We start from the raw sequence: 130,556 nt of genomic DNA on the forward strand, positions 1-130,556 counted from the left end.
TTTCTGTTCTTTGCTCCTCTCCCTTTCCCCCAGTCATCCTCAGACAGCAGCTCCAAAAGCACCAGGTGGCTTTTTCAGTGAGGCAGTGAAGTGCTGCTGATTTAGGTTCTGAGAATTCAGTGGGAATTTTACTGAGTGGAGAGGTGGGAAAGTGACTTCCCATTTTGCCAGGGGGGATTGTCAGTGAGGGAGGAAGGATGAGTGCCATGGGGCATTTCCAGGGACAAATAGTTTTTTAGGGTGAATTTATCCTAGGTTAGCTCCCTGTTTCTCACAATTTGGGGCGAAGGCAAGAAGCAGCCTCTTGTTTGTAATTCTGTGGCCCAAATGTTCCCTCCATGAACAGGATTGCTGCAGTGGGGCTTGCATTTCATGAGCAGTGCTGTTCTGCTGGTGAGGCTACCCAGGGGCCAGAGAAACTGATTTTCTGTGTCCTGCTTGGACAGGCACAGAAGTGAGAATTACTTAATTAAACAGACAGTTAGTAGGTAAGATTCAGCAAGCAAATAGATTCAAGACTTACCAACCTGAATTAGAAACCTCAAAATATCTGTACTTTGTATAGGAAAACCCATCCCTATCTTATGTCCTGTCTTGACAGTGTCTTTTACCTTATATCTGTGGAAGGGCAGAGTAAACATAGCATGGGATTTCCACATGTATTTGCACAGGTTTTTTAAAAATGATTTGCATTTTTGGAAGTAAGTTTGTCAGAAGTGTTAGCTCTGAGTTGATTTATTTAGTGCCATTTTGGTGTTTTCCATTGTGTCACTTTGTCTCTACTTCCCCTTCTCTGAGTATTCACTTCTTTATTTCTTCTTGGGCTCTCATCATTTGAGTCCTCAGAAAAAGAAGATTATGATGTTTATGCAGATTGTGCATAGAGTACTTGAACTAACTTCTGAGTTTGTCTCTATGGTGGAATTAGTTAACCAGAAAGATGATGGCTCATCGATAGATTGTAGCTGTTTTGTTTGTTTGTTTTTATTCTTATTATTGGTTTTATTTTATTGATACATTCCTGTCTACTCTCAGGCTATGGACATAGATAAACAACAATATGATCACTATTCTTGATTTCGTATTATAAATCAAGAGTGATAGTTATTTAGAGACTACAAAACTGGTGAATAATGTTACTAAAAAGGTGGAGAAATAATTTGGTGTGGTGAGCAGATATAAAAAAAGAGATTCTGAAAAAGATTCTGAAAAAGATGCACAAGAGGAAAGAAAGAAAAGTTGTTCCTTTTAGATAGTTTGATGAAAGAAATATCAGAATAAATACAGGAAATAGTTTGATTGCATTAGGCTTGTCTAGCATGTTGTGACAGTATGTTTGAAGAGAAGCAAGAGCCTGGTGTGACTGGTCTGTGCCCTGGTTAGTGGACTTTCCCTACTGAACTGCAAGAACTTTCAAGTTCCTCTTGCTGTAGGACTCGTGGCACATCACTGTTGAGGAATGGCAGCTGTGTAGCCTGGCAGTGGGGAAAGGAGTGTTAATTTTCCCAGTGCACAATTAATTAAAGCAAAATGTTACTACAAAATCTGAAAAGTTTTTTTCAAGGTGTCAGGATAAGCCTTAGGGGAAATCCTAAAGCCACTGGCACTGCTGTGGTGTCCAGATTGCTCTTTGCAGCCACAGAGGGGGGCTGTTGATCCAACAGTGGAACTCTCATTCCTCACTCTGCAAAGGGAGGAAATGGCATTACTCATATTTATCGAGTATGGGGAAGTGTTTTCCAGTGTGCCAATTTAATCAGAGTTCCTAAAAGCCTTTTTCCCCCCATGAGTTATTATTACTGTATAGACCAAATCAGTCTTTTCACAAGGAGGCTCCATTAAATTACAAAGTCAGGACAAACACTGTCCATTTTCTGAAGTTCTCTGGTGCTGAACCTGCTGACTGGAGCAATATTCAGTTTTTATTGTTCTAATAACTGCACCATATGGATTTTTGCATGCAGTTGATCAATGCAAGGGCACTAAGCTCACAATGCACCTCATTCTCATTCCACATACCTGGAAATGTGGATTCAACTCACAGCCAGTGCCCAGCTCCCACATTTTCACATCTGAAATTTATTTCCACATAACCATGAGATACTCTGTGTGCTGACAGTTGCAGCATGGATGTTTGCTTTCTGTTTGAGCAGTGATGAGTTTTCCATTTGGAGCATTTCTTTAAAATGTTGAGTTCAGCTGCTTCAAAGAGAGGACGATCTTTAACAGGAACAGGACCACAGAACCATTTAGGTTGGAAAAGACCTCTCAGATCATCAGGTCCAACCATTGATGTAACACTGCCAAGTCCATAACTAAACTATGTCCCCAAGTGCAGCGTGTGTTTTAAATACCTCCAAGGATGGTGACTCCACCAGTTCCCTGAGCAGCCTGTTCCAATCCTTGACAACTCTTTCTGAAGAAGTTTTTTCTAATAGCCAATCTAAACCTCTTTTTTTCCACCCTCCCTTCTTCACATACACATGAAATCTGAATTTCTCACTATCTTGCTAAATTCAGCTGAACTATTTTATTCCTTGTGTGCCTCCCTGTTATTTCAAAGCATTAACATAATATTTTCTGCCATGGCCTTTGCACAGTTTAACTGAAGAACTAAGATACTATTGATGTGTTCTTAAGATCTGTTGATTTTTACCTCCTTGAACTGGAGATCCAGTCTTCAGCCACAGAATGGAATTTGGCAGGTGGGCAAAGTTTGGCAGCTACACCTGCATGGGAAGCTCACAGGAAGAAACTTCTGGTTTGGGAGAAGACATAAATGAATATTCCTTAAAATTACCCAGAAGATTTCTAGCACATCAGGAATTCCCCTGGGAGCTGCAAGCTGAGTCATACCCATTAAATGAAGAATTTTGCATAGCTTTAGGGACCTGCTTCATTCTTCATTGTCAGACTCTTCAGCGTTGGCAGGATTTTGCTGCTAATTAAATGCCTGATAAGGACAGGCTAGAGCAGGACAAGGAGTGATGGAAATCCCTCCCCCTTCCAGGAAGCCAACAAGAGCCATTGAAGGAGCATTTCAGCCTCTCCTCTGATTCCATTTTCTGCATATTTCCCTCTTGACAGGCAGTGAGCCATCCTCACTGGCTTCTCTTGTGTCCTACATTGCCATAGAGCAGGTTAATGTCCTCTCTCTGGTGAGCAGTCTCTTCCCTGGCAGTAACTCCAGAATGGCCAGGAATTGATGCTGGATGAGGCAGAAGCTGCTCCCTGGTACACTTGTTTCCCAGTAAGAGTCTTACATCTAAGCTGAAACACAAAGTGATTTCATCCTGCCATGGACTCATACTAAAAACACTTAGGAAACTTTCCAGAACAGCTAATTTGTTTTGGTTTGGGGTTGTCTTTGTGTTGTTTGTATTTTTCTTTTCTTTTGGGAATATTTTATTAAGCCCTTAACTATAAAATGCTCAGGCTGTATCTATTTAATTCTCCCTCCACCCACCCCCACCCTCTTGGTGCCCTCCCCAGCCAATACCTTTTTTCTCTCTTATGGATGCTACACTCCAGATGCTCTGGCTTGTTCAGGGCAAGTAATTGAGCTGTGATTTTTCACAGTTTGCAAGAGAGTCCCATGTGAAGCTTGTTACTGCAGTGTGAAAACATCCCACTCACTTCCTGCTGCCACTCAAGGACTACTTCAGTGTTATCTGGCAAAAACTTCAGGAGACTGAGTGTACCTCCTGGAGATCCCACTTTTTCCAGTGCTAATGACACTCTGACTCAAACATTTGCTTCACAATAGGCAAATAGAGAGTGAATTTTCAGATTTTAAGTTTTCATATACAGAGTTCTTTCTGGAGGACTACTATTTGAGATCCCAGCTTGACAGAAACACCTCAAGGGCATTTTCTCAGAAAGTGGACATAAAATCTGTATTGACACTTCCTTCTTTCTGCACTTCTCTTGTACAATGTAATCTGCTGTTTAAGATCAGCTGATCCAACTGATATCCTTGGATCTGAGCAGCTACCTTTACACAGTTCTGCTCAAAAAAAATAAAAGAAGTTTTGTTCAGGACTGTCCTCATGTTCCATATATATAAATTAAAAAGGTAATGCCCTGCTTGCTGCTGGATTACACAGCATGGAGCAGCACACCAGCAGCAGCAAGCATGGTTAGAAGTTGTGTTCAGAGGGCTGTTGAAGGGCATGCTGATCCAGTCATCTTGAAGGCTGCTTTAGTTTGTATGTGACTGAAGCACCAGCTGAACATGAAGTCCATCGGTGAGTGGCATTAGACAAAAACAGGTATTGGGCAAAAGACTCAGTTTTGAAGCAGAACCTGTTTAACACAAGGTGACTGAATGCTCTTCCAGTTGCACAGCCATACAGTAGAACCTGGATTATTTTCAATCCCTCTTCTAACAAACTGACTCATTGAGAGCTGCAGTTGTCATTGTTCCATAAGGCCAAAACACTGGAGCTCAGAAATCCTGCTCATAATTAAAGGTTGGGAAAACAGACAAAGCCCAGTTAAAGCTGTACTTAGTGTTAAAATACCTGGGTGAAATAGTGTCAGTGGAAGAGCTTCACGCTTTGTGTACTCATTTTACCTCCCATTCAGTCAGGCACAGCTCATCATCAGCTGAAGTGCAGAGCACAACTTCTGCACGATTTCACACTGTGCTCCAGTGTTGGGAACTTGCTGTTCAGTCACATTCCCATCCCACCTTGCTTGCCTGCAGGTAGGTACCCCCCAGCTCTGTGTTTCCCTCCCAGGCCAGGCACATCCTGCACTACAGAGCTGTGGCCAGGGCTGGGCTCAGTGTGTCTGCACCTGTGGAATAACCAACCACTCTCTGTTCCTGGAACAGCACATCCTGTTCTGATACAGCCTTACACTTCAATAAAGGATCTAATGCCTTTCAAGGGCTTTTGGAAATAGAGCTCATGGTAATGAAACTGATTTCACATGTTAAGGCCATACTTCCTACCTCAGACTTCCTGATTTCAGTAACAGGCCAGGAACCTTTTAGGCCTTTAGTCTATTTCTTAGCACTGGCAGAACAGAATTGCCCTTTAGGAGCACCAAACTAATTGGCAAAATTAACAGTAATTGTTTCTTTTCCTTGCTGGGAACTTTGCACTCCTGGTAGTTTCCAGATCTGGAAGAGTAGAGCTGACTCAGGGCAGTTTGGCCCTGATTCTACTCCAAAGAAATGTTTTAAATTATCCAAAGGGCTGTGAGCTCCATGGTTTCCAGGACAGCCTGTCTTCTGAGCACTTTAAGATGTTTTTTCCTCTGGTCTTTTTACTCCATACAGAACTTCCCTTGTGTCTGAGCTTCAGTCTTTTCCATGCTGCTTTTGCAAACAGTAAGCTTTGCTGCCCAGCTTTTGCCCTTACATTTCCCCATGCTCAGCCTGTCCTCCCAGCACACTGCAATGTTTCCAACCCCATCCAGATTTTTATGCAAGACTGCATGTGTTTTGTCAAAATCTCATTCCTTTTTATTTTTACCTCATCATAAGAGGTCTGTCCTCTCCACAATTCTGTGATGGTGGATGCTTCTGTCTCCTTACCACCTCACCCTCTGCTTAAGAGATTTTTAGTGCATGTCAAGAGTGGCTATACCATGGAAGATGGAGAGTAGGTACCTCAGGAAGAGGCAGCAAAAGCCATCTTGTACATGTACTTACCATACACAGAGGTTTCTTTAGTTATACCAAACTTTTGCCTAGATTTTATTTCACCCAAATTCCTGTCAATTGCAATTATGGCTTCTCTTTAAGGCAGCTCTTTTGCTTTAAGTAGGCAAAACAAAGTGAAGATGCTCTCCAAAATACCTTGGAGCAGCAAGATAGGACACGCAGGAGTGTTTAGGCTTTGGATATTTCCCTTGGGAGAAAGACATGATTTTTCCCCTCTTAGCAAACTGAAAACTGTGTCAAAGATCTTCATACTTCAGGTGGTTTCACTGGAACTGGTGCTCAAGGGGAAGCTCTTCCAAAACAAGAACTAAGAATATTTTAATATTGGCCAAGGTTATTTGCATTATCACAAGGGAATGGCTCACACATTTGGGGGGAAGCAGGGGTGGGTCAGGGAAAGGCATCTAAATTACTTGTGTTTTGCCTTGTCTTGTTCAAAAGGAAATGTTCTTAAACCAGAATTTTTTATTCCTACCCTCACTGATTAAACCACTGCAGACTATTATCATCTCAGAATTAATTTCTGTTTCTATCCTCCATGGAATCAATTCCAGTGTAAACAGCTGCTGGGTAAAAGAGATGGCATATGACCTTAAGCAGCTCCCTTCACCTTGAAGTTACTGCTGGTTATCTTCCCAAGCTCCATTTGCAGAGAAGCATGCCCTGGCATGTCAGGAGCTTAACTGCTTATTCTTTATTTTCATGCAGTAAGAGACTTGTTTGCTTAGTTACTCAGAGGGAAATTGCACACAAATCCAAGTTGAACATTTCGTGACCTGGCGTGGCTCTAGAAGTACTCAAAATTTTAAGAACAAAGGAGTTACAGCAAGTTTCTATTCAGGAGATCTGTATCTCTGAGCTTCTGCTGGTGGCACCAGGAAGGCAGCAGCCTGACACCTGGAGAGTCTGTTCACTTAAAGCAAGCTGGGAAAGGGCTCCCTTGGTTAAATAAATGGGAGATATATTATGTTGCATACATATCCTTTATGCTAGAAGGAATATTAACTAAAATATACAGTTCTTACTCTTTTACTGGATGGATTCTGATAAACACCTGCTGCTGTAAATTGGTAGCAGTGCCACTGAGATTTACAGTGCTAATGTCTGTTAATGGTTTCTGGCAATGGAAGGGTTCATTTTTACTTGGCTTCAGCTCAGATTAATATATGTAGTCACTGGGCTTGCCTTACTGTTAATGAATGGAAACAGGCACCTTACAGGGACAGATAAATCATATCTAAGAATAGCAACATTCTTGTTCAGACCCATGCAAGAACAGTGTTACAAAGGGATGTGGTGGAGCATAAACAGCAGCTGCTCTTATCCCTGATACCTGGAAACTCAAGAATGTAGACATTTTTCCAACCTTTTGCTATCCAGTGAATTTTCAAGTGGGTGGCACTGCATAACCCTGAAAATAGTTTCTATTCTCTGCTGCAATACAAACCCACGCTGTTGAGAAGCCAGGTTTCATCTGCAGTGAAGTTTCTGGTAGCACAGGCTCTGTGTGCAGTAGATTTTGGCACAAAGACTGTGCCGAGTGGAGTCATGAACACACAAGTTCAGAAAATACAAGGGGAACAGAACTACAGCAGGCAATTCTTGAAAAAAGCGTATTTATTTTAAAGTACAACCCAAAGTTGTATCTGTAAGAAATGCACATGGTATCTTGTTTCTTGCACAAGTCTTGGCTGTGTGCATTTCACTTCAACTTAAAAATGCATTCAGGTTTACAAATGTACAAACAGCATAAAGTGTATTACAGTCTCAACAGAATGCTCTTACATTCAGCCACTTTGCTCTTAAGGTTTTGTGTTGGTTTTGTTAGTATTTTTTGTTGATTTTTTTCCTTTTTTACATTCTTACAACCTGTGTTAACAAAGACAGCCTCATTTTAAAAAAATACTCTGCATTTTAGCACAAAGTGCCTTTTGATTTTAAATTAGAACTTGGAGGATAACACTGGAAAAAATTTAAAAACCCAAACTTTTCATGAAAGTATTGCATGCCAGGATCATTTTAGAGTTCAAATTGTTTCCTAAATAAAGATGGCAGATGGTAAAATATGAAACCAGTGAAACTGTTCATATTTACAGGCTATAGCTGTAGTTGGGATTTGTGACCACACCCAGACATTTCCAAGCTTATCTGCAACCTCACACTACCATATTGCAGGACAGACTTTGAAAAGGAGCAAGTGATGAAAGCATGACTGATGGGGAGTGGGGCTGGGGGAAGCAACGGCCTGAAAACAACGTTTCAAAAATTTGCATTCAGAATTGTATCGTGACCTGGATAAGAGTTCTTTCTTTTTGCTTTAGTTTTCATGAGGATAGTGTGAATTTGACCAGGGATCTGAACTTCTTCTTCCAATTGTTGGGCTCCAAATTCTCCAAGGATTGTAGGTCTGTCCCATGTCTTCAGCAGGATTGGCAACGGCGGCAGCAGCGGGCGGTGGCGGAGCAGCGGCGGAGTTCTCACTACCCATGAGATCAATGCCTGACAAGGCGTTTGCTGGAGTGGTGAAGGGAAGGCCACTGTTGAGATTACTTGACCAAATGGAACTGCTGAATGGAGTGGTGGACCACAGGCCACTGGGGTTGCCCAGGATTGACTGCAGTAAAGACAGAGCAAGGAAAGTGGCGGTTTGGTAAGCCTCAGTTTTCACCCTCCAGCCCCCCAAAAGAAAAGTATCTATCAGCAGCATCAAGAAGCTGCTCTGGAACCCCTTCCATCCTCACTACAACACAGAGCTCTGTCTGACCTCCCTTTACTAGAGCTTGCCCAGAGAAGCCACACTGCTGCTGCAGCTGAGAGCTCCAGGAGCTGCACAGGCTGCAGGGCGCAGTCGCGTTGCAGCTTTCGAGCTGTTTTCATTGCAGTGAGACATCCCCATACCAGAGCTAATTTAAGCACTAGGAGTGTTCAACACACAAGGGCCAAAACATTAGGCTTAAACAAACTAGTTAGAATGAGGTAGATAAACATGGTTCAAGATTCAAAAAAAATCAAGTTGTACTGGAAGATAACAGCAAAGTCCTTTTTTCATCTTTTCTGCTGTTTGCAGATTTATCACCCTGTAGTCAGACCTTGTCTGTTTTGGGTGAACCTACTCATGTTCAGTCCCACTGTACCTATTTCATATTCCCAGTATGTACTTTTTCCCCACCCAGAATTTCTCCAGATGGAGGGGATAGGAGAACTGGCCAATTATCACTGAATTCCATAAAGTCTGTCCTGCCTCCAAGACACCTGGAAGTCTCTGACAAATGGTCATGGTGCAGATGCAGAGTTCCAGCACATCACAAATGCATCTGAGATATACAGGACAGGTACAGCAAGCCTAGAGAATATATGCAGGGACACAAGGCCCAGGTTCTCTCAACTGTATTTTACTAAAGCCCAAACAGTAGCAAACAGCAAGCAGAGGAACCTGACCCGTGGTGTGGTGGAAAGTGACACCAGGAAAGAGCCAAAGATGGAGATGAGAAAGGTTAGCATAACTTTCTGCTAATATTAGCACAGAACCTGCTACATGTAGGCTGCTGGCACTACATAACCCAGTGTCAACAGATTTAATGTACATAAGCTGTAAATTCAATTTGCAAATACACTGGAAACTTGATACACCCAAAAGGCAGCAGACTTGTTGAGTAAGTGCTGTTAGGTACAAGCATCCTTATGTTTGGATTTAGTGGCTGGAGATAGGGCACCCCTTCCCAAGATCTCTGCCCTTGGATAACACACACTAAAGGTTAACCAGTATCAGTGTACCCTGCATCTGAAGATTTAAATAAAAAAATCCCTTTAGGAAAGAAAACAAGGTAGAATCTGAAAATTTCTCCCTTTTAGGTTTTTATTCTCTGCTGTGGAATGAAGAAGACAGGCTCAGTCTAATCATACCTGAAGCTGGCTGGATGCTAACACCCCACAAAATTTGCTAGCAAGAGCTGGGCAGGAGTTCTGAGCATTACTTGGGGGCTAACCAGGCCAATGACACCAGAACTCTACGATGTCACTGAGAAACTGAGCCAGACCAGGGTCACAGTGTGTTACTGTCACATAAATAAATGGTTATATTTAAGCTATGCCAGCATTTAGACTACTAAGCCTACAGTGTGAAATACTCGCTCAGCTGCTCAGAACCTACCCTAACACACTAAAGTCCATCCTATTTCCTGCTGCAGGCAAGAGGCAGGAACTATTTGCTCCTACTTGTCCCAAAAGTGTTTGGGAGATCGTGATAGAAAGGCTTACTCATAAATCAGAAGCCACCAGGAAAGGAGCAGCAGAGAAAAGCACCCTGCAATGCCCTTTCAAGGCTGGTGGAAGAAGGTACAAAGTGGCTGGCAGGCAGAACTACACACAGAGAAACAGGAATGGGGAGTAGGAGAATGTGGTTAGAAAGAAACCTGGGGAGGAGTACCAGCAAGGCAGCCAGGCTGGGGGGAGAAACACAGAAGCAGAGTTGTGCATACAAGGAGAAAGCAAGAGGAATAAGGAAGGAGAACAACCAAAATCAACTCTCCAGAAACCTTCCTAGAAAAAGGGTAACACAGGAGCCACTGCCTAAGTGCTGTTTGCAACAATGCTTTGGCTCTTGTCCCAGAACAGAGGAAGGGGCATGGCCCTGGCCTGGTACCTGCTCTCTTATCAGGCACCTAGAGCAAGGAGGCTCAGTAACAGGAAAAGCCAAGCTTTCCTGTTCTGGCTTGCCATACCCACTTGAAAATACCCCTATCATTTACAATAGCCTTGAGTATTTCAGTCAATTTGCTGCTTGCTTCTTGTTTATTATGTGATCTTCTCCTTGAGTAAACTCCTAAAATATCTCCTCCCAAATCAAAGTACTTAAATGGAGTACCTGACACTTCTATATCATTTGTCTGGCTTCCTTCTTGATGCTTCCTGAAGCACACTTCTAAATATTTTTCAGAAGCAGCTGGGAAATACGAGTTGAGAGCTAGAGAGCTTGTTCTGGTTGTCCTCAAGCCCTCCCTCTATCAAATGCTGAGAAACCTGCCCTCCATGTGACCAAAATCCAAACATCTTTCCTTACATAGTTTCAGTGAGGTTCCAGCTCTGGTTGTAACCACATGACAAGGATGGGATCTGCAAGCCTGTGTCCATAAGAAGCTGTGTGACCTTCTTTGGCTTCCCCTGTCCCTGCCTTCCCCCACTCCATCTGAACTACTCCCAGGTGAAGTAAACACTGCCTCTTACTCACTACAGAAACATTTTCAGAAGTCAACATGAAGAAGGATTTCAGCTGGCAGTGAAGACAGCTGTTGCAGCATAAGTTCTAGTCAGACACAAGGATGACAGTGCAGCACTACAATCTGTAAAGTTGGGATTTTTCTCCTTCTTTTGCTATACTCAAAATCTTCATCAAAATAAGTAGTCAGTTTAAAGACTTCACTTTGTTTTCAGTCCTTTAGTGTTTTTTCCTAAACTGAAAAGAACATATTTAAGGTCTTTTAGATAGTTTTTTGGACCTTTTGTTAATTTACAAACAGGTGTAATACTGCATTCAGAAAGCAGAATCAAAGTGTGGAAGTTATCATGTTGCCTATTTTGCAACTGTCCATCAAACTGAAGTAACATATGCAGTGTCCAGCCATGGCACAGGAGAAAACCTGAAGGATGTGGGAGAATAACACACTTTTGTAAGTGCTGCAAGGTCCTCTTGAGACAGATATTTTTATGGGAAGCAGTGTCCATGGATTCATCATTTGCAAGTGAGGAGACTAATAACTCTTTGTCCAACAGCCATGTCAACTTAAATACACCAAGGTGAATATATGTAAATTCCTTCGTGTTTAATTCTTCAGTTAATTTCTTTTCATCCCAAATTCCTCTGAATTAAATTACATGTCACATACAGAACAGGTTGGTAACAGTAATAAACCATTGTATTTGGATGGACTGAGTACTTACTGCAGTTGTATGAGTTGGGGAACTTGAGCTTGTTGGCCAGGAGGGTACAGAATCTGTAGCTGAAGGATCCCAGATGGATGATGGAACATTATTGAACTCATTCCAGTTTCTCTGAACATCCTGCCCATAAGCAGATCGAGCTAAACCAAGCTTGCTAAAAACCTCTAAAAATAAAATGAAGTAAAAATGAGGACATTACTCTCCCTCTTTTTCCAAGAACAATACTTTTCACCATTATTTCCCATATTTTTCTAGCAGGTCCTGCTGCAGTGATATTAGAAGGTAATACAAATCTCATCTCATGTGACCAGCATCAGACAGGGACACAAAGTTTGTCATGGTTATAGTGGGGAAAGAGCTGAACCCTTGCTGTGAGTAATTCAGTCCAGCCTAAGCTCAGCAGTATTCAGAGTCCTGGTAGTTCTCTGTGACTGCAGCACTCCTTTGCCTTGCAGCTCTCCCTTCCCAGGTGGCTCCTGGGAAGAGGCAGCACTGGGAGTGCCCCAGCCCTGACTCCATCTCTGCTACGAGAAGGAAAAGGGAGCACCAGCAGTCATGGCTTGCCTGTTTCTCACACACAGAACTGATCCCAGGCCTTTTACTGGTGCCCTCAGAGCCACGGGTGCCAAGTGTTGCTGATGAAGAAGAAAGAACCCCACAGCAGCAGCAGCTGCCATTGTTTGCATTTCCAGCAGACATCAAACTGTGGCAGTAAATGGCATTTTATCAGTAGACACTGATGCCACATTCAAAGTTTACTTTGCTTATCATCTTTTCAGCCACCTCAAAACACACCACACGTGCCCCAGTACACAGAGCAACCATGCCCTGCAATCTCAATGCCTGGCCACCTCTATTACATTTATGGAAATTTACCCAAATATTTAAATACATTAATTAATTAATTGCTGGGTTTAGTATGCACCACTTCATTGTGCAGCTATACAAATACTGCAGGAAAATACAAGAGGAAAGCAACACAAGGGCTGGCTCACTTAACAGAGCCACGGTTTTAAGCAGGTGTTTATGCTCAGGAAACCACAGGCCTACTGGCACAATTGTGGGACCTACAGTAAAGTTCTGGGGGAGAGATGGAGAGGAAGAAGACTAAGGAAATAACCCCCCAAAACCCAGAAATTTTACTGCAGCAGAGAAACTCCAAACCCAAGTTTCTCAGTCCATCAAACACTCTGTGAGATTTTCACTTTCTCTAGAGTGAAACTCAGAATACAATACCAAATTTTTAACAAATGTTCCTACACAGTCTTCCCTTTCAGAAGGGAGGATGGAAACACTGTATTTAGACCAGTGGAATGAAGACACAACATCTCTCTACCTGTATTTGAATATGGAAAAATATTTGAACAGGAGAACTCACCTCCAGTTAAGTTAAAAGAGTGTCCAAATGCAGAGAAGGAGTTGAGAGGTGTGAAATCAGGACTGCTGGGATTGCTGATAGGACTCCACAAACCTGAACTACATTTTATGGAGGAACAATACCGAACTTATTAACACAGTACTACTGACAATATGAAATTACTGATCTATATAAAAAAGTATGTGTGTACATATATTTAACTATTATATTTATATATATCTATATAAAAATATATAGTTAAACATACTAAATAAATATTTAATGGTGATTAAGAGTTAGGAAATCAGTTTGGCTTTAACAATTGATTTTGGTGATATACATTTTCATGTGTACACACCCAGCTTGGAGTAACACAATAATAAAGATAGTGCTCTTTAATCTGTAGAATGAGTATCAAAAAAAAACATGAGAGGAGCTCTTTGGATCAGTTTTTCAGAAAACTCATGGAGTCCAAGGTTTTTTTCTCAAGCAGATAAAATGACTTGGAAGGGATACAAATACACTCATGAACAAGCTTCTTAAAAGTAACAGCTGAGTTAACTGGAAGCAGTGCTAAACGTCCACCAAAACAAACAAAAACTCCAATGCACAAACCTCACTCAGAAAGTAATTCCTTTACATATGGAAACTTAAATTCAAGTCTCTTTCCTACTCCAGAAAGCTTACTGCTTTTTACAACAAATTGCCAAAATGTCGGAAGAGACATGTGCCTCAGAGAATGTGACTGAGTGCAGCTCTGCCCTGCTCCTCCTGAAAGCACAAAGCCCACTGACAGTTCTGGTCTCTGTGTTAAAATAGGAGTGAAAGGCTTTGCTGTAAAGCAAGGTACTCTGCCTGTCACCCTTCAAATGACCTTGGTACACACCCCTCAGCACTGAGAGGGCTAAGCTGATTTCTCATTGTGTGGATGCCCAGGAACAGAATGTTGAGTTACTTAAAATGAGGAGGAAAAGGCTCCCATCAAATCCAGAACATCTTTCTCTCTACTTTTGAGTCACTTGCAACTCCTAAACTTTTCTGCAAGGTGAGAGATGATGTGCCTAGACTTTAAAAATAGTTTTAAAAAAGCCTAACCAGAATGAATTCTGTCACTCCCTTCAAAATACCATTAATACTCAATCTTCTTTTCTAGTGGTCCAGGTATTTGCCTAGAGAATATAAAAATTACCTGTCAGAGCCATCACTGTCAACAACTGTGTGGGAAATGCTGATATTGCTGGAAACATCTGTCTTGCTTGGAGAAACCTTTGGTAAACCACTGCCACCTGCGAGAATACGTATGTAAAAAATGAGTAAAACAAACCTCAGCAAAATAACAGATTATTCAGGAAATATTTGGAATTATTAAGAACTTCAAACTGGTTCTAGTACCTGGACTTTTGTCATAACCTGCAGCTACAGCAGCAAAAGTGGGGTTTCCATTCCTGCCTGGAAGAGAAGCTGCCTTTGCCAGCTTATGTTTGGTACCATTAGGCTGCTTGGGTTTTGTTTCACTAAAATGAGAAAGAAACAAAAAAAAAGAGGGTAAAAAAGAGTAAGGTTTTGGACTTCAGCAGTTTGATTAAAAAAGCAGCAATTTAAGCTAGCATTCAAGAAAATGTTTGTAACAGCTGAAAAGGGTCATGTAATTCAGGGGAATTGTAGTGGAATCATATTGTTAATCCTGAGGTGGTTAGGAGAGCAGCGGCTGCTCCTAGGATGGGTCAGGGGCTAGGGCCTACTATGTGGTAAGAATGTGCTTGGTGTGCCATTGAGAGTTAGATATTTTCTTGTAGGTAGAGGCTCAGCAGGAGCACAACGACATAGGCTTGGATTATCGCTACTGCTACCTCTAGGATGGTTAGTAAGAAGAGAACTACTAGAGTTAGGCACAAAACTGCTGGTATTGTGGAAAATAGGGCTGTTGTGGCTGTAGAGATGAGTTGGATCATAAATTGGAGATAAATTTTTTCCAATTTACAATGTTTCACAGCAAGGCAAGATATGCACAGTGGTGTATCTGCAGAAAAGCAGTTTCCATGGGAAGAGGAAATGGGGAATAGGGAGATGCCCTCTGTGAAGCACAGCTCTGCAAGTGCTCAGTGCCTGGGAAATCAGTAGGAGGCAGGATCTGGACTCACTTGCTGCAGCTGCTGTTGACAATGCTGCTGTAAGTGCCTCCCCGTGGCCCGAAAGCAAAGGGTGTGGCAGGAGGAGGGGGAGATGGAGAGGCGGGCGTTGGAGAGGGCTGCCGCTGCTTCAGGAAGGCGTCTGCGTTCAGGGTTTGCAGGGACAGCTTATAGAGGTTGTCTGTGGCTATAAAGAGAAACACAAAACATCTTCCTATAGGATTTACACTACAGCAAAGGCTTGTCAAACTTCTGCTATCCCTTTTGGTCAAATGGAGGAATTATGAGAAATGCTGTTTGCTCCCAGTGATGGAAGCAGCAGCTCCTTCTCTATGTTCAACTATGGTTATTCAGGTCTGCTGTTTATTTTCAGAGAGACTGATCTGCAACACAAACAACCAGGAGGAGGCGAGTTGGTTCCCACACAAGGGATTTGTAACAGTGTCCCAATAACCACTGCATTAAGGTGTTTTTTAGTGTTCCCTCTCAAGGACAAATAATCTAATTAGTTCCAAATTTGGCTGGAGCAGACCTGACCAAGCAAAACCCCATCTACTGTAGAAAATTCATATTTTTGAGCAGTAATTATAATTTTCTCAATTTCTCCAGCAGCTTCTGAATCGTGTTCATCACTGGAGAGCTGCAGAGTGACCTATGTTCTGCCCACGTCATTTTCAAACCTCCCAAATCATAACAGATGCTACCAATATGGGACCTACAGCAGAAAATTGGAGCTCAGCTATGCAGTGAAAAGGAGACAGGAAGATCTATAAACAGATCAAGTCTTTCTACAGAGATTAATTGCAGAACACTCATTCTGCCATTGTCTAGTGATTACTTACAGCTGCCAGCTTTGTGGAGAGGCACAGAGTCCCACTCTGGTGGTGGAGAATCCTTTTCCCCTTCTGAGCTGCTGGTGTTTCCTAGCTCCTGTGCAGAACTACTGGGGAGAAATTTTGCTAATACTGATGGCCTGTTCTCCATTAACTTACTGCTTGGACCTATTAAAATAAAAGAAAAACCAAGTGTGTGAATAATGAACTGGGTAGCTTTCTTCTCACACCAGACTTAGAATTAAGCACTCAAGAGGGGTTACAGACAATGATATAAAACTCTTGAGGTATTTAAAAAAACCAGCCTCACACTACCTCTTGTTTTGGGGAGGTTTCTTGATTTAGAGCTACTTGACAAAAGGTGTGGTGTAGAGATCTTGGATGGAAAGGTTTTGCGCTGCTTGTTTTCCAGTGGGGGAGTATAAGACAATTCCAAGGGACTAAAAGAAAACAGAAATTATTTTATTTCAAAGCTCTGAAGTACTGAAAAGCACTTTTATATACACACACACATATATATATATGACCCACACTGCTCCACATACTATATTAGGCTCACTCATGTTCCAGAAGCAGCTTTCACCCTGGAGCTCCAGGATCACAAAACCCATTTGATTACCCAGAGGCAAGAAGAAACGGCAGCTGCCCTGTTCCTATCCCTATATACTCCTGTCAGATCCCATGCTCCTAATACACTATTGACCTAAATATACAGGACTGTTTTTTAATCAATAATATAAATCTACTTAAATGTACCACCCAATTCAATTGGCTGTATACTGCTCTTTTTCTCCAGGTATTTGATTCTGTCTCTCAAACCTTCTAGGGAGGAACTATTTTCCCTGTTTCTTGCAGAAGAATTCCAAGCCAGCTGTCATTGTGGCCTTTGAAAACTGTCACACGTAATGAACTTGTGAGTTATAAGATAAATCAAAGTACATAATTGTGAGTATAAATAAGGAGGAGACATTGCCAGGCAATGTTTTCAGAAATATTCTGAAGAACAATAATTTCTTCTAACTGTAAACTCAGTCTACTATTAATTACAGTAGGAAAAACACAGTTGATATATCATATCTCCATTTGGTAAAGTTTACTTTTGGGGCGCTTGGATATCAATCTGATTTCACAATACTATTTTGGAATGAACTAGCTATAGTAAGCCTAAGATTCTTCATGTTTCCCCCCATCTGTGCTCTGCAATCAACCACATGCCTGTAAGGGACTGGCAGTGGCAGCAGCCGCCTTTAATAAAGCATCCAAGACTGACCTTACTCTATGACATGAAAAAGAAAACTGAGGCCACAGTTTCTCAAGGGCAGCTAAAGGTACTCACATTAATGCTGGCTCAGTGTGCTGCCCCTAGAATCATTAACCTCACTTTTTGTATGCAATACCTGTTATAAAAACCTTAACATCACTTTGCCCGATTTTCATCACTGGATTTACTCTCACTTATGAACTGTGTTTCCATTAAGTAATTTATTATTTGCAAGCTTCAGATATTCCCTGACATCAGGAACGAATAGGAGGTTGCTTAAAGATACCTGTTGCTGGCATGTGCCAAACTGGCAGCTACAACAGTCAAATACAGATAATTTTATTAACCCATATTGCCTTTAAACATGATACTTTCCCTACTAAACAGCCTTCATTATGCTTACCTGGTTTTCACATCTACAGGGATTTCTTTCTTGATACTTGTAAGCACTTTTTTGGTTTTCTGTTTTACTGGGACTATTTCATTTTCAGGTTTTTCTGCTATAACTTTTCCCTTTTGTTTCTCAGGTTCCTATAAAAGACATAATGACACATTAATAATCATGAAAAGCAAAGTCCCTCTTGCATCAGAACACACATAACAAAGAGGGCAGAGGAAAGAATGCTGTTGGAAAACATGAGCATTTTTGCAGTATTAAAAGTATTTTTTCATGACTTAATGAGTTTGCCTATAAAATATGGTTTCTATTTTATCTATTTAGAGAAGCAGAAATGGAAATAACAAATTAATGAGCTTCAAGGAGATCTGATGTTTGCAAATCCACAGCTCCCCTGGCCACGGCCTCTGTGTCTATTTAATATGATGCTAGCTGTGTACTGAGACCTTTACTGCATCTCCAGCATGCAGTCCAGGCCACCTAAAACACACTCTTCAACAAAGCAAATAATATGAGCAACTTCACCATTCCACTTATTTTGTTTAACCACACTTCTAAGACCGTCTAAATATAAGTATATTCTCAAATAGCCACCCTGAAAATATCAACAGTAACTTTCAAGTGACAACTTACTAAACTGTAACCTTTAAATATATCCCATGGATTTCTTTTTTCCCACAGCTATAATCCCTGTCTTTTACAAAGTTCAAATTTAAGATATCAAAATTTAGGATTGGTTTTCTTCCCTTTGGAATTACCTCTCCTTTGTTTGTCAGAGTTTGCTTTAGGACAAAATATCTATGACAATCCAACCACTACACAAATTGTAGACATTAGTTTATTACCTTGGAGCAGGTGAGCTGAATAAGTTAAGCAAAGGTAGGGGTATTGTATAAGGTAATGAAGTTAACTATGTGCTGACAAGTTACCACCACTGATCTGAGCCTTTATAACTGGCAAAAGGCATGATTTAGCATGCACCTTAATTACTGAATGAAATTAGCATCCACACTTTGGCATTTTATTCTGCAAATAGAAGAGGCCAGGAGATAATCACCACAATGGTGCTGACAGCTGCTCGCTAATTCAAGCCACAGTCACCTGGGCATTTTTAGTCCTGAGACTACAGGACTCAAGCATGTTCACACTCAGAGGTGCAGATTTGACACACTGAAGGCAAGAATTGGGAAAGCTGCTTTTTAATTAATATTCTTCCTTTATTAGGTATGATATGAGGATGGTGTGGGGGAGAGAGACAGCGTTCCTACTCCAATGGGTGACACACGGCCATACAAGGCCCTCCTTTTCTCAGCAGCGTCATACCTCTTTGAGAAGTGGTTCTGTATCTGGGTTGGAGGTTTCTGTTGTGGTTGAAGAACTGTCATCATCTGCCAAGGAATCCTTCAGCTCATCCTCCTGTTGCTTTCCTTTCCCTCTTCTGTCCTTTTCTTCCCGCTTCTTCTGTGGCTTAGCCTTGCGCTGAATTGTTTTCCCTTTTCCTAGAAAGATAAGGATGTTTCAGATGCTCAGCAGCTCAGAGACAGGAGAGTTCATCTCAGAGGCTGCCCCACATGATTAAGCCTCTGAAGTTTGTTGCCTGTTATGACACACCAACCACTTTTGCTCCTGTGCACCAAATGTGAGCAGGAGAAGAACCCTAATGATCACCACATTTATGCTCCTGAGCCATGTCCCCATTGTCTTTCTGTGGATGTGGGCACCTGGTTGCCTATAATTCCTTTCTGCTCTGTTCCTGGCATTCCTTTAAAACACCAAAGAATCAAATTTGACAGTTTAACCATGTAACATTAGATTTAAACATAAATTTCTGAGGATGGCAAAAGCTCTTTCATCCAAACAAATGAAGAACAGAATGAATGATCAGCATTCTTGTCAGTTGGAAAAAAAAACCAACAAAACACAAAACAACTTGAAATAAGACTAGTGTGGATGAGAAAAATCACTAACAGTGTTTGTCTAGCAAAGAGGTAAAAAACCCAAAAGACCAAAACCTGAAGATCTCACAGCCAAGTATACTTTCTCTTCCTGAGATATTTAATTCCTTCAGAGTAGACTATTCTCAATACAAAGCAACTGTGCATGTGTGTGCGGAGTCTTCATAAGCTTACCATCACCTGCTGCTGTACTCTCACAGGATTTGAGCTTTCACACAGTCTTCTGTCTTACTAGCTGTAGTATGTGCCTTTACTCATAGGATCCTTCTTGAGATACTGCTCTTCAAAACAAGCACTCTCATTTATGAGCCACACAGTGCCTGCATACAGCCTCCTGGATGGATTTAACTGTTCACTCAGATAAAGACTCAAGTAACCTGTGCTGAATAACTGGATTCTGCCTCTTCTGGAATTTGTACTAGCTTAACCTGGAATTGAGACTGGAAGCACCCTGACAGCTGTTATATTTCATTTGGCAAAATGGCAAAGTTTGTACCAAACCAGAAATTTGCCTTCAGTATTTTGGCAAATACCAGATACAGATCAGTGCCTTCAAACTTTGTTTTTTAAGACATAAGTATCAGTGTTTTCAGTATCTAGGACAACAAAAATATTAGAGATAAAAATATTCTTTTTAGCGTGAATGCAAATAGATATGTAAATACAAGTAGATCTTCCTAGGAACATTTTTTCAAGGTTGGCTTCCAGCATACTGGGGGCATTTTGGCTGGGCCTCAGAAGGCCTCATTCCAAAATTTGCTTGAAATGTAGTCTACATTCAGCATTGCTAAACAGTTTAATGTTCATAATTAGAAAATCTATGTAAAATGTTATCATGACATTAAAATGTAACATAAAGCAGCTGTATCACAAAAATATAACACAGCCTCCACTGCAGTCTGCAAGGATCCAAGTTTTAGGAAGCTGAAACAGAAGACTATATAAGACAGGGTCTTATGACAGACAGGCTTAGTAGTCCAGAAGCTGCTGCTTCTGCAAAAGTTTGTGATTAGCTTTAAATACTTCCCTAAAGACAAATACCCATGTGTGTATGTAGGTGCAGATAGATTATGGAACTTCCCCTATGGTTTTACACTTTTACATTTCATAGAGGACCAATGGAAATGGGCACACTACGAATTCAAACTTGGTCATCTCCACATACTGCATGCAGCTGCATCACAAAAAGCTCTCAACAGCAAGAGCTGCTTCCTTCTTAGGGGGAGCTAGAAATGGAAGATGCATTCCAAAGTGCTTTCAGGCATTCAGTACATGGACTGGATCAGTCCACTGCACACCCATGTATGTTCATATGTAATCCTTGAGAATGTTGCATCCTCACAGACACTTTGCTTTCCAGAGCTCCAACATTGCACTGTTTGCCATTATGGACACCATCCATGAAACCTCCCTAACATCACATCATCTTCTGGAGTCCTATTTAGCCTTTATCGAACAAATATCTGACAAACTGATGGCAGTTCTCTTAATTCTCCCAACCACCTATCACTGAAAACTAAAAACATAACAGCCCAGAAACAGAGTAGTATATTTCAGTGTGACACCAAAACCTCCCACCACTTCAGAGTCTCCACTTTGAAAGTCCAAGCACATCCTAACATCCACTCTGAAATAATTAAGAACTTTCTACTCATTACCACCTAACCGAGTGAAGCCTTTGTCTTTGTTGAGGCACAATCTTACAGATGTTGGTTGCAGTGTTTATATGCCTTCCCATGATTAATTTTCTTAACTTTATCTCTAATAAGCAACACAGTGCCATTTCTGTACAAGTGTTGGTAGCAAAAAATGAAAAATTGTTTAGAAATAAACACATTAACACTAAATGATCATATAACTTTGGGATGCAATTGAAATTGCTAGTGCAAAAATCATAATCAGAAATCCTATTTCAAGAAGTGTTCATAAGAAGGCAATAACAGACATAATTTCAAAAGTCTAAACATATCTAATGTATGAAATTCAAGTCATTATTTTAAGCACTACACAACTGGAAAGATGGATAAATAAGTCCAACTCAACTCTAGCCTCATCCAAAAATGAATGTAATGTATAGACACAGGTGCCTTATATTAATTTGCTGACCACCTGACATTAAGGATTTTCTACAACTGCAAGTCTGGGCATGAAGAATTCCATTCCCAAACAATACCACAGGGGCTATTTACCCATCTCTCCCTCTCTTCCCCTCCTCCCTTTCTCTCCCTGCCTCACTTTTCACAATACACTAGGACAACTTCCTTTTCCCTTCCTCAACCTTGATGGGGAGCCCAAATGATGGAGGTGGGAGGGACCCAAAGGCAAAAGAGTAGCATCAAAAAGCATTTTTCTTTTTCAGAGAATCAGGTATCTAGATATTCACACCTGCTTTCATCACAACATGCCACCGTTTTTGCAGGAAGAATGACAAGCTAGCACTGCACAGTGAACATCACTGCCTTAAGGTAACAGAAGTGTTCAAGACACAGGCACACAGCACAGGCAGGGAACCACAGAGAAGCACTCCCTTCCCACACTATGAAAACATGGCCTTTACAGTTGATTAAATCTTGTCCTGTAGTTTACACAGGGAGTCATCCCACTAAAACAGAATTGTATTACCTTTGTTTTTTGCTAGTGGAGATGGGGGCTGTTCTGTAAACACATCAGGGGAAGGGGATTCTGGGTGGTCAAAGTCTTTTTCCATAGTTTCTATGAGCCCAGTGAGATCTGAATCCTCCGAGCTGTGCCTTCTGCTGCTGGCACACTCGCCCTGAGGCGGGCTGAGGAGCGGGAGCTGTGGCAAAGCACTTTCAGTCTGCTGCTCTTGCTGCTGGGGCCCGGCTGCTGGGGGCTGCTGGAGGGGCTGCTCTGCCAAGGCTGCTGCCTGCTGCTGCATCAGCTGCTGGTTCTGCCTCGTCCCCTTGGCTCTTTTGCCCACGGCATGAGTCTGAGCTGTGGCACCTGAATCCAAGGTAAAGGGGCCCGTTCTGTTTACTGACTGCATGGAAGCTGCTTGTGCTGAAGTCCTGTTAGGTATACTTGAATTGGTTTTGGATTTGATGTTTTCAACATCAGGTGCATTTCTATTGCTGTGAAGGTGTGCTGTTGCATTGCATTGCTTATGGTTCCCTGCACCGGATCGCGAAGACGAACTGCCTGCTCCATAAATTCCTCTGGATGAACTGTGATTAGAATCCGATCCAAGTGTATTCAAGCTGGAAGAGTAACACATGTTTAAACATACTTTGCAGTATTTCCATTCTTCACCAAGAAAAGAGAATCACTATATCCAAAAGAAGCCTTGAACTAGACTATTCTTGGCATACAATCAGCAAAAATGCCTAAAACTGGTTTGGCAAGTCAGTAGGCTTTACCATTTTCCATTCACTCACCTGCTGTACACAGGAACAAAACCACAGTAAAATGAATGTTAGTACATATGATGGAGGGAACACTGAAAGGAGATGATCTTTACTTAAGACACCTAAGGTAGGAACTTCTGGCCTGCAATTTCTTTGCAGTCTATACATTTCATTTTTGAGAATATTAACAGAAAACTTGGCAGGGTTTGGTTTTTTGGTGGATTTCTTTTTTTCCTTCCTTTTTTTTTCCCCCCAAAAGAAGAATATTCCTCACAATCACAAAGTTCATCTTTTCATCCAAGCCATCCTTTTACAAGCAACTGTGGGGATATCTTTATTCATTAACCTGTTCTACAGAGCAATATTACTTTCTAACTGATCTGATAACTAAAGAAGCAAAGAAATAATTGGCAAAATTACTACAAGAAGCCGAAACATTTACTTACTTTCCATCAGATGAAATTCCAACTATTCTCCTGAGATCAAGTGGCCTTCCCATATCAAAGGGAGGATTTGAGGCCTCAAAGGACAAGCGTCTTCTAAATGGCTCCCAAATTCCTTGAGCTTCTAGATAGGCTGTTCCAATTACCAAGAGAAAGAGTACACTGCAGAGAAGAAAAGTAGTCATCTAAGGATTTATTTCTTAGTTTTGAGCATTTAAAAACTAATGACCCTAATCACACAGGACAAAAAGTTCGTATCCTGTACTGAAAATACTAAAAATTGCATCCAAACCACAATTTTTTCTGATAGAAACACAACATACACAAGACTGGCATGATAAGAAAATCAGCAGCACTGAGAATGGGAGCTAGATGCAAGCCTGACATGCAGTTGCCAAGTGTATTAATCCAAAAGGAAAAAAAGTTGGACTTCAAAACCTGGAGCCACAAGCATGTAACTATTCAAAGCAACAGTGATTTAGGGAAGGCAAAAATAAACATCACCTTACCAAATTAAAAAACATGGACTGTACAAACTCCTAGTGCTCATTCCTAGAAATTAAGGATAGCTTTGCAGTGACATGGAAGAGTTATTTTAGCAGCAACTAGGAAACACATACACGATGGCATCCTAAAAGTTAAAGGCAGTTTATGCACAGGAATCTTGGAATATTATAAAATATATTAGGACTCTTCTCTAGTTTGCTGCTAAGAAGGATTTTTGTATTTTTAGGAAAAAGATATAGTAAGGGAAGGGATTAGTATTGTCTATTCTTTGTAAAGTCTAATTAACAAATAGAGAACATATAAAATTATCCAAGCAAACTACACTTATGAGCTGACAAACATTACTCTGTCAAAGAATTAAAACCAAACTCAGCCTATACATTTCTAGCACATATATAGAAGAAAACCACATAAGTACTCACTCAGCATTTTTAAGTAATGCAGTGTTAGTGACGACAGAAAATTTCCTAAGTAACAGAAATTTTCCTCTTACTTTGGAAAATGCAGTTTCCTCACTAAACACTGCATTACTTAGGAAAGTGCTGAAGAGTCAAAAAAGAAAATTAAGTAGGCTGTAACTTTATCTTCTCTATTTTTTTTGTCAATCCCTACAATGAAAGACAGCCTAAGTGAACATTTGCAAAATGGAAGAGCTAGTAACTTACTGCAGGGGAAGAAAAAGGAATATGACATGTATGTGATAATGCTTTGGATTTGCAGCACAGAGAAAGACCACTTTTTCTTCACAGGCATCTACAGCACCAATACATTTCACACTTAGATATAAGCTTAACACTAAGAAAACAGCATTTGTTGCTACTGATCAGTAAAAACTCATACTGATAAGTTTCCATGCTAGGGTTTTCTCTGCACAAAAGCAGTGGGGTAAAGTGTTTCACATCCAAGAGCTGAGCAGGGACATAGGGTTTATAACTCTTGATTGCAAATAAAGATAGGTACAGGTTAGACTGTGAAAATGGTGGCATTTTCAACTCATATTTCAACAAGGTATAATTAGCACGTGTCTGTTTGCTGAGGAAAAACGTGCATTAATATCCTACTATGTAACCTGTGAGTGTGCAGTGTTGCAAACAATGTCCTTCAGGTTCTCAGAAATCCCATTATTAGTATCACCAGTTGTCTGTCACATTACAAGTGGCAGCAAAGTTAAATTCATCCAAGGCATCTGCTAAGCTTATTACAGTCACTGCCTTATACCTCTCTAAAGCACAATACTCCAGAGAAGGATGCTTACATTTCTGCAGTAATTCACTGCTATCAGTGCTTTAATACCTAAATAGGTTTCAAGTTTGGGTTATTTATCAAAACCCTGACAGATTATCAGGACTAAGAGGAGTACATATCTCACCCAAGGAAATAGGTTCAAGCAAGAAGTGTATTATTTTGTCCTTGGTTTGACAGAAAGTCAGTACTCCTTTGCCTTAAACAGTTCACACTCAATTTATAGGAGTGTTTATCAATTTGATCTCCTTTTACCCTATTTTAGTGTACCACAATTACAGCATGTGCTGAATACCCATGTGCTTCTGTGTAACCCATATTGGAGCAGTGGCAGCTCGTGCCCATACAGCAGTAAGAACAAACACACACACAACCTCATTATTCCTGAGATGATTATGTACAGTGCCAGTTCCCAGTTGGGCCTGGGCAGTGCTTCAGCACATGTTGCCAACATGTGATATGGAAGCGATGCATTCAAGATAAATACAAATTCAGAGCCTCCTGCAGTGATGAATTTTAATTCACGTATAACTCTGGAAGCAGTGAAATCTGGTGTAAACCTGGAAACAACATAAAGCACATCAGAACTTTTCATAGGAACAGCACAAAAGTTTGAGACAATTTTTATAACTCATAAATTATAAATTAAAAAACTTGTAATTCAACTCCATTGATTACCACACAGCCTAGAAATACTTGTGTATCTTTCAAATAGCTCAAGATGTGTTTGAATAAGTTCATTAACACCTATGCTTAACACATCTGACTCTAGACTACTCCTGAGGTACCATATGAAGTTATAATACCTGACAATAAGGTTTTACCACACCTGTTAATAAAAGCTATGAATGCAGTAAAAATGTAACAGCAGGTCTAAGTAAGTAATGGAACCAACTACTGTGTGAGCTATACATTTTTTAAACACTTCACCTTTGAGTCAAAACTTGACTTTTCAAAAGCATCACCACTATATCACAGTCTCATCACAAACTAATATTGTACAGATATACTAGTGAAATACTATTGCACTACAGCAATATTTCATACATCCACTTGCAGACCAGAAAAATCTTCTGAACTTTGCAGATACCATTTTATGAATAATTAACTTTACAACAAAGCACTGTTTAAAGATCAGTGTTTGGTGCACAGACTTTTTACAATTGAAAAAGATAGAACTACACAATCGTTGTCATTAAGGCAACAGAAGAAATAGTCAAGACTAAAATACTGTGCATTACAATAAAAATCCTTGGACTGAAGGCTCTCTTCTACATACTGCAATGCACCAAATCCATATGTAGGTCTAGGTCCCATGTGCATTCACAAGTTAAATGAGGGAAATTTATGTAACCTCAAATAGTAACATTATTCCAACACAGCAAGTTATACTTACTGGACAGTAATAGAAGTAATACTATAGTCAGTCACAAAAACATGGTAAAATGAAAAATCAAATAGTGTTCGCAAGAAGAGAGAAAAATGTCATAGTTGTATAACACTGTACAAAACCCCTATACACTCAAAACTTCAGAAAAAAGCCCTCAGAATTTAACCAAGAGAGTTTTCCTCTGAAACAAAACTAAAATTCCAAATGTAACACTTCCTTTAGATGTAAGAAAAACCACTTACAATATGACAATGTCTTTAGAGGCATTGGCACTTAGTGCAAATTCCTGACAGTTAACTACTTTAAATCCATATCCTTCACATGTGTAGCCACTGATTTCCATAGTTTTCACATTAATCTGCAGTTGCCCTGTATTTTCCACTTTAAACGTTCTTCTGAGTGTGAAATTCGGTTCTTTATATTTCATTTCTAGAAACAAACAGCAGTAGTTAGTGCAGATATCCTTCAGTATATTTATATTTTACAGCAGAAGAGAGTTCTGTCAGTATTACAGCAGAAGGGAGACTAGCAAGGTCCATGGAAATTAACTTGTAGGAACATACCTCTGCAGCCAGATTCCCATCACTGTCAAGGTAGGGCACTTGTACAATTCCAGAGCCCTCTAACTCATCACAGAACAAACACAAACCCCCTAACCTCTGACAGCACTGCTGCCCCACAAAGAAATCACCTAAGCTGCAAAGCTCTTTGATGTACTGCCTAATGTTGTGGTATTCTGTGAACAGTCCCAGCAAGAGAAGAATTAAAATGGGCTTTTTTGTTTCTTTTTGGTGTGTCTTAAAAAAACAATACATGGCTTAATTACTTACATCTTGTTAGCAAAAAAAAATCCCTAACCACAACAGGTAAAAGGCAATGACTAAGCTTTCTTCAAGTTTTCTTATTCATGCCTCACAAAAAGCAGAATAATCTCAGATAATAATTAACATGGCACTTAGAAATATCTGGAAAACTGCAAAGTAGCAAAGCAGATTTTAATATCAGATACAACTACAACTGTTTTACCAGTTTCATAGGTAATATAGGTACTCCTAGCTCTCCTCTCAGAAGCAAGCCTGAGGCTACAGAACAGAAAACCTCTCTCTGATCTCAGAGTAGAATCTGGCTGGGATTTAATTTTCATCAAGGAACATGCCCAACCTTTTTGCCCCAGTGGTTATGTGCTTAAAGATTATGAAGGTATGAAGAAAAGAAGTACACAGGAAGTTACAGCCATGATCCAATTTGTATTAAATTTAGGAACCAGAGATTTTGCTAGTAAATATGCAAAGATCTTTACCTCCTCTGTCTTGACTTTAAGTGGACCAAGAGCTTCTGTTTTATTTCCTAGTTCTCACGTTAAAACAAAAACCATAATATATTTTGTATTCTGCCTAAATAAAGTAGCAATTTTAATGTACTTAAAGGAGTTGAATTTCTGGGTCACTATAAGAGGGGGAAAATATTTCTACACGTCAAGTTTTACACATAAAATACAACTTCTTTTCTGTTCAGCATATTAGCTCAAGAAGTACTCACTTTCTGAACAGTCTCTTAATAATGCTTCTGTGATTTTAAAGCGTAAAGAACTTCCTGGACCAGGAGGTTTGCCTGCAACCTTCAAGCTCTCAGTTGTTCCTTGTCCTTGTACCATTATGGCATCTACTACAGTTAAATTATTTCTGTGGAAAAAAAAATGGGTGAGGGGAAACCTTCATAAAAGCTTCTCCATAGACTGTGAGTCATATCCCAAATCTGGAAAACAAATATCCTGTTCAAATAGCTGCTCCACAGCTAATTCCCCACATAATGGAAGCAAACAGCAGGCGTCTCAAATGTAGTGTTTGCAAGACAAAACCCTATGAAATTACAACATAACATACAAATACAAACCCCAGTGAAATACTAAAATCTGTATCTCCTACTAAGGCATCACACCTGACACAAAAGTGAACTCAATGCTCTTCACTAGAAAGACTGAACTTGCACTGTAGCTTTATCTTGCAAAGGGCATCTCTAACCAGAGACCCTTCTTTGAAGACAGTGTAGAATGTATTTCAGAAATCAAGTCTCCATGTGTTGGTGGGTGAGAGGCTGGACATGACCCAGAAAGCCAATCATACCCTGGGCCACATCCAGAGCAGCAGGGTGAGGAAGGGGATTCTGCCCTTCTACTCTGCTCTGGTGAGACCCCACCAGGAGTGCTGTGGGGTCCCAGCACAGGAAAGACAAGGACCTGTTGGAACAAGTCCAGACAAGAGGCACCAACATGATCAGAGGGATAGAGCACCTCTGCTATGAGGAGAGGCTGAGAGAATTGGGATTATTCAGCCTGGAGAGGAGAAAGTTTCCTGGTGACCATAGAGGAGCTCCAGTACTTAAAGGGAGCCTGTGAGAAAGATGAGGACAAACTTTTTAATAGGCCCTGTAGTGACAGGAAAAGGAGTGATGGTTTTAAAACTAAAACAGGGTAGATTCAGATTAGATATAGGGGGAAAAATTTTTACAATGAGGGTACTGAAACACTGGAACAGATTGCCCAGAGAGGTTGTAGATGCCCCATCTCTGGAAACATTCAAGATCAGACAGACCTTTGAGAGACCTTTGAGAAACCTGAAGATGTCCCTGGTATTGCAGGGGGGTTGGATTAATGACTTTTAAAGGGCCCTTCCAAACCAAGCCCTTCTGTGATTCTGTGGTAAGTATAACAGTGGCTTATATATTTACATCACTGAATATATATGAATACAGTTAAAATAGTCTAAGACATGTCACAGCTACATTAAACCTCTCTGCAGACACATAGGATTTTACAATTATTCTTGTAAAAGCAATAGTTTCTTGACAGCTGATTGTAAGTATATTATAGATAAACAGAAAAACTCACACTTATTTCAGAAATATCTCTTACCTGATAACAATCAATGATGAAACAGTTTTATTAAGAGCTGGAGTGAACTTTACTTTGACAGACTTTCTCTCACCAGGTTTTAATATTAGACTTAAAATGGAATGACGAGCCAAGCCCTTTGTAAGTCCCACAGTGGTCTGTAGTGGTTGGACCTTAAGAGGGTGGGGCAAACAAAGCAAGGCTTAAAAAATAGGACATTTTTACATGTATTTGATAGAAATGGTATTATTTTAGCTAGAAAATTGGTCTTGTTCTAAAAAAGCATACTACTCAATGACATAGTCTGGTTTTTTTTAACCAGAAACTCTGATAGCATAAGAATTTCCCTACTTATTAGTAAACTGCTTGCGTTACTGGAGAAGCAGAACAACACAACAAAACAGAACTGAGCTAAACTCCACCCATGCAGATTCATAAAGTTCTAGTGGAAGAAAAAGATCAGAAGTTCTTACATATATATTCTGAACACTAAATTAGTATCAAACCATTACGGAATATTTTTTCTCCTCAGAATTTTCCATTGTTAAGCAAACAAAATAGAAGAACTACTCAAGTCAATTTTGCAAAGTTTGCCATTTGTCTTGAGACACTGAATAAGCATCTAAAACAAACTGCAAATGGAGGGGAAAAGTCAGATAAAAAAGGTAGGGCTTAGGATGTGGGTGGCATGCTCTATATGAAAATGTACACACTTAAAAGTAGTTCACAATACTCAAATCACTCAAAAGAATCAACAAAGCAATGGAATAATCAATTCTTTGCTCATTTTAGAACTAGTAACCACTATGCTGAAGAAAATAATCCTGCCAGTAAGAGAATGAGAAAATGCAGTTTCCTGTAACTTCCACAGTTGTATTATAATGTAAGCATATAGAAAAAGTGACACTTTATTAGTTACATTTGAAGAAATATTTATTTTCCCAATTTCCTGATATCCAAAAGATATTACATTTACATTGCATTTTCCACACTAATACCTGAACTTGAAGACATGTATGACTGAACTCTAATTAAAACATTAAAAACCGAATTTAAAATTACCAAGAATGTATTGAAATACTTACACAATTTCTGAAGACCTGGAACTCTAGAGTCCTCTGATTGAAATTAGCTGGTTTACTCAAATTAAACCTGAAATGAAATTGCAATTTTTTCTTTCTCACAGATCAGGGAAAGTAATGACATACTTGCATTTATGGATTTTAGCACAAATCAAGTATCTGTGGTAGCCCAATATGCATCTGAAGGCACCACTTGATTTTATTTTTTCTTATTTCCCCCCTGTTGTACATCAAGTTAAGGAAGAAATGTAAACATGTTTTAGCTCAGTAAAAAATACAGATATGTGCTCAATGGCAATAGATTCAGTTCTCAACTGGTCTAATGATTCAAATTCTAGAGGTGGTCAATATGAATTACCAACACAACTGCCATATCAAGCATTCATTCCTTGTAAAGTGCATTTTCTCTGCCCAGTGAGTACACCCCAAGGATCGCACAACAATACTTACCGTTCCAACAGCTTATCAACAAAAGTGGATGGGTTAGAATACAGAGCTACTGGAAGAAACTGAACATACACGGGAGCATCAGCTGGATTTTCTAGAAAAATTTCTTCTTCCTATTCAGAAAGAATTTTTTTAATGAGTTTACATTACCACTAATGCAATTAGAAATATCTGTTTAAATTACACTATCACTAAAATAACTTACTGATGAGCTGTTTGTGTTGGTAAGAGGGAAGTTTAGATGGCGTGGTGAACTAAGGATGGAGGGCCAGGACATTTCTGCTGTAATTTTCAACCGAACATTCTTCTGAAGATCTGTGTCCACTTCAAATACAGCATTCAGTCTGGAGAAACAGTTATAAAACTCACCGTTATGTTTTGTAGAAACAAATTTTGAGACTGTCACTGAGATTCAGATCAGAAAGAAAAATAATCCAAAATCTATTTGATCATTTGCAAAGGTACAAACAGCAGAAAGGAAAAACTCCAATATAGCATCCACAATCCAGAAAACGTATTTTGCCTGCATGGGTACAGTAAATCAGTACATCTACTCTAAATGCAATGGATGTACAGACTGTATGCCTGCACCTATGTCTAATAAACCTAAAGCAAATCTGAACAAGTCATACTTGGTGCTAGCCATTACTTCCATCAGCGAATGAAGTTTTTTGCTAATAAACAACCTCCACAACAGACTTGGGTCCCTTTCTCCTACAAGCTCTCCAGCATGAACTGAAACTAAACCAAAAGTATGGAGTTCTCCAGTCAGCAAAACAGATAAAATACTAGGCTTCAAACCCAGAGAAATATTTTGGAGAAACTCCAAACGTCCAAGTCACAATACCTCTCTTTTCAGAAGTTCTCTCCTTTCCCTGAATGATCCTTTGGACAGCTGAGTAACTTTAACTCTCTTTAAAAGTATTAAATACTTTAAAATATAATAAATAATATTAAAGCACTGTATATTCATGTTAGAACTACTTCTTACTCAGAACTAATCTTTAGCATTCTCCTTTACTGTTCTCTTATTGTAGGGGATAGAACATTCTTGGAAGTTACTGGTGCAGATTCTGTTTAGATCAGATTTTCTCAGGAATTAATAATATATCACCATTATTAATGGTGATATTATCACACAGAGTGATAAGGGAGGAATGCTTTTGTTATTCTATTTAGTTGTATACAGATATTTTGTTTCTTCACATGCCTTTTTTGAAAGGGTAATCTGGATGCTATCAACACAAAAGACACACACACTCTTGCTGTTTGTGCTAACTCGTGTCCCTTGGACATTAAATCAACTTTATGTATGAGAAGGCAGATATTTAAAAGGTATGTAGCAGTCTACAGAGTTTAACTTTTCTAAATATTAAGTTTCAACCATTAATCTTTCTCAAGGTAAAACAGCAAAAAATTTTGTAATTCACTGAAATGCAAAAATCCTGGTATGGCAATGACAGAAAACCTATGAAATCTTAAAAGGAATATTGAGGATACTATTTTAAAACAGCTTAAGCATGGATACTGAACAATCAGTATAATCTGGTTTTGGAAATTTTTGCAGAGTAGAGACTGCTGTGCTGTTACAATCTTGTAAAGAACTCCAGGAACTCAGTGAATAGCAACTTTCAATTTTTTTTTAATTTGGGGAAAATTATTACTGTTTTTTAACTTTCAAAATGCTCTCTTTTAAGGTTTTGCAGAGAAGGCCAAGCAATTTTTCTTGGCCCCCTCTCAAAGAGCAAAGCAATATTAAGAAGCTTTGTATTCTATAAGAGCACACATATCACATAATTATTACTGACTTATGGCCTGAGCTAAACACTGGAATAAAATGCTTACCTATGGCTTGAGTTCTCTTTTATTTCTGTCCATTCTTTGAATAAATTCTCATGCAAATCCCAGTCAGAATCCCATGCATCTTCTTGCATTGCTACGCTGTGCTGAACTTTAGATTCCGCTGTAGGCAATAATGTGTTTTTATAAATCTTCAAGTAAAATCATAACTTAAGGAGAAAACTTTTTAAAATTATTTTCATTATAAAGTTGAACTTTACTTACATTTAGATAGAAAAGGCAATCCTACATAACAATGATCTCCACACTGTAAACCAGGATCAAAATAAATATTTGCAATCTGCAAAACATGTAAGAGCTGATCAATTAAACAGCACAGTAAATCTAACAACCAAAGAAAAAAGAAGGAAGGTTTCTGTTGAACACAGAAACTTAACATATGCTATATAGAAAAGAGAACCTATAGATGTTTAGAAATAAGACATAAACAAACCTTTGATTTTTTTCCTGGCTCTAAATCTTCTTTATTACTTCTTAGCCTCTTATAATAAAACCTTACATCTTCTGACAGGGACCGTATGTGTTGTATTTTCACTTTCTGAGAAAAGGAGTTCATAATGTTCAGGCTCTGGTGAACTACTTTCCCCTAAGGAAAATAAAAAGAAAAAAAGTCTGCAGGATATGCATTTTTCCCTAGCATATGTATCTATTTATGCAGGCTGGCAAAGACCACAGCACTGCTGAAATGTTAAACTGCAATTTTAACTACACTACCTTAAAGAAATGCCATTTGCAACACTTCAAGATAGTAAGTTTCTGTGAAGTTGTATTTTTTACTCCATCTGCTTCCAAGCACAGTTCACCCTTCTTTGAAAATTAAGAACACCTGAAGTATTTTGGAAGGGCTCAGACAACAGCTCTCTTTAATCAAATCATGATAAAAAACATCAGAAGAGGAAAGGCAAGAGAAAACTTCAGTTTGCTGAGCCTCCTATTACTAAAGGGAAACAGGCTTTTTGTAGAAGACCACTGCTGGCAATTAGAAATAGTAAGTAGTCACTAAGAATTAGAAATAATCTGAAAGGAAGAGTAAAGGAAAGCTACAATTACAAAAACTACAGGTGACAGAGGCTTTTAAAACCTTCTTCCTGCTCCCAAATGCAATTAAGACACAAGACACCAAAGCTACATTTAAGAAGAAAACAGGAAGTTTTTCCCCACACCTTTACGGCCTGCCTGCTTTTCTGAGTCAAACATTATTTCACCTTTTAAGCACAGAAAATGTAGTTTAATTGTCATGACCTTACAATGCTCAAGTTCTACTCTGCCTCAGTTATAAATCAATGATTCTGTGGTCATGTTTTACATCTTACCTCAACACTTAACCCTGGTATGTATAGAGGAAACAAACAGAAACAAAAGCAGATAGAAGTGCAACTCAAGAGCGGTGGGGAGACTTCAGATTTCTGTTATAAAAAAAACCAGTTCAAGCAAATATAAATACCCAAGGTTATCTTTTAATGAACATGTTTTTCTTGTTTCCCTTAAATCAATACTTCAAAATTGAAAAAAAATTCTAAGCTTAAGTGGAGATATGGGAGAGGTCTTTTGCAGGTTCAAAATTTGCCTGTGGCCTCAGGAAACAGTCACATATTGCAACAGTCTCAACAGTAGTAATTGCAGAGGGAAAGAAGGTACAAGAATAAATCCTTAACAGTACAGTCCTGTTAAACTGAATTAGGAGGTATATCTGAGCTTCATCTGTGAATTCCTGTGAGTAACAAACTGTCATCAATGGGACAAGATACAGGTTTGTTGAAGTGTCTAGAACAAATAAACAGTATTTTACTAAGACCTTTACACAGCATTTAGACATGAAACAACAGACAAGGGAAAAAATTGTTCAGCAGTAATAAGAAAAACAGAACAACGCCATTTAGCATAGAGGTCCTCAAAGATGAGCTTTGATCAGGGGAGAGCTGAGAGTGGCACTGTGAGGCAAAGATGACACTGTGAAGCAGAAGCCAACAGAGCTAAGAGTTGTTTAAATCAAGATGCTGACCTTTACAAGACCTGTACACACTGTCAGTGTATTGCTGACAACCTTCAGCAGAATACCAGAAATCACACTTAGGTACAAATACACGAAAACTATAAACAGACAGACAGCTCTGGGAACCAGGCAGCTGCAGGAGAATTACATCCTAAGTATGAACTGAAAAGCATGTGTTACTAAAATAGTAGCACCTAGTTATTCCTGGCTGGTGTAGCTGTCAAGTTTCTCCACCAAACACTGAAACAAAAAGAACTGATGCTATTTTAGGCTTATTTTCATAAGTAATAGAGGCATTACAGAAGAACTAAATGTTAGAGTAGCATGAATTCAGTGAGCATAAGCTTAGTTTGAAATTATTCCAAGAAAAGTAAAAGTAAAACTAAGTATTTTATATTCTCAAATATAGAAAGAGCTAAGTGATCAACTGATGGAAGTAGAAAGTGAAGCTGACTGCTCTGAAAAGCTTGGGGCTTGAATACAGTAAACAGTATATAATCTTGTCAAAGGTGATAATTATATCAATCTATACTCCCAAACAAAATGCAGGAGGCCAAAGATCCCCTGAAAGAATAATTGTCTGAAAACATTACTAGAAAAGAAGTATGAAGACAATAAAAATCACAGTAATCTAGGGAAGAGAAAGAATAATGACAGCAACAAAGCTATGTCTGAGAAACAGAGGTGCTATAAGTATTATGTGCCAAAAGAAAATAAAGCAAAAGGAAATAAACAAAACAAACAAAACTCCCCCAAATAAAAACAAAGAACCCTTCCCCCCAAAAAATTGCAAAGCCAAAGCAAAAAAACTCACAAACAATAATCAAACAAACAAAACAGAGGCCCCCCCCCAAACATCAAGCTGACAAGACTGTGGGCATATTACTTTGAAATACTGAGAAGTTCTTTAGCCATTTTAGCTAGAACAAACTCAAAGGAGATTAAAAAAATATTACTTCTTTATGGTCTAACACAGAACAAAATATTTTTATGTTGCACTCAAAAGGGACATTCTTCATATGAATTAATATTAATAATTCTAGTAGATTCAGATAGAGAACACAGAAATTGCTTTATCTCCAGTGAATTAAAGGGAAGTGGATCTTTAAGCTATTTTAACTTATCAAAAGCTTATGAAGTAGGTAATAATGAAGTTTTAGATGTGGCACTCAGTGTAATAGGTATCCATATAATGGTGGGGCTATATAGTAAAAAACCAAAATAGATCTTAAAGATAAAAAACAACTAGTGATCTTTGCAACTGTAGGCATGACCGTTTGACCTCAAGAGTAGCAAAAGACTTCAGAAGAATTTGTGACACAGGAAATCAGAAGGAAGATGGAATATGTGGAAATTGCAGCAAAAATTCACTGAAGTCCTACTGACTGACCTATCTTCCCCTGATGAGATCTATCCCATTACATGAGTATTCCAAGATCCCACTCAAGCGGGCTGTTGAGGAAATGCAGGGACAACTCATGCTTGGAACACGTAGAGGAAAAATCCCAAACAACCCCCAAAATAATGACAAACTGATCATAACAGTTCAGTAACACAATCTCCCCAGCAATTTGACATGGAATTCAGGACAGTGGTCTCCCTTGAAAAGGGCATATAAGGAAAAAACACAGCAAGTAAACATTTAATCCTAACTCTCTTACCGGAAAAGAAGGTGGAAGAAAAACATGTTTTGGGGAGCAGGTCAATGAGCCTACAGCAATCACAGCCTTCACTGGTATAGTTAAAATCTGGACAAAAAAAAAAACCCCAAGAAAAAATTAGAAAAAACCCCTTACATTCCCAGCCTTTAAATGCCTCTTCCACTTTTAAATTGCATAGAATAACAAAACCCTGAAATTGTACAATTAATGTAGTCTAGGATTATATAGATATTTAAAACATGGAGATATAAATTAAGATTTCAACCCATCATCATATTCTGAACAGTCACTGCATACTGTCAGGAAGCATCCCCCACTTCCCTTCTACATGGAACAGAAAAGCATACTGAAAACATAAGCTCCCCAATGGGATATTATATAGGTCTCATTTGAATGGGGCTTACTTTGCTGGAAAACAGGAGAGTAACATCTTTAAAGTAACTGACGGAAGAAGATACACCCAACTTCTCAAAACATGGTGTTATTGTAATACCTTGAGACACACATTGAAAAAGTAGCTGGAAGGGATGGCAATGAGATTCAAGTACCAATACAAGTAGAATAACTTGTAACAAGCAAGAAAATAAAATGCTTCAGAATCTGTAGCTGAAGGGTCACATACATGTGTGGATATACAACAAGAAAGCTTCAAATCTCCAATAACTGGCAGAATTTGGGAATTTCTCATTTTCTGTAGCACCATCAGAACTACACAATCAGTGATATAATTTCCTGAGCTCATAAGCACATAGTCACATTTGGGTTTTTTTCCTATATATCACACAAAGATATTAAATACAGACTGCATTATTTATTAGACTCTGTCTCCTGCAAAAACAAGGCACATGAAGTTGAGGCAACCAGTTGTTCTCTCCCATAATAATCAGTGCAAGGATTCTGTTTCATCAACTGCCAGCAAACTCTGGTGAACTGCAGTACGGTTTAGTGGGCATGGGTGGTGTCCAGTCTTTTTAAACCTTAATGACTCTAGGACTCTCCAAAACAGCTTTCACACTGCATTTTGACAAAAATGGCTGATATTACAGCTTAATTTCAGTAACGGATAATACATGGAGAATCATGTTGTCAGAGCGTGGACATGCCCCAATATCCACGCACTGATGCTTTGAGGATGTGTGATGTCACTGAAGAATCCAAACTGCAAAGCATTAGGTCAGATTTAAATGGGTATTTCTGAAAGCTGGACAAAAATCATAATAAAAGCATAAGTAACATTCCTGTTGCATGATGCAGGGTTAACTTGCAAAGATAACCTGATCTCTGGAGTTCCCGTCCAACCTCAACTCAGGCTACAGTCTGTCCACTAATACAACACTTAAAGACTAAACAGATCTTTTGGGCAACAACCATTTATTATACAGTAAATATACCTCATAATCTGTTGTGATTTGTACAGCTCCATCATGAATTCCTTCCAGTTCCTTCGCTATTAGATTTACTCTGAACACTGCATAATAGCCTGATGCAAGTATCACCTGTAAATGGCAGAAAAAGTCACCAGTGTATTCCATTAAACAAAAAGAAATTTCACCAAAACCAGACTCTAAATCCATTTAAAACTACTAAACTGTCAGTGATAAGCAATGAGTTCATATCCGTGACTAACACAAAAATTATCTATTCCCTTGTGGTGATAAATTTCCCCTCATCCCAGATTAACAACAAAGCATCATGAGGATATTGAGACTGGTTAGGTTTGGAAAGGGTAAATACAATGCTGTTTCTTAAAATAAAATTAGGAAGCCTACATGCTTTATCATACTCAAGTTGAGACAAAAATTAAGAATTCTTATCTCCACTCTGCTAAAATGAAACTGAAAGAACTTGCAGAGGTTTGTCTCTTTTCTCCCCTCCTTTATCTAGCTTTAAAACAATGGATTCAAAGGCTTACTTACCGAAGACTGATCAGATGCAGTAGCATTTTGTAGTTCATGGTGGTTTGCAATTATTGTTGTTCTGTTTCCCTTTTCAGTTGTTAGAAGTTCTACAGCCAAACCATCCCCTATAATATGCCAACTTTTTATAGCCAGCTTAAAAAGAACAAAAGTTACTGTTTTCAGTAACAACACTGATGTAAATTTTTTAGAAGATAAACTAAAAATAAATGCATCCTCACCTCTATTGGATTGCTGTTGATGACTGCAAATAAGATGCTGGTAGCTTCTGTTGCACTCAATATGCCAAAATCTATAAATCGCTCCTCACTTTTTGGAGACAGTACAAAGTACTAGAAAGATTGGTAAAAGTATTTTAGCATAAGTGAAATATCAAGTACTCAAACTCTAAGCTCATTAAAAATCACATTAATAATTTTAATACAACACTACCACGACAATCTCAAAATTCTACATTAATAAACTTCCTATGCAAAACTAAAGACTTTAGGGGACAAAAAAGAATTTTTCAGCAGACACCAAAGTAGAAAAAAGAATTAAAGAGCCTATGAAGTCTGCCTCTAATTACACTGAAGTTGCCAAAAAAAGGGAAAATACTTACGTCCAGAAATCCTGTGTATGCTCGGACAGGTAGGTGAAATTTAGAAGCATTGGTGATAAGTAGGATATTATTATCTACATGAACAGATGATGTGGAAGGCATAAAATGAAGTGTAAAAATATATCTTGATTCATTGGGTGGAATTAAGACTGGTTTACTGAAGTTCTGGACCTAGATCAGTGAACAATGAAGACCAAGGTTAAAACTGAACAAAGCGCATCACATTTAAGCATTTACTAATAGGTAAAACCATTCACTGAAATGGGACTTACTTTAAACATTGGTTTTGCTTCTTCTGGTAACACAACATCATGTATAAGGACTGCAAAACTGAATGTGTTTGTTAAATAAATCAGTCTTTCCACAGAATCAGCAGCACTGTCACGGATGTGAAAGAGTGTGGCAGCATGATCAAATCCTAAATAACTATTAAAAGAAAACAGAGTAAAGAAAGTAAAGATTTTCCTCAAAGTGTTTTCCTTCCACAAAGAAAATAACTCATTATTTCAAGCAGCTAAAAAAGTACATACCCCACTGCATGCTGAAACTATATTACCAGCACTATGGGGACATCAATAACTAAGTAATTCAAATAAGATAAGAAAACATGTAACTGAGAACAATAGGGAGACTAAAAGGAAATGTTGAAGTATTAAGAAAATTTGCAAATCACGTATTTTTTATTGGTCAAATCATGTGTCTGCAGCACAAAATTTAGCACAAACTAAACAATGTTTAGTTTGTTGGCCATTAAAATAGTCTGCCAGTTCTGCTGATAAAATAGCACCTCATTCAAAACGTTTTTAAAGTCTACTTAGTCATACTTAGTAAGTAAGTAACAAAACCCAAGGAAATACAGCATTCTTCCAAAATTTTTCTTAAAACCAGCAGTACCTTCTCTACCCTTACTTCATAGAGCAACAGAACAGCGAATGCAAAAGCAGAAATATTTCCAATACTGGATTTTTAATATGTCTCATCTGCAGTCTTCAGCTGCTCTGAAAAACAACTCACTAAGGTAAATTTTAACTTCAGCCTTGAAACCAACTTATGAATGGCTAAGACTACCTCATCCATTTGTTTACAAACAGGAATATTCCCCTCTAATTTAGAGTATTTAGTTTTTGAACTATGTTCAGTTACTGGAAGCTTACCCATCCAACACTTCTGCTTGATACGGTATTTCAAGTTTGGAGTAGCTCTTCTCTTTTGCTTTAACAGTTATTTTCCCAGAAGACTGTGATGCTCTTTTTGCTTTTGATGCTGCACACACAAGAATATAAGAAGTTTGTTAAAGCTGACAAAAATTGATCCATGAAGTTATACTAGAATGAGTGGAAGAATAAAACCACAGAGCTAGTCCATAAATTAATTATCATAGAAGAAAAAAAGTGGAGTTTAAGGGAATTTCAATAACCAAATTGACATGGTGTAAAGTCTATGAAACAAGAGATCCCAATTCTGAAATATTTCCATTTAACACCAGTTAGATGACCTGCCTGACTTACTAAGCTTTCCTACAATAGGGAAGCCTGATTGTTGCTGTCATATAAATAAAAAATTTGGATCCAGATGAATTGAAGTCTCCACTAAGAATATGGAATAAAACTATCCCTGCCCTAACAGAATAGAAGCCTAAGATTACTGGGCCCCTCATGTAGAACTAGCAGTTGAGAGGATCTTTGGGCCAGAAATGTAACAACTTCTTAACAAGGAAGAAATAAAAGACAAGCTAAATGTTGCAAAAAGATAAGTAGGATCCATGTAAGAACTCAAACTACACAAGCACCAGGAGTGATGCACACAGATCTGCTCCAAGATCACAGAACAAGCAATGGTAGCCTGGTAGAAGAAGTGCCAAAAAAAAAAGGTATTCAAATACTAATTAAGTGAAGCCACCAAGCCCCTAAAGCCCCTGCATGTAATTAGGACAGCTGAAATTGCATATATTTAGGGCTGGCTGCTTCACTGATAAGAATTCATCAAGTCAATTCCTTAAACACATTAAGCAGCTTAACTGGGTATTTTTCCCAGGAACCACCATTCCTTCTAAGATGCACCATATGTTAGCCAGTAGGTCCTCATATAACAATTCCCACCAGCTTCAAAATCTGAATGTATTATCACCGCAGGTTGACAGAATTCATCTCTTTCAGAATTTATAAGCTAAACTGTACTTCACTTGTTTTAGAAACAATGAGCTATTACATTTTTAAAGTGCTAATCCATAAATGGTAATAAAAATAATTTCTTTCCCCTTTTTCTATGCAACTTCTAAAATTATGTCTACCACAACTATTGCATGCATAAGATTCCATTTTTAAGCAACCCAGACAGAAAGATTTACAGCACCAACTAGTATCTTAAAGCAGCAACATCTGAGTAGTCACCACCATTTTAACAGTTGATTAAAATCTCTATAAAAACAGAGGTGCCTTTCTACAGAGTGTCAGCATAGTATTTAAAGTCACACTATGTCGGAGAAAAATCATAGAATACCAGGTTGAAGGAGACCTCAAGGACCCCTTGGTCCAACCTTTCCTGGCAGAAGTACAGTTTAAACAGGATGTCTCAGCACCCTGGCCAGATTGATCTTAAGTGCCCAACACTGCAGAATCCATCCCTTCTTGGGGAGATGATTATATCTATGGCTGATTGTTTTCATTGTGAAAAATTTTCTTCTTGTGTCCAATTGGAATTTCCCCAGGAGTAACTTGTACTTGTTACCTTGTTTGTTAGGATTTCTCAAAAACAAATGTCTGCTTAAAACAAAAATACATTTAAATAACCAGGGCCTTAACATAAGAATACTGTTATGTTTATTAGAAAAATTAAGAATACCTTCTCTTCTCATCTGTATTTACCAGTCTAAGATACTTGTTGGTCATAAAAAAAGACAATCCTCTCAGAAAAAACTGAAGTTAAGAAGAACTGTAAGCCTTTTCCAGGTAGGAAAATCCCATTTTCTTCTCAAAATTATAAACAGTGTTTTGTTAAGAGAGTGAAAATAATCAATGAAACTTCAGTAAGTTTTCAGAAGCACTTGACAAGTTCTAAGAAGAGAGGAGCAGTACTTACCATCAAAGCTAATGCTTGCAACTTTGGTATATTTACTTTCGGAGGCTTTTAACGTAACGGGCTTGAAATATACTGTTATCGCTTCGTTCTGTGGTGTAGGTCTAACACTCTGCAAACAAAATATAAAGCATCTGTAATCCTTGCTAACGTGCTGTGAAACCTTTTACAGTGATAAAACTGCAACTACTTTTGGCCAAACTTTTGCAAGTCTGTCTTTCCTATAAGAAAGCAGCATTACGAGTGGTTTTAGAATTTTTTTCAGGTCCTACAAATTACTCATTCAATACACAGGAAAGTAGGAAACAGTGAGTTCTCCTTGAGGATGTTGAATTAAGTGGCAATATGGCCAGAAATATATTAATAAAATAGAAAACAAACCTTATTTAAATTAGGATTTAATTTCTGTTCTTAATGCTGCAGGGCTAAAATAGCTAGGCTATTTGTTTCTGGTGCACTCACTAACAAAACTGTTAACTGACTTGTGTGACTACCAGAGAGGATACAGACATCTCCCTTGTCTCTAATCCCATGCTAAGTCTGCAGAGAAAAAAATAACTAACTGTACAGAGAAATATTTTGTAGATCTGTGATGACACTCGTTCTACACTAACACTTTACAGGGTCACCCTTTACATCTGAGGATTTACTGTTTTAAACTAAAGGGAAAAGCTAAATGGGCATCACTGGAAGAGCTACTGTGTCAGTTAATAGCCAGAACTGATTTGTAGAGGGGCTCATTGCTCTGCAGCAGGGTAAGGGATTCCACGTCATCTGAAGACTCTATAAAGATCGCTAGCAAACTCTTTATCTAGATTCCATGGAGAAACTGGGCATGAAGCATTTAAATGCTCTTATTCTTGTTTTGCTTAAAATTAGGATGGCTGCCATGATTCTTCCTCCCCAGCTGTCTCCTCCTGCTTTAAGAACAGCTCAGCTGCTCACGTAGCAGCTGTTAAGCCACAGCAAATCACAGGATGCTGAATTAAGAAAACTGAAATGAGTGCTGCCTTACCTTCTGCTGGGCTGCAGAGGTTTAGCACCTGTTTAATAAGCAGCTGAGCCTTTCTTGGTCAGGGAGGAGCAAAGCAGACAGCTAATGGTACAAACCAATTACAGTTCTTCCAAGCCAAGCTGTCCTTGATTGTAAATTAAAGCCATAAAAGTGTGCATAAATAACTTAGTTCTGCAGACCACATGATCCTTAGTGGGAACAAGCAGCACTACTCCTGCAGCTAATGAATAATCTCTGTTAACTCAACCAGAAGTTTTGTATTTTGGAGTTATAGCACTGACCTTTGTCCACCACCATATCTGTGTACATGGGGTGCAGATATTTGGTATTTCTCTTCATAAGGCAATTAATAATTGTCTCAATTTTCTTCTAATGAGATCCACACTACAAAACTAAAATCTTGACACATCTTTAAAAAAAAACCCTCCTAAAGCAGATGAAAGAAAAGCTGTGATAAAGTTCACAACTTCTGGATGACAGAGACAATAAATATTTTCAGAAGCTCTTTTCATGCAAAATGCTTTCTTTAATTACTGATTTGAAATAATGCTGATTTCATCTAGTAAATCAAACTGGAAGTATTCAAAAGGACAGCCCGTTACAAAAAAAAAATGTCAGGTTTCAGAGGTGCATCTCTTAAACCACAAATGTAACAAACCTACATGTATTTACTCAAAATGTCTACAGCTGACAAATTTAGTTAAGGAAGGAATTTATACTGTTTTGTTGAAAATTTTTGAACTACATAATGCACATTTCCCATTTGTTGCTTGATTACATGCTATAAAGAGAAATACAAAATTAAGACAACTAGAAAAAAAACAAACATCCTTTAGGTATCCTTTCAATGTCACTTTCCTCAAATTTCAACATACTTCAAATAAAGCTCAAGTAAAGTCTGTCCTGAAATATGCATTAAAAATCATCAACAAAACAAGTTCCATCAAGAATGTAATACCACCAATTTTCTCAGAAAAATTCCTAACAGGAACTTTTGTAGGGAAGAATAATTTTAAATAGACATACTTCAGCAACACATGGCTCTCCCACAGAATGACCCACTCAAGACTCCTGACCCTGCTCTGTGAAGATACATTCAATATTTAGCATAACTGCAAAAAATTAAGATCTTAAATGTGCTAAAGGACACAAAGAGGAGCTAAAACTTTCTGCTTTTGCAGGAGTTCTTGAGAAAGACTTTGAAGATTTAAGGACTCTTGGGCTACATGTATTTTAATAAACTAAAGAGTATGGGTTGGAAAACTGGCTCATGTTCATCTATACTGTTTATCAGTCAGAAGGCTCCTGAACCCAGTTTTGTCTTGCCCACCTAGCATAGACAAAAAAGCCCTGAGGGTACACGTAGCAGATTAAGGCTGTTTCCATTACTGTCAGAACCACCTCTGAACTATTTTATTCTCTTTTACAGACACAACTGTCAGAAATTTCTTGGCCTTGTGTTTAAACAGAGAAACACCTAACTAATTAAAGTTCACTTTCCTCCATGTAGAATCATCCAGAACATGGAACAAACTACTACTAAACTGTATTCCTGGATAATTTTGAGATGCATACACCCAAATGTGAAGACGAAAACACAACACAGAAGCAAACTACTTCTTGCAGATTGCTAAGAGAAATTAACCCTTATTGTAAAGCTGGGACAGAACTTAATGCTTTCTTACACAAACACTTTTGTTTTCAAACTGATACAATTCAGCTTCACTAACGCTGTCCTGAAGTTCCTGGCTCTTCAGGCATCAAATATGATCAGGACCTCAAATTTTGAAGTATCTCTTTGCTTTCAGCAGTCAAACTGGATTAAAATGCCATAAGGAAACACCAAATTTACATTATAGAGAAGGGATAAAACAGTGTTCAACAGTCTACATTTACCAGATTTTTGACAGAATGGCTTCATTGTTGCAGCATGACTAGTTTATCCAGTCATGAAATAAGCATTATTATCCTTAGTAATGGAACAAACCTGACAAAATGAGGGAGATATTATAAGTATTTTTAAAACTTGAAAAAGAAAATTATTTGCTTGCTCTTATCATCCTCAACCAGTTTATTGGACCACAGCATGACTTAAGTACTTGAAGGCAGAACAACCACAAGTCTGGCAAAAGTATTAGCAGTCTCTCACACACTGATGACCTGAAGATATTTAGCTCCTCCAGCACTCAGCTTAAACACATGCTAAATATAGCCTTGGCCTTTTCTTCTGACATTAAGATGAAATTCATCACACAGTATGTCTCACTACTTTTAAACTAGCTCTAAAGGGTCAGAAGTCTATTTGTCAAGCTTTCCTAGAAGTAAGTTATTAATCAAGTCCCTTCTTGGTGAAATTCTTTACTCTTGCTTTCCACTTTCAAATTTATTGATTGGCACAGCAGCAGAAATTCACCAAGTGTTTCAAAAGCTAGAAGGGTTACAAACTTCCCAACAAAGCTGTCCGTTAATGAAAAGAACAATTGACTTGATGTACCATGTGATACACTGAAAAACACATCATGTCTGGACTTGTGTGGTAGCTTTTTCCTTGCAAAAATGAATCCCAAAGGCTTTAAAAATACCAAATCAACTGCTTTGATGCACAGTAAAAAAATAATTTCTCTGGAAAAGTTTTGTCATGACCTGTATAAAGGTAATCAAGTAACAGCCTTCCATTAGATTGGTATTTATGGTTAACAGCCCATAGTCCAAAGACCATAGCTTAAAAAAATGGATGGGCCTGGGTCTTTTTTTAAATGGAAGAGTATGAATTAGGCGCTACACAACCAGGTATTAGAAGTGATACTGATGGTATGAAAATATGGTTATTTGCATTGATTACACACTTTAAACAATAAAAAAAAAAAACAAAAACACCAAACCAACAAGCAAACTGTCAAATCTAAGACACACATGCAAATATAGTGGGAAAAATAATATATTGAATTTACCAACCCTCTCAATGCAAAAATCATATACCTATACAGGTCTTTTTGGTTTTTAAAACTCTCTATGGAAGTTGTGCCATAGCTTACAAAGCCATGATTCTTATAGGATCACCTGACCTCATTGTTGCAATAAGCATCAGGACCTCAATGAAATAAAATCTTTTTGCAGTATACTGTGTCTTTTGTCTTGAAAATTATTAGTGAATAACAGCTTAGCAAGCACTGCAATGGTCTATTGTCGCTGTGAAAACTTATCTTCATCACTAAAAATGTTTCCTGTTTCTACTTTAAATTCATCTGGCCTCAGTTTCCAGTATCCTAAGATTTTGCTAGATCTCTACTATTACAACACTGTTCCTCATAGTTACAGCTTCAAGCTTTATAAATAGAGAGATACTATCCAAGATCTCCGTAAGGAACCTTTGCCAATCCTTCAGTCATTCTTTTGGCTCCTCTGGTTTCTTTTCAACACTTCAACACTTTTTGAAGTGCACTAGGACAAGGTATAGCTAGCTACACAACTAAATCTGGAAAAGAAGGAAGACAGGAAGGGAAGAAGGAAGAAGTGAGAAAAATAGTGGGCAATGAGAAAAATCACACAGGAAGAAGGTATGAATGAACAAAGGCGGACTACCAGATTAGTGCCAAATTTCTGAAGTAAAAATAGGAAGTAGAAAATACAAATGCTAGAATTCTGAAGCTGGCTGCACTTCACTTTCAGCTCCAGTGGTCTTACTGCAAATGGCCCTAAAGTCTTTGGGTTCTTTTGTCATTTCAAGCAACAAAGCAGATAAGCTCAAGAACAAAAGGGTAATTTTACAGGCAACTCCTGAAAGCTACTCTTGGCTTATATTAAAAAATTATGTTTATATACTGATGTGTAAATGTGGTGAGGACAAAGAATCTTACAGAGACTGTATTAATCTCTCACCCACTGAACATGAATCACTGTTCTCAAGAATAAGTTTCCAAAGGTTCAGATATTGCAGCCTAAGTACAGCCTAAAACTGCTGTTCAGAGCATTCAAAGGAGACTATGACGCAAATTAATTAACATGCATAAAAATTATCTGCTCTGCTATCAAGTTACATTTTCAGTCACACATCACCTAGCTTCTAATTCTGACCCCTACATGGTAAACCTGTGAATCATCAATTTTTATGAGAAAAAGTAAATCCATGTAGAAAGCTTCAAACTGAAAGAAATCAAACTTACTGTAATTGGCACATCTTTTGTTCCTGAATTTAGTAAATGTAGATTTAAAATTTTTGGCAGATCTGTTAAAGAACAAAAAACACACCTGTCTATTAGGCTATTTTAACATGTGAATCTTATATAAAGTCATTTACACTAGCTGGTTTCTTATATACCTCCACTGTTCAGTGTTAAAAAGTTATACTAACATGACAGAATAGCCAGTCAAAACAGCTAGTTCCAACAAAACTGCCTTTTTGTGTATTAGTAGGCATTACATACTTCAGCTTACCACTCATATTTCTAACACATTAAGAAGTGAACAGGCTAAAAATACTATAATCAATGACTTTTTCAGATGTACCATGTTCAGAAGAAATTACTCTTACTTGAAAATCTTTATATGTTAAGGAAGTAGCATGCAAAAGTTCTTTAGAAGCTATCGGTTTTTAGTTGAACAGAAGATAAACACTGCTTTTTGTCAGCAATAAATCCCTCTTACAGTTTCAAAAAATAACTCTAGTTTTACTACTTTCTGATCACTAGTAGTTTTACTACTTTCTGATCACTAGTAGTTTTACTACTTTTTATCACTAAACAATATTAATGTAAAATGTTAAGCCCAAATGTGTTAGAGACAATTAAAAAAAGATCCTATCATAAAAAACATTTGATCAAGTTTGCCCACCTTCACTTTTCCCCTGTCTGAAAATCATTAAGACTTAGAAGTGAAGCAATTTTAACAAGTTCCCAACCTAATCGAACTGAATCTGCTTTTCAGACTAACCCATGTGCAACTGTGTAACATTAACCTTACTACTGGACTTACAACCTGGTGTGCAAACCATTGCTTGCTTGTACACACCCCAAGTACTCTTGCATCTCTGCACTATTGTGACCCACTTAATCTGTCTTTTTAAAAGCATCATTCCACAAGCAACCCTGAACTGTACAAAGGTACTGTGCTTTGCCCTCCCCACCCTATTCCTGATCAATACTTTGAGAACTGAAGACTGGTTTACCTTGTGTTCGTAGTGTACCAAAATCCAGCATTTCTGTTGATGAATAGATTCCTGGTGCTTAAAAAAGAAAAATTCAATTTTCTTATTGTACTAAGAGCTAATTAATTTGAATAATTGAAAAAAACCCCAACTAAAACACAAAACAAACCCAAAAATCAACCAAACCCCAACCACTCTTTCACAAACCTGTTGTAACTTCTACTTCAACAGGCAGAATAATAACTTCTGTGTTGTCTGAGGCATTTGTTTTTATTCTAATGAAGGCTGTATGATTATCTGCTTCTCTTGAAGAAAAGCTGGCTCTCATCACTCCTTTTGTTTCGTAGGGAGGTATTTCCTGATAAATAATCAAAGCACACCTATGAGAGCGCAGTAATTACCAAAAAAGCTGTCACACCAAATAATTGCAATAGAAGCATTGAGTATAATTGTGTTAAGAGAAAAAGCTACAATAGCAGGAAGAGATAGGCTCCATATAACTAAAATTACCATTAAATTTATAAAGGATAGTTGTAATCATCTAATATGACGCTGATTAAAACTAGGTATATGCAAGAGAACTTTCACATCCCATTTGATTAAGTTAACAACTCTAGGATTCTAAGTTTTATGTATTCAATTTGTGGTAAAAAGACAGTAGACTAATTAGCAGAATCTGGCAATAAACAAAAGATATTCAGAAAAAATGTTGACAGTAATATCAAATATTGACTTTGCATACTCAAAGTGTTTTTTCTCCAAAGCAGACACAGGCCATACAGTTTCAGGGCTAAACACAAACTAAAACAGTGTATAATTCCATTCAGCTAGAAGCTTGTGGAGCTCCACGTTTATTAGTCACCATGTAATTTACAAGAGAAAGTAAAAACTAATTTCAGTTGCTGTACCATGCCTATTCTGTCAGTTCTAATCTGCATTCAGGGTTTGAAAGACATCTCTTTCTGTATTTTCTGAACACAGCTGCAGCACAAGACTAACTTCAGCTGAAATACTAACATCAGATTGTCTTCTTCATCACAGAAGGTCTGAGGATTGGATTTTTGGTTGCTTGGTTTTTGTTTTTAGATAGAAGATGAAAACCTGGACTGGAAATTTTCTAAGGCACAATGGCTGCAGATGTGTATTTTGAATGCTGCTGAATATCAAAGTAAGAAGATTTCAAGTTCTGTTTTCACAGACCCAACATAATGCAGCCATTCATTAATGTATCAAAGGATGTGATCTGACTCTTCCATATGTGTAACTAGGGATCCAAAATTGGTCAGATCAAAAAATACTCCTGCATATGCAGACTGCTCCATCCAATCATTCAAGCATTTGGCATCAGAACGATTTTATACAATTATGTATATCCATATGTCAAACTATCATCACCATATCTCAAGTAATTTCTGCTGCTTTGAAGCTTTTTCTAACTGCGGTACTGCTCTTCACATAACCAATACAATGATGTATCTGTGTGTTTCCTCCTACTGGTTTGATTTCTTAAAGCTGCCTTATTGTTTTGAAACACCAATGGTTATATGAAAATGCATACCAGTGGGTATGAAAATGGATGGATGGATGGAGGAAACAAGAGGATCAATCCTTGCCAGACACTGGAAGCTTTCTGAGTCATCACTGCTTTAACTGGCAACCTGGCCAAGAGAAGCCAAAAAGCTTCATGCTCTGAAAAACATACCCCTCGAGTTCTCCCAACAACCAGGAAGGAGCTATCTTTAGAAGCAATGCAGTTTGACCAAAGCAGTGTCAAAACATTAGGACATTAATGTTTTAAAATCCATTTTCATGTGAACATCTAACCCCTCAGTATCTGTTTCCACTGCCTCTTTTAAAATGTTGTGATCTGTGTTAATACTTATTTCCTTGCAATTTTTGTATCTAAAACTAAAATACTGCCATTCTAATGGACTTTCTCCAGAAAATATAAGAATTAAGAATTGTGACTGTCCTTTGTAACTCACTTGGAAATACCCTCTTAAAACAAATATAACTGTCACATTACTGTAATGATGCACTTGAACAAGAGACAAACTTAGGCGCCCAATGGCTTGGAAGTCTCTCCTAGACCAGAAACCAGTCATCAAAAAATCAAGTAATTCTAACTGAAAAGGTAAATACATTTTGTATCTGGCTGGACATTACCAATGGTGTGACATACAGCATGCAGCCAAGAACTGTACCTTCAGGATGCTTCTAAATTTTATTTCACTTAAAGATATCAGTATATGCTACTTCAAACCAGATTTAATGAGCCAGACCACAAGTCCATCCAATCCACTACCTTGTCTCCAGCAGCAGACATTGATGAGTAGGGAGTAGCTGCAGAGCATGCACGTAGGAGTATTTCCCAGAACAGTTTCCAGCCACTCTCAACTCATGATCTAGTGATTTACTTCAGCTACACACACTGCTGTTTTATTTAGTAGTCCAGAATAGATTTTTCTTCCCTAAGTTTGTTTAGCTTCATTTTCAACCCATCTGTGCATTCATAGTAATCTGCAGGAAGGACTTCCTAAGTTAAAAAACCCCAGCATCACCAAAAAAGCCAAGACAAATTAAAAAAAAAAACCCTAACCACCAAACCAAACAAAAACGCGTGTATTTTTTCTGCGGGTTAGATCCAGCCCACAGGCCTCCAGGACTGAAAGCTCAGGTAGATGTAATTCATTCTATTCTTCACATTTCAGAACAGTACAGCTCAATGCATATGGTTTATCTTAATTAAACCTTTCACTCAACTCCTACTACCATAATATTAACAGACCCTGTTACTGTTTCCATTTTAATGGGGTATTTTAAATGATTACATGACAAGACACAAAGTTAGTAAAAAAAACAAACCCAAAGCCTAAGCTCATATCAAAATAAAACCTCCCAAAAAAATACAATGAGTGCTGCAAGACATGACTACTCACCCACAGCTTTCTTGTACCTCCCTGCTGACCTGTTGGAAGCTCTAAATGGAGATCACCTCCACTGGAATACATTTCTACCACCTGAGGTGGACAACAGGAAAATGTTAGGACTCAACCTTAAAGGGATCCTGTTTACTCATCAGGTATTATCATGGGCAATGGCATAGGTTAGTGACTACTTGATCACTAGAATACCTTACAAATTCACTTTATTGCTGAGGTAGCCATTTGCTACTGATACACTTGATGTGTTTTCTAGAGCATTTTACTGTTTGTGAATCACTTAACTGAATTAGAATTTGGTAGGTAGACATCAATCCTGCTCAAACATCAGAATAGTTTCCAAGATTACATACTGGGGTATACTGAAACAACACCGTATGCTGTGCAAACCAGACAGAATAAAGCTAAGAGGCATCACTGGATTAAAAGATCTGTTGCTTCAGCATTCCTCCTAATTACTAGTGAAGTTTAAATCTTTATTTTTCAGTAATAACAAGCATTTTAAAAACTGAAATTTCACTGGAAAATCTCAATTTAGGAAATTAAGAGATCTGCGACTATAATCTAAAATGTCTAGAACTGATTTGCATTTCAGCAGAAAAAAAATCCTGTAATATGAAATACATGACCTCAAATAGCTATAAGTTTCAAACAGATTTTTAAGTAGTACCAAAATAAACAAAATTTCAGTCTAATACCATAAACAAGCATTTAATGATTTTTCTCTTACGCTCACCTGCAAAGGTTCACTGTGAGGGTTATGGATATTTATTATAGGAGAGAAACTGCTATTTACAGGAACTCGTGCCCCAATAAATGGGCGCAATCGATAGGGGTTCGGGACTCCAATGCCAAACACCTGGTTCAGAAAAAGAAACACAAACTTAAGTAGCTGTATGTAATTGTTACAGAGCCTAACATGCCCACCCATTTCAGCAATCCAACATAAAGTCTTTTTGATTAGATTTGTAGTATACTTATAACTAAACCTTTAAAACCAGTATCTCTGAAATGAAGAAAGTGGTTTAATTTGCAGCTAAAGGCTATTCCTCATTTGTACTATTTACTTACACATATACTGAAAAACAGACAATCAAAAAGCCATCTTTATTTCTGAAACTCTGGAATAGAGTGTCATAGATAGATACCAGCTAAAGGCTAATGAAATAGGAAATGTGCCTTTAATCATATTATTATGAAACTATCTATACTGGGAAGCATTTTTGTTGGTTTTGTTTGCAAAACATTGTCATGGTAAGAGTTATATTCTTTCAACAAGAGGATTTCTTTCATTTTTCACTTATTGGTCTCTCTCATCTGTCTGAATTATCTTTCTGAATCTCCAGTGAGTAATTTTTTGCCAGCTTAATGAATAACATTGTCTTGCCACTGGATCAGATAAGTAAAGGGCTAAAGGATGAGCTAGATCCCTACAATGAGCCACCAAAATAACACATGCAACAAAGGTATTGGGAGGATTTTAAATCCTATGTAATTTCATTGATCTGGCTTACAGTACTGCCCTACTGATCCTTACAATGGTCTGTGTTACAACAAACAACAGGGATGGAAACTTCTTCAACTGGGTTGATGGAAAAAAAACCCTCAAAACCAACAACCCACTACTACTGTGCAAGTATCTATCCCGTAATAGACACTACTTTGCCTGATTCATACTTCACTTTTCTGAAAAGCGTGTAATTCTCTTACCTGATAAGTAAATACCCCATGATTAGAAGTGTTAATAAATAAAGTGTTCTCTACATTTCCCACTACTCTTGCGAGGAAAACTACATCGAAGGACGTGTTTCCTCCTGGAAGAATTTTCTGGAAAAAATAAAAGCAAGCAAGCAGAGGGATAAGCAAAACTGTTTACTGAATAAATTGCATCATGCAGATGAACAATAGTTTTTGTGATGCAGAAATCCTCATGTATGCTTTGTGGAATACTGACGTTAGAAAGTCAATAGCAGATTTGGAAAGAAAAAAGTAGAACTTCCAAATGAACTTCCAAATGAAATGCATAATAAACTAATAAAAATAGCAATAATTTCGAAATATTATCTATTGCAGGATCATATTTAATTTAATTTTTGCACTGAATTCTGAATTTAGAGTTCAGCTTATCACAAAAATATTTCAGACTGACAGTTCAAAGGTTACTGGAGAAATGCAACTGCTACAAGACTTCCATAAGTGCAACAGGTTGCTTATCACAGACAGGTTTTCTGAATTCTTTCACATTTACGAGGTTCTTGCTAAGCCACAGGCCCTGCAAACAAAATTGAAACTAGAGAACTCTATCTGACAGCAGTGTGGTTAGCAGTTAACCCTGCTGACAACACGCTTTTGAACATGCAAGTTCCTGTATCACAATTACTTACAGCTCTAAGTACACTGGAGTGACTACTGCACACTAACACCACTTCACATGACCCAGAATATTCAGAAAATTTATAGGAACAGTCTGTTTCTGTAAGTGGTCTGAGGAAATGTACTCACTTCAGCAACAAAGGAGATCTGCTGTTAAACCATCAATTATATATTTCCAACATAGTCAGGACACCTTGTGTTTCTATGCTCAATTCAAATTTGCTCTGAGATGAAGAACTGCAGTATCTTAATATTTCTAGGTGTGTAATTATTGCAGTAAGTCACTCTTTTAGAGAAGTTGCCATTCAGATTTGAGAGAAAGAAGAAAAGCTAATTTTGAGAAAGCAAAAAAACTTACCCTATTTTGGAAAAATGATGCATGAAAATGTGATGTTGTAGCAGATATTGATACTAATGTAATTGTTTCTTCTGAGCTAGGGTTATGTAGGTAAACTTTTTCCATTTTTGGCATTCCAACTGGCCTGTCAAAATAGAGAGAGAAAATATTTACAAAGTGTCAGAAATGTAGACAATAAAGCATTGGACCTTTTTCCCATTACATCAGATAGGAGAATAAAAGTGATGAGCACTGACAACAGAGCTTTGCATTTAATGCTTTTCTCAAGTAACATATGCATGTTGGACCTATAAGAACTACTTAGTTAACATACTTTCCATTATTTTATTGCTTACTTTTCCTGAAGGTTAACCTAATGTTGCATCATGCTCATGAAATTCTATTGTCAGATTTTTACTTCAGAATGAAAAGAAGCAAAGTTTTCTATTCCTATGCTAGAACCCCTAAAAACCTATCTTAAGACAGGCTGCACACAGCAACTGAAAATAAACAGAACACACATTAGCCAAAAGTCTAAATGCAAATTTTTTTCAATGATAGCTTATAAGCAGTCTTACCCAGAACCCAAAATTTTTCTGGTATTATATTTTATAATACACTCTACAGAATTAAGTATGCAGACATGTACAGCAACTACTATTGTATTTCTATATTGTATTTGAATTAATACCTTAAGTTAAAAAAAAAAGGCTTAAGATAACTTCTAGAATTAGGAACCCTAAAAGATGGAAGTCCACAGTCAAACAACTGCTCAAGTTTTCAGTAACAAGACATGCTAACAAATTTATTTGACACAAGCTTTTGGCTAGTTTCTTTTTGCTTACAACAGCTGAGGTGACAATAGATGCTCCTGTTTCAGCAATTATTTTTCAGACTTCACTGTCTCGTCAGAATTTTTTTCATGCCTTTTAACCCATACATCTTAAGTATCAGCACCAAAGCACTAATAAAGCGTGCAGTTTACAGATTAAAAACTGCTGCATTTTGAATTCTGGAATTCAAAATAGCTAACTCTTAACTTTCAAGCTGCATGTAGTCCATGTAGCACTTGTCACTTGCTCCAAACACTGCAAGGACACCACAACTACTGATAAGAATTACTACCTGTAGTACCTGCAGTGATGATGACCAGAAACAGGCAGCTGTTCTGCCATCCTCAATTAACCTTAACAGACCAAATTAATATGTGCTATTGCAGTCAGAGTTTTTCACCTTAAAGGGGGGTGTGGAATATATCTCAACAGATGAAGCAATGTAACTTTGTTGTAAATTAAAGGCTCTATTGAATGGAGAATATAGTGACAATACACACACTATGCCACAATTTACAAAGTGAGCCTGGTTACAGAACCTCCTATGCATGAAGCAGATGCTAAAGACCATGTTATTAATTGAAAGACACAATTATTAACCATCAATAAATGACATCATCACTAACAAAAATATATCTGCAATCTGCCACTGTAAAACTCTTTGCTTGCTGAGTTCACCTAATTTCATGTCTCTGTCAGCAAACACTTGTTTTTGATTCTTATTTCACTGTCAAAAAATCTCATTTTGACTTCTCTAACGTCACCAGTGACAAAGACCACAATTTCTCTCACCTTTCAAAACCTGTACAAAGCCAAACATCCGGGTTAAGCCCTAACAGAAAATATTTTCAGCTCTTGCTAGCATACATGGAGATATCAGAAAAGGAAATAGCTTATCAGCTCTGACATTTTGCATTAATTACTGTAACTGCTATACTGTTGATCAATGGAATTAAACAGCAAACCTATGCACCTATTCTTCTTTTGCTAGGAGAAAGCTTACCAGATTAGAGGAATGCAAATGAGAGCCAGCCCTCCACATTTCCTCATCTCTACCCTCACTTCCACCAAAAATCCCACCATAAAAACAAACATGCAAATCTACAACCAAGAAAAGTGTCTGCTGATAGGGAGTTACCCAGCACCCCTTGAATTACAAACACACTGCTTCAAACACTCTTTCTCTGACATCACTACAGATGGCCTTGAGTATTTTATCTGTTGGGTAACTATGAAAAGTAGAAGCTTCAATACCAGTCAACATTTTTGCAGCAAATTCCTTGTTTAGACAAAGTGGTCAAGCCTTAAAGCAGTACCCAGATTCTACCAACACCAATTTTTCTTAAAAATAAGGAAGAAATAAAACAGTCAATCTCCTCCAACACTGAAGAAAGCTCTTGTAGCCTGAGGATCAGCTGTCTGTTCTGCAGTTCTCACTACAATTTTTCACTCTCCTTAATGGAAGACATGCTCGCAGTGCCTTAGTGCAACCCCTTTGCTTGCCACAGTGCAGTTGTTGGGTACTTCTCCCCACAACACGTTTAGCAGCTCGTCAAGAAGGGGAAATCATCCTCCTACTCTGTAACAAAGCACTCACTCTTCACATGAGGACTTGACAGCAAAAACTAGACTCAAACTGAGAGTTCCTTCCAATCACAACAGCAAGAAGCAAGAGATGAGTAGACTTTAATCACTGTATTATATGTGAGTAAATGATATGACTAGTGTATCATCTGTGGTCTCTAAAGAGAAACAGCTATGTACTGAAAACTGAACATCAGAGTTGCTTCAGTGACACTTATGATGCACACTTATGTGTGTGAAACATCACAAAGCCAAGAAGATGATCTTGAATGAAGTTGCAACAGCAAACTGCCAGTCTGCTTATGTCAGAAAGGTAGTTTGCAAATAAAACTCATTAGCCAGGAAATCGTTCAAATATTAACAATCTTTAAGACCTTCATGTTTTTCCAGTTGTGAAAAGAAGGGACTATACATCTGTTTGAGAGGCTCAAATCTATAAAAACAAACTGGTTGGGGAACAGCCGTGACCACCACCATAGCTCACTAATTTCATATTCCAGACTCAACTACCACAGTATAATTATAGGTAATAAAGGCAGAAGGCACTAAAAAGGAATTCTGCTGTTAGGACTTTGTTTTACTTTACTCTTTTGCTGATAATTCTGATTTTGAAACAGTGAGTCTGGTATTACATTTGGCTGAGATACAGCTTTCCTTATATTCTTTAAGTGTGATGTTACACAAATATAAAGAAATAGGACCTCATAAACCTCACCTGTTTTTTCTGCCATTAGACATGGTAAAATCTAGGTAGGGCAATGTGCACCAGACACCTCTAAGGAGCCTGCATACCAAGCAATAATCTCATAAGGGACGCTCTCCAAGCTGCAGATTATCAAACCACAATGATCAGCACAATTATGGTTGTAGCTGATGCCAAATTTTAGAGTAGAATTTCCCAGAGCAGTCACAGCTAGCACTTTTCATTTTGAGAAGCTGGTATAGACACAGACCTTCAGGCAAACATGAACTATCAAAGCACGTAAGATTTTGCTCCTGATTCTTTGTCCCTGCATAAAAAAGTCAACCTACACTGATAAAAACCTGATACCATAACCTAGACGAGAAGATGCTAATTAACAAGGATGAGGTGCCCGGTCAAATGGGTAAAGAAGCCTGTGTTAATGTTTTTACTGCTGCAACTCAACTCTTTTCAAAGTCTGAGTTAGTACCTGCAGTGTATTGTAAGCATGTCCTTGTAATGGAATTCACTGCTGTTCCAGTGATCAAAGGGTAGGTTATTTTAACAATGGAAATAAGCTTTTGCAAATTTTGGGGAGATGAGTCCTTGAGTTACTGGCCCAAAACTGACTGGCAAAAATATGTAGCTACTCATTGTGAAGCAAATACAAATCGTATAAATGCCCTTTTGAAAGAGCAATTAATTTTTTTTTTACTGCACATAGTTTAAGCTCACTTGATTTATGAAAACTGATACAGATCTATTACTGAAAAGCAGAAGATATGAATTCAGCAGATATATTCTTCCTCTTCCATCCCTTACTCTTTCTAATGAGACTGGAGAGAGAAAAGAAGTCAATCAAAGCTTCCCAGATACATTTTTAAATGCTGGGAATATAGGTAAAGATACTCAATAGTAAATTCTGGTAAATTCCTCATACATTTGAGAATTTGACATGTTTTCCCCGTGTATTTTTTTCATTTAGCATCTTTGGTAACTGCGGAGGCAATTGTAAAACTTGTTGTCACACAACATATCAGAAGTGTCACAAGGGTTAAATCAGTATCCTGTCATACAGTATCCTATCAGAAAGGAGTGAATAACAGATGCCTAGCAGGCAGAAGAGTAATGTGGAAAGCATACAAAGTCATGTGCCCTGGACACTCTCCTAGGCTCTGGAACTTCCTGAACCAATGAAGATGGCTCTCCAGCCAGAAGATCAGACTGAGCAAGCTCCAACAATAAGAACTTGGGTGTTGACTTTGTAACGTATCCAACAACTTTTAATTAAAAGAAACAAAACAAGCTGGTCTTACAAGGTTACCTCCAGAGACTGAAAGAGAATGCCTTTTGTGCCTCATTCTGAAGAAAATGCTGGTTTCCTTACAGAAAGGAAGCCTGCATCACGTACAAAACCAGAGAAATAGTGAGTACAGCATTCTTCCTGCTTCACACAAAACCGGTTGAGTGACACAGGCAAGTGGCTTCTTTACCTGAAGTTAAGAGTAGCTGAAGCACATACATTTGCATTCTCAAACATGTCTCCAGCTCAGAAAAGCAAAAGAAAACAGAAGGTTTTGGTTTTGTATACGTACTAACCTACACATTGGTTGTTTCTTAGCTTCCAGGTTTCACTGACTTTTAACAGAGAAAGTTCTTCGACATGAGACTTGACAAAAAGTTGGTGTCAATGTAATATACTAAATAGAGCAAGTGCTCCATTTTAAGTTAGGAATCTAACTTAGATTCCATGCAACAAAATCACGCCTTTTCCAAACAGTTATCAAAACCACATATACAAGTAGTAGAGTTTATCCAACCATGTCACCAAGTGTGATTGGAATGAATCTGGGAGTGTAATGAACTTTCAGCAGCATTGTGCAGTCTAGCATGATATGTGAACAAAACCTGAGGCAGATCTGGATGAAATGTCAATTTACTGTCAACAATTTCTCACATTCAGCAAACTCCAAGAGAAATGAAGTTTCCTTTAACAACATTTCTTTAAAATTTCAACAATCTCAAACTCACACATTACAAGTGTATCAAAGGTACTGTGTAAACATTTGGATGTACATTATAGGCAACTTACTCTTACGTAAATGTACTTAAAATGTAGGAAAATAGTCATCTGAATAAATTCTCTAGTTGCTAAAATTCTTCACTATTTTTTGTATAAGGGATTAGAGTTCATGAAGAAAACAGACCATTTTGCTAAACTTATATCAATGCTATATTACTTTAAGTAACTCCCACGGCTTTAAGGATATAAATATCTACTGTATATCTAGTAGATGCAAACATTTCATCTATAGCTCAGGAAAACTTCCAATAGCTAAACTGTTAACAATATCATTTCTCCATTTCCATGCTAGTCCTCCCCTAATTTTTACACCAAACAAGCCTTACAAGGGTACAAATGCGTTTACACTGCAGTACAGCACATTCATGATACACCTTCACTTTCTAAATGCCCCCTTTTCATTTGTCTTCTTAGTTCATGTAATTAGAAGAATAACTGTAGGCAGTGCAGTCTAGATTCAAAGGGAGGTATATTAAGACAGGTTTAAGATAGGCTGTATTCTCCAGATTTTTACCCATTCTGACTCTATCCTGTCCCTAAAGTAAAGCATGTCTCTTATGTTACTTAGAGTAACATAAGGTGTCCACACCTGCAAGGTCTCAATATTTCAACATTGCCAAGCAATGTAGAATTGCTTTCAAGCCCAGCTTAAGCTTCCATAGAATATTCTGCCAAATACCAGAGCTCACAAAAAAGGAGCAGAAAACATTACAAAAATCCCCAAATCAAAACACTTCAAAGGAAATGCAAAATGAGATTATTAATATGAAACTAAAATAAAGAACTTCAGAATACTGCCCTACCAATGAGAAAATTTTGTCTGAGAATGGGACCTTGCTCAAACTGATTGAAGCAAGAACCTCCATTCACCACAGAAGAATATGTTAATCAAGGATTAAAATATTACTGTAACCAGAAGTATAATTTCATACATTACCAGTCATCTCTATGAAACGGGTAGGATATCAACTTCACTTAAAATATCTCCAATTTGAAATTTTTTTTGATAAGCAGTTCTAGCTTACGTTAGAATTCTAAAATACTCAATACACAAGTGCTCCAGGATCAAAAGGTACCTCTATAAAAAAATTTAGTTAAAGAACTTAAATTTCACTTTTGATACTGTCAGAGCTTTATTAACAAAGATGAAGGCAATGTATTGAGATCTGTGAAGATCCACATTCTCCCACAAAGTAAGTGCAAGAACTGAATAGAAACTGCCCTGTAAAAATATTCTTCAGCCTTCACCCCAGGTGGCCATCTGTAAGATCTCTAATATGAAGACCTGTTTTAAACAGCGAAAGTCATATAGACAATGACTGTTCTGTCAAAATAGCCTCTGAGAAACCAACTCCCAAAGCTACGGAGAACAACATAATGATTACGGTTCATAGGCTAGGACACCTCAGTTATTCCCATTTAACAACAGGGGAGAGTAACAGTTTAAAAGAGAATACAAGGAACAGAATGCTGGTAAAAAAGTCAGCTAGCTGTGGAACTGCCTTTACGTGTAAGGTTTTTTCTTGTTTTCTTTAAAGCTCTGAATCTCCGATACTGAAAATGTTGCAGAATTTGTTCTAGAAAAATATTGGTGTTGCTTCAGAAATACAAGAAAGAGGCTTACACATTAAATACCCAAATGAGTATTCCACACTTAGTTCAAGCAGTCCCCTGGCAGAGTGATATGGGAGAACATGCCTCAGTTCTATCCCATTCCCAGAGGCTTAATGTATACAAAGAACATTTGGGATCTCTTCAAGTGAGCTAAAGATTTGCATATCCTAACATACAGCATGCATTTCTTGTGATAAATGTGAGATTACCTGGACTACCTTCAAAGTGGTAGAATACGGTTTGCTTTATATTAAAACAGCATTAAAAAAAACCTCCAACTGTTATAATCCAGAAGGAGAAGGCCATTGTAATCTCATCTCCAGGTGGAATACAGGAAGTGTGTCTGCAACACATATTTATCAACTTAATGCTGGTTTTGATTTTCTGAGATCCTTAGATAAAGTAACTTTTATTAACTATTATTCTTGCTTAAGTTGACATGTTTTTGAAGTAACTGACTAAACTCACACACTTGTAGCACACCAAAAATGTCACAGGAAGAATGGTCTGACTTACAACTGAAAATAAATATTAGATCCTTCTTTAGCCTAGGTATGATACATGTTGACAGCTCAGCATAAACATGAACTTGGAACAAGTTTGCTTTACTATATGCTACATGCTACCTATTAACATAACACCCCTTGGGTATAGTACTTATTCAGCAACTAAACACACATTTTATGCCTTTTCTACAATCCATTAATAACAAAGACAGAAAAACCAGAATTTGAATGTGAAAACCCTGTCTGATTTAAAAGGCAAAAACTCAAAAGCTTAAATCTGCATTATTTGACTTCGAGGTGCTTGGCACCTGCAGCTTTTTCCCACCATAAGGCCGAGTTACTCAGCATTTCTCAGAGTTGGTTCACAGATTTTAAACTAAACTTTGGGTCTTTATATCTAAACTTTTTTGAAAATTGCTGTTGGCAACTCATTTAAGTTTTAATAAATCACAAGAGGATTGTTGCTTGAGACTATAACCTAAATGACAAAAGATTAATTAATGATACACAGCTACCAAAAAAAACTACCCAAACCAATGAAGGAACACGCAATGAATCAAGATCTAACACACAAGTTCCTTATTTTAACTGACAGAAAGCAGCAATCCCTCAGTGCAGTTTGCATGTATCATACAGAGCCATTCCCAAGTAAGAGATTTGTGCTACTTTTAACACTGTATTAGATTTATACTATTTCTTTAGTGCCTTTAGCTTTGACCAGAACAGCTTATGTAAAAAGCCAAAATATAATGAAGAAGGACTTAAAGTATTTATGGTACTGTCTTGGATCTACTTGTAGCAAGGGAGAAAAAATCATCTTTGGAAGCCCACAAAACAAAAAAGCACATGTAGCTTTCTTCAGAGCATAAGCATGCAAATGCTAGATAACCTTTAAAAAATATCTCAGAGAACATCAAATTTATTCATAGAAAAAGTTGTATAAAATACATTCCCAATACCAAAGTCTAGAATTACTATGAACTGAAAACTTCTACAGTTTTTAAAAGAAACTAACCTAAACTCAAATCAATTGGTAAGTTTACAATAGCTCTAACAAAAAGCACACTGCTCTGTAAGTTTGAATTCATACTGCACTCACCAAAATAATTTATTAACTATAACCTAATTTTCTTGTAGCAGAGACGCAGTAGAGTAGAGCTTACCATGAGATATTTTGCTCTTCAGTTTAGAAACTCAATATTCTCCTACCTAGGACTGGTTACTGACATCAGGAAGAAAAACAACAAAATCAAACAACATCAAAAGCTAAAAGAAATTTTGAAGGAAAAAGAGGGGGCAGAGCAACTTACTCTGTCTTTAAGCAGAAGTAAAGCCACAATTTTGTTAGACTGAGTACAAGTAAGTTCTGTAAAATGAGGCATTTTCATACAGCTTTGTTATTTAGTGACATTTACATAGGGTTTTTTTGTATAGAGGTGACTTCTGGAAAGCTACTCTGTGCAACCAAAACACAGTTATGGCTTCTCTTCTTTCAGAAAGACACAAGTATACACCATGTCAGTACACAGGAGCTTCCTCGTACAACTCCACAGTCACCACACTGCACAACAGTCTATCCAACAGAAAAAAGTACTACATTTTTATTAATAATCTGTGGCTTATCTGTAAATGAAACAGTCTTTCATCCAGCAGCAGTACTGGCTGAGGATGGAGGAAGGAATGCTGTGCTAAGGCACACCTGGGCTGTTTTCATTCTTCCAGGCTGAACTGGTAATAAAATGTTTAAAATGTCTTCACTACAGTTTGCATTGGTCTAAGTATTGATCATGCACAGAGGCTCCATGAACACCTACTCCAGAACCACTTTTGACTGTTGGGAAGAAAAGGGATTGGAGCTACCTATACACAGTAACCAGTTCATGGTAAGAGAAGTTAAGACTGAAGTAGTTCTCAGAACTAACAGGTACATCAGTGAAACATTTGGTTTCCTTCCTTCTTTTGTTTAATGGAAACAGCAACCAGTTGCAAGATGGAGAACATGGAGCTAAGTTCCTGGACGCTATATGCTTTGCTTGAGGCTGTATTTTCACAACTCAACATTACTGTTCTAATAATTGCAGATCCACAACCAGTTTTTTTGCCATCAAAGCCATAGTAAAACTGAAGTGCATGATGTACATGCTCCCTGACACAGGTTATATTCAAGCAGAGGGGTAATCTCATCTCAGAACATTACATTCTAGACTTAAAACTGTCCACTCTGCAGAGCAGCTGTACAAGTACCTAAATCATCAAAACCACAGCAGCTAACAGGTCACTACATGATGCTTAATACTACATGATGCTGAGTACAGCAGCCCTCTGTAGGTCAATTACACCTACAATCTATTAATGCAATCTTTGTATACAACCTTCTCTATCAGCTTTAAACGCTGTTCCTATTAATTTTCTGGGGTTTTGTTTGTTATTTGTTGTTTGCTTTTTGTGGTGGATGGAGGGTTTTTTTGGGGCTTTTTTGTTGGTTGTTTTTTTTGTTTTAATTTGCATAACTAAATAGATCAAAAGACTTTTCAACTCACTGTTCATGGAAGTCCAGCATTGGTGGCTCAAACCGGAGAGGTCGGCAATTTCCCCGATACAGGGATACACTGCAAGAAAAATTGAAATGCTGTAAAAGATACTATTAAATGACACATTTTTGCTACCTTCCCATCTCAAAAAGCCCCCTCTTAGCAAAAGCCATTAATTCTAATAAAGCAATTAATTCAAAAAAAGAAACAAACAAACAAAAACTTGTCCAGTCAAAATACCGCAATTTTACAAACATGATTATGCAGTGTGTCCAAGAAAGATTATGTAAGAGCACATATCTTGAAAATTGACATAATTGAGTGTAAACCTCTCCTTTATATAATGATGGCTGAGTGAAACAACACGCTAAAAAGGTTTACATCATCTTTCATAGCAATGTCCAAACATTGCAATGAAAGATGTTTTGGATATTGTCCAATGTGTAACAGTAATTTACATACACGTCCTGAGTTTCTCCAGCTACTTCTGTACTAGTACATAAACAATCTTGAATGCACTTGACGTTACTGAGGCCACATGTGAGAAAACACCCAGTATGGTTCAAAACATGCAATATACAGAATGACTCTGCTCTGGAAATATTAGTTTTGCTTATACTAACCTCCCCTTGGAAACTCTTTAGGAGAATTCTAGTAGATGAAAGCCAAAACTTAAACAGCACTCCAACAATCCAGCAGTGAAGTCAACATAGTACCTGGAAGCATTCTCTACTACTGCTTATTTTATCAGTATAGTTATATAGAGCACAATAGTTAACCCACAACAAAAAAGAAAAGTAAAATATAAAAAGTGGTTTCATTGACCAAAACATGTTTTTATTATTCAGAATGATGTGATTGTGACCACAGTTAAGCATCTCTTTAGCTGTAACACTTTAATTGAGCTGAATAAAAATCCTATTCATACAAAAAACAAAACAGGGAGACAATAACAAAAAAATAAATGGGGAAGACTAAAGAATAATAATAATAGGATCAATGGCTCCTGAATGGCAAAACCAACAGCTTCTTTTTTTTCCTTCAAATGCTTTTTTTTTTTTTGTCCTGTTATTAAAATAGCCTTATTGGTTTAGATCCTTGCATTCTGACTTCATATCAATCCTAGATGTCCAAAGGCAGGGCTGCAGCCACTTGTCCTGGGTCAGGAAAGCTACTCCACAAACCAGCTCTACTCAGAACTACGCAGCTCTGCCTCAGCATGGAGGAGCGGCCAGGAAATGGGACACACACAGGTGGCTTGTCTTATGAAAACTGAGGCCTTGAGCAAAGATCAATCCCATTCCATCCACTGCAATTCCAGGAAAGCTAATTATTGATCAAATTCCGATGTCTTACTACAGAACCACTTCACAAGGAAGCTATTTACAGGAGTAAAAGTTTAAGAATAGGCTAGGAAATCTTAATTGTATCCTTTAATCAAAATCAAATCAAAACCATTTTAAATAAAATTACAGTGTCTCAATGACTCACTAAAACCCTGAGACTGAATCTTCACACTCCAAGTATAATACACAGTATGCCAATCAATTTCCAGTGCTCTACATTTGGATGTCAAAGCATCTCCACTGCTACAGAGCCTAGTCTGTGGACAAAACAGCTTTGTCCACATAAAAGTAATAAAACACTACCAGGACAGGAGTGGGCTTAGTACATCCAGTCAGCCTTAGTATATACTTAAATATGTGCATGTATGTGCCCATATGCCATGTCTGTGCAGATCACAGTACAACAGAACTGAAAATACAAGAAGACACTGATATGAAAAACTGTATTCAGGTCTACAAAAAAAAATTAAAACTCCTGCTACTATTACGTGCAGCTGTGACACATTATAGTTGTCAAATAAGAGAGTGCTTGGGTACACCTTCTCAGGCTAAAGTCAAACCTCAAACTGAAGAACAAATACTCAACAAAATGAGGTTTACAGAGACACTGCACATAGGAGAATACAACTGGAAAACTATACTAGCAGTTAGGTTTCATAAGGATACAACAAGTGACTAGTATATCTTCAGAGTTTACAGTCTAATTTTAAAAACAATTTAGATTGCATTTCAAAATGACAAAAGTCAAAAAGCTCCTGTACCTCCAAGTAATGCTAAACAGAAAACACTCATCTTAGAGTGAGCTTAAAAAGAATTCTGTCAATTTCTTCTAAAATTAAAACTTTGAACAGTTAGACAGAACCTCTTTTGTGTTGGTAATTATTGGCAGAATGACATATCAATTCCTTTTATGGAAAAATACTAAAAATATTTACAATAGTTACAGAAGTGAAAATTAATATATTTATTTCAAATGCATTGAAAGCACTGTCAAATGTTTGTAACTTGGCCTAACTTGAACAATCATGACATACTCAATTCTCCAAATACACATAAAGGTTTAGGCAACATTTTATCAGGACACAGCTATATTATCCTAAAAAGCCAGTTGGACAACACAGATTTTTAAAATTTGTTACATTTGGTTAAAGTTTGGTAAAGGCAGCAACATCATAATGAATGCCAACTATTATAATAAAAGCAACAACTGTAATAAGACTCAAACTGGCGCAAGCAATATAGGGATCCACAAACTTTGCCTTCTGAAGGGCCCAACATGAGCCAACTTGCAGCAGACAAGGAAATGATGATAATGTCTCTGCTCTGCTGGGCACTTGCTCACCGAAGGCTGGATACACCCATGGGTAGGGCAACTTTACAGCATAATGACATGAAGTTAATTACTGTTGTATGCATGTAGAAATATGGCTCCCAGTCTTATATCACAATTTAAATATTTTTCCTTCCCTACGCCTCCAAGTTTTCTAACATTTAAAGACAAGAAGAACAGCATGAAAAAGAAAAGATGCGTCTGGAAGAGAGGACTGCAGATATCTGCAGATTAAGAACTGGCTTGGAGTCATCTGGACCCATAATTTAAATGTTCTCAACATCTTTTTCCTTCTTCAAGAATTTTGATTTTAAAAATGAGACTTGAGAGTGAGCTACACATAGTCTCCAGCAGGATTGTTATCCTCCCTGTTCCATCCACGCTGTATCTGAGTGGACATTTACCTCAACTACTAACTAAGATACTGCTTCTACCCACATGCAACTCATTGAAGTGCACCTTCACGTCTCAATAGTATTTGTCACACATGCTGTCATAAACATGGTCAAAATAGCAATGCCTGCAAACACTGTAGCTGATATGGGCGTACATCTGTGCTGAGGCACAATCTTCTTCTGTCTTAAGGACATTCTTCAGCACTTCCATAATGCTTTGCTGTTTATCAGAGTATTAGGCACTCGATCGTAGATAATCAATGCACATCTTTGAATTTAGAGATGAAGAAAAGGCTTGTCACATACAGTATTTAGAGATTTCTGCAAAGTTGGGCAGCAACTGTATCTCTGTATCCTCACTTTACCTTTCTAGTTTTGGGATTTCTGTAGGAGTTGTGTGCTCTGTGGAATCTTATCTGTAACATCTTTAATTTCTACTGTAGAAAATTCAAATCTAAGCATACTCCACATGTAATTTTTCCCACATTACTTCAGCAGTTGTTTAAAGGTTTTTATTTCCTCTCTTGTGCCATAAATTGTAAAGAAATAAGGACAGCAGAATTAAGCTGTGAAACAACTTAATTCTCATGATTTTATTTAGCAACAGGAACTCTTAGAAAGCTGCTACTTTATTTCCATTACCACAAAATCAAATAAAAGCGTATCTAAAAATAACTCTGTGAACCTTGAAAATGACAAATTGGCAAATGCTTCACAGTGGGTACTTTTTGTGCCAGAATCCTCGAAAGAGCCACTGCAGACTTTTTGAGCTAAAAATCTTCTGTAAGCAACCTGAGTGCATCCACAACTTGTTAATATTCAAAAATAAGGCTGAGCTGCATATATCAGAAAAGATATTTTAATTTTTAAAACTAGATTTTTTTTTTTAGAAATACGGGTATTAATCACAGGTTCAGTGAGAAAGTGAACTCCCACAAAACAACTGACCACTTCAGTATCTGGCAGAAACTGTTTCTAAAATTGCAGATGAATAAAAAAGACTAGCAAGAATTTTTTTATATAAACTACCCAGATAGTATCTGGCTCAGATATGTCAATATTAACCTTATATCAGGAAAACACACTCATAACAGGCAAAGTTCAAAGCCAAGCAATTCCCAAGGGGGAGTGTCTGGGGAAAGAACAGGGAGAAGCTTGAATAGAGGCACTGTAACCTGACCATGGGCATGAACAAAACAAATTAAATTGCTAGCTCATTTCCCTCCTTCCACTTAGTGCTAAAAAGTAGATCAGAGAACTGAATAAACTGTCTAAATCGGGAAAAAATATTGGCAAGCTATGCCAAGAAGAAGAAATAATCTCTAATAAGGACAAGGGAAGACAAGTCACCTAGAGAAGTTATGTATTGTTTTTAGCAACGCCATTGAAAAAATCACCAAGAAAAAGACTTAAAGGAAAGATTAATGAAAAACCAGTAACAGCAGTGAGAGAGAAAAACAGAAAACAAATTTGGTATTTGCTAGGTAATATGGTATCAGAGACCTTGTGATGCAGACCTTCATCACATTGTGACTGAACATCATATAGGCTAGCTACACTTAAGTGGAACAGACTATTTATTTTCAGATACCTAAACCAGTGTTTTAACAGAACACAGTCTAGAACATGGAAGTTTCCAATACAGAAAGCAATCTTCTTAGCTGAGAAATTAAAATTTAAAAAATCTTGTGAGCAATCTCAATCACAAGAACCACCAAATTCAGTTGTTTTCTGGGAAATAATACTGCACCAAATCTATGGATGCCAATATAGGCACTGTCTTTCTGCCATTGAGATTTCATTATTTAAACAAGATACTATTCCATTTAAAGAATCTCCATGAGGTCTGGCTATATGCAAGACATAGAAATACACTAATCATTGTTATCTTTTGTTCAATTGTCATTCCTGTAAATTCATGTTCTCACACTTGCAATCTGACTGACATACTGCAGCACACAACTACAGCTGTTTGCATTCCTGTCCACAGCTGGAGATTTCATAGGTTTTTCAAAACTTGCAAAAAGAAGGATCTTAAGCCCACAGTTAAGCAACTATACACACAGTAAAATAGGAACTCATTCAAAATGGAAAATTCTTTACTAGATTTCCTGAAAAGGAACAGAAAACAGGTTGAGGAAAAAACATAACTGTATTTACTGAAAATGCACTATGACAGTTTGCTGAATGCTACTTGTCCAAGAAACGAGCTTGATTATTACTGTTCAATGCACTCATTAAACAAACAAGAATATCTGATGATTCTTCAGAGAAAAATTAGGGACCAGGGAAAAAAGAGACCACTTATTTTACTTCTCAGGTATCATACATGGCAAACTCTTCAGGAACAGATTATGTCTTCAGGACAGGGAGGACAACACAGGGTCATGGGTTGTCTAGTCTGGAGAAAAGGAGGCTCAAAGATGACCTTTGCTCTCTAAACCACTTGAAAGGAGGTTGTAGCCATGTAGGAGTCAGACTCCTCCCAGGCAATCAGAGACAGAACAGGAGGAAGTGGCCTCAAGCTGTGCCAGGGAGATTCAGGTTGGATATTCAGAAAAAAATCATCACGTGCTTAAGTACTGTAACAGCCTCCCTAGGGAAGAGGTGACATCACCATCACAAAATGAGCAGATGTACGACTCTGTGATATGGCTTAGTGGACATGGTAGCACATGGCTGAAGGCAGGAGTTGGTGATCTTGGAGGTCTTTTCCAACCTTAATGACTTTATGATGGCACAAAGGAATGCAGGGAAGAATCTATCAAAAATAACATCAAGTTTTTCCTCAAAGAGGACATCAAGAATTTTTGAAGTAGGCAAGCTTTCTCCTCAATAAAAGAAACTACAGAAAAATTACTTTTATAAAAAATCTACAAGCGGACTTTCGGTCTAATTACACAGAATTACTCTGTGGTAAAAATGACAAAGTGAATCAAGGAATTCTTCAGTTTTTTATTCCACATGTGAAGCCTCCTCCTCAAGAAGGGCCATAAAGATGATCAGAAGGACAAAGTACCTCTCCTGCAAAGACAGGCTGGGAGAGTTGGGGCTGCTCAGCCTGAAGAAAAGGCTCTGAGGTGACCTTAGAGCACCTTCCAGTAAACAGGCTACAATAGAGGTGGAGAGGGACTTTTCACAAGGTCATTTAGTACTAGGATGAGAAAGAAAGGGCTTTAAACTGAAAGAGGGAAGGTTTAGATGAGACATTAGGGAGGAATTCTTTATTGATAGGATAGTGAGGGACAGGAACCCAACCCATGGCAGAGGGATGGAACTAGCTTATCTTCAAGGTCCCTTCCAACCCAAACCATTCTATGATTGAGCTGTTCAATATTAAAAACTATCTCACATTTTAGTTTCATTTGCCCTGTATGAGAAAAATAATTGGAAAAAAAAATCACATGGTTTGTATTTGATCTTTTTTACATTAAACCGTTATTATTCTTATGAAAAGTATCACAAATCTTATTATTAAAGTTTGTATTAAAATTTAAGATGCTTACCTTTTCTGTTGATATGAACTGAGGCCTAAAGTTGTCTCAGTCTGTAAAAGAAAAAAAAATTAAGTTTAAGAGGCCAACAGCATTATACCACCAGCGAGGAAAAAACCTCAACAACTTGGCAACTGCAACAAGTGAGTAAATCAGAACTTGAAAGCAAAAAGAAGAAGCTCTGAACTGGAGCAGAAAATGTAAATTGGCTTTTACCAATTAAAGAAATTAAGTTTGGCCTTGGACATGAATTGTGGTAGTAATGCCCACAAACTACAAAACAAGCAGCAACTTAACAACCTAAAAACTGAGAGAAGAAAAAAGTCCAGGAAATTATAACACTGTATGGAGCAAAAGAAAAACCTAGCCTAGATAGATGTAAGAAAAACTACAAGGAAAAGCATATAAAACAAGAAATAGTCCGCCAATTACCTCATTGATGTAATTTACCACCTAGAAAACAAAGAAGGCTATAATCTCCATTTGACTAGGAAACATCATCTCCTCCTTCTCTGCTAATGATCTTCTAGCCTCTATTATTCATACCCTTCCTTCCACTCTGCTGGACATTTCAGTTAATTACCTGCAAACAAGGAGGTTAGGTTGTCTAGGGACTCCCAATTAGTTTACTCTTGCCTAAGAAATACCAACTGGATTAGAAGCCTCTATTGTGCAGTGTCCTTCTGATACAGCTAATGTTAAAGCATACCAGACTTAGAAAACTTTTGTCCTCCCACAGGATTTGGAGATCAAACTGAGGATTTCAGTCATCCTCTTAAAGACATTTCATGGCCAAACAGAATACTTATCTCCTGAGAGTGGGAAAAAAAGCTCACAGGTCTGATGAAGTCCATAGTGCACCTTGACCAGTTCACCTCTAGTACAACGATGTCACTTGTTCGCAAGGGGAATGCAAACTTTTATCTCATTTCAAAACTAAAAAATCAAGTCCCTTTTGCTGGACACTTCATTTATTTCTATTTCAGCCAAAAAATACACTTTGTATCTTTATTTTTTTAAGCTAAAAGTATTTATTTAAAGAGTTTCTTTAAAATTGTCTTTACTTAAAATATAGATTCTTTCATTAGAAGAATTTGATTTTGCTATTTAGAGACACTTTTTGGAAATTTTATAATTACTCCTATGAAATCACTGAGTCTACAAACATTAATGTTTGATTCATGTCAAGGATCAATTCTGGATTGTAAATCTAAGTAGTGTTCCAGATTTAAAATGAAGTTATTTGGTTACTCACCCTCCAGTTCACATCAAACTGAAGAAAGCTGGTAGTGTATTATTTACCATTGTAAAACAAAGCTAATCCTTTTGTAACTTGAGGATTTATTTGCAATTTTGAAAGGCAATACAGAGCATTCTTTAGATAATTTTTTTGTTTACAATCTCTGGTATAGGGAGTCGGACTGCCTTGCTGAATGGATATTGCAGGAAAGGGTTCACATAAAATTACATTTTATAGTACACAATAATCAGTGCAGTTTTTCCTCGGTGAAGAAAAGACTAAAAAACAAGCAAAGTTGTTTTATACTATGTTATTGTAATTTGAAAGTCAACAAGCTTTCCTTTAAATTTACCTACTACATTAGTACTGTAATTAGGAAACCAGTCAATTTCTTATTCTTCATTGAAACACCATTAATTTGCTGAATAGAAAAAAAAGCTTACACATCTTTCATGTTTTCCTAGCTAAGGTATATTACTCATATACTGATAAGCTTTTAGTTCAGCTTCTTAACTTCTGATGCCACACTCCTTTTTCTATTTCCTGTAAAATACAGGTAAATATTTACTACTATGAAACAATATACAACAGCCTATAAGAGAAATTCAATTAAAATTAAGAAGGAAGAAATTTAAAATCAGTTTTAGTTAAGTGATGAATGCTTAAGGTACAAAATGTTTTCTATCTAACACATTCTAGGAAGTACTGCTAATTAACAAGTTAATTAGCTCTGAAATCTAAAGAAATTCAACACAAAAAGGCAGATCTCTTCCTTCCATACCTTATATTTTCCTCAGACTGAAAAGACAAAGGCAAACATTCCAGTTTCAAACTGCCACACATTATTTTCTCAATTCAACCACGAGAAAACTCATGGCTTGAGATAAGGACAGTGGGTATATGACTTCTGTGCCAGCATGTGTCTGGGAAGGTTTAGGTTTAATATTAGGAAAAGGTTTTTCACCCAGAGGGTGGTTTAGCACAAAAATAGACATTTTAGAAGTGTTTGGACAATGCTCTCAAGCACATGGCGTGAATCTTGGGGATGTTCTGTGTAGGGCCAAGTGTTTGACTCATTCATCCTTGTGGTCCCTTCCAACTCAGAATATTCTGAGATTATAATTCCATTATTTCTTTATTTTTCTTTACCTACTAAAGTGTCTTTATCTTATTCCACAATTTTTCTCACTTTTACTCCTCAGATTCCCTTCCCCCATCCACTCCCATGGGGGAAACAGAGCAAGCAGCTATGTGAGGCTGAGCTTCCAGCTGGAGTTAAACCACAACAACTGGACTTACTCTGTGAAATTAACAGATATACAAAACTGATATAAAACCTTGTAATAAAACTGTATATAAAACCTTGTAATCCTTACCAATGTCCTTTAAAGCACATTAATCACAAAAATTAAATAAAACATTTCTTTCAACAATGAAGGGTTTTTTCTTTCAAAACATAACTAAAGCACGTAACCAGCAGTTACCTGACAGTCAGATGATGGAGCTAACAGGTTCAGATCCTATGACAGGGCAACTAAAATAGCTATTACCAGCACTGTCCCATCCTTGACAACTAGCTTTGGCTCTAACAAGACAGCACGTTCTATCAAGCATTAAATAATTTCATACAGAAAGTTGTTAGTTATATGTGCTCTTAAGCATCACAATTGGCTGTCAATATTACTAATATTAGAGACTCAGTCTAAGATTCCACCCAGGCCAACTTCTAGACAGAAGGCAGTGGAGATCAAATTTAACTCCAGTAAAAATGCAGAAACAAATGGAAATACTTATAATTGACAAAAGTGCAACTACTACATTGCCATGGCTGTAGTTAACTGCTGGGAGTTGAATTATCTGACTGCACATCCAAGGTTTTCCCCTATGTTCTGAAATTACTGATTTGCTATGAAAATATTAAGTAGAATATCTGTGGATCAGGTTTAAAATCATAAATCACTCTGCTAAGACTGGTATTTCTGAGATATATTTAAGAGCAAAAATCTATCAAAGATTCATCCTTACAAGGAAAAGCCTGGTTTTTGCTCTCAGATGTCCATTAAACACAAGCAATATTATAAATTCATTTTAATTACACTTTCTGTTTTTTGAGCATGACCTGCTTGCTTTTTACTCCATTTGATTGTTTTTGTGCATATTTTGTTGTGTGGACTTCGCTGGGGTTTTTGAAATTCATTTTTTGGATCAGTGTCAATCAAGAGCAAAGAAATAGCATACCAACTTCAGCAACTATAGCATCATGGAACTAAACCAAAAATAAATCTCATGTGGCAGTTGCTATAATTACCACTCTTTTTTATTACATGTCAATCTTTCAAGTCATGCAGTAAACAAAAACATACAACTGTGTTCAGTTACAAGTCCTAAACACTGTTTAAAAAAAAAAAAGATCTCCAGGTATAATTGTGGACCTATTGTACTGCAGTCTGGCCTGCTATTTTTCCTGTGTGACTACACAAAACTGTCAGGAACTAAAGCTATGTACCTGATCAACCCACTATTTATTGTATAGGCTTTGCTTAATACTGTTGGTTTATCAGGTAAAGAGAAATATAGCCATGCTCTTTAAAAAATACAGCTTCCTCTTTTCTTTCATAAAGGGTACATTCTACAAGAGCAGAATTAGCAAAATATTATTTATATGAAACATTTATTAAATCTTATCTGTACTGAAGAAGCATTAGATATTGACATGTACCGATCAGAAAGTACGATGCATGTGTACACTATTTATATTTCAAGACATTTAATAAGATAAGTTACAGGAAAAAAACCCCTTCAATTGGATTCATTTCCCAACCCAAATACCTAACAACAATAGCTAAGGTCAGCACAAAAGAACAGTAGAAATATACAACTGAGCGAGGAAAAAGTGAGAAAGGGAAAAATCACCCCTTTTACCAATACTGGGCATTTATGATCCTTTCACCCAAAAGGCTGTGTTCAAGACTTGAAGATAGATGATTCTTTTTCAATTCTTTTTTTTTTAATTTAAAGACGGCAGGTAACATTTAGGCTGTTGCTCCTAACAGTACCATGCCTTAATTTAATCTCTTATATAACCCTAGTAGGATTAAACTATAAATCAAGGGATTTCAGTATAAAGATCTTGAAAAACTTGCACACAGTGAGCTAGAAAATTTGAAGGCAGTCAGCCAACATCATAGTTTCAAGACTTAGGAATAGTTTCTCTCCACAGGGTTATATTCTCAAGACAGATTTCATGGAGAAAGTACACTTTAAAGACTCAGTATAATTGTGGAAGACGCCAGACAATAATCTTGCATACATGGAGAATCAAAATCTGTATCTCACAGCCTGAAGGCCGTCTCGAATGAAATAGTCATGGTTGTTAACCTCAGCCAGAACATAAAAACAAAAAATCCCACTAAACAAACAAACAGTCACAACCACAAAGTTAATTTTAATGTCTCACAATTTGTTATAATAGCTATTCTTCACTTCTTGATAAGAGGTCATATTACCTAGCACTACATTCAGTCATCGAAACATAGGCATCTGCTGCCACCTGAGATAAATGTCCTAGGGCAGCCTGCCGGGTCCCAGACTGACATCCAGAAGGACACAGTTTCTCCTACACCCTGTGCCACATCTGCCAGGTCCATGTAGATGCCCAGGACAGCCTAGGACATCTCAAATAGCACTGGTTATCTATGTTTAAGCAACAAAACTAGAGCTCAGAAGTCTTCAACAAGGATATTTGGGGCAATGTAAGGAGGCAGACCCTCTTGGGGTTCAAGATCAGGGATTTCCAACACCAAATATATTTCTTTAATATTAACAAAATTCTCAACAACCAAAGTTTTCTATATTCCTACACAAGAGAGTAGCCACACCAATTTAAAGGCTGTTGCAGTCCGAAAGACTCCGAACATTTTACATCACATTGTTTCATAGTAAGGCTGGTTCCTTCTTGTAGCAGAGGTATGTGCTGCTTGCAACTAAATGTTGAGAGATAGCTACAAAAGTGATACCTAAACGGCAGCTTAAATCTTCATTGTTCTTAAATCTTCATGAGCTCTATGCTAATAATTATTATAATTAAAATAAACTTAATTAATGAGTTATATCTCGCTTAAGGTAATGAAAAAACGAATGCTGTAATCTGAAAGGTAGCTGAAAGTGGACTGAAGTCATTCTTGCCCTGGTCTTTCATGACCCAAACTCATATAAGGAAATAAAAACCTCATCACTTGACTGTAGCTGATGCAACACATGCTGTTGACACTGGCTTTACAACTGTCACTCCTGGGCACCAATTATTTTTAATCTAAAGCCTGGGGATGGCAACTCTTCCAGTACAAGACGCAGAAGAACTTCAGCTGCTCACAGGCCACGGCAATGAACTAGGATGGCTCTTACTCCGTTATAAAATCACACACGTGGGAAAGAAAGCTCCAGAGGCCATCTAGTCAGCTGTTGCTCAGTGGTCTCCTAAGTGCAGGTGAGCTTTGGAGCACCATGTTTTCAGTATCTTAAAAGATAGAAATTCTACTTCTTTTAATAACCTGGTCCAGTGTTTGAACATCCTCAAGTTTAAAAGTGTTGGTTTTTCTTTCTTGTATGGGAATCCAAAGCTGTGTCCAAAGCTTCTCATCCTTCCACAGCACACAGGAAAAATCTGGCTCCTGTTAATTCAGAAATCAGTTTTCCTCTTGGTCTTTTATCCTAATAGCTGAAAAAATATATCCTAACATGAGAAGCCTTCCAGCCCCTGACCATCCTGTATTACTCTGCTATGCCTGCTCCAGTACGTCAGTGCCTTCCTCGCATTGGGTAGCCCAGACTGGACACAATACTCAGCTGCAGTCTCACAGGAGGGGGCAAAATCACACCCTTTATCTTCTGGGTCCACCTTTGTTCACAATTCAGAAGGCTGGCAGTTGTCTTTGCTACAACAGTACATGGACAACTTATGGTCAACCTGTTCTCTTCCAGAACCCCCCCATGTCTTTTCTGCAGCGCTGCTGTCACAGCCCAGCCCATCCTGTCACACAGGGGTGTTCCCTCTCAGGTGCAGGCTTTGCATTTGTCTGAGCTGAAGGTCACGAGGTTCAGCCTGCCGAAGGAAGGCTGAATAGCAGCCTTGCCTTCCAGTGTAACAGCTACTTTGGCCAATTTGGTATCATCTCTAAACTCACTGAGAGTACTCTCCATGCCACCAACCAGGCTGCTAAAGACAACATTGAGCAATGCTGTCCTCAGTTGCAAGTTCCATCACAGGTAACCAACTGCCAGCTGAACTCTGTCCTGTAGAATACACCCATCAAGGTCAATGGTCCAGCCACTTTACTGCTCACCTACAAGCCTGTATTCTTAACACTTTGGCTACAGAAATATCAATGGAGATCACATCAAATCCCTTTAAAAATATTTTTATACAATATGAAAATTACTGAATGAATTAATGAATATAAAATACGAAAAAATGGATTTACATACAATATGAAAATTTGAGTTAATTAAAAAATACGCTTAGACTTTACTCCCTGAAAACACTATTGCTGATACACAGGAATTGAAAGCTTGCTACTTGTGTTAAGAGAATTCTTTGCTGTACCACTGAAAATGAAGCAGAGATCATGCAGAAAATACTAAACTTCCATCAGTAAGAGACCAACACAGCTGAGTCCTACAAAGGTAATTCGGTTCCATGTCTTCAGAAGCCACTGCAAGTCATATTAAGATCCTGCCTCTTTGTCATGCAGGACCATTGCAATTCTCACTATCAGTCTCTGTAGCAAGCACTTTACAGCAATTTATGAACAAAGACAGCAAATATGTATTAAGTATATATAAGCACACAGGCTTTCTTTATTCCCAGTATTTCAGCTATTCTGCAAACCAGCAATTATCAGTAAAATAATTTCTAGGAACTTACCTGTAAGAAATGGTTGCAAACACTTATGACTACTGCGGCAGATTCACGATAAGATAATTTGAAAAGTCTTACCACTTTCTTTTCTCATTTTAGCAATACACTACTTTAAAAATACTACTACACAAGCAGAAGTACTTTCCAAACAGTCTGCATTAAAAAAAAAATATTTAATTATTCTATAAAATAGTGGCCCCAACTACACTGGCCAGAAGAATATTAGGTACCCAAGGCAAAAGCTCTAATAACAAATAGAAGGACAAAGGAAAGTCATTTATTAACTAAAAAAAAAAAAAAAAAAGAAAACTTTGCTCTGAAAAATAAATTTTCCTTTACCATTCATTTTTCAAAGTAAAGTCCTCAAAAAGTGAGCTAGTATGTTGGCTTAACATGAAAGGACAAATTATTAAAAGTAACAGTTGTAGTTTATTTCAGCTCTCCTAATTGTTGCAGATGACATCACTGCCAGAGACATGAAGCATCTGTCAGGTCTGGACAAGGGTTCAAATAATCAGGACGACACATGGAGGGGATGGCCTGACACTGATGTAGCAAAGTTCAGCTGAAGGAGAGCTTAAATGTAAAACTGGGAAGGGAATAACTGACAGCACACTAAAGAAAACAATGTGCTTGGAAAGCACAGTGAAATACAAACTATATGAGCAAAAAAAATGCTGTCAAAAACTTACTACTCATTTTGGCATTACTAAAACAAGCATTACTAGACAGGGAAGGAACTACTCTGTCCTCTCTCTCAGCACAATGTCTCAAATAAATGCTACACTTTCAGCAGTGACAAATAAAAATCCAGTCAATTTAGAGTGTTGTAAAAAACTTGCATGAAGAAGCTCCAGATAGATTTCAGCACAAAATTATCATGATGAAGAGGCAAAACAACCTAAAAAAAACCCAAGTACACATGCCCTTGAGAAAAAAGCAGCAGTAAAACCAGCTTAGGCATGAAACTTACATACTTCTCTAGGTGTTTTAAGAACAGAAGAGTCAAGCACCTGCCAGGCATAGCCCATCTACACACAACACCACCTGAAAAATGAATACATGATCTCCCAAGGTCCTTTACAATTAACCAAGTCTATGAGTCTGAAGTGCCAAGCAACTATACAGACATCTGCAAACCATCTGCTATTGAAAAAAACCCCAAACCCTACACTGCATTTACATTAATACTATTATTACCCTATATTCAGGATCTAAATTAATTATTTGAGTTCAAAAAGTTGAGCTCTTAAAGGGACCAATTCATGTGAATAGACAGAATTAAGAAATTCCCTCGTTATTTTGATTTAATCCAAAGGCAGAACTAGCATAAATTTATTTAGATACAGACCTTTAATCTGAACATATGCTAAAGAATAGAATTCTCACTTTTCTCAGAAGGTTGAACTACACAGTATAGCACTTTCTAAACCACAAACTGTAAGTCCACACCCAGAGAGTACAGTCTCTACTTTTGCTAGTTATCCAGTAGCATGAGCTCATGAAATTTCCATTGTCGGTTTATTTTTACCAATGAAATGCTTTTCTACTTAAATATTTAAAGATTTATTCTCTTTCAATAAATAGTGGTTTTCAGTCAGACTGGTCAAACAAAACTTTTCAACACATTCATTTTTACAATGGAATTCCTAGTGTGATTGAAAGACATAAGGAGTATTTTACCAACAGTATGTACTCCAAATTAGTACAAAAAACCATTATCAAGAGGGTTCACAGTAACTGGAAGGAAGTGGCAGGAATCCCTAAAAATATAATTATTCAAGGCTTGGCATTTGATTTACTTTACTTGTAAAGCAACTTTCAAACAAGAAAAAGCTTGCTTCCGCTCTGAAGATATCAGAATCTTGGGGGAAGTGGAGATAAACCACGACTGGAGATGGCTTTGATATCACAATGATTATTAATCCCTTTATGTACTGAATTCGTTATTTTTTTATATTAAAAAAAGCCCAAACCATTTGTTTGAAGGTGCCATAACATTAGACAATACTGATTTACTACTATATCATAGTATTTGTAATGAAAAACAGACATTTGTGAAAGCTTATGGAAAGGTCCAAAGAGAAACAGCCAGTGACATCACAGTAGGTTTAAAACTTTAGTAAACTGCTGTTCACAAGACATAAGTCTAGTTTCACAACAGTGTAATTGCCTTTTTTTTTTAATTCCAGGAAGCAGTCACAAGATGTCACCATATTAATATCTACATGAAAATACCCAAATAATTTTTAAGCTAGAGAAAACAATATACGCTATCCTTTGCATTAAAAGGAAGTGGTTTCACTTATGTAGGTATGTTTGGCTTAAGAGCCACAACCATAACATAAAACATACAAACCACTTATCAGAAATTTTGTCTCTCTTGTTTTCTTTTAAATAAAACATTCAGCAACATATTAAGGGAAGTGGCAGCCCAATGCAGAATTGCTTGAATTTGTCCCACCATAATAATATTTCTACATCTTGCAATGGTTAGTATAATTAGCAATTCTTTTACTTTCCCATCTTGATAAGACTTATTGAGTGGCTCACAGCAGTACCACTACTTTCTAGTCTAAGAACTAGTGGTTAATATAGTGCTAAAATAAGTAAGATAATTACAGATTTTTATGATTAATTTGAACTAGCTTAAAAAATAATCCTGGTGAGAAAGGAACACTTTACAGATGAGTGAATGCAACTACCCATCATCTATCATCTTTACCTTAAACACTGGGCCAATGATATATGTTGATTTTATTAAACCAAATGTGTTCTAGTAGAGTGTGTAAAAGAAAATAAACTGAGTCTCGTGGGTTTTTTCCTTCTATTTGTGGTGATATGTGGTATCTTCAAGCAAGTTAAAGAAATATTCACAGTTGAAAGCTTTAATAATTGAAACTGTAGCCACTATATGGAAAACTTCTACCACTCTACACATCCAAACATAAACCTATACACAGATATGTACTATGACAATATGTTTAGCACATGACAGCTGAACAACTGGCTAATAAAGAACCTGAGGCTTTTTTGTTTGCTTGTTTGGTAGGGTGTTTGGGTTTGGGAGGGTTTTTTGAGGGGTTTGTAGTGGGGGTTTCTTATTTGTTTTTAACTGCAATGTTTCCTTTAGCCAGTTTACATAATTTTGGAGCATCTTACTCTTGGACATTACAGTCTTAACATCGACAGTAAGATATTCCTGAGTTACATTAAGGACCAAGGATTGAAGAAAGAAAAAAAACTAACCTAAACAACTTGGTAGGCAAGGAAAAAACAAAAAAGGCATCATAAATCTGAAACATGTAATATGTTGATGCATATATTGACTTTTCTCAACTACACAGGAGACAGAATTATAAATCAAGCACTGCACTGGTAACTCCTCTACTCCCTTTCAAGTAGTAGACTATCACCATCAAGGAATTTTAAGAAAAATATTCTCAACACACATACAATCCACAAAATACAGGCATATGAAATCCTAGTCAATAGAACTTCGCAGCTATGCAGCTCTAGTATCAAGCCATGTTGCTATGTATGTCATCCTAGTTACTAGCATCATCTCAAAATTTCAGCATATATTCTTTAAAATTAACATTTTTCCTGTTTTGACTCAGACCAAAAGAGAACTGACAGAAATGGCAACATCATACACGAAAAACAACTATTTGCAACAGTAATTACTTCACGGCAGTAATTAGAATTTCTTTAAACCCAGTGGTAACTTGGTCCCAAGAACTGCCTTTTGTCTTGGGAATCTTGCAACACTTGCAGCTCCTGCTGATGAGTTAGCCAATTGCATCTCAACTCAAGATCAAGATGAGCCTTAAACACAAAGTATCCCCCAATTTTTCTGAGAAAGAAAGAAGAACCTGGGAGAGAACCTATGGTAAAACCCACGAGTTTTCCCAATACAAAACATCAAGGAACCAGAACCTCTGGCCACACTGAAGCATACTGTTGAAAGCAACTAGAAAGTTCAAAGGCTCTGTGGACTTGAGCTGAATGCTTGCTTGTTTTCAGAGCTCCACAAACCCATGAGTTCAAAAAGCAGCTATCAAAAAGATGCAACATTGCTGGTTTAGACGATTTACTCAGACTACATACCTGCAATAGGTCTCCTTCATCAAAACGTAGCATTTCTATTATGCCATCCGACTGGATGAAAGCTGCAAAGAAAAACAAAAAACTAAGTAATGTAACAAAACCCCATTTTGTTACTAAATCAGAAAAAAATTTAAACATCTTCATTTTGTAGACAGAGCTATGACAACCCAAAATAATAATGCATAATCTACCAAAATAACAAACACAAGTCTGTGACACTAACGTGCTTGAGAAGTACCATACTTGGCAAATTAGTCTTTTACCTTAAAAATATTAAACTCCAAAGCGAACAACTTCTTCTAGGGTCTCAAGAAAGAGTGACTGTACCCAGCAAACTCCATACTTCAACAAATATGACAGGCTGGGTACCTGAACAAATGAGTTTCATACATCTAAGCTCACAAAGAGTTCAGACACAAACAGAATTTCTGTTTCATTTACACACCAATAATCTTTACTGTACATCTGGAAAGCCTCCTTCACACTGCAGCCTAATCCTTGGCATGGCAACAATCTGCTCTATCATGACGGGAACATTAAAATTTGAAACAGTTTAGAAGTGTTTGTACCATAAGACTAAACTCCATGAAAAGTTCATGCCTCAGTCAAATAGAGGATCCTCAAACACTCCACTCATTTCCTCTACATGTTTGGTCAGGCAATTGTTTTTCAATTCCCCTTAAAATGTAGGGAATGCAACTTTTTCTAAAGACAAAGAAATAAGGGCATTGCCCTTCCTGTAAAATATAATAATCTGTACAAGAATGAGTATGATTTAAAGAGGAAAGAAAGGTTCAAAGAGTTCCACATTTTCCCCAAAAAATCTACTCACACACACAAAGGAGGTCTTTAGAATAAAATGCAGCAGCAATCTCAAATGAGAAAATTGTATTAAAAAAAATGTTCTGTAAATAAATCCTATGTCCTTTTTCCATGACTGTCTTTACCTCATACCATTCATACTAGATGAAGTAGAGAGTGATAACATTCCTCTCTTTCCACAAAGAGGAACAACTTCTACAGGAAGAAATTAAAGATTTCCCAGCACACAGAAGTACACTGTTTGCTTCTGGAAGATGGATTTTGAATCCCAGTCTGAAAAAGGAGACTTAGACCTTTATCTCCCACTTTGAAGCTTTGTTTATTATGACACCACCAACAATGCCACTCTATGATGCTTTTAACAAAAAAAATTCAGTACTTTTAGAAAACAAAAAGCACTCTTGGCAGACAGTAGTAAAGGCACCTACCACATAGAGAAACATTAGCTTTGACATATATTTGTCCCAAACATTTCCTCGCTGGCTGCTTTGGTGACACCTCACTCAGTACCCAAAACTCACTATGCTACTTAACATATCACTGTTTGCAAATCCCATTCTGCATCCCTGACTTCCCCACACATTTCTATACCTTCACCTTAAAGGCACAAGCTCCACAACCCTGCTTTCATATGACCCAAAGTAAAAGTTAATATAAGACAAAGAGTGCTGCTATCATCTCCAAAAGTCTTTTAGTATGCAAAACCCCTGAAACAAATTTAAAAGATCCCTAAACAACAAAGTTTTATATAATTACTTTTCAAGCTACCATACCACAGAACTCTAATGTGCACAGGCTGAGAAAGCTCAGCTCAGGTGGAGTGTGAGAATCACCACAGAGGAGAAAGGGGGAGCTCATAAACAACACATGCCCTGCAATATTTACACTGACACTGCAATATGTACAGTGCCATGAGAAGTCCTAGTCAGTAGTGTCAGCAATAAGTTAGTATTTTTTTGTGTGTGCTTATTGCTATTACCTCAATGTTACTCAAAATAAACAAAAATCAATCACTGATCCAAGAATCAGGAGTTTGGTCAATCATTTATACTGAAGAGCTATACAGAACATAGGGCAAGAGATTTAAAAAAAAAAACAAAACAAAACAACAAAACCCAAACAAACCAAAACAGCATTTGAAGAGCTGTTACAAAATCAAGTCCCACAGTTTATGAAATTTTGGGCTTTTAAAAATTAAATTACTGGAATAGGTCTGCCAGTTTAAAGTTTAATGCCAGGCCAAAGAACAAGTGAACTCTTCTTAATTTAACTGGCAAAACATATGATGCAAGACATTCATTTAATGGTTGAATTTTGGTTTTAAAATCACTGAAAAAAGGCTAAGTGTATTGCAGTGCAAGATGTAAGAAAATGAAGCTTTGACACGTTAGCTTAAAACGCAGAGTATGACAGTTAATCGTGATTTCAGAGAACTGTCATGCTTATCCTCTGCACAAGAACCCCAAATTACAGATTAACTAGAACAGAAGGGAAATTCTCAATTTTTAACTTGGGGAGAAATATAGAATTAAATTATATTTTCTCATATATTTGATATATTGGAAGTTCAGCAATCATAATTAAAAAATTATAGATACAAGCAAATCTTCCTAATAATCAAAAGGAATTGCACCTCTGAAGGTGGATTTTTTGGCATTCTATTGCTGTCTAGATCTCTAGTTTGCAAACAGAGAATGCACAGCATTTGATTGTGGCATCAGACACAAACAAAAAAAGCCATTAGAAAACAACTTCTTATATAAATGATCTATTAACAACCAGCAAAGCATAGAAGGCTATTTCATCTAATCACAAATTGTTCATATTTCTGAGGCTTTTTCCCCCTGATTTAAATATGATGCACCACAAGTACAAAGAGCAGAAAGCAGCAAAAATTCTTTCACAAGGATAATATGCACTGAAGCCCCCAGAAATTAGTCCAAGCTTTCTACCCAAGCATCTTGAATTCAGACAGACCTTCTGTAAGCCACAAACACTTTTTCAGCCACTCTTTAATTGTTCCATCTTTACAATGAGTTATGAACAAAGCAACAGATGTTACAGAACATTTTGAGTGGATAACACTGTTAAATAGAAGTGTTATTCATCATGATATCATTTAAGAAATGTTTTCAGAGAGCAGATGACAGTGCCAGGTGAAGTCAGATGCACTGCAAAGTCTGGCTGCTGTCCATTTCACGGCAGACACATCTCAACCGAGGTGGTGATGAAGTTGCTGTGGTTATACCTTCCATTTTGGTTTAGACTAACTTTCAAGCCTTTCAAGTGTTTCTCTTTATTGGTTATTTCATCAAAGCAAGGAAATGGCAAGTAAATACATATACCTTCATGAGATGAAAGCTTGTTTTTGCAACTGGCTTCTCAGACTCTCCATTCAGGATGAAACAACAAGCCACCTCATTCAAATGAGGCAAAACTAATTACATTTTAAAAAACCTCCACTGACGAGTCATAAAGAGTCACCCGAATCCCTCTAAGAGCAGCTCTGAAACCATCCAACATGGACCACAGAGAGGACAAAGTTTTCTTCAAAGTGAAATGCTGACAGTGCCCTTGTGGGTCCTTTTTTACCCATTCCAGAATTAGAAGCAGTTGCTCATCTTTTGCATTTGTGCTACCTGACCTAAGCAAGTTCACGAACTTTGCAATGCAAGCCCAAAACCAGTTTTTACTGCCCTTTTACACAAAATACCTATGTCACCAATAGACAATAGGTTATTACCAATGTGCAAAGTCACTGTAAGTAATTAAGTATGAGGTCACTTGGGCATGCTTTATTAGGTGAACCATTCCCCATGCTACAGAGGAAGATGACTGTCTTCTGCTAAGCCCCTAACAATTTCCCTTGGGAAAACTTCTTCCCAAACCTTAAGCAGATACCATCATGGTCCATTACCCGTCTAATACTGTAGCCAATACTTTAATACTCTGGAATAGTAAAATGCAGCAAATTAACAACTCTTGCCTGTGCTATTTCAGTCATCCCTGTGACATGACTGGCGACTGCTACAAGAGGGGCACAACATAATATTTGGGGTAGGAAGCATTTCAGCCGCCACAGCATGATCTTCCACTGCACAAATCAGCAGCCAAGAAGCCAAATTACACATGTGGAAAATAATTTCTTCCTGAGCCTATAGGCAACTGAAGCCCTGAGGGCTTATTATAATAGCTATTACTCAAACTTTAAATGTTCATGGACCAAAGAAGGAAAAGGATACATATTCATATCCGCAGATTTCAAGGCCAGAAGAATCTTAAGTCTCATTTCCTCTTCACCTATGCTGAACAGAATACTTTCTTCTGAGAGGTATACACAAATTCCTCTCAAGAGAAGACCTCTATCCTTTCAAACTTCTGCAAAAAGCAAATGTAACAGATTGATGAGAATCTGTAACAATTTCAGTCACTCTCGCTACTAGGATATTATATGATTTCAGGGTCAAATTTTTTCAGCTTCTGGCTTGTGTATTCTTGGTTTCCTCTTTTCAGACAGTAGGTCACTACTAACAGAATACATAGAAGCTTACACTAAAAATACTCTAAGTTTCATTTTCTGTTTTCAATGTCTAACCTTTAAAATGCAACTTCTTTGATTAAGTCAGCTTTACTATGAAAAGCCCATAAAAGATATCAGAAAAAGACCATGAACCTAGGCTTTCCACTTGCTCCAGAACAGCTTGTTCTACTGTCAGCACATTCCACGCATCCCAAATTCTTTAAAAAATGCCAAAAGAAAACCCACCACAACAACCATAGCCCCCAGTCCCCAAACCATGGCTTTCCAGAACAGTGAAAGCACTATCTACTCTTTATTACCAGCAGATTCCTAAATGCTTTCACCTGCCCTTTCCAACAACATCACAGTGCTTGACAGAAAATTAAACCAACAGTAGCTGAATTAACTTAAGTAGCATATTTTCAGAAGTTTATACACCTAATAGAGAAATCTTGCTCAAACATATCCCTATTTTGATTGTCTGTTGTCCAAGCCTTTGATATTTGGGGCTAAAACAAGAAAAATACAGACCTATAAACCATCAAATAACAAGAAAATTTTAAAATCCCACACATCTCCAAAGCAAACAGGAACTTAATATCAAAATCACTTTAGCCAACACCAGTCTTTAGCTGTGACTGAATTACACAAAACAGAATAAATTTGTACGTAATGCGAGCAGTGAATATGCCAAGGCTCTTGGTGCATAATAACAAAAAAAAAATTTCCATGGCTCACAGTTTATAAGGCCTACTCTGACTGGGATCCAATTTTTAAGGTGGCTTGGCACACTTATCTTTCCTTTAGCCGCTGCTATTTTTTTCATTTTAATAGGGAAGTACATTCTGGCATATATACATTTATAAAAACACTATTCTGAAATATAACTTAGCTCTGGAACAGCTACTCAATAGCAGTGCATTGATTTATTTTTATGCTAATGATGTTTATCTGTTCTCTTACATGCTTGCAAGAACTGTTTTCTTTCCTAAGTCTTGTCTAAATCAGTTTTCTTTCTTATAAACTGGATTTATACAAACCTGTATCATCTAGTCCACGAACTTTCTCCCAATTCTAAAAATAGTGTCCTATCTTACCAAAATAGGGAAAGGTCAATTATTTAAATAATTTCTAATTTAAGGGTTTTTTTAAAGTCCAGTTTCTAACGCTTTGTCTTAATGACTAAGCTCACTTCAAGGTAACTATAACCACATGAGCCAATTACAATGTGCTAAATGCCATTCACTTCTGTCTCTGTAATTGTAATTGCTACATTTGTATCACTATTGGTTAAAGTGCAGAACTAAACTTGGACAAGTTATTTTTAAAGCTCTGACTTTGAATTAACTGCTTATGCACAGTCACACAATTTCAATCATCCTGAACAGTGGAAAACTGAGCAGCATGGGGAATACAGGTAGGTGGATAAAGAATGAAAAAATAAAATTATTATGGATGGAAAATTCCATTGTAAAAAATAAAATACCATACACATAAGGGAAAACGCTATTACACTGTAATGCGAATGACCATTTTAATCAGCTTTAGGACTACAGAAGTCTGGTGAGCCTCAAGAAATATGTCCCAGTTCAGTGTCCAACACACCAAATCTCTTTAAAAAAGGCCTGTTCTCCAAGACAGACAAGTCAGCGCAACTATCAGCCTGGATTTCTGCCTACGTCCCAACAGGTGACTGTTCACTGGAAATGTAAAAGGTCATTCTCTCGTGGGACAGTGAATGTCAGGCAAGGGAGAATCACCAGCCAGCAGGCTTGCTTTCCAGCTAAATCCTCTTGCACTTACCTAGGCAATTTACTTATTTACTTATTTCTAGTACTCCATAACATAAGGAAATCAATACTTTTTCCAGCAGACCTCAGGAAGAGCCATCACGACAAAGAAAATACACACAATGCAGTAAAGATCACATATACAAACATCACACTTTGAAGTCTTTTTAGACAGAAATGCATTTATTCTTTCTTCATTATTAAAATCTCTAATGACCTTCCCTCAAAAAGCCAACTGGCCAAATTTTTATTTTCTGTTTATATATATATATTAGATTTGAAATAGAACCACCCCTTGATAATGCACTTTAATAATCATGTGAAATGAGAAAGCAATATATTAAGCTAAATAACAAAAAGACAGAATCTTCTTCATAATCCTCATTTTATACTCCTCATTAAAAAAAAAATTCTGACTTTACACAGTACATACTCAAGTAAGTTCATATACACCAACCTATGCCCAAATTAATACAAGCTAAACAGAGACAGTGGATCACTCGCAATACCTGAGCACACCACTCACTATTTCACAGTGGGGGGGGAAAGTCAAATGATTTCTACTTTACGGCACACAACAGCACAAATTGAGTATATCACTGACAGCCAAGTAAGTCTGCATGCAATCTTTCACTAACTTACTTTTGTGTCATTTCTGCCTTCAGATAAAAGACAAGCTTCTTTGCCCAGCAAGGCCCTTCCCTAGTAAGAAGAGTTGTCACATTGTGCTCGTTCACTCATCTCTTTTCCCCTTAGTTAAGACTGATACAGATTTTTAGGAATTCTGTCACCAATTCAGTTTTTAAAGCTAGCCATGAAACAGAAAGTGACAGCATGATTCTGATTCAGAACATAGGCTCCAGACAGACAATGAAGCTGCTGCTTAGACTGAGAAAGGAAGAGAGTCTCCACTCTGAAGCCACTGCTCACACATCTGGCTCACACCATGTGTTTCATGCTTCAGAAGACAGTGCAACTGCATCAAGGTTTCTTTTACAGCTAACACTAATTAGATGTGTTCTGTGATAGATACATCCTTGCAAAAAACTATACAAGCATACATAGAAACAGAAAAGCCCACTGAAAGTAACATGTACTCCACCTAAAAATCTGCTTTTATTTATATTCCTAACAAAATTACATTAGATGATTTCAGATTGACACACAAAAAGATTACATTTTATTCATACACCTTTATTCTCAGATGCTTATTCTGTATTCAGCCTGTATTTTTGCCTTACAGAAATCTGCATTTCCATCCACTTTGACTAAAGCAATTTTTATTTTCATCTAGCTTTTTTTTAATGAGTGTAAAAAACTATCTGCTATTGGCCAAAATGGCAGATTTCAGGTGGTAGCAATAAAGGCCATAAAACTTCACAGGAAGAAAACCACCAAAATACTACTTTGAAAGCTGCCAGATGCTCGAAGTTGATGCTTTATTTTTAAACTTTTTAAAAATTTCATTAGCTCCTCCAAAAACATTTATTTCCTGGCTCCAAAATGCTTCTCAAGAAATAATACTCAATTCCATTCATAGGGGGTATGAACAAAAAAACTTATTTTAAAATAATTTCTTTTTAAATTAAATAAAAAGGAGAAATAATTCTCTAAGCAGGAGAAAAACTTTCATGCATGCTATTTTTAAGCCAAAGAGAACAATACTCCTGACACTCATGGAAACTTCTCAGAAATCAGAGAAGTAAAGAAGAAGTAAAGAGAGTAAAAAAATTAAAAGGGAGCTAGAGAGAAAACAAACATCTGCAAATAGCATCCTTTTTTTTTTTCTTTGAGCCATACCAAATGTGGCTTTCTATTCTTTCTAATGATGGCCATTTTAAAATTTCAATATGTAAATTAAATTATACTTCTATATATGTTTTGTTATTGAATGTATACAGACATAAAATTATTTGGAACTACCCTCCAAAACAAGGTAAGTAGTGCTGCAATGAGACAGGGGAAAACAACAGTCACTCCAAACTACTCTTAAAGATTTATCTCAATTTCTCAAGTTTTAGATCAGAAACTTTTCATCGTGGCAGTTTTACTGCCCATGTAGCACTGAAACCTGTTGTGCAAAAAGATAACATGCACTTAATAGCATTCTAATCTTTTTAGCATATAGAAGCAATTATAGCCTATAGCAACATTCAAAATGTAGCTTGCCAGAAACAGCAGTCAGTTCATGGCTTCTGGGGCCTCAGGAGAACAATGCATTAAATGACAATAATTTCAGCTATTGCCATTAACATCAGTCTTGCAAACTCATACTCCTATGAAATGAACCAGTGAACAGACTCCCACTTACTCAAAAAAAGGGCTTTGTATTGACACAATGGAAAGACCTACCTAAAAGGTAGATCCAGGATGATTAATGACCTTAATAAAAACCAACCAAGATCAAGCATTGTTCTCCACATCACAGAAAATAGGAAGGAAGATGCAATTTTTAGAGTTTCTTAAAAACCCTCCACAGAACAGGAAGGTGACAGAGCCAGGCAGATACCTCCTGACATCTAAATGTCTTGCTGGCAAGGTGAATGCAATCAGGTAAGAGCTACAGCTTATGCTCTGTGGACACTGCTCAGTTTTCTGTCCTTACTCCTGTCTTGCTAGCTACTACAGAGAATGCTTTCTATCACTCATGGCACAGAAAAAGCAGTCTACTAAGTAAGAGTTCTGCTCTCCTCCCTGCCCTGATCTTGCCTTGCTTTTTTTTCTTGGTCAGTTACCAAGGTGGAACTGCATGAATTTTCAGAACAACAAGGGTACACCAACAACACAATTGTTTGGATTTTCTTGTGTAACAGTTGCGACTTGGTTAATACCAAGTTACTGGAGAGAAGTATCATTGGCAGGGAGAAGCACAGATCTCCGCCCCTCCTATGCTCACTCGGCAACACTCGAGTGTCCACTGGAAACAGCTATTAAGGCTGACGACAAGTGAAAAAGAGTGGCAAGATAATGCTGGTTCAGCTACCATATAAAGTTTATAAAAACAACAATCAAAGGCCAGGAAAAGGTAGCAAAGGCCTGACATTAAAGCTGTAGTGTTAATGATGTGGCAGTAACACTACTTATTGATTGCTGAGCACAGCAGTCTGTTGACTTGCCATGAGGGAACACAGACCACCAGCAGGAAAAAGCTGGCTGCAAGGTCTGATAAAACCAGAGGAGAAAAGGGTGGAGAAGAACAACTGAGAGTTTTGAAAGAAGATAAAACAGAGCAAAAACAATTAAACAAAACAGGTGAATTTCAGTTTGGGGGGAACACTCCAAAAACATTAATAAGAAATTAAAGGCGCAAGAGGCATAGGGAAATTAAATGCTTGCAGAAATGCAATTTAGCTACCTACAATACCCTGGAAGCAGTTACCCCTCAGAAGTAAATAAACAATCTCTTCTGGTCAGACTCTTTTATAAACAGCTGTGATGATCTAAGTTGACACCCGGTGCAACACAGATCATGATTTCACCCAATAATTCCAAACCCTTAGGCTTAGTGACAGAATATGTTATGGAGAGACATCTAATCTACTCATCACTAAGCTGCCCCTAAGACAAGCCTTCACTCAAAAATAGTTCTCATTTCTACTTTGATATGCCTAGTACTCAGTCTCAACCTTAATAGGCACACCTTTGCTAAATTCAACATTAGAGGGTTTTTTTCACAAAACAGGTATTTTCAAAGGATAATTAATTAAATAACGCTAAATAAATAAATGTTTTATCCAATCTCTGAGGTCCTTAGTCTACTCTTTTTCCCTAGAGAAATCTCATGGAATCAAAGGAAGAATTCACAGCACTCATCAAGCATAAAACTCTGATCAAATTTCCCCTGATGAACTGGAAGTTTGTTTCAATCTTTTCTCCATCAGATAATGATATTCAGTAGTACTGATTGGCAGAGTGACTTCATCTGTGAAGATTCAGACTGTCAATGACAACCATCTCTCCTTCAATATCAAATGTTTGGGATGTTTCTGCCAAAACAAGGAATTTATTAATCTTTTGAATATTTTGGATGATACAGGTCAGCCAAAGGTATTTGGGCATATCATGACCTAGCTAAGCTACACAAAAGGCAATTGGCAAAGTATATGATAATATAAAGGTAGCTGTATCATAATATAAAAGTTACACACACACACACACACACCCACACACACACACACCCATTCCTTATCCTCATATACTTAGGAGAGACAATTCAGAGGGCAAGAGTAGCCTCAGTGCTTCCTAGTACACATTAAAAAATAGTCATTTCTGGTACCTCTAAGCCTCCTGTTGCTGGCTCCACAGATTGAAGTTACACACAGTTCAGAATACCAAAGCAAATAGACAAGAAGGAAATGGTTTCTAGTAAGGACCAAGTATTCCATGTCCTCCACTGCAAGAAAGGAATAGTCAAAAACTTCACAACATTAACTATCCAAATCTCTCAGTATTTCCTCAGATATGTTAACTTTAATACATCTTGTATATTAACATGTAAATCACAATTGAATGTATTGCTATATTGCCAGCAGCTGGCAAAGGCAAAAACTAATAGCTGCATTATGCATCACACGAAAGATGGGACACAAATATTCCTTTTGAAACAAAATTTTCAAGAGAAAGAACAAAAACATGGGGACAGAAAAGTGTATGTGATCCACAATTACAGAAATAAGGAATGGTTGACAAGGTCTTGTTTTTATCTATGATCACCCTTTTTTAGTGATGCAGTAACCCACAAAGCTTCCTGGTACAATTACAACTCTGCTTCTACCAAAATTGTATCTGTATTACTATTACCATAACACTGGCTTCACCACAGAGCTACATGAAAAGTCAGACCTCTGTCTTACAGATATTCCTATCAGCTGCAACTAAAGTATTGCAAGCTCTAACTAAGTTTTAAGATCACAGAGGAGACACCAAATATTGAGACAAGGAAACCGAGGGTGGAATGGACATTAAGACTATCATCCAGCTCAACCTTCTGCAGAAGTACAGTGAATGCTGAATTTGGATGGTGTTGCTTTAGGCTGTCATTTAGCCGAGCCTTGAAAACCTCCAAAGGCAGAGATTCCATAACCTCCCTAGAGAACCTGTTTCAATGCCTGACCAGCCTCATGGTGAAATACAGACTCATCATGTCAAGGCAGAAGATCCCAGGCATGCTGACCGGAAGCCCGTGACAGATGGGAGTCAGTGATCCAAGCAGGAGGCAAGCCCAGCAGACCCGCCCTGTGCTGGGCTGCGTGTCTGGGCTAGTCGTGCTGCACGTACTCCGTGGCTGCAGGGGGAGCCCAGAGAAGCTGCAATCAACACCACCAGCAATTATGCCACCTGGGTGGCCTTGATTTATCTGAAAGTGCAGACGGAAGTTCCCATGTGAACATCCTTTCTACCTGACAGCAAAAATTATGAATAGAGTTTTCTTCTTACAAGGAAGGAAATCCAGCAAAAGAGCAAAATAGGGTAACCTTTTTATGGATGGGGTCTGCACAGTGTGTTGCACATGGACCCTTCAAAGGTCTGTTTGGTGCTGCACAATTCAGGGTTCTCAGCATCAAAAGAGATCCAAGATTATCTGTACTACCCTCTCTTTATATGGTTAGCTTTAATAAACAGAATTTTCAATGCTATTTTATAGTGCCCAAGTGCCTCTCTTACTCAGATCATCAGAGAGCAGCATCTCCTAGCACAAAACAAACTTTCCTGTTTAACTTCATGGCCACTGTCTCAGGCTCCAGCCATGAACCTCTGTGAGGAGTCGGGCTCCATTTTGCTCCATAAACTACTTTGATATTGGCATACTGCCACAAGATCCCTCAGGCTCCATTCATAGGCCATGCACATATTGACCATCCTTGCAGACTTCCAGTGGGATGGCAGAGAACAAAACTAGACACAGTGGTTTAGGTGTGTTCTATTAAGTGCTGACTAAACAGGAATAATCACGTTGTTCAGCCCAGTGGCTACGCTCCTATATGTTGCCAGGGTACATTGCTGACTCATGAACAGTATTTCCAGGTTGTATTCCCTGCAGGTGGCTATTCTGTCCCATATAAAGGGCTTTCCATTTGTCCTTTTTGGATTTCATGAAGGTCCTGTCAGCTCATTGTTCTGTCCTGCTTAGGTCTCTCCCAAATGCAGACCTGCCCTTGAGTATTGGTACATTCCAACTCCAGATCAGTGACAAAGATCTAAAGCAGGACAGGTTCCAGAATAGAGCCAGGAAGAGCTCCTTGTAGCCAGCCTCTGAGGTAGAACATAAACCACTGCTGGAAATAAACCAAAACCATACACCTTGCAGTTTATCTAGTTGCCAGGATAGTTTTTATCATTATCTATAAAATCCACCTGTAAATATTTGTACAGCATTTTGGTGCAAATCACTGATTCACTTAGATTTCTTCTGTGTTTCTAGATGATTTCCTATTTATTTACAAGCTTCAGATAACAAGTCTTTAAATTCATTTAACATTTTATGACATTTATTAGGAAATATTGCAAACTACTTAAATTGGTACCATGCTTGTTTACAACTTTGTCTCCTATCATCACTCCTTCAAATGGTGATTTAATCTGTTTAACATCATACTAGCTGTGCTTCTTCACTTAAACAACTTAAAAAAAACCCCTAACCCTTTAACCAAGGGTTGGCTGGGATTTTTCTAGTTTAAGTAACTTTAGAAAGTCCATGTACATCCTATTACACCAAATCCATACAGTCCAACACAGATCTAAGTGTTCAACTGAAAAAAACCCTCAGATAATGCTTAAGACATTGTGAAGACAAACTGCTTCATGAAAAATAGGTAATGGATCCATTTATAAAATTACTTTAAAAAACTAAGTGTGTTGCATTAGTCAGCCAAACAGTTCTATTATATAACATTTTGTAGCTTCATAGAGTACACAGACAGAAGGAGCTGTAGTTTCATTTCCTGTACAGTTCCTTCCACTAAATTTCACTCAGATATCTCTAAAACCAATTTGATAATGACAGCAAAACTCCTGCTCTCAGATGGTTCTCTGCTGCAAGCTATGCCAAGCACTAGCAGAAGAGGTATTAAAAATGCATCTATGATAGTTTCAGTGAGAAGATTAATCTGGTAACTGTAGCAGGAAAATCTCAAACTAGTGAAACACCTCAATTTTTTCCTCCTTTTCAGGGATTGGAACTACATGGCAATCCTGCAGCTCTCTGCCATTTCCCCATTACATCCAAGGTTTTCTGAGAGAGACGGACATGATCCTGGTTTAATCTCTTTAATATTCCAAAGCAAAAGTCATCCAAGGCTGCTTATGAGAAAATGTTAAAATCATATTTCAAAAATGTTAAATGCAAATGCTGCACAACATCTTTGCTGCAGTCAGTAAATCACCAATTATTCTATAAGGATAGTTGAGAAAACAGAAATACACAACAATCTTGCATCCCATTACAACTTTAACAGCTGCCTTGAACAAATCCGTATCTGACACAAGTTTATTCTTTGCTTGTATTTATGACTAGAAAGATAAACTGGAAGTATTTAGCTCTAATGGTCACTGGTTCTTTCGGTTTCTCCCTATGCAAGAAGAAATTCTGGATCCTCTGTCTTGGTATAAATAATTAAAATGCTGAAATACTAACATAAATATTTTGAAAAACAGGAATTATTTTAAAAATAACTTCAGTTCAAACTCAAGTTTGCTAACTTCCACAGTGTGAATGGATCAAATCAGCTACTTCCATTCTAAGGACTAGTTGTGGTCAACTTTTGGAACTACAGGATAATGCAGGCTGGATGTGACACCAGAGGCTCCACCCCAGTCACCTGATCAGAGAACACCTGGTTAGAGGAGGCTGCTCAAGGTATTACTCAGTCCAGTTCCACGTATCCCCCCTTATTACTATGAAGAGTAGAAATTTAATTCAACTGCTGTCTTTTAAAGAAAAAAAAAAAAAGTACTTTCTTGAATGCCTGTTGCACCCAGGTAATTTCATGCTGTAGACTGACAAAGTCAGGGGTGCTACACTAGACAGAAGGTACAAGCAAGAGAAATAAAAGAGATTATTATAGACTTCTATTCTTGCCGAACCCACAAACACAGGAACAAACCAAACTGGTTCTACCCTCTGCTTCAGTCACATAACTTTTACTGCTCGTTAGGCATGAACCACAGCATCCACCATTCACTGTCAGACTCCCAGGTCATTTACCAAGTTCACTGTTTGAAAAGATTATTTGAACTTACAGGCTCAGTAAATCACACTGTGGAACCATAACACATATCACTTTAAGCAGTGTAAAACTGGGTAGGCTTTGAAGTAAAGTGACTCACAGCAAATGTCCAAGCAAACAGCTGAAAATTTTAAAATGCACAAATACACCCAGATGACTCAGAGCAATCCATATTGCAATCATTCACAAAAAAATCACAAGTGAAAGCTTTAAATAATGCAAAGCCTATTGACTTCTGCACACTCTGGTGGAATTTCGTCTTACTAGACACTACACAAATCCACAGCAAGTTCCTTCAAGAGATGACAATCCAAGGCCCTGAACTGAGCACACCATCCTTCAATGGACCTCTACAGGTGAGGGGACCCCAGTCTGCTTCACATGTGCAATATAACTGAACACCAGTGAGGGAGAAAGAGGTGCAGGGAGAGATTAGCACCCACTTTGAGATTACACTGAAGGTCACAGAGAATACGGGGTCTCAACTTCCTGTCTGCTGCAGTAAAATTTTTCCTTTATTTTAGTCCAAAGATTTCACAAGCAAGTAAGCACATTCAATCCAAGCACATGGTCAATATTTTTCATTCACAAGTGCACAGACATAGTGTAGACCTAATCAGCTGTCCCACACTTAAGATTCAAAACCACAGTGAGATAGCATGGTCAATTTTTATCCACTTTGTTTTCCTCACACTCTTCATGATTCTGATGTGCTGCTTCAACTGCTGGAGTGTTTTCAGTTTGATTGAGATAATTCTTTCTGAATCAAATTTTGATTTAGTCAGGGTCAAAACACCAGCATAAAAGTAAAAGTTGGCATGCTGTAGATTAGTTCTGACAGCAGGGTATGACAAACAGGCAGTATATGTGAAGAGACTTTTTATAATATTAAACATATAAGCTTTCTCTCAATCATCTTCCAATATTAATCTAGTTTTGATACTCCTGTGAAGTATCCTGGTTTGCTACTTTAGATATCAGTAAAAAAAAAAGCAAAAGTTATTTGTTTGAGATTAGAAAGAATGACAAAAAAAGAACCAGAATTCCAACATATCAGTGCACTGCTCTGATGACAATATTCCACTTACTCTCAGTAACTAACTTGGTTTATAGGAAGCTAGAAGAGAATACATCAAGCATTAAGAAAAAAAAAGTTATTTTCACTGGTCTATCTGGTTTTATAACGTAGATGTTTAAACAGAATTTTTTTCCCAGATCCAGCACTAAGATGTAACTTCAAAAATTACAGTCAGCGATTGAACATAGCCTAAATATCAACCTTGCTCTACCTGCCCTATGTTGTGAGCAGATGGGTAGGTAAGACAACTATCAAAGTAGTCTCAACAGGTGTTCAGTCACCTGGCCAAATAAAATGGGATTTAAAAAAATGAGTTGTATATAGTGAAGATTTTCTTAAAATATATAAATGTATATAAATAAGGGAGCCAACACAAAACAGTTTAGGTAAAAAAGCATCCTCATGTCAGACCTTTATCTTCAAAACACGTAACTTACCACGGAGTTATGGCATTACTATGGCTTCCAGCAAGATAAAACCCAGAAGGCTATTCTGTGTATGTTGTGTGTCATCCTCAACCAAAAAAAACCACAAAACGAAACAAATCTCAAAACACCAAACAAAAAGCACACCAATATAAACTGACAGTTGTCCTCAATCTATGTGGCAATACAGAATGTGATAGTTACACTAGGAAAGGATAAGCCTTACAAAAATCCTGAAAATCATACATATTTGCCAAAGAAACTATGAAGTTATTTTTCGCCCCTCCTAAATAGCAAGAGGCTCTTTGAGACTGAAATTTTTTCCTGCCATGTCATTCTTTTGCAATGGTTCACAGGTTTCCTAACTGAAAAAAAAAACCAAACAAAATTTTACAACCTCCTCAGTCTCACTCATTCCTCAGCAATACATGGGCACCCATGAGGACCCAGCTAGGCACAAAAAAAGAAAAGCCACGTATCAGTGTTTAGTCTGAAATGGATGTTTAAGGTTCTCTGGCTGGTTCAATCACAGTTTACTCTGCTATCTGTTCAGATACCAGATAAATTCCAGAAGTTCTATTTTTCTAGCACAGAGAGAGTGTACAGCAATGTCACAGTTCCTCAAGACACTGATTTACAGCTAGAACACACAAACAATTTCAGTTTTTCTTCTCACTTTTAGGCAAAGATGTTTACATTTTCCCTCCTCAAACTCCTTAACTAAGACTGGGTGCTAGAAATAGTCATGTCTATCTAGAATACTCCAGCATCAATCTTCTTTCAACTTATGACAGCTCTATCCATAAAGAACTGCTTGCTGGCTCTTCTCCACATGAAGCCAGCATAATTTTCTCTCCATCAGCTCCATCATTCCCCCAGTTTCTCCTCATGTATATGCAAGGTAAGAGGAAAAGAATGTCCTCCACATTCATTTTTCATTTTCTTTTGTCATATTCTGATCTATTCTTCTCACACTATTCACTTAGCACTTGCTTCTATCAAGTATTTTCTGTACCAACTTCTCTGGAGTACATACCGCCCTGTGTCTTACTATAGCCACCTTCAACTCAGCAGCGCTCAGGAACAACAATGCACAACCTCAGCCCTAATCCCTCTCCACAGCTTCCTTCCTGCAGCTGTAGTGAAAAATGTATGCCCACATTTGGGAGACGGAAAGGATATTCCTAGCTACTTCCCTGCTTCCTGATTATTATTTTTAAACTGTCTTACTACATTTAACTTGACACAACCTGGTAAAAACTAAGGCACTTAAGGACAGAGCCTGAACACCATCCCCTCCTTTCTTCTCAACTACTGTTTCATTTTGAGCTCCCACCTTGGTCTCAAAGGTCCAGTGTCCAAAGTGGTCCTTCCTCTCCTGTGTTCAGTCACTACATCTTGCAGACTGGCATTTACATTGTAGCTTAAGATCAGTGGGACTAGCTCTCACAAGTCCCTTTAATCTTTGTCTTGCTTTAAAACTATTGTTTGGTTTATGTTTTGTTTTACTTTTTTTTAAATCCAGGGTTTAAACAGTCATTGCACTCAGCAAATAGAAGCAAGACAACACTTTCCAACATGTGATCCACAAATGCAGATTGCCAGTGAATTCTGCTCAGGAGTTCATAAAAGATGAATAACAGAAAAAAAACCAAACAAACACCAAAGAAACACTTATTTGATGACCTTAGATGTACCACTCATAGACTACACTAAGCAGCAGAACACTTGGCAGTAAAAGCAAATGTCAGAAATCTGAAGACTAAAAGAAATCCATGTTCTAGTTGAGAAACAAATTCACCTTTTGAAAATGACAGATGTGTTGCTGGGATAAGTTTTAAGTAATAGACTGTATAAACAGAAGTAAACATTATTAGTACAACTATTGAATTGTCTTGAGGTGCTTCAATCGTATCTGTTCAAACTCTGTGAATCTAAAACTGCTTTTGTTTATTTAGGAATGCCAAGAAAGTCCACAGAGAAAAAAATCCAGTATCTTCTTTACAAATGAACCAACCAGATCATGGCCCCAGCTGTCACAACTTTTAGGGTATGAATCAAATCCATCACACCAGTATATGACATCACTGACAAGCTTATAAATACATATACCTTATTACCTGTGAAGGAATGCAACCACAATAAGATTAAAAACAGAAATTTCTCAAGCATTTGAACTCTTTTAGTACCTCAAGGCACTACAGGCCACACTGACAAACTTACACATTCTAATCTCTCTAAGGATATGGGATCATAGTCACGCTGTTTTCTGAATGTTTACATTCCCTGTAGACAAAGTCAAGTGAACAAGAGTGGCAGTGCAAAAACTGATTTGGGTTTTGAATCACCTTAATATCAACATCCCCACATTTGTAAAAAGAAGCTACTAGGAAATGACTGGAATTGAGCCCTTTTTTACAAAGGTATATCTACTTTTTTTTAAACACATGCCTTATTAGGATATATTTCTTCCTTCAAGTGTGGTCTAGGCATACGACTAGACCCTTCTTGCTAAGCTGCTATTCCATACCCTTTTTATTCTTACTCTTTTTTATTCTTACTCCCTTTCTTCCTGTCAGACCTCAATCTCCTCCCTCCTCTGGTGCAGCAACTTGCCTGAAAAGCAAATTCTCCTGTCCAGCCAAAGTAAATCTCTTTCACCTACTTTAGCAATACATTACATTTACCTGCTGCTTTTTCATGCTGCCACACAGCCACGCTTTCAAGCAGACTACGAGTCTGCACCTTGGAAATGCTTGAAAGCTGTTCTCAGCAATGCTACAGATTATGCTTAGGTGTTTCGCTCGGGGCTTTTCTTCCTTGCTAAACCACAATGAAAAGACTCCACGCCAAAATCACAGACACTACAAGTTAGGGAAAGTCAGACAGGGACTTTATAAAGTTTGGAGAAAAAGGCATCGACTCCGCAAAGGCTCCGGAAACCTGTCAAAAGTTTGGGGAGGAAAAGGGGTGTCCCACTGCCACTTGGTAAGGGACAAAAATCCAATCCATGCAAAAGCGTGCATTTCTGCCCTTTCTCATGCTGCTTCGCCAGTCTGTTTGGCTTGGCTTCGTCTCCTACTGGAAGCCTGCCGCAGGGAAACCAGCTCAACGCGAGCAAGCCTTCTATTTTATTTATTTATTTATTTCCCTTTCCCCTATTTAAAGGACAGCTCCAGCTCCATCCCCGTCCCCGCCGATGTCAGGGAGGAGAAACCCCCGCGAAACGTCAGCGACACACGGACACGGACACAGACACACACGGACACAGACACACACCCGCACTCCGGCAGCCGCGGCGGCGGGGCGGGGGAGGCAGCGCCGCGACTCCCCGCACAGCCAGGGCAGCGGGAGCGGCGGGATGCGGGAACCGGCGGGATAGCAGAGCCGGCGGGATAGCAGAGCCGGCGGGATAGCAGAGCCGGCGGGATGCGGGACAAGGGACGGCGACCCCGGGCTCCTCCCCAGCCGCCCCCCCACCCCGCCGCCGGGGAGCGGGCGCGGGCCGCGGCCGCCAACGGCCCCACCGCCACCGGAGGAAGAGGAGGAGGAGCGGGGGGAAGGAGGACAAGAAAGGGAAGGGAAATCTGGGTCTCACCTTCCTTCTCGGCCCGGGCCGTGTGGAGGAGCAGCGCCAGCGCGAAGCGCAGCGCCGCGCCCCGCCAGGCGGCTGCCCAGCCGCCGGCGCGGGGGAAGGGGCAGCTGCCGGGGGAGCAGCGGGGGCAGCGGGGGGAGCAGCGGGGGCAGCCGGGCGCCGCCGTCATCGCGCTGCTGCTGCCGCCGCCGCCGCGCGTCCGCCGAGTGTCCGCGTCTGTCTCCGGCCGGGCCGCGGCGCGCGCGCGGAGGAGCTCGGGGAGGGGCGGGGCGGACACCCCCGCGAGGGCGCGCTGCGGCTCCTGACGCGCGTGTCACAGCCGCCACGCCCCCTAGCCAGGCCACGCCCCTACCGGGCTGGGGCGGAGAACAGGTGCCATTTTAACTGCGGGCAGCGCGGCCCTCCGCTGGCCCCGCCTGCTCTGGCCGCAGGGTTGCCGACTAGGTCGCTTTGGTTTCATTTTTTTTTAATTATTATTTATTTATTTATTTATTTATTTATTTTAGCCTTTTCAAATGCGATTTTAGATCTGCTGTAAGCGCCGGCTGTTCGCGGTGCGGTCACTCCGCCGCCGTAGCGCTCTCGTCTCCCGGTCTGTGGGGGGCCGGGGGCGCTGTTGTTTCCCTGCCGAGGCCGTCGGGGCTTCTCCCAGCTGCGTCCAAGATGGCGGCGGGTGGGCAGCTCCTATGGGCGGCCTCGCTGGAGAGATTGGGGGCGCTTCTCTCCGGTGCTGCTGTCCTTTTCCCGTGTCTTATGTTCCCAGCTGGAGGCCCGGAGCGTTGTGCAGCAGGGGTTTCGATAGCTTCACCCTGAGGGAATTCTCCCTGCCTCAGCTGCTGGGCTGGGCTGCTCCCATCGGCACAGCAGTCTCGGCGCAGCGGAAGCGGAGGGCTGGGAGGTTTTGCATGCCTCAGAGGCGCAGTGAGAGCCTGTGCTGGAGCTAGGGCGTGACACCACCCGTCTGCCGCTCTTGAAGGAAGACGTGTACCTATCACTGTCTGTTTGGGTGACATGCGGGGCTGTAAGGCCTTTGGGAAGGCATGGAGTGACTTTGCAGTGGGGTAGAAGGCGCATTGTTTTACATATGAGGTTGGTGTCTGTCAAGTGGAGGTTACACTGGGAAATGGGTCCGTGGAACCAGTGCTGACAGAAGTTGTGATACCAGGTGTGCCATGTGGCAATGCTCCCAGTAAGAGATGTGGTCTGGGTATCATCTGTCCGGGACTGATTGTCTCAAAGTCATCTTGGATAAAGTGGCAGGAGCAAAAGTCTGTACTATAGTCCGTTCACTGAAGAACTGCCTTACCTTTTTAGAATAAAAACCTGTATGCACCCACGTGCCGTCTCAACTGCTTATTTCACCACCTGATCAACACGTCACACTGGATTTGAAGTGGTTGAACACATCACCGAATTTCATCTGTCACAACAGCATAACCGATCTTGGTAGTGTAATAGAGCCAGAGTCTCTAAGGGACTGACTAACTGCTTAACTAAAAATAGTAACGTTTGTTATGGCTCTTACACAGTCATAACATAACACTGTTCTTTATTGTTAAAACTCCCTAAAGACACCTTGAAAGTCTGGAGGTGGTTGTTTTGTTGAACTATGGCTACAGCATCAACTAGGTCTATTTTCAAGGGAGAAATGGAATTTTAGAAATACTGGGTTGAAACCTTTCCCAGCAATAGTGATTGTTTCCAGAAGACATGTGAGGAGGAACCTAAGGCTTCTGTGTAATTACTAATCTTTCAAACTTGCATAGACTTTTGACTAGTACATTGAAAATGGATTTATACAAATCAGTGATTTATGAGCATGAGTTCATATTTCTCAGAACCACCCAAACCACAGTAAAAATAAAGCTTGATCACTGCTGTGAGCAAAAGCCCACATGTTGACTTCTGTGGGGGTTAGGTATGTACATCAAAGAGCACAATCAAACCTAAGAACGCAGAAAGATAAACAGCAGTTAGTGATACTTTCTTGTTACAGTGGACCCTGTAGGATTTTGACTTTACCTTCCTTACTGGGCTTCTGCTGTACATGCATTACTCTTCTGGGAAAAAAAGTCAGCTAATTTCTGTTTCTTGTATTTCAAATTCCCTATTGCACAACCAAGCAGAAAGACTTTCTCATAATTCATGCTCTAGAGCGTCCTACCCACTAAAATGAATGGGAACTCTTACAAAGCTAAGATGTATGCATGGCAAAATCTGCCAGGATATAAATGAGAAAAGAACTGAGTCCTACTGTTATGGTATCTATGAATCTTCAACCTTTCAACATTAAAATATAGGCAGTTTTTATTTGTTCTAAATACAGAATGTCTTTTGAAAAAGATATTATGAGTAGAAAACAAACAGCTCACAGTACATATTCTCCCTTTCATCTTTGTCCAGAACTCCCACTGTTTTCTGTGCAGGAAAAACCAATACAATATGGTCCAATGTCTGTAAATGATAAAGCAAAAAAGCATTCCATTAATTTATTTCTGCTTTAATCTGGGTTATATTACTTCATATGTATTTGAGGTTCTTCAAGTTGTTTCGTTTATACATGTAGTGCATATAAATACCAACATTTGGATACTGCAGTGTTGCTTAAGCATGTTGAACAGTTTAGAAAACAATTTCTATACTAGAAAAAAGCTTCTTATAATAAACTATGACAAGACCTAGAATATAATTCTTATGGAAGTGTATTTGTGTTAATAAACAGAAATGACAGAAATACTTAGGCACTAAAGTTCAACATCTGACTCATCAGATGAAGGAATGACCTGTTCTACAGGAGAACACATCAGAAAGACTTTGAGACAGAGGGCTGTACTCTGATTCCCGCAGCCACTGTCAGCTTTGCTAGCACAAAGAACAGGATAAAGTTAACACCAGAAAAGTGTGGTGGTCCATTCACCATGAGTGAAAAATTGTGTACCTAAAGACTGCTGCATTTACTGAGCTGTGGTAGTTTAAAATATTCCTCCTAAGCACACCAAAATGCTCTCATTCAATTGTCATGTAAGATACCTTTGTTGATAGTTTATAGTATTTTTTTTTCTGCTTCCTGGGCAAGGAACCAGAAATTCTAAAATACAGATGTGTGGTTTCTGCCACCTTGATATGGAAGCAGAAATTTCTGGGAGAGTGTCAGTCTGGTTAGTTAGAAGCTGTAACCTTTTCAACTGCTGGTACTCACTAGAGATTGTCTGCCTGACAGACTACAAAAGCAATAATCCATTGTTTGAACCACCTTGTCTCTCCCGCAGGGAATTACGTCTTCTGTGGAACATGGATCAAATCCAAGTGATGTTGCACTCAAATAAATGAGAAATTTTTGTGGGGTCAATTTCTCAGGATCCAGGAGCACATAAACTCTCTTAAATCAGCATTGAGCTTTCTGTCATGAATGTGCCTTAGGTTACTTTTTTTGCTTTTACCAAATGTTGTACATTGTTAACTGGTAAAAGATAAACCAAGCAAAGGAAGAAATGGGGATAGAGGAGGCTGTTGTGTAATCCAATCAACTCTTCAGCTAGTAAAGACTTACTCCTAGTAGCTTGTTTATTCATATTTTTCAAATTATTTTTAAATAACTTTAAAAATTACCCTGAAAATTTTGCATAGGCTCTGCCCTTCACTGCCAACAAGGTTTTCTGATATTCAGTATATCCCCACCTCTTTTCATTCATTCCTACTTGTTGCCATATAAGCCCAAGTATTTCCTTTCCATCTTTAGAGTTTGCATTACTTAAACATTTGGTGTCTGGAAACATGCCTCCATCTACCTCTGCTTTAACAAAACTGGATGTATTAAGCTCTTTTAACCTTTCCCTATAAAACCACTCTTCCAGATAATTCTTGTTGCTGTTCCTCAAATTGCTTCATTTGCCTCGATATTATGATGGATGACAGAGAAACAATGCTCATACCACTGTTGAGTCTGCTAGGGGAAATTTGTCCTTTTGGAAATGTTTCAATAAGCTTGAGCTGCCAAAATGACTTTGCATCAATTTGATGCTCCCCATCACTTGGCTATGTTTTTGAGCACCCTAAAGCTGGGTTTACTAGCCAGTGGATCTGTGGTGTGTCTTTTACTTGCCAATACTGGACCTGTGTGCTGAAGGCAACCCTTCATTCAGGACCAGTGGCTCAGGACTCCCCCACTGCTTCATTTTCCATGCCAGCTTCAAGTCATTGGAGGGCTTTGTTTCCAACACTTTGTTTTCAACATTGGTGGCATTGTGAAACTTGTGCATGATGAAAGCAGACGAGATATGGTATATTGGGATTTTAATATCCAGGATTGTCTACAAGATTTATTTTGAGTAAATCCTTGTTACTTTTTACTTAATGATTTTATTTTCTAGAGTGGTAAACTGGGGGGTATTATTTGTTCTACTTTGATTTTCTGTTTGCTTAATTACTCATATGATCATGCACCTAAATTAAAATCCAAGATATGTCATATGATTTTTATTAACCCCATGAGAAAAAAAAATCCCTAATTTCCTTAAGAATTTTGCATTTTAGGAATTAAATGTAATGATCCAGAAGTTACTTTTTTGGAGAAAGGGATGAGGACCTTTTGATTGGGCTCATAATCTGATACACACTTGCCCAATGAGAGCCCACTTTGAGCTTTGCCTTGATAAAAGCCATGACTCTGATTTTGGTTTGCCACATCTTTCTAATAAAAGAAGAGTAAATAAAAGATGCAGTATTTTTGTGGTAATATCTCTGTTGTGAACTGGGATGTGAACTGTTGCTGTGGATACGCACCTGGAAAGATGCCTGAAATAAGCATTAGCCTCATTTATTTGACCACCAGTTCAGGTTTCCCCACTGGTACATCAGTGTCTTTCAAATGCTCTGTTCTTGTCCCTCTTTCCTGTAGTGATCCTAGCACCAGGCAGAGTGAGCTGGGCTGATCTGGGATCTGACCTAAGGAGTTGTGTCCAGCATGTAGGTTTGATATATAGAAAGGTGAAGGCATGGAGGAGGCTGGCTAGAAAGGGATGTTGTGTGGCTGTAGTACAGTGGCTGTTACATGACCTAATGCAGCGTCCTCATGGCCTATCCCATGCTCTGCTGTGCACTGGGTCATAGTGAGTTTGGGAGATAGACCACAAAGGACTCTATCCCACCTCAAAATCTGACATGGCAGAAGACTTCAGCACCAGGTTAGCTCTGTGCATATGAGTACTGTCAGTGAAGGGAACTGCTCCTGTTTGGCTGTGTGTTTGTTAGATGCCTTGCTACTATGAGGTAGACTTTCCAGATTCACTCCCCAAGGGTGCAGCAATCCAGCCCTATCTGCTGTCAGCACAGTATTATTGCCTCTCCCAATGTTTGGCAGCCTGGCACAATTTCAGGTGTAGTGGATAGGTATTTTGGTGTGACAGCAAGGTGTGTGATATTTATTCCACCCATACTCCACACTGATTCAGCAAAGCTGGAACTTTCTAACACATTCCTCATCTCTGTCATAGTCTGGTAGAAATCCAAGACTGCTGACATGGTACCATAGCGTGGTACCCACAAAATCATGCTAGATAGATGCTAATTGTATGGTAAATCCTGTGTATAGAATTTTCTGCCATAAGAGCAGGCATCTTATGCTAAAACATCCATGACTGCAGAAGTAATCCACTGATGCAACAGAAAAACAGAGAAAGGAGAAAGGAAAAGAAAATAAATGGGCCTGAACAGAATGCTGATAAAACAAATATCTTGTTCAGCCCAAAGATACACAAAACTGCATCCTTAAGTTCCTAGAGCTTTTCTGGGTGTTGAAACTTCACTGGAAACCTTTTCTTTCAGTAAAATTGGATTCTACCATAATAGTCATACATTCAACTGTGTGCTATATTTTCTGAAGAGCACATCCAACAGCACTGCAATGATGTGCCAGTGCCAAAGGGTTTCTGTGCTTGGGTGAAAAGATGTTAGTTCATACTCAGACTGAAGTGCAACTCATTTTCATGGAGAGTTTAAAATCACCAACACACTTGATCATTTATCCAGTTGTCTCCATGCAGATTCAGAAGTTCAGCCACAGATACCTCCACCTGAAATTCATGGCCAGAGTTTATCAGTCCCAGATTACCTGCCAATGCTTGTGGAACCTATATCATAGGAGGACATTTTTTATGAGGACTGTTGATTTCAATTTAAAAGCTGAACAGAACAATAGATGAAGCATGCAAAGAGGGTACACATCAAATGCTGTGGATTCCAGTTGCTGCCTGAGCCCCTCATCCTCAAAGAGACCAAAGTCAGAGACATCCGTTCATGAGGATTACCTTGCAGGATGAGGTAGGATGAAATTCTGATGATAGAATTTTATTAAATGCCTTAAAAATTGAAAATGGTTCAATCTGGTTTTTATGGCTTTCTGTGCATGCGTTGTGTCTTTTACTCTGTGTTTTTAAAGTCTCACTTGTGGAGGAGCTTGAGGAGTTTGATGATTGCCTCATTCTCATTGCCCTCTAGACAACACTAAATATTTTCTCCATCCTAACTGAGTCATACGCTCTATGATATGAAGTATAAGTAAGGGGATGTCTGGACTTTCCTGTCCTTTCAGGTAGCCTACGTTGTCATTAGTACTGGCATTCTGTGTACAGGCTCTCAGATATGCACTTCTCTTTTGCTCTGCTGTTGTCTCATTTGTGTTTCTGGGTTGGATTGTATAAATGATGGCTCTTCACTCTTGTCTGACTTCCCCTCTGCTGTTGTGGGTAGGCATCTCTTTCACTTCTGCATGTTATAATAGAAAAAACCAAAAAAGACCAAGTGCTAGGGTAGACTCTCATGGTACAAGCTTGTACATTTGGAAAGCTCGTCCCTGATATTCTGCTGCTGTGAACTGATCGACATCACTTTAACATGTCTCCAAGTGCTTATTATCTCATCTGTCACACTGGCAAATAAAGGCTCCCAAGAAGCACTACAGAGATAGGAACAGGAACAGTTCCCTTTATGGGTGAAGGTTAGCCCCAATACAGACTGTACCAATATGAACATTCAAGGCTCTGTTCCCTCAGCCTCCATGTTTGTTTGAGATCTCTTTACCTTCTTTTAAAGTATGCCGTGCCGTTCTTTTTGTGCTATAAGGCTCCAGGGGAAGGAGTGAGGTCTGAGGAGATGAGATATAGAGCTCATGGGTGTTGTCTCCTCCCTTTCACCCTTCAGAGGAGACACCAGGCAGGGCAGAAAAATAAAAGGGTAGAAAAAGAGAGAAGTGGCACCAGCTGAGCAGGACAGGACCAACACAGCTCCTGCATGACACTTAAGTAACAGCATGGGGCTGAGCAAATGGGATATAGCCAGGAATTTGCTGCAGTTCCCAGTGCCACCTCATCCTAACAGGGCTAGCATATTTTAGTCTCCTGCAAAATTTTATCTAGTGTCTATCAAACCCCAGTCTGCATAAGATGAAAGTATGAGACATCTCAGTCTTTTGTTGTACAACAGAGTACAAAAAGATTCGAAAGACGAAGTGCTGTCTTGAATGAGGAGCTGTGGTTGGTTGGAGTGCCAAGGAAGCCTAAGTTGAGGCTCCCACATAACTAGTTAATTTTTTTAAAAGAAATTTATTTTTAATAAGAACCTGCTGCTCTTCTTCCAGGTGCTGCTTTCCCATCAAGCAACACAAGAGCTGTCAGCCTTGCCTGTCCAAACTGAGGCATAGACGTCTGGGCATGCACCAGGGTGGAGGTGGAATTTCATCTAACAGAGAGAACTGAGAACCCAGAGAAAACAGAGCATTTTGGAACTGACGTTCTCTCTGGAATATTAAAAGACCTCATGCATACCTCAGGGATTATATCTGTATGGATGGGTGTGAGAGCTGCTTGCCTGCTCTTATACTTTGAGCTACCAGGCTGCAGGCCAGCTCTGATATGAAAACTGAAACCTTGACAGTGTGACACTGTGTGCATTTACCATAACTGTTCTCTCTGCAGGACTTATCAACACAGCTGTGAGCTCTTGGTTAGTGCAGCTACCTGATACCCAGACCAGCCTGGATAACCTCCAGCTGGCTGAGACCATAAGCAACTGCATGCACCACCCTGCACTTCTGCTTAGTTGCAGAAGTCAGTTCCCACAACGGCTACTGCAGCACTTGAACACAGACACAGAGAGAATTGCTAGTCACTGCAGTGGAAACAAACTCTTCCTGTGACAACAACACTCTTAGTATATAATTTCATATTTCATAGTACCTAATCCTTTTGGATTGTTCAAGTAAAATGTAAAAATGGCATTTTATTGAAACCAAAGGAAAAACATTAAAACCAGAGCAGCTCTAAACTGACATATTTTAAATTACTTTGAAATGAAATGAAGCTTTTCAAAGACAGATGGGTTTCTCGTGGCTCCAAGTGAAACAGTAAGCAATAAAATCCAGACTTACTTGTGTGTAAATGATTTAGGTGGCGAATGGAGAGGAGACGGCCATGGAGGGCTCAGCTGAAGAACGTACATTTGCAAGTTCATGAAAAGCCCATGTAGGAGAGAGTTCTGCAAAAAATCTGAATAGTATGACTCAACTTGATCCAGATAAGGTTTTCCTAGGGGAATAAAAGACAAAACCTTTGATCTTGGTTGCTGTGATAGAAAATTGAGTAATAAATAATGGTTCTGTTAATGTCTTAATCATAGCTTATACAGGATGTTCTCTTGCCAACATTCCTTTGCTTCTCATTGTACTTTGACACAGCGTGATTGCATGAGTGTATCAAGTAAACTCAGTAGCTCTTCCAGAGGAGGCCTGTCTCCTTATAGCCCACCAAAACTGGATGTGTCAGAAGAAAGAGACTAGATGAAAAGCAGCCAAGGGGACTTCCTGGCTGGGGATTGTGGAGCCAGCCATCAGCCTGCTTTCCTGGAAATACTAGTAAGAGAAGCATCCCCAGGGAACCTGACAGATGGATCTGGGGAGTCAAACTTCTTGCTTAAGCAACATCTGCTGGTGTTGGAACTATCCAGAAAGCCACACCACACTTAAAAATGAAACAAATTAATCTGCAAGAAGAAAAAGAGCAAATCAAGATAAATTAGCTGCGATAACTTACATTTTAACCATAGCCCTACATGAAAAAGTTGCACAGCAGAAGTTGTGCCACGTAGAAAGCAAAGATCATTCAGTATCATAAATCAAGCCTGAGCCCAATAAGGGCTGGTCATATCCTGAACATCCAGGCACTCTCAATTCAGATCAAAACATGGTTATTTCTAATGCCTTCTAGTTTATCTGCACATTGCTCCTAAAGTATGGGGAAAGTAAAACACATAAGAATTTTGATAGGTGAAGCTTTCTTAGATTCTTGTGTGGTTTGTGAGTCTTGTGATTTTTTTAAAGTCAGAAAACTGATACAGAATGGTTACCCTGATCAAAAAGCAGGAAGAGAGAACACCAAGGGTTTGAATGGAAAATATATAAATTCATAAGAAAAGATATCAGGAAGCATATTTTTGAGACTATTATCCCTAATAAAAAACCAACAAAATCTAGTGCTACAGTGATGTTCTTTGAAATTCTCACACTTTTACTACATTTCACCTGGTGTATTGATCTAATGACTGAGCAGGCTGTAGATCTTGCTCAAAGATAATAAAGACACAATACCCTGCTCCAAGATGAAAAAGTTCTGTGTCTGCATGTAACAGATTAAGGCTGGTTCCATTAGTGTCAGAACCACCTCTGTACTGTTTTATTCGCTTTTACAGACACAAAATTATTTGGCCTTCTCTTTAAACAGGGAAGCATCTGGGCATTGATAAATGAGTTGGTATCTTAGTGGTGACATGTATAGGAAGCTGTGTAAGTTTCTGGAGGACAAGTGAAAACCAAGTTATTTATAGTTTAACCTTTCATTTCTTTTCATGCTTCATATCTTTGAAACCAGAGTAATTTTTAGCTCATCAAAATACAGAGGTACCAGTTTCATTTTTGCAAACCTACATATTTAAAGAAGGATGTTTAAACAGTGCTGGCAACTTTGTATTTCTAAATGTTAGTGTTCTGGTTTTCATCTAAATAAAGGAAGCAGGATTTGGAGTTGAAGTATAAATTTGTAAGCACAAGTTTTACAGTTGGGAAAATATGTGGAGGAAAAAAAATGCCAATTAAAAATATCTGTGTTAAAATTGGACTGTAATGACTGCTGCAATATTGCTGTTACCGATGCAGTCGCCGTAAAAAGCAGAGTACCAGGGCCAAGTACAGAAGCAACAGGAATTAACTTTTAGCTACTCCAGCAGGGCAGAGCCCTGTGAATCACACTAGGAAGCCTAGATCAAATCCTCTTATGTAAACATCATACGGAGCTGGGTCAAATCCTCTGCACACCCTAGGAGGAGTGCTGATGTGGCATTCGCCAGACACACATTTGCTTTGCGTAATTGTGGGCAGTTGCTCTTGGATGCAGGAGGCCTAAGTGTGAGCCTTTGTATCATCTGCTCAGGGAGAGCAAAAATAAATGGGGGAAGGCAAACTCTGAACATGGCTGTGGGCTTCCAGGGCCACCTCATACACCTCTTGTTGTCACTGACCTCCCCAGAGACAGTATATCCTCCCCCCAGCACACCACTATCTCATGCCTGGGTTCAAGCCCTTGTAGAGCCAGGTGACCTGTCTCAGTCCCAAGTCCTCCTGGATCTCTAGGCATGTCACTGGTGTCCCCCTGCTTTTCCCAGCAGCTGTCTGCTTCAGTGAGGAATGCTGAGGACCCATCTCCTGTTTCACACCAATGTTTAACTTGCTGAATCAGGACTCCATGTAATGATTCAGACCTTGTTTCTGGTGACTAATGCTGGGCACTCCCTTCCTCCTAGGCAGCGGTAGCTCCTTAGTGCTCCCAAACTGTTCAGCTAGGCAGCTACAGAACTGGAGGCCAGATGTTCTACTTACTCCTGCTGAAGAAGTGGTGGCTGTTTTTTATTTATACAGTAGTGTCAATTTTTAGTCTCAACTTAATTTTTTTCTTTTCAATCTGTGCAGTTATATGATCAAAAAGTATAATCCCTGCAGACACAGGTCCTGTAGTTTACAGAACTGATTTTCTTGAAGGAAGTCTGAGTGGGGTACTGTGCAATTTCTATTGGTGTCTTCTCACTCAGCTGGGATCAAATAAAATAAAGCAAATACCTTAGGATGAGTACCTTGTTATAGGCATGGTTTTATCTATGTGAAGCTTTCTTCTTCCAGGTTATTTTATCATTCACACATAGAAGTTTAAGACTTAGAGAAGCACTCTGAGTATAAGCTCTGGCACAACTTCCATTTTCCTCTCCTCACCCATCAAATACAAAAAGTGTGATATAATATAAACACAGCAATTTCCCACAGGGACAAACATACAGTATCACAGCCAGGTGCTCTTTGCAGCTTCTTCCTATTTTGCTCAGCAAGAATTTGAAAGCATTACCAGTTTTATCACTACTGTGATTTCTGTGGTGGAAGGAAGCTCACCAGTCCTCATAGGCTCCAGTGTGAGAATGCCTGCTCAAGTTGGGAGGATACCCTGAATTCCTGATTCTAGATTATCAGTGAGACAAAAATGTTTGTTCTATCAGCCAGGCCCATCCATCCTGTGCAATTTGTTTCTTCAAGGTTTCAGTGTAGAATCCAGTGGCATCCCCCAAGAGATAAACCTTCTTAACTAATCTTCTAAACCAGCTTCAGATACCTTTTGGCTTGGTCTGGATCTTCCTCCTATGGGTTTTCCTGAATGTGTTCAGTTTTCATCTCTTATATTAGATAATTTCTCATCCTCTGAAATATCTCTGGTGTATGCATGAATATGAAAGGTATTCTGCAGACCTTGTGGTGGCTTGTACTCTGTCTTAATTTGTCAATGTCAGTGTAACTAGATGATGCAGACTCCCAGTCAAAACCAATAACACGTTCAGCTCTTGACTGCAGGAAAGTCTGCTGCTATTTTGAATTATCTTTCTTACAGTTATTGCAAAGCTTTGACTCAGTTGTTGGTGAAGTGGCTGAGTAGGTTTTTTTTAAATAATTCCAATATAGGAAGTTCAAGATGATGTGGATGTGGTCAGGCCATTTTCTACCACCCAATACCTCACAGATATCCATTATGGCAAGAAAAAAAAAAAGAAAAAGCAAAGACACATTGTGGTATATCACCTGATACTACACCCAGTCTCATGCTCAAATCCTTGCAAATTTAAGATAAATGGGTTGTATTAGAGCAATGGCTTCTATTCTTTGTCCTCTGTGAATATTTCCCTAATACTTAGACAAAGTGGGATGTTTCATAATTCTTTGCCATGACATGCTGTGAAATGTTTGGCTGTTGTCCTTAGAATCCAGTAACGTCAATCACATTTTTGTTCTTACTTAGAGCTCAAATTTTTGATGCCACATGAGGCAGCATCCTGACAAGGAGAAAACCTGATGGCACAGCTGTAGTTTCAAATACTCCAACAGGTTCACTTAGGCATACTATTACACAATGACCTAGTTTAGAGCTGTCATGGGGTGGCAATTAATCTTTGTCACTCCATACTCATTCTAGAAGCACCTGAAGCCTAAAGAACTCCCTGGAGCCACATCTCTTCCTGACAGCTTTCTATGGAGGGGTTCCGTTCTGCTCCAGAGCACATTTACTTGCTTCAGTAGCCCAGAATACCTTCAGGGTCCCTAGATGAAGGCAAGTCCCAGTACAAGAGTGATAGAAATACTGATCACAAAACATAATCCACTGAGTTTACACACCCCCAAAGTTGATGGGAGATTAATTTCTTTTGAAATCTGCATCACCAAGTCATTAGTAGCTCCCAGTGTTATTCAGGCAGTACATTTCCTTCCCCTTCGAGCTCATAAGTATTTTCCATGGGTCATATTTTCACCAAATCACAATTCTTTTCAGCTGTTGATTTCTGCTCGGAGCAGCAGGTGCCTGGACAGCTCTTCACACATGTTGCTCTTATTGTTGGGTGCTGACATCTCTGCAGCTTCTACTTTTTTGGATGAGTTGGCCATATAGCCACCTCCTTTGGCTTTTGTCTCTGCATCATCTACAAATACTGTCTGGCCCAGGAGGCCCCTGAAAGCTGCTTCTTTCACCTGACCCATGGGATGCCTATGAATGCATTGCAGTTGGGCCTCCTCCAACTCTTTAGTCACTTCACTAGAAATGTTTCCTTGAAATGCTGCATCTAGTTTAAATGACTCACCCTGAGGCTGGGAATTCACAGCTGATACTTAAAAAAACACCCTAAATTTCTGTCTCAGTGTTTATAGCTCTGTTGCTAACCTGTCCATGGAGTTAACTTCTGCAGCTAACAAATTATGAGTTGCCTTTGTGCAAACTCTTTTCAAAGCAAATGTTAACACAAAAGTCTCTAATAGTCTCCCACTGGGCACACAATCTCTGTGTATTACTCACTCTAAATTCAATACACAAAGTTCTGCCCCGTTAAAAATATCTTCTGACCAGGAGAGGGGAACCCCCAGCAAATCTTCCTCAATGCAGGTAACCACCCTGTGGAGGCTGCCCTTTTGCTGCCCTTTTTGCTGTTTAGTCTGAATTTCCAAGGAGACACATTTCTGCATTTTTCCTTCCTGCGTATCAAGAAAAGATTTATAAGACTTTGCTTTGCAAGATGCACAGCCTACACATGAAAATTTTTGAAAAACACTTTTGGCCTTGACACACTGTCAAGATGCAGTCCTGCTTTCCCTTTCCCCTCAGCTCAGTGACTGGAAGACCCTCCTACTCAAGGCCAACAAATTTCTCTTTAGAAGTGCTTTTTCTATTTTGAGCCCACCGCACAAGTCCAAAGTACACAACAGCTACCAGAGGAAGGCCCAGCATGGAGAGCAGCAGTGCCCTCCTTTATTGCCTCTGGCTCAGAGGCAGCAATTACAGTATAAAGCTGCATAGCATGTTATTAATAAAATACTGCACCATCTTTTGGAGGAAGTGCTGTCTGGCCTAATATTTTTTAAACTACTTATTCCCTCACCTGTCTAGGAGAGAGCAGGCAGTGGATGTTGCAATCTGGAGGCAAATGAGTTGCTAGAAAGGTAATGGCTGAGTTAAAGACCTGCTCAGGTTTTTGCAGAAGAATGCTTAAGTCAAGTCAGGGCAATGATGGGAGGCTTACAAGAGTTCTAAACCTGAATCTGGGCCTTGAGCTCTGAGTATCCTGCAGAGTCCTGTTTTAGGTGACCAGGCTTGCTGCTAATATACTTTTCTTGGTAGACAAACAGTAACCAAGGCAGTTTGCCAAACTGCCTTGTCCTCTTTATTAGAATGAAAGAATATTGACTCATACATCTGCCAGTTTGTTTGCTGTGTGGTCAAAGATCCGTAGGGTGATCTAAGGCACTGATCCAGGTGGGTTACCAATACCTTTGGTATTGGCAATAAAATATTTGTTTAAGTCTTTGTCTCAAGTAAAATAGATGTTTTTATGAAGATTAACATTAGAATTGTGCTTAATGCTGTTTTTGCTATCTTTTTCTTATTTCTTCACAGGAAATAAAGGCCTAGAATAATTTCTTATTGTGGTAGTAAAAATTCATTTAACTTTTTCAGCTCTTCATTGTGGAATGACTTCCATATAGCATTACAGCTGACGTGTTAAGGTAAACAGCATTACTTTATTTTTTCAGTGACTCACTGAACACAAGTCCACATTTATTCAGACTTTGTGGAGCACAATGATGTGTAGGCAAATGATGTGCAGGCAAATGAATATTTTAGTTCATTTAATTTATGTTGTATATCTACCTCTAAAATAAAATGCAGACATTTGGGGCAAAAGTCTTGTCTGAGGCCCATGGCTTGTGATCTAAGATTCGCAGGGAGCAGACAGATTTTTTATTCCTTTGTGTCTATGGGAGAACTAGAGTTGTTAATGCTGGTGAAATAACAGCTGCTGAATGTTATTTCCATATGACCTAGCAATTATAGCACATGCCATCCCCTGATAACTTAGTTGTTCTCTTTTACAGTCCTCACTGTGATGGTTTCAGATATTCAAATTCTTTATCCTTCTCCCAGTGTATCAGATGACTCTAAACAGTCAGTGTGGTCCAATAGGCCCTTTGCAGAAGGCTCTGCTTTTTTTATTTTCCTAATGGGGAAATTGTTTAGTAAGCAGGACCTTCTGGGCTCATAAATAGAAATACTGGATGCATGTCCTGTCTGTGTGCCTGTCTCCTTGCTGAAGGAAGGCCATTTAAATTTTTTCTTTCCATAATTCTGACAGTGAGAGTTTTTGAATCCCCATTGCCAAAGATAACTGAGATCTGCCCAGCCATCTGCTGTACCTCTGAGACTATGATGCTGCACCTTCTATCCCTGTGGTGTGACTTCAGTGCTTTCCTTTTGCAGAGGAGGGAGAAGAGCCTTTGGAAGCCTCTGGTCCCATCACCCCTGGTAATTCTTCTACTTACCAAGCCTACTGTAAATTTTTATTATCAGTAAAGGTGCTGAAAAAGAGGAACACAGGAGGTTATACAAGGAAAAAATGACCCATCTATAAAACCATTTATTTTCTAAGTTTATCAAGAGATCAGTTGTAGACTGTTCCTCTTACTCCTACGAGCTACTAGACACTCCTGCAAATACTATATAAAACCAATAAGCAATTAAATGCTGTATGTTGCTAAAGAATTTATATGTATGCATGTTTCAGTTCTGCAATCTTTTACTTCCCTATGAATCCAGGCATGGTGAACAAAATCATATATGTTAAAAATTTTGCTGTATTTTAAAAATTCAAAAAGAAATCACTTAAATACAACTATTGGAAGTGGAGCAAAGGATACAAGCTACAACAGGGAGACTGACTTTTTCTAAGTGTTCATGAAGTTATGCTTTCTGCTGGTCTTACTTTGTTAATTTTCTTTAACTCAATTGTCCCACTAATTTTTGTGCTTGACTGTTGAACAGCTTTTGGTCATGAGCTTCTTTTGACTAAACAGATACAGCTGAAGTTTTCCCACTGCCTAAATTCTTTTAATTGGAAAAGACTCAAGACAAATATGAGAGGCCACCAGATGCCTTCCTGTCATCTGTAAGTAATTTTCAAAGACTACAGAAAATGTTGTAGACAAGTCAAGTTTTCAGTAATTTCAGGAGGAGAGGGAATATCCTAAAGTAAATACCAGGTAGTATATGTTACCTGTCCTGGGAGGCCAGCATGCCAATTAAACCAAAAATATGCTCTTCATTGGAAGACTGCCTGCAGCTTTAATCAGCTTTAGCTGATTTTCTTTTTTTTTCAGAGTACCATATTTACCAAGGTGTAGGGCAACCCTGAATGGAAGGTGGCCTCTCACTGTCTGTTTTAGCAGGTAAAAAAATCAAATATCTTAGTGTGTTTAAAATTCCCTTAATTACCATTGCAATGCATAATGATCCCACCTATGACAAGACATCTCTAATGCCTGATGGAGACAGAAGAATTAATGTGGAGCAGGAAGAATGCTGATTGTAAGGGCTGGGCTGGTTCTCAGATGAGACAGTTGGTGGTTCCATGTAAAAACAAGAAAAAGTTACCAAATAAAAGTACCTCTTTGAATTTTGGAGGGTATTTACAGGAGAATTTCTGGAGAGAAGTGTACAGAAATGACATTAAAGACTTCTTCAGTAAAGAGCACATGGTTTTGTGCCTATGATGCATGGATGATGACATGGATAATGACCTGTAGGGCAATAGTGTAGTTTATGGGTTTCTACAACCCATAACCCATGCATTGGTGGATAGAATTATATCAGCAATTAAAGTATACCTTACAAGTAGTTCCCAGGATCAACAACTGTGGGAAACCACAGCAGATTCCATATTTAGTTTGGTAACCAAATTGGAAAAGAAGGAGCCATGAGCTGCAGATATTCCTTGTTAGCAGCATTGCCTTCAGCTGGCATTTCAGGATGCTGTTATAAGCATTGCTACCCTTAGAGACCTTTTGAAATGTTCTATAAAATCACAGAAGTTATTACATTTTTGTCCAACCTTATCCAGGAAATAAGGAGACAGTCATGCCTTTTCTATACACAGCCAGACAGGTCCCATCCAGAAGAGCTGCCTCCTGTCTTGGAGCGCTACTTTAATATCTGGGCAACTTGTGATTGCAACATGAATACCAGAGGTTGGCTAGAAGTCCGAAACATAATACATTCCTCTCAAACTCTACACATACTGAATATTTCAGTTCTGGAATGTGTTACACAAATGACTTATTTAATTTAGCTGATTTATGATGTAGGCTACAGTTTCTTTGGGAGTCAGATGAAAAAAAAATTAAAATGTCCAAGTTTCCGAGGAGAAATTCTCTCTCTTCCTCTTTCCATCATGCCTGGTTCCAAAAGCTGGAAGAAAAGCCCCCAAGTAATTAAAGGTATAGAGAATCATAGAATCATTACAGTTAGGAAAGACCTCTAAGATCATTGAGTCCGACCAGGTTTAGCTAGCAACAGTATTACTCCATGTAATAACAGGTCTGAACAGAAAGACTACTCAATTTTTAAAAAATTTGCAATTCTTCTGACAGATCCTAACTTCCTGGAAAAGTCTGAAGACATCCTGCAGATGTAAGGTCCTGATTGCACACATAACCATGTGATTGCCTGAATTTAGCTGTAGCATTTAGACTTCCAGCTTACAAGAAATTTGTTTGGGGCCATTCCCAAACATTTCTGTTCACTCAGCCAAGCAGAACCTAAGCTGTCCTCTCTAAATAGGGAAGCTGATATAAAGTTGTTTTGTTTGGACCTGTATCCCAATATTGCACGTAGTTAAAGTGCTCAGAGCCACATGAAAACACAGCTTAGAACCATGGGAGAAAACTCATGGCTCAAGGATGTATTACATATGTGAAGACTACGTGGATGACTTGACAGCTTACAGATGCTTGGGAGGAATACGTTTCAGGAAGGCCAGGGCTGTAGATCATTGCCTGGCATCTCTTCAGCTCTGTAAACTGTTCAGGATCAGGTTTCAGAAAGGAATGCCGTCACGGGAGATTTTACCCGATGACTAAAACCGCTGACTTTCCAGTGTGATGTTTAACCTCCCATTCCACGCTCCACGCTTGCTTTATTTACTAATCCAGGCTGTAGCTGTGATATGGCGGAAGAATGGGGATAAACTATGCCTTGAGAGCATATGTATGAGTGGAGAAAGTACCACCATCTCCGCAGACACTGTACTTGTAGAAGCTTGACTTTCTGTCAAATTCTGATTGTGGTGTGGGTTGTCACAGTAGCCTCTCTTCTGAAACAGCAGAAAAAGCCCTCATCTGCAGTCAGGGAGAGAGCATGAACAGGAATTGGACCTCACTCTCACCTGAAAAAATAGCTATGGAATAGAGCATCCCAAGCTGCAATAGATCTTCTGTTTACGTTCTCCATGCTGGGAGGGAAGATCTGCACAGGGTCCATTGCAAAGGCAACAGCTGCAGGGAGGTTTTATAGCCACATGGTTCTACTAGACATGGCTTTCTGGTGTCAGGAGATTGATTTAAGACAACTCCTACAAAATATATTTTTGGTGTATTTCAACAAACCACCAGCCAAGGGTAAAACCTCTAACTGCTCAGAAAGATCAATAATACTTAAAGGATAACAGTTTCTTAATGTCACAGAAATACCAAGTTTCTTAGTATATGCTCTTTTGTAGCAGCAAAAGCATACCTCAAGATAGAAAAGTTAAAAATGGGAAACCATGTAAGTATTGCTAAGTTGTGCTATGGACTTGGTTCAGTTGCTGTCCATGTTCACATGCTCTTTATGAGTGACAAGGTTTTATCCTGAATCCCAGCAAAGTCATGTGAATCCCAGCTAAGTCATGTGATTTTATGAGATTCTTCCTTCTTGTCCTTCCCCTCCTATCAGAAGTTGATGTTGGCAGCCATCATGGAAGAATTTGAAACTGTAGGTTTCCTGAAGCCTGAAAAAAGAGATAGCACAGGTGTATGTGTAGATTAGGTGTGTGTGGGCGTGCCCTTGTGTATCTGTCTACCTGTGTGGAGGGAGGGTAGGAGACACACATTTCACCATCTTTGTGAAGGCAAGGATCATTCACATAATGTTTGGCAAGGCAGTTCCTGGCAACACCAACCCTCTAAAAAAACCCCATTAATGAAGGATTGCAGATACACAGCCAGTTTGGAGCAGACTCAGCCTATTGCCAGACCAGGCCCTTTAGGAGTCAGAAGACTTATGGTGGATCTTGCAAGCATTTGATCCACTCGAGCTGTTTTTCACATAGCTAGAGGTGGTAGTCAGTAAAGAGCAGGAGCTACCCAGGAGGGAGCACAAAAGCTCCATCTCTTCCAGCAAGAGATTCCAGCACCCTGATACTGCGCGTAGTTTTCTCACTCCTGGGTAGTTTGCATCATACTTTGTGACGTCAGATGCGAAGGATCCAAAAATTACACTCTTCCTCATGAGTAAGCTTTAGCATGATCTGGAATGACTCATCAGGTTAAAGGGTTGTAAGGTCAAGCCATTTATGAAAATACTCTTTTAAGTGTTGGCTGAGTTTTCTGAGAATGATATTTTGTGTAAAAAGCATGAAGAATTTCATCCACTAGTTATTTAATATTTAAGGGGGTTTTTTTTGGGTCAAGATTTGTCGTTCCATAAGCTGTAGACTTTCTTATTTGTTTCTTATTTCTTTCTACATGTAAATAACCAAACCAAAACAAACCAAAACAAAAAAAAAAAAAAAAAAACCACCACGAAAAATAACCCAACATAGATACTGGCATATACTCAAACTATCCAGTATATTCAGACTTATTTAATTAACTTGTCAGGCTTGGTTTTCACCAAGCTAATTCTGTGGCTATGACAAATTGTATCTTCCAGATCTGATTATTCATTCAACATCTACTGTGAACTTCAGATTTCCTCATGCTTAAAATACAGTACATGTATAATGGGATTAAGAATTAAAATGCGTTTCTTGATTTTATTTAATTTATGACTTTCAATTACAGAATTTAAATTCTGAGGATGCTGCAGAACACATCGGTTAACTATACTAAGCCAATTAACATTTATAATAAGGTTTTTTTGTCTGCAGCACATATATTTTCAGACCTGAAAGAAATTATGGGATTGCTTATTACTGATACTAGCTTAGAAGCTTTGGGTTTTTTTCAGTGGTGGGCACATTTTAATCCACTTTTGGACTAAATAATGAATGACTGAATCATCAATGCTTTTATCAGAAAGATTAAATGATTAAATAAACATTTTTTAGAGTATTGTTTTCCAGTGTTTCGTGAGTCACATAGTGAGGTCTTGAAATGAGCATTTCCTTGCTGTACTATAGGACAAGAATTTTGCTGTCCTGTTGTTGGAGAGCAGGATTAGAGTTGAGGTTCTTGGTAGCTGCTGCTCAGAAACCCCAGCCTGGGCCAGCTCACACAGATAGCTACAGGGATCTCCCCTCAGGTTCCTACAGATTCTGGCTTCAGTGGGTAAGAGCTGTGTTCCAGTTGGTACATTATTATTTTCATATGTCTGTTTCTCTGGAAAAAGTGACTTCATGCTTTCTAACATGTAAATGACATATCATATACACATTATATTTTTTTCAAGGGGGTTTATTTTTTTTTTTTTAATAATGAACTATTTTCCCTGTGCGGCTGATTTTATTTTCTCCATTCGGGGTTATAAGAGAACTGTCAGTACAATCTTAGGTAAAATTTGCATAAGAAATTATTAGCAGCAAGCAGCCAACAACCACTTCATTATACTCACAGGAACCCCCCCTCCCCTCTCAACAAAGCAAAAGTTTAAAAATGGGACTCTGTATGCAAAGCCTGACATTATCACTGCTGACTTCAGCTGTGCTCCTGTCATTTCTGACAGTTGTGTAGTTTGCACAGGTCTTCACAGGATGAGAATATGCAGAGAGAAATACAATGTTTTTGAAAATGCCATTAAAGTAATAAGCAAGAAGGAGGATGCAATGTTTTAAGTTTAAAAAAAGCACTAGCTTCTCAGTGTCATTCTGACAGATCTTTTAATCGGGGAAGGAAAATAACACCTGGACAAGTTGCCAGAGGTTGCTTTTCCTTCACAAGTAACTTCAAAATAGAAATGAAAGACTTTTCTACGAGATATTTTCTGCTCCAACTACTGCTACTGGGCTGGGAAATGCATTCATTCAAGCAAGTGCAACAGCTTAAGAAGGCCTCATCAACTTTAAAATGAAGTGAAACTGAAAATCAACAAATTTTTGTATCTTACCAACCTATCAGGAGGATTAAGATTTGATGTCAATAGGTTGCACTTCTCACAGCCCTTTTATATGTGATATCTATGACAATACCTTACTGTCTCCTGTCCCTCCATGGCATCCCCTTGTGCATGGAGGAAGCTCCCTGAGGCCATCTCATCTACTTGTAATATGTTTTCAAGTCTCTTTTCTGCTGGGTGCCTGTAAGAAAACAGCTGCTGTTTAACAGTTTGAGCGAGGTAGCTGTAAAACAGGAGCTGAAATAAAAGCAAAGAAACTGTGATACAGAGGGTTTTTTCACATTTGTCAGTCTCCCCCTCTCCTGAACAGTTACGGTGCTGTTCTCCTAGAGTCTGATCTACCAAGGGCAACTTAAGTGCACCACAGAGCACTAAGAAGCTGTGGGAGGTTCTTATAAACATTAATTAAATATTTTAAACCAATTATATGAACACCCAGACCCAGTTAACTAAGGCTGATTACATAAGCAGACATTTTGCTGCTGCTGGTGTTTCCTCCCTGCTTGGCAAAAATAGCTGGAAAAGGTTTTTTTCTGATTTGTAAAAGTATTTTGTGCCACTGCCAGTTTCATAGTAATATGAATCCAGTTTCACAGACTGCGGTGGAAAGCCTGGCTGAAGCCATAGTAGGCAACAAGCCCTGACTAGAAGTAAAATAATCCTTAAATGCTAGGTGTTCCTCAGTGACAGAAGGGACTGCACTTAAGGGACTGCACTTAAGGCGCTGGCTGGCATTCACGATGATTTTTGCCTTTCAGTTTTTGACAAAAGAAACAAGTTCTGCAGTTAGGGATGGTTCCAATAGAGAAATATTCAAAAAAACCTTTCTGTGTTCTCTGCCTGACTCTATTCTGGCGACTCCACGTGTGCAGCTGCCCAAGTCATTTGACTTTGGGCAGAAGATAACACCTGCTTCCTCATGCTGCCACGAGATTAGCCTCACGTTTTTAAAGCACTTTGGCAAGATTAGAAGCTGTGTTATTTGGGAGCCCTATGCTCCTGTTTCTGACACCACCCCAATAGCCAGGACTTCAGACATGTCTTCTGCAAGCCCATGGCAGAGCATGCAAACAGCCTCCACCATAGCCACTCTTTTGAGGAAGCCACCTTTGGGAGGCTATGCTGAGCTTTAAAATTCTGGCTTAATTTGCTCAGCTTGTCTTTGTTAATATGTAGCTGTATATATTTTGTTGTCTTCCATTCTCTGGTTATATTGAGCAGGTTTTTTCTTTGAGCAGCAGCTCTGATCAGTGGAATAAGAAAACAGAAGGGCAGAAATGTTTTACACTTAGTGTCATTTTTCAGGTATTTTACTGACCCACCTCTGTTGCTTTGGGAAACGAGAAGTGTCCTTCCCCTCTTTTTCTAAGCATCTAGACGTTTTCCTGTGCTTGTGGGAAAAGCAGCAGGGCAATGACCTAATTCAATGCAAATGAAAGGGATTTCCTTGCAAAGGATGGTAATTGGCACAGTACTGCAGGTGTGTGAAAGCACTGAATGGTAACCTGGGACTACTGAGAGAGGAAGACCTCTGCTATAACAGAGCTATAATCACCTCGCACTTTCACTAATTGCCAAGAGCTGGAGCTCTAAAGTGCCATGCTATTTTTTACACAAAATCTATTAAATTGCTACATCTTAGCCATTTTCTCCAGCTGTTCCTATCAGCCCTCATTATCACCGTCCCTCAGTAGCCAGTTTCAAAAATGAATGCAATTCCTGCAGCCTTCCATTCATGAAACTCCAGTGTTAGAGGACACTGTAAAAAGTAAAAAGGAGACAATAGCTCAGCACAATATAATGAAATGGGCTGTAGTCCTGGCTTCCCCTCTCAAAATTAAAGGAATGATCTTCCAAACACAATGTCTTGCCTCAAAGCAGACTCTTACATACCTCTCACTGACATTCTCTGTCACAGGGATGCTGACAGTCACTCCTGCTTATATTTTCTCATTTCTTTCAGCAGAGTCATCGACTGTGCACGTTTTCAGGAATAGATAATATACATTGTGCTTTTGTAATAGTTCTTCATTCTCAGATGTGAACATCTTCTAAACATTTCTTTTATCTCTTACTAATTTTATCAATCTCTTCCTTTCCCAAAAAGTTCTGATGATACAGTTGTGTGTTCCAATAATGAATTTCTTTGGAGTGATAGAAATCACAGGATAAAATAAACCAAATAATTGAAACAGAAGATTCTGTTGAAGCACTGAAAAAGAATTCTATTTTTCTTGCTATATGTGCAGATTCATCCAAGCACAGAAGGGGTGAAATACGTTTTTATCTTGCTCATGGATCCTCATTCAACCCATCAGTTATGACCCCTCAGTTCTATATGTTAAATCAAAGCTAAAGACTGGCTCGTCCTGTATTCTGGTTTCCAGGATGCTGATAATGTTTTCCAAACCAGATATGTTCTGGCAACATTTTGGTGCTGCTTGTTCATATTTTGTGTCCAAAGGTGGAACAGGAACTGTGTTCCACAGTTGAGACTTCTTTGAGACTGCTCTGGGAAGACCTGAAAGGGGAAGACTGATGGGGTCTCTGAGAGGACACTTTACTGAGAAGTCAAAGGAGGACTTTCTGTAGAGCAGGACTTTCTGTAGCAGCTTACTAAAGAGCTCCTTGTGTGCTTTTGGAGGCAAGAGCATTTTTTATGCTTACCACTGTGACACTGTGACGATACCAGAAAAAGAAAAGTACTCAACAGTTGGGTATACCTGTCATATGCCTATTTAAATACTTGTCAAAACAAATGCTGTCACAAAAAGAATATGAACTGTAAGGGCCAACACCCTTTTGCTAGTTACCTACATCTTGGAGTGTATTTGTGCTCACTTTTATGGCTGAACTTAAAGCCTTCTTTGGCATTGAGACCCTTTATTTTGCTGACACAGACCACAAAGTGTGGACATAGTGTGCAATCACAGCTTAATATAAATATTCATTGCAAGGTTGCTTCAAGACAAACAGAATTTAAGTGCATCTGAAAGGCAATGAAATACAGGAAATTGAGTCTGATATGATTACTGCTTGCAAGTGTCTTGGGCGCACTGGGGATCACTTGATGGCACAGATTTTCTTATTGAAGTGGATTTTTTAATATGGGATTCACAGCTTTTAGGTGCAAAGTGGTGGAAGGGCTAATCACAGTATTTTCTTAAGTAGAATAAAAAAAGTAGAAGAAAAGAAGCCCCAGTATCTCTCTGTATATAAATATCTCAGGCTTCAGCATAGTCTTTCAGATAGGCTGTCTACTTATTTCCCTCCTGAATAATGCTTTGGATAGTATTTGAGAAATGACGAAGAAGGGTAATGATAAATTGATGATAAACTTCTAAGAATTATGAAACAGGACATAAATTTATTCATTTTATGGAGAAGTAATAGCTGAATCACAACAGAGGCTTGAATTGGCAGACCCTTTGAATATCTATTCCAAGTGAAATTCCAAAATAAGAAGTCATTTCAAAACAAAAAACAAACTTGAGGTTGCCCATGGAAGTAGATTTTTGGATTTTTTTTTTCCCCAGGACAACATTCTGAATGACATATTTGTCTGTCCTTTACAAATTTTCCCTCAACTTCTTTGAACAGCCAATAGTCTTGGCTCTTTACCATGCAGTGACGTGGGAAGCTGAAGAGAAGGAAACTAAAAAAGTCTGATTTCATCAGATTTTTGGACTGTTGAGAAGCCAGGACTTGGAAGTCCTGGAAAAACCTTCACGTAAGCATCTGTTTTGAACCTGGAGCTGAGGTATTGTGGGATAATTCATACAACAACACAGACTAATCACGAGGGCCTTGTCATTTGAATACCCCAAGTACTTTTTTTCTGCAATAGCGTCTGCTCTTCTCCAGATCCCACAGTGCATTCCAAGGCTACTATGATAATTGGAAGTATATTCCTGTTTGTGAAATGGACTTTAATTAGCACCTAAGGGGCACATTCTGGTGCTGTGACTCATGTGGCATGGATGTCCTCCTGAGTGGCTCCATCACAGCCTGTGGGACTGCTCATGAAGAAAGGTACTTCCTGGCCCAGACAAAGGCTGGCTTGGGAGCTCTGAGCCACCCAGATGGGACAAGAGGTTCCACTGAATCTCCAGCATGCAATGCCATAGCCCAGGGCCCTATAAAACAATAGTTACACTAACACTTCCAATTATTTTGCTCAACTAATAAGCAATGTGAGTGGCTCCAGATTGTAAGTCTGTGAGCAATGTAGAAGCACTGTAAAAATTGGGATTGCAGGCAGCTTTGTAACAAACTAATAACTTTGACCATTACATGAGTCATCTGTAAAATGGGCCCTGAGTTACGAAGACACACACCAACTGTGGGGGATATAATGGAAAATTAAAATTAATGTGACATGAAACTATTTCATTTACAATAAAAGTACTGCAGATGTAAGTGATGGGAAAAGTGGGAGGGGCAAAAATCCACAATTAGTATAATTATACCCATGCATCTGCTTCCCAAAGGCAGGTAGCAATATCAGCTCAGTATCAACAACTCCTGCCAGCCATGCAGCAAGACAGCTGTGAGCAGACATCCCAGCTCCTGCTCTGTGGCATGAAGCTGACAGCCACGATGAAAAGGAATAAAAGGCACTGATTAAAACAAAAAGCCTAGTCGGCAGGTTCTTCAATCATGATGTAATCAATCTCTCTTTTTTTTTTCTTTTTTTTTTTGTCTTGATTATTTTAATTGCCTTTCAAAGCCTTTGCAAAATGCACTTTCCTGATGATAATGAAACATTCCCTCCAGAATCTGTTCTCTGGCTCTTTCCTTATTCTAAACCCACATGCATTGAAAATGCTTACCTGGAGGACCATAGTGCAGATGTCACTAAATACAGCTTCTTTGATGGTTACTACAGAATGGGGCATGTCACTGTCCTTTTCATGGACATCCTGTAGCAATCCAGCAGGAGGAACCAGGGCCAAGTTATAAATCACCCAGGCAGTGTCTCAATTGCACTATCTCTGAGAGGTGGGTCCTGCCCACAGTGACACCTTGGGATTAAAATGTCAGCAAGTACTTCATGAAAGTTGTTATCTATTAATTATTTCATAACTCTGTAGAATATTTATGAAACTATGCTGTAAAGAATTTTTTAGACTTGAGAATTATTATCTTAATTGTGCTTAGACTGTAATTAGAATACACTGAGGTTACTGATCTCTTCTTAATGAGTTCAATGGTAGTCAAATATTTTTAAATCCTTTAGACTGAGAAAAGAGTTGAAGTTTTTTATAAACAAAGTCCTGCCTAAGAGTATGCTGAGTAACATATTCATCACAAATGTAGTAAGGAAATATATGAAAACTAAAAGGTGAAAAACAGGTCTTAATTGTTTAACATATTTCTTTCCTGTATTATCAAAATGCTGTGTGGGATTTTATCAACACCAAATCTATTTTATGTTTTTAAAAGACAGTAAAATGCTTTAAAATATGGCATTAATAGGTTTAATGCCTCCTGTTGAATCTAATGTAAAAAATACCATGTGAAAGTCTAGTTATCTGCCAATGAGACAAAACCCCTTTTATATCTGACATTTTGGAAATTATACACCACTTTTTTCTAAATGAAATAACTGTCCAACATATATCATGCTAGGTAAAGAACTGTCGTCTATGATATATTGCTTTTGGCCAAACAACCCTTAGCATGAATGAAGGTAATTATTTTATTGTTGAAAACACAGCTCTCAGTATAAACACAGTGACTGCGTATAAACATTGCTTTTGGGATTGGTATTTGTAAATCTCTCAGTGATTGTTGTTGAGCTGATGCTACATTTACAAATGGAAACAAATCCTTTTAAACCCCTTGTGTCAGCAAGCCTTACAATCTCAGCTTAAGATTTAGGCAGTAACTTTGAGACTTCATTTTGTCATGTAACTCCCAGCATCCTGGGTTTGGCAGAGCTTCGAGGCCCTTATACAGTCTTGTCCCATCTTCCCTGCTGCCCTGTGGAGGGCTGGTGGGGACAGGAATGGTGGGGGCACGGTGAACAGTGCAGCTCTCTGCTGCTGCAGCACAGGGCACTGCCTCTGGAAGCAGGCAGGACACAGGAAGGGGTGTCTGCCTGGCCCCTTGCACAGAGCAGAGCCCACTGGTGGGACCACATCTGCCCATCATTCCCACCACTTCTAACACTGGAGAGACTGCAAGCACTCCCTCCTTCTCAGAGGGGCAAGCTGGCACACTCAGCCTGGGCAGCCAGAGCACACGTGGGTGTGGGGAGGTGGCTAACTCATCTCTCCACTGACTTGCCAAGGAGGGCAGGTGACTGGCCCTGATTAATCAACCATGTCATAGGTGACTGAAGTCATAGCAGCAGTCACTTAAGCATTTATAGGCTTAAGTGATCAGCAATATTCCACCTGCAATTCTCACCTCCAGTTATCCCTTTTCATAACACCATGGTACTATACTCTGCATGAAAGTAATAGTATTTAAATTATTTAGATAATTTTTCAACTGATGGACTGTCCTTTGCTGTATATTTAATGCCTGACAAGCAGAGGAATCCACATCAACTTTACCTAAACAAGAAAAAGCTGAGTCTGCAGTTGTCCACAGTAAAAGTCCGACCTGGTCTATATTGAAGCAGCTTACTGATATAGGATTTTCATTTGTATATTAAAATGTTGAATTTATTGTTACATAACATTATGTATCTTGCAGAATGGTAGTGGGATATTTTGAGTCAGCCCCCATTCCACTGATTCCCCCCTCCTGTTGTTCTTGTTCTCATCTGTGCCCTCCTGTCACTCGCCATCACACTGTGTCCCCCTGCAGCAGCCATCACTTTGGGGTCTTGCCTTTATTTTCCTCAGTTGCTGCTTCTCTTACCCCGTCTTTGCTTTCCATAGTTTTGGCAGTAATACAACAATATTACACTATTTCTTGTCTAGGCTTGATTAGAAATCTTAACATAACCACCTTTATTTGCTGTTGCAGTGAAGATCCTCTGTTAGCTGCTATACAAGATGGGCAATTTCTTATAAAAATAGTTTTTAACAATTAATGCTTTTTTTCTGTCATTCCAAACATTTCCTAATCTCATAGGCTTGGTCACTGTAACAAGGATTTCTAGTCAATACATATTTCTCTACAGAAGGCAGACAATGTGACAGAAATGTATGAAACACCCTGGCACACACTTAGGAAAATAAAATACAATGGCAGAATTCCTTGTGCCTTCATGATGATTTGATTTGAGTATGAATAGTGGGGTCCCAGTGCAGGTAGAGTTCAGTGAGTGCAATGTGGCTCTAGATATTTATAAATAAAACCACCTGACTTTCATAAAGACTGTACCATTATAAATCTATGTCCTTTGAGTTAAATACAGCCTTTAGATATTATCAAAAAATTGTTTCCAACCTGGCTGGAATCCCAGAGACTCTGAGGTATCTTGATAACTTCGTCACACATGACCTCTCTACCCTTTCACACGTGATGCTGCCTGAAAGACTTTGGAGTTTTTGAAGGCAAGTCAGTCTGGTGGTTTGCACAAACCACTGCACAATTTTATCACTGTTGCTCCCTAGTTCTTATGATAAACCAAACCTTCCCTTACTAGGGGAAATTGTTCATTCTCCATCTTGCCTTGAAAGAATGAACTTTTATCTTTAGCTCATCCTAGTGTATTCAGCTTGCTAAGCTATTTACTGGCGTTTAAATGTGTTGGCAGAATATTTGTTTGGTTTTTGAACTCTTCTGGTACCAAACAATTGAAGCATCTTCAGCGTAAACTGTCACAGCTGTGCCCCAAACATCTCTCCATATTCAGTGTTTTTATGATGGTGCAAAATGAGTGTCTCAACCCAAAGCAAATTTTAGTAAGGCTTTTACATGCTCTTATTTCAAATATGCCATTGAAAATTTCCCCTCCAGTGCAAATTAATCTACTCATGCATTCATTCATTTTCTCACTCCTCCTGTCTCTCCATTTATGCCTCATTATCTTCTTTCATTTCTACCTTGCACTTAGCATCCCTACTCCTAAAAATAGAGGAATGGGCAGGACCTTCTTGGTCAGTTTGTTATCTTTTATATTAACCTCTATCTTTTAAGCAGCTTGTGTTCCACCAATACTCTAGCTTTAAGTCTGTTCCAGATCCTCACTTTTTTCTCATAATTAAGAATTTTTTTTGTTTTCAAAACTAGAGTTATTAATGGCCACCTTAATTTCCTTCATTTGCATGTTGTACTAGCATGGAAAAAACCCAACCACCTTATTTTTCCATGTTTGCTCTCTGTGCTTCCCAGCTTCTTTACCTGTATTTGTATTACTCATTCCTTGATAAACTACTGGGTTT

General features: G+C 38.5%; 1 protein-coding gene across 1 annotated transcript; it reads right to left on the bottom strand.

Moving 5' to 3' along the window:
* Positions 1 to 7,276: 7,276 nt before the first annotated feature.
* On the bottom strand, positions 7,277 to 101,105 carry TMEM131 (transmembrane protein 131). Its single transcript, XM_030958867.1, is given in 42 exon segments — positions 7,277 to 8,014; positions 8,016 to 8,288; positions 11,612 to 11,775; positions 12,990 to 13,087; positions 14,158 to 14,254; positions 14,361 to 14,482; positions 15,110 to 15,284; positions 15,940 to 16,098; positions 16,246 to 16,370; positions 17,595 to 17,722; positions 18,912 to 19,087; positions 22,166 to 22,761; positions 23,355 to 23,513; positions 25,475 to 25,660; positions 26,733 to 26,919; positions 28,030 to 28,172; positions 29,402 to 29,553; positions 30,466 to 30,532; positions 30,913 to 31,022; positions 31,115 to 31,253; positions 32,755 to 32,872; positions 32,974 to 33,049; positions 33,203 to 33,355; positions 36,424 to 36,510; positions 37,815 to 37,919; positions 38,340 to 38,474; positions 38,561 to 38,671; positions 38,941 to 39,111; positions 39,213 to 39,366; positions 40,095 to 40,203; positions 42,019 to 42,127; positions 47,194 to 47,255; positions 48,195 to 48,251; positions 48,381 to 48,531; positions 51,113 to 51,193; positions 51,852 to 51,974; positions 52,826 to 52,942; positions 53,847 to 53,970; positions 63,668 to 63,736; positions 70,236 to 70,276; positions 81,491 to 81,552; positions 100,949 to 101,105. Coding segments are annotated over 41 exon segments (5,523 nt in total). The 5' UTR covers positions 81,524 to 81,552; positions 100,949 to 101,105; the 3' UTR covers positions 7,277 to 7,933.
* Between the last annotated feature and the right edge of the window lie 29,451 nt (positions 101,106 to 130,556).

The sequence above is a fragment of the Camarhynchus parvulus genome, chromosome 1 (genome assembly GCF_901933205.1).
Source record: "Camarhynchus parvulus chromosome 1, STF_HiC, whole genome shotgun sequence".
NCBI lineage: Eukaryota > Metazoa > Chordata > Aves > Passeriformes > Thraupidae > Camarhynchus > Camarhynchus parvulus.